This window comes from Genypterus blacodes, unplaced genomic scaffold (genome assembly GCF_046128005.1).
Source record: "Genypterus blacodes isolate CSIRO-AG114 ecotype Tasmania unplaced genomic scaffold, CSIRO-AGI_Gbla_v1 ptg000028l_1, whole genome shotgun sequence".
In the NCBI taxonomy this organism is placed as follows: Eukaryota; Metazoa; Chordata; class Actinopteri; order Ophidiiformes; family Ophidiidae; genus Genypterus; species Genypterus blacodes.
Window position 1 is genome coordinate 118,862 of NW_027466841.1, and position 144,179 is coordinate 263,040.

Here is a 144,179-nt window from a genome sequence, read left to right on the forward strand (position 1 = left end):
GCAGCCGCTTCTCAGTATTGTTCAGTTTAGTTTGTCATAATTAAGATCCTCTTTCTCATGATCTCCTGCGTCATGTCCATGTCCATGTCTATGTCCTTGTGCATTAAAGCCCAGTTAAATTCACATCCTCAATCCCCTGCACAACAACATTTACATTGACAAATTATCACACAACACAACACAACAATGAAGAACCATGTTTTGATCCAGTCAAAACTCAACATTATAAGGTGCTGAGTGTGTTACTGGTGTGTGTGTGTGTGTGTGTGTGAGAACCATTGTGTATTTTGGTGATATTCATACTGCCGATAATGAACCCCTTCAAATGTACTGGGAGGGAAACGCTTAAACTTTAAAGTAATAGTGTGTGTGTATGTGTGTCTGGGTGTGCATGTGCGTGTGTAAGTTAATGTATTTTTGCTGTTTTATGTTCAGGGCTTGTTCCCTTTGTTCTTGATGTAGATGTGGTGCCACCCATAGACAACTCAACATACTACATCATCATCTTCAGTCTGTGTGAAGATGACACACATATACACACACACACGCATGAGCAGCCAGCAGCTTTGGTCTAACTAACGTGGAATGCTACACTTTTTTTCTCATTTAAATACCGACATATTTCTCTTAAATTGACTGCATTTTGTTGTGGCGTGAGCCGACATGACTCTTGTGTAATGATCTTAAGTGGAGCTCATAGCTGCTCTGCACAATGTGTTTGCGTGTTCTCACTAACCACTTGACCAATAATCACCTCATTATAACCCGCTAAGGAGCTTTGTAAGGCATCACGCAAAGCTGAGTGATTATTACTGTTTATTAAAGGGTTGCAGCTCAATGCTGTAATAAAATCATAAAACAGGACATTTAACTAAGGGTTCAGTGATTCTTTGAAAATAAGATGTGATGATGAGATTCCTCAGATATTGATTAAGACAAACTCCAATTATAGTTGTGAATTCAGCTCCAATGTAAGAAATTAGGAGGTTTGGGATTATGATTTAAATTCTTAATCCTAATCAGTCCAACGCAACAAAACATACTGTGAATAATAATCAGTTGAATACATTCCTCCATAGACAGTCTAACACATGCAGCCTCGGCATGCCCACATTAGCACAGTATGGTGTTCTTGTTTGGCCTGAAGACTGCATCTGTTTACTCCTGCACCTGTGTGAGACAAGTCTACCTAAACAAATGTCCACCAGGCTGGCAGTAGCTTCCCTAAACACACACACATTTAAAGTAAATTGTCTGCGTTGGTCCCATAGTGTCCGTGCATTGATCTGTGCCTGCAGTAATGGGGGGAAGCATCCACCGTAGAACCCCCGCAGCTCGTCTGTGGGTTCCACCACATTGGTTTTGCTTGATGGTCGATGTCAGCGAGAGCATAGAACAAAATAGTTTGAATGAATGCTGGTAAATTGAATTATTTTTTCCCATTTATTTGAATGGCCTCATAAATTAATGCTTATTGACGTCGGTGCCGCGGAGCCCCGGATGACCAAACCTCAATGTCAGAAAATCCATATCATCAACCTCAGACCTCCCCACAGCAAGTCTGTGTGAATTAAGAATCGCAAAAACACCAACATCTGGAATCTGTGATGTGATTTCCTCTCGCTTCACTTGTTTCAACATCTCACATGGTGAAGTCATACAGTCCTTCTAGCTTTGGCAGGTTGTCTCGCTATTCCACCTATTCGTCTTTGTCATTTCACTGACATTGTTCATCGATCAATAACCATGGGAGCAAAGTAGTCAACATGAATAATGTGCTAAATTAGGCCCTTTAGCAGTTATCGATTATGAATTTGCCCCCGTCCTTGAACTCACTTAACTGGTTTGTATGCAAAGAGAGAAAAGGCAGCATAAGTGGAGCTCTACAGTATTGCATCTATTTTTTGACGCTCTCTGTTACAGAGTGTGTGTGCTAAGCTCCACCCCTATAAAATAGTCTGGCGGGTAGAAGCACACAAAGCTGCAGAGATTATCTCCTGGTAGCCGGCGCTGAATTTGCTGCAGGAGTGAGTGAGGTCCGATCATTCCAGCATATTTAGCAGAAAACAGGCTTTGCAGCAAACCGTGGCACGGAGATTTGGCAATGTGCAGCAGAGACACGGAGTCAGAAATTATGTCTCTCTCTTGCAGGGTAAACAAGACAGCACACATTCATTAAAGAGCTCTTCACTGGACCTCAAATGTGTATTGACCAGCTGGGGACAAATGGGAACCATTTCCCTGTATGAATTGAACCCATTTGTTACAGTTTAGGATTGATTCTTTGTCATGGCAACCAGCGGTGTGCGGGCATGAAATAAGGAATTGCATTATCTCAACTGAAATTGATTTAAGAAAAAGAAAATAGTTATCTTTCAAACTGAGCAAATGGCCTTATCAAGATGCGACGAATATGTGTGCGTCTGTGGGTCTGGGTCTGTGTGTGTTCGAGCGAGTAAATGTTGACATTATAACCCAGTGTGTTTGAAAGGTTTCATCATCTGCAGTGGATAACTGTTTGGCCCTGAGACGACCATCAGTCCTCGTCCTTCACCAGATAACCGCCCGCTCTGAAAGCTCTGTCATATAGAAACATTTCTCACCGCTCCACTCTTATGCTTGTTAGCATCTTTAGAACAAAGCCAAAGGGCACAATTAGCTCAAGCAGATCAGACCACTGGTGTTAATAAATCATTAGAGTACCAAATGGATCCCTGTGCACAGTAAAACAATATATTATCTGTAGAATAGACGAGATTTGATTTCTGAATTTTCCATTTTATGATTTTGCAAAGCTGCCAAGGCTTCCCTAAAAATACAAATTCTACTTTTATATGGGTAAAGTCACAGTATTCTGACTTTCCTTGACGTTGGCAAGATACAAACTACATTAAACAGTTTTGCATAAAATATGTATATTTCAAGGTGAGACAGGCTTCAGGGTGAAATATAAATATGTCATCATCATGTCACAAAATTCACACGAATGCATGAACACTAGGCAAACCCAATGCAGCTGGGAATCAGTAAATATGCGAGTGGTTGATGTTTTTGGCATGGACTCGGACAAAAATAGATGTCCTCAGCCTTTTTTACTGTAAGAGGAAAACTGCAAAGGCCTTAAATCCCTGTTAAATTTGAAGCATAAGGCGCTTTTTATTGATCCAAAACAGAACCCGTGCAAGCCAAGGAGAAGTTACAGGTGCAAAGCTTGGAGTTAATATGACTTAAATCAGGCGTAACCGCAATAAAAAAAAATCCCTAAAATATGCAATAGTTGTCTCATAACCTCAGCCAAGGAGCAGGGGGTATAAATAAGCTGAAAGTGCATCACATCCTACTACATTATCCACATTGTTACATGCACTGAATACTCAAAGACTCAAATCACATCTGGATTTCAAGTAAGAGCAGATCTCAGACTCTTCCAGCACAGATGCCTTCACAGATTTCCTCACTATTTCCCCTTCATTCCCATTAATTTTTCCACCTGCTGGTGTAACAGCCCGGCTGAAAAGTCTCAATATATGTCAGGGCCCCTGTGGACCCGCAACTGAGACCATCTCAGCTGGAGACCTAAATGCACCGCCTAGCTTTGAGGAGGAGGCCCGGCGCGCTGGCAATAGTCTGGCCCCTCTTTTTTCCCCGATACCCCCGGAGAAGGCCTTCCAACAAAGCAACACTGACACGGAATCAGTATTACATTTTACTCTGGTTTGAGAAGCCATTACCTTGGCACAGACGAGTCATCTTTATTTAATCTACAAGCTGCCAGCTCTGTCGCCTTCCCAGACTGGCACAGCAGGTGCTTGTTCATTCAATCTGTAGGGGCTGGCACCAGGCAGGTCATTTGATGATTTCTGGCGGCCTGAACAACCTGGCAAGGAGCAAAGTTCAGACCGATGCCCATCTGAAACTGTCATATAATGAGTCGCTTAAGGGTTTGAGGGTTTAATGCTTTTTTGCACATTTTCTACTTCTTACTAAAGGAGAATAACATTTGATTCCTTCCTTCCCCTGCCATGGAATATGAAGGTTGATGTTACCGGCCTCCAGCTTCAGCGAAAGAAAAAAAAAAGCACGTTATCTATGGCAATTCACCAGCTGCGTCTGACCTTTCACCTCTCTGCACAGGGTTCCATCTCTATTTTCAGATTTAAGCAGGTGTAAAATGTGAGGATGTGAGACAGCACCCACGCACCGTATGTATGAAAGTTCAAAGTTCACAGCGAGCCGTGTGTGCAGGCTGGCATTGGGGGATAAGAGAGCACATCCTGCCTGGAATCTTTAAATCCCAACAAACATGGAGCCGCAAATGCCAGCAATGTGGCGATGTCGTCGTACGAGGGATTGGACAGTTTCAGTGGAGATGATGGCCGCACCGGCTCGCTATGTCAACCTCAATGTGCGCTGATACAAATCTTAAACATACAGCGGCTTACATAGTCAAGTCAAGTCTACTGTATTCTGAGATGTGGATCCAAGATGGCGTATCAGTTCAACGCATTCAAATCCATCTTGCAAAACGTCATGACCTCATTTCTTAATTATTTCTTATTTGTTTTCTTGTCGCAGTAGATTCCGCAATTTTTCGGCTGTTTGAACAAACGCACACTAAGGCAACGCTTCTCAAACTGTGGTACTTTGGTGATCAAGCAGATATCACTGGAAGATTCAATCAATCAGAATCAAATCAATTGAAATCCAAGCAAATACACTTATTAATCATAAAACTGTAATAGAATTCGACCTCTGTTGTTGAAAGCACACATGTATTTCCATAGATACGTGCACTTGTACAGTCCAATGCTCAATTTGAATGCACTTTCTCACAGTGGGTGATGAGGCTGGGCTCAGGTGTGTTTTATTTGCTTAGAAATTTGCAAAACGCTGCAATCCGCCATCAAGGTCACCGACTATTTGACATTCCTGATGTAAAAAAATTCTAATTTCACACGCACACGATTTGTTCTTCAGACGGAGCTCCATTTGCAGACCTGAGGACAGAAAAGCACCGACAAATACAATAAATACTTTTGACATTTTTGGTTTTACACAGCTATTTATTCTGATTCTTGTGCCCTCACAGTAAAGCCACTCAGGCGCCATCGCTGTGATAGACAGAATATAAATTGAAAATTTATATTGTCTTCCCCTCTAGATTCCGATTTGTGAAAGGAGACGTTTCTCGTGACTCTTGAGAAAGCGGATGTGCTGCTATGATTTGTCACATGGGATTTTGAATTTTCATCAGGAGAATAAACATAAACATCTCCCGCTCGTGCTGCTGTGCATTTATTCTAAGCAGGTGTATAGGAACACGCCACCGCCAGCCCGCAGAGGCCGACCCGCTAAGGTGTCCTTCTTATACCATTACAGGTCACGTCGCTTCTCATTCCGTTCACACTAACAAGTTACGCTGGCTTGACACAGTAAATAGACGTAAATAAGGCTGTTTGTTTTCTGCGTCCTCTCCTCGCCAAAGTCATGGTTGCTGGGTGTTTGTTGTAGCTAAAGACTGCGCCTGAAGTCTGCTTAGTGTGTGCCGTAATTACCGCGCTCTATATTTCATGCTTGTTGGTTCGGCATACAATAGACACTGATCACTGAGCCACTGCACATCTCCTGGAGCTGTAATTGAATAGTGAGAGGCAGAGAGCAGGCGGCTGTGACTGTAACGTGCTGCAGATGGCAGTAGCTGAACAGGAATATGCAGCCGGGGCGATGTGCTGCTCTCTGCGTCGGCCTGCTGACTCCTCCACAGGTGACAGATGAGAACGCAGAGGCTTCCCAACAGCGTAGTAGTACTTTTAATCTAGTAGAGATTTATGATGTCAACAGATGGAAAATTCTCCCCTGCGTCTTGTCTGAGATGAAATGGAATGTGTGCGAGAACATTAAATAAAGCGGAGGGTGTTTTGGTGGGTGATAGAAAAAAGGCTTTTGCCTCATATTCGCTGAAGTGAATGCCCCGTGTGATTCATCCCGCAACCTTTTAGATGTCTGACTGAGGGGAGGCGTGAGGTGAAGTGATAACCAACTACTACATCAGACGGGAATGAATTGAAAGACAAAGTGTAAATTGCGGGGACTCCAGAAGAGATGAAAGGCTGTGGAAAGAGAAAGTTCAAATTGGAACTTAAAACAGGGCAGGAGGAAGAGGAAAAAGAAGAAGAAGAAGATGATGAATAGCCAATATAGATTGACTCCATCTAGTGCCTCATTCAACATGTACACCCTGTGGCTGGGTTCCTCATTTCCATAAAAGTCGAGGCCTTCATCTGACAAGTGAAAAAACACTTGCAGCTGCTTCATGAGAACACAAAGCGTGCAGCATATTGCATCATTCTTTCACCCGGCAGACGCTCCGATGTAGTTACATGACATAGCCGTTCAGGTATTAAAACATGCCGTATATGGGCAGTTCTATTAAATATCTAACCACATACATAGAGATTACAGTGCCTGCTGCAGTGCAACGCCGAACCGGAGCCAATTAAAGGCAGATTCCTCCAGCCCAGTCACCCAAGACTACACAGACTCCAAATAAAGGGTCAACGTAAATAAATGACACACTCTTAAAAGAGAGAGCCGGAGCGTGAAAGATTTATTTTGGGGGGGATGGGAGGAGGGGAAGATTTACCGTCCTGCTTAGACTCAAAGTTTGCCCACGCTGTCAAACGCACCGAAGTTTAAATCCATCACGATGAAACATAGCCAGATCATAGCCAGCCAGACAAATTGTTTGTTGCATCTTGAAGATCAGAGCGTGACCTCAACGATCTGAGCGACACCCGGCGTTGAATTACCGAGTTACTCGAGCCAGCCACTCAAAGATATGCTGCATGTTATATTTTGATTGTGTGGGCAGGAGCTGATACCCCCTCTGCCCTCCTCCCGTGGAATCCGATGCCAGGAGCGGGACACTCTGGGGAGGCTCCGGCAGGATGAGGCACTCGGCCAAATAGCAAAAACGCCACACAGCTCTGCAATTTGTCTTCCTCCTCCTCTGGACACGCCTCATGAAAACAAATGAACTCTCACCTTTGTTGCTACAGTGAGGAAGAGTGCAACATTGTTACAGGCAACAATTCATTATAGGATGCCGGGGTTGTTATGGGTTCTTGAACACCTCTCCCTCAGGGGTAGGATCTGGCTCGCTCTCACTCTCTCTTTCTCAGCTTGTGATTGGATTCCAGTAAAATTGGCTCAGGTGAAAAAATAAAAGTGAATGATACTTAGTGACCTCTGATGTCCTGTGATGTTAGGCCTTCAGGGTTTGTGGACTACATAAAAGACAGTAACAGGAAGCAAGTGTTGGAAATTCACTCCAGGGTCAGAGGCCACGTGCTGTATAAGCACTCCTGCAGCACAAAGATCATAAAACACTTGGTGGCCTATTGATTTCTGAGCCCTTATCACTGCTTCCATGTGGCCGGTGGCTGAAACACTGTGAGATGGACATGTCTGTCATCTTTATGCGTATGTTTACCAAGAGGGACAATTTGTGCAAGAACCTCATCTATTGATGTTTTTCTAAACCACATAAACAACTGTCATTGTTGTAATTTGTTTCTCATTTGTACGGATGAGTTAGAGGAGAATTCTCTTCACGTTCTGCAGCAGCACAATTTGAACAAATCAGTCTAGTTTGAATATTGTTCATCGATGTATGAGAGCAAGCATAAGTACTTTAAAGCTACTAACTGTTTGTTGATTGTTTGGAATTACTATCAATGTTTACTTACAATTGCACACTGGTGAGCAACAAAAGATGCAGAACATTAGATTCCCAGCAGGGGGCTCGTTTCTTCAGCTGTTGATGAGGCGTAATTAACTGTGACGTCACTCCACAATTAGTAACTTGTGAAAACCATACCAATGCTTAAACACACAGACAAACACACACACTACTCTGGAGAGTCTCCATTTAGCACGTATTTGCCGCATTTTAATGACCTGTGCTACTATTATGAGCCAACCAGGATCCTGCTGCTCAGTACAAACAGTTTACTCTACTTACCGGTCCTTAAGTTACTTCCATTCGCTGATGATGAGTGATTCGTTGTGGCAGATTTGTATCAGTGACTTAGTTTGCTGAGATGTCTAAACTCGTGTTAGTGCTTGTCTGGAACAGGATGTGTTTTACAGCCCAAGTTCATATCCAGGTTAATTATGTCTTTGTCTTTAAATGAATGCTTGCATTGACCTTTGTAAACCGTAGCAGCTGCAGCTACTGAACCATGATTGACTTAGGCTGACCTGGCAGAAGAGCGGATTGGCTGTTTCTGTGTACTTCAGGGGTGTAATTACGGGGGGGGAAACATCACAGCTCAATTTATTGAGTACTTCGGTGCTGTCATAATTTTACACAGCTATTAAATGGCATGACTTCATCTCTCTCTAACAGCCTAACAATCAAAAGCTGTTCTGTGCTCCGAGGAAAAATGTCATCGCTTTTCTGTACACACCACCCACAAGCATCAATTTCTTTTCTTGCAGCTTGTACATGCACGTCATTATGGCGGCCCTGTGTTAAGCAGTAAACTACTCTCTGTGAGCCCACTTTGACCAGTATGTCATAATGACAATTGACAGCAAGCAGTGACATTGTGGGCACATCTATTGTCCTCTAATAAGGAGATGCGGTGACTAATGCTGCGGCTCCACACACAAATTAACTTATTTTTAACCATGACTTATACGTGCGTGTGGCCACTTCGGAGCTAGAAAAATATTTAGAAAGAGAACAGCACTGGTAAATAATCGTCACATTAAATTGTTATGCTCGACGTAGGAGCAAACTATTGCCGAAACATCCAGTAGACACTTACCGACATGAGCATCCCATTTCTGTCAACCCGATGAATACAATATGTACAATATGGCGCCACCTCAGCATATTACCTCGAAACATTATGTTTGATATCTGTCACTTAAAACTTGTATATCAGTATTTTTCCTTACTGCAATTAAAGTCAAACAAAATGCCGTACTAAGCCGCATTCTGTGAACTTAAAGTACTTAAAGTACTGATTGGCTTGACTGTTTGTCGATGAGTCACCAGATTAAATGCAGTCGGAAGCTAAATCAATTTGCCAGAAAATGCTTAAAGCTGCGTGTTCCTGTGTTGTTGGCCATTAATTCAACATTATAAGACTTACTTACTTACTGACTTTTTGAGTTTGGCTCTACAAAATATCCAAGTCGGGGTTAAAGCCATGCAACGTCATCAAGAATTCATTTTCAAGAATTTTTGCCGTTCATGATTGGCACAAGCACATTTTCGTCTTCATTACAGAAGAAGAATCAACAGCAAACTAGTTGGACTCGCCGACTCATTTTACTCACTCACTGTGTGAACAAGGGCAGTCATGCTTGGAGAGGAAGATCCTCTGCCATTGAAAGCAACGTTCTCATGCGAGCAAAGTTGATTATATCAGGTCCATAGAGCAGATACAATATTGAGAAATATTAAGCAAATGTCCTCCATTATAGATCAGCTTCACCGTGTATTACTTTGGTAAAAAAAGAAACGGAGCAATTCAAAATTAAAGACCATCGCTGATATATCATTTTGTGTCTGCTGTCGATTCATCGCAGAGATCTTCCGCAGAGTTGTCTCCTTGACCCTTGAGCTATTCTATACGAGTAATGGATATGCTTTCAGTCCCATTAAGACAGCAGATAAGGCACTTAAAGGGCGCAGTGTCGACTTCTATCAGATTTGAATCCTCTCCTCCACTCACTGAAGAGTCAGAAATGTACTTACTGATGGAATCTTACTTACTTAGAGCAAATTTAATTTCGGTTCAGTTTCATTTGCTTTCTATTTCCAAATCATTTAATCTTTATGAGGCTTTGGTGATGCATCTTGAAATTTACCATCAGAACACACAACGTATTGATGCCCAGAGTTTAATTCTGGCTTCTGTGTTGGAGGTAAGAGAGCAACAAACTCCCTGATGCTTTGCACAAAACACAAAGCAGCTTTTCTTCTGTCTAATCCTATTGTGCATGACAATTAAGGGCAAGTTAGAGGCACTGAGAGTCTTCCTTTTTTATGATTCATGAAGAAAAATCCTCCCTGAAAAGGCCAGGAGGATTTTTTGAATTAGACAAGACAGTGTCAGACACCTTTGAACAGATCCGGGTATATTTCTTCTTTATTCCCCCTTGGTTTTATTTTATGATGATGCATGTGATGATGTTGATATTGTCAGCATAATAAGCATGGTTTCCTTGACAACAAAACCTTGGCCTCAAGATCAGAGGAAGGAAAAACAATGGGATATTCTTCCCTGAGAAGATTTGTGTTGTTTGGTTTGGATGTTTTCACGCTCTCACACGGCAAAGAAGAATGGCTCCAAAATGTGGTTTTGAAGAGCAAGCCTGCTGTCGACACATTGAAATGTTTATCTTGGCTCTTTGTCTCGCTGCCTTGCTCGCAGTCGGAGTGAATGGGACTGAACACGGAGGAGTGGAAGGTCAGCCGCAGTGTGTGTGCAGGTGTGCATGTGTCAGAAGTTAATGGAGGCAATGGTGGCTCTGTAACAGATTACAGCAGGTCTGTCAAAGGCAGACGGGAGGCGAGGCCTGCAGCCCATTCATCAGCACCCCTGTCTCTCTCCTCAGCCTCAGTCTCCTTAAGCTGGGTGATAAAGGTGCATGTCAGCTCCTCTCCGCTGCTCAACTGCACCCATACCCTCGCACAAGCTAAACACGCAGGATCCGTCGCTTCCATAGCTTGACACTGTAGAGCCAACACGAATACGATAGAGTTATAATGTGCAGCATGAGGAATACGACTCTCAGATAGAGGATCTAATCTCAGAACGTGTTGTAGTATGGTTTCATTGAGGACATGAGATAAGCCAGCCAAATTGTATTTATAAAGTGATGCACGATGATGTAGGATGAGTAGAATTAAAGCAAAATTAAAATGTAATGTTGTCTATCTTGTGTTTGAAGAGATTTATGCATGAAATCACAGTTGGTATTGAGATCCTGAGTTATCCAATTAAAAAGGCTGGTTTAGCTTTAACTCAGCTTAATTTAATAATCACAGTCACTATAGATATTCAATTACTTCTGTTCTGCAGTATATACTTTGATTAATATCCCATGAAATGCACAATGAAACAACAGAAACATTTTTTATCTCCTTTTGGAACCGAACTCTTTGCTTGTTTTATTGTAGGTTTTATGTTATCATTATGGCGAAATTCAGCTTGACTGCTCTGCGTGTGCGTGTGTGCGCGCGTGTGTGTGTGTGTGTGTGTGTGTGTGTGTGTGTGTGTGTGTGTGTGTGTGTGTGTGTGTGTGTGTGTGTGTGTGTGTGTGTGTGTGTGTGTGTGTGTGTGTGTGTGTGTGTGTGTGTGTGTGTGTGTGTGTGTGTGTGCGCGTGCGTGCGCGTATAAACAAGTAAATATAAATATGATCAGCCAGACAACCACTTCAGTCATTTCAGTTTGACCTAGATTACATCATCGGAGATTAACTTTCCCCCAAATTACTGGCACACGCTCATGTTTGCTGCCTGCTGAACGTGTAGGTGTGTGATGGTTGAGTCATTAATCAGAGAATGAACTATTCCGTCACACTGTATTCCAATATATAAGTTACATCACACCAATCCAATTAACCAGACGACTGTGGCATTTGCTGCTGTTTACTCTGGCATGTGTTGTGAGATCATACACAGCCAGAATTCATCCTGCAGGTGATGTGTAAACAAAAGCTCAGTCCGGGAGTTCAGACGTTCAGAGGTGCGGTGCGTCAACTCTTCTAAACCACCGGCAATATAGAAAATAATCCTATAATAAAGGATTTAATTCTATGGTTTCTCGTTTGTTAAGGTTGTAAGATTGATCAGACACTTCAGGGAGTTAAGATGATTCTAAATCGTGTTCAAAGCTTTAGATTTACTGGTTTTATTCTTAATGCTATAAAGAAATGGAATAACAAACGATTAAACTCTGTCTGCCATTTTAATGACATGAATGTTGTTGATGTTTTGTGCATTAATTTCATCCGTGGCTCTGTATAGAATTCATAAGATTGTATAGGAAGTGATCTTACATATTGACCTTGTATCAGCAGGATTTGAATACACAGCAGCTCCGACATCCATTTTTATTTTCACTCAGGAATAAACTGGCAAATACTGCAACCACCGGGATGTTAAGAGGCATTGATGAGCTCATAGCGCCTCACTCTCAACCTCTTTAAAAGCTCATAATTCACACATATGAGGCGTGCTGCTATTACACGTGCTGCCTGACCATTTGAATTTCTTTGTGCTTTGATTAAATGCGTGGAGCGCTAATCAATATCGCCGCGCTTTGCCGTGTAAAAATTGAGAGCGTGCCCATCTGACATCATTTCCCCTGTTGTTTATCGGCCCAGGTTGTTCTTTATTACAAACTGACCCCATCTGTAAAGCCGCCGCAGATTGTTTTATAAATGCATCTATTTGTTTTGATCCTCTGCTGCTGTTTACCCATAATGCCTTTCCATTAAGGCTGAGACAGACGCACATAAAGCTTTTCCGCCACTGTAATAGCAAAGCTCTCAGTCATGCTTGCGGGTACACGAGCCAATAAACTCACAGCACTAAACTGATTAACATAAAAATGTGTACAACCTTTGTATCCCTCTAAAGGCCCAAATTAAAGGTACAAGCAAAGACGTCTGTGCTGGAGGAATCTGTAGGTCACACACACACGCTCACAGATGAACGCATGGTGTCGTCCCTCAACAAGGTGATTGGTCCAAATTGTCCGACTTCCTTTCAGGAATTGATTTCAAAATAAGAAAATGAAGTGGAGAGAAGAGCAGCTTCTATTTCAGCTCTATTTCCCTCTAGATTAATAAACTTTGATCTTATCTTATATGTGTATATATATATATATATATATATATATATATTAGCCCTGACCAGCACCATTACAAATTCTGGTGGAGGAGACAAATCCTGTGTATGTGACAGAAGAAATAATTGATAAAGTTAAGAGGAAATGTGGAAACTTCTGTACAGAAAGTCAAATGTTACATCATTCGGTACTGAGTTATGGCATATGCAAAACACAAACACACAGATTTCTTTAGTAAACTACAATACAAACTTTCTAATATCATAGCAATGAGGCAGATCACAGTGTCAGTAAGTGTCTAATAGCTCATATTTCCACGAAACGTCCGCGTCTGGCATAAAACGCAGCTACAATGGCGACTCTCACACCTCCTAATGAAACTTTACTTTTCATCCCACAGTCCATTTCATCCTCGCCCCTTTCCAATATATCTGGGCTCCTCCAGGTGAACAGATGAAACGTGAATAGAAAGCGGTGCAGAGAGGGAAAGAGAAAGGGGAGTGCTCCCCCAACGCGAGGAGAGTACTTCTATTAACAACTCTGCCAGCTGAAACCTAATCCAGCCTCTTCAAGCCGGCACTCACAGTCCCTGAAATGGCGTTCACTCCTCCTCGTCCTTCTCCTCCTCCTCCTCCTCCCCCGAACAACACATACAGGTTTTAGGAGTAGAACACAAATCAAAGCGGCGAGAGCAACAGAGACATAACTGGAGAGGCAAAGGTGCACGGCCAATTTTTTGGGATGGGGATTAAGCTGGTGGAAACCATTTCTATGATGATGAGGATCAAACAGATTGCGTGAATTATTAATCGGCAGCATTTTTGTCCCTAACACCCTGAGGAAAAATCCACTACTGCTAACACGTTCCACATCTCATTTGTTTTATGGAAAGTTATTAAAGTATATACTCGGAATCAAACGGTTTCAAATCAAATAGGGACTGCGGTAGACTCGGTGTCGGAGAGTACAGCTGGAGATTTACTGCTGACCAAATGACCACAGGACTCTTCCAGAAAAGCTTTGTGCCAAGTGCGACTGGTCTGATCTGGATGTTTGTGACCAGTCCAGGCTGATGGATTTATAGTTTGAAGTCTAAATCCCCACTCCAGTACGACCAAAAGAGGAGGAGAAAGAACGATTGTCTCTTTGAAAATTAACTGAAATCCTGTTGAAGCCACTTTGACAGCTTTTGGGCGAGGTGCATCCTTTTAATCTCAGTAGTTCAATCTAATAACCTCAGTTTTGGTACACACGAAGAACAGTGTGGGGAGTGGGAACCTCATATGAGATCCAATGTGATCTGATCTAACCCCATTAGGTTTTGAGATATTATCAAAAACTTCTAATTTGAATTTTGTTGTTGTTTTGACTCCAGCTCAATTGTTGAGTTGTTATAAATTTCAGTGACTAATTCAGTTATTCATTCATTTATGTCTGGAGTTTCACAGCTTTAAATTATACGATACCAAATGATACCAAAGAGATTTGACAAATTCTCTTTTTCATTGTTGTGCTCATTGAACCTCTGGTAATGAATTAACAGCATTAGAAAACAATACAAACTTATTATCCAAAGGTGTTAAATGTGATGGCGGGATAGATCTTTTAATAGACGACAAACTTTTTGTAGTTTTTGTTACTCTTACTTAGGTAAACATCATCGTCACCATCCAGTGTGTGTGACTGCATAGACGCATCCTTCATATTCATTAATACATTATCATTGAGAGAAATATTAATGTGAAACAAACCGGCTCCCTGATGTTGATTAAAGCCTGCGTCACATTACAGCGTGATGTAAACTCCCTGCAATAAAACTCAGTTTTTTTACCTCCTCGCCGTGGGCGCTCGGGCCTAAATCGTGCCAAGGAAACATCAGTAAGATTCTAAGCGAACACTCAGCCGTATGCGAGCTGTTTTCCTGTCAGCCGGGCGGGTCTGTTGGACGACGCCTTCAGCTCTCCTCTGTGATGGCGAGAGCTGATGAAGAAGTACAGTGCCATGGCCGGCGGTCAGCAGTGTTTATGAGGATTGTCACGGACGCTGACAGCCGTCCCACTCTATGATTTATACACTTTCAATCGCAACAGGCACCTGCCGAGGAGCAACAACTGGCCTGTGGAGGAGTGGAGGATTGTTCCAGCCAGAGGTGTCCTCAGTGCCAGCCAAACATAATGATACTGTTTGATAGCGAGAACTCAGTAGCTGGGTTACTGTGCAAACATTTGCCATTCGCACAGCTGTCATCGGCTAAAGAAGCTGTCGTATTTACAAGACCTTCTTTCTGCGTGTGGTTATTTTCATTCAGGCTGTACAGCTGTAAACCAAATCGCAATCTGATTGTAACAGTTCCAGTTTCCGAGCCTCCAGTGAAAACATTCAGTGTTGTGACAGCGAGGATGTATTTTACTTCCCTTATTCCCCAACACTGATTTCAAGTTAAAGTTGTCGGAAATATCTACATTTACACCCGAATCTGATCGCACAATTTCAGTTCTAGTACTCTGTCCGACTCTTTACATCACTTTGAAGAAGCCTGTGTCAAGCTCGTTGTGTTTACGCTGCTTAGCCAATGAAACAAACCAAACAAATGAGGGTTTCGTTTCGGAGACGTAAACAATGGAAGCAAAAGAGCATATGGCAGTCAAAACACCCACAAAACACTACCACCATTCACCACAGGGGGCATTATTATGGCAGCAGTCAATCGTGTCTCATGTTTAAAGGTGGGAGGAGTTGTGGAGCAATCTTACACACTTATTTAAAGAGCTGACGGGGGAGAAGTGGGTCGTCTTGTTGCAGATGTGCTTCTGTATAATCTGTCAGAGGCTCAGCCGGGAGGTAAATGTGTTTATCATCTTTGTAATCTGGATGTTATCCTGTAAGTAGGGGGGAAACAGCACAAACATACACGTGAGGAGTGTCTTCACTTTGTTATTCAGGGGGGGTATAAACAAGTTTCACTCACATAATCTTCACACATCGCCGCAAGCTGCCAATCTCTGCGTGAAGTGCCTGGCTCAGCGGTGGAGTCGGACAGTTACCCCCCGCTGGCGCGTGTTGCGCGAAGCATACTGCAAGCCTCGACTGTGTTTACACAACAGCTAACATATGCCACGTGTGAGCCGGAATGTTTCTTGCGTCATTTCTTCATGCGTCAGTGTGACTGCAGCATACGCTCTGCCGCCATTAGGGAGTTAATTCATCTCAGCGATCCAATTATGCATCAATCCTTAAGTAAGGATTAAGCAACACCACCTGCTGGCTGAGTCTGTAGGAGTATAGGACAGGCCAGTATCCTTTCCACTCACCGCAGCCATCTTTAATTGAATTCTCAGTGTGTCATATGCCGAACAATTAGCGGCGACACCCCATCAAACAGCGCTGACATAAAGGAATGATTATAGAATTAGGTGTTAAATGGGTGATAGATTCTCACTCTTGGTTTTGCGTCAACGATTACATTCAAAGGCATCGATCACATTTTGCGTTCTGATGACACGTGCCGGCTCTTGCACAGCGCAGATAAGCCTGAAACGGACGGTTGCGTGTCGGGTGAATTGATGGTGCGGCTCGGCGTCGCTTCTCATTCAAAGCGTGGCACGAATTGATAAAGGTTTCCACGGTAGCTTCGTGACCTTCACCGTGCTTCTGAATACTTTTGTTTCAACGCTCTAAGGGCCTTTGGAATAAAATAATAAATAATTTGTGCAAGTCAGAAACTATTTTGCGCTCAAGGTAAAACTGTAGACGGGATCTGTAGAAAGACGACATCAGAGTACAAGCACAGGTGATTTTAGTTATACTAAATGTGATTTTCTGACGTGATTTTCTGCAAGGAATCCTCAATTCTGTTCAGTTTATCGATTTATTCAAGTGCATCTTGTTTAAAGTGGCTGTTTTGTTGAAATGACACCATTCCGAGTCAATTTTTCACCTTAACGAAATATTACTGAATACCTCTTTGATAAATGAATGAAGCAACTTTACGAACGTGTCAACCTGATGAACGGTTATGGATTTTAAAATGTTCAGCTGAGTGAAATGTTGTGTTTACTTTGCAGTTCCTGTTTGATTGGAGACTTTGGTGGGAATTCTACATAAGATACCAATCAATATCTGCCATCTCGAATTTTTCTTTTTCCTCATAAGACCCAAGATCCAAGAACCAAAGGTGCTAAAGCAGCGATGTAATTCTTTTGCGTGCCTATTCCACCACCTTGGGCGCTTTCTTTGCTTAAATCCACTTTGTGTCACACTTCAGTGATAAGAACTTGATATATTTTCCAGGCGAGATGGAGCCAAACCTGAATTTTTATCTCTGACACGGAGGATAAACGTGACCCCCCCCCCCCCCCGTCTGCGTGTTATCAGGCTGCGGCGAGTGCGGCCATATGTCTTGTCACTGTGAACATTTCGCCCTCTGGTCTTTTCAAAAGGAGACCTACTGTTCATCCTGAATTTCAGGGCTGGGAGGGAAAAAAATGTTCCCCTTTTGCCCAGAACCTTTCTCCTTTGTGATGAATGATTTAAATTACATTACTGCATGCTTGTTCATGGGGAGAAACAGAGCATTCTTCTTGTGGTTCCCACGTGGAGCATGATATACGCAGATGAATGTGGTGCGGAGTGTGTATTCAGAGCAGCGTTGTGGATGCAAATAGCTCATTTGAATGGATTAAAATGGACAACTTGAGCCCCTGATCAGATAAATAAAACATCAAACAGGAGAATACAGAGCTTTACTTCACTTTCTCTGCTATAGGCCACGTCAACAGCCCAAATGAGGATGTCATGGAGCAAAATTCATGGTGAGAAGGACAAAAGAGCACTTCAAACTGCTGGAATATGCTTAAGAAGACTTTAAACATGGCTGATCTGATGCTTTGGGGATGGATATAAAGCCCAATTACAGTCTTCAACCAGTAATTTGGAGGAGAGAAAGTAGAGCGTGGAGGCTTGCACTTTAACCCTAATTAAAACATAAATTAAACAGGGGTGGTTACAAAGTGCAAAAATAGAGGAGATGCGATGAAATGACACCCGGAGGAATCATGTCCTAACTGCTCGCCGTGGGCTGCGATATAGGAAGCTGCTGTAATACCTCATACCCAGGCAACACCATATAACATGAGAGGAAGGCGTGTGAGGAGGAGGAGGAGGAGGAGAAGAAGATGGGATTCAGGTTGAAGGAGTCTCCGCTGATTTAAACCTCGAGGGAAGACTAGAATCAGAATATCTGCCGCCTGCATTGAAAACATACTGACCCTCCTGCTTCTTCTGACAACTGATGTAACGTTTGAAACAACAACACCACAGCGTCCGCCAGAGCGTGAAGATGGCGGAGGCCTCGTCTCCACGGCAGCCATCGGCAAATCAGCCGGAGAATCAAAGACAGCTGCCACCGCTCAGCTTATCGGGTCAAAAATAGAGACGCCGTTTACACCTCGCGCTCAGATCCCACCACCTGTTTCCAGAGATGTTAGAGGAAAAATCAAGTTAGGAAAACAATTACCTGTAATAACAGAATCCCTCTTCTTACACAGTTACTCACTTTGCATATTCCTGAGAGATATAGTTGATAAGCTGAAGAAAAGGTGGAGACAGGATATGTTAGGTGTGCTTCTTTGCTTATTACGCAATGGAACCGTTTGAAAACCGTCAAATAGGTCCGTTGTGATCAGATCTTGAGCCATGTAAAGCCTCGACAGCATTCATTTATGTACAAGTGTATGAAGCTCATCTACAAAGCAAAGAGTGTAATGAATCACAATGCAGGCGAGAATTCCGATAGATTAATGCTAAGCAACGTTCTGACACCTGCTGATGTCATCCAGAAAACTTACAACAAACTTACGGAGCCGTTAACACTCAGAAACTATACAGCAACGGCACCATGGCACCACTGCACCGTATGAGTATAAAATGAAAATAGTAACCTTGACTAAATTTGATTAAACACCTCGTCGCCTCCTATAGCGACTGCACACGGGCAACCTGTTGGGTGTGAAAGGCGGCGCAGAAACAGATTGCAGACCTTTACGGGGTGCAGCATTTCTATACATCTGAAACAAGTATTCATTCAGTACTACAGCGTAACAGAGAGCGTTACCTGATCCGTCATCCTGCACCTGTTGCCACCGCACCGAGCATATTGCCTTCGAGCTTTACTAGTCGGGTAGGCGAATTATTATATGGAGCCAGCAGGATGCAGAAAAGGCTGGTGGCCGCACTCGACGCCACGAAATCGAGAAACTGGGTGAAGTTAGAGAGCTGGAACAGATAACGCTGCAAGAGGTGATTACAGTTTGAGTGTTTCGGAATTATCGAGGTTTATTGTACACTGGGCAGATTGGATGGTTACTATCACACACTCGCCATTACGAATACTCACCTGAATCCACGCTACACTAAAGCTCAAGTAACGGAGCACGAGTACTGAACGTTCAAAGTGTCAAAGGTCGGGGAACGGCGGATTGAAATGAATGAGAACTTGCCATGGAACCGTTTGCAGGAACCATTTGCAGTTATTGTGTTGGCACAGCTCCGTGTTTGCACCAAGGACTATTTATTGAAATGCTTCATTGTAATCGGTGCTTTGTGTTCTGTTCTTGACACTTTGAGTGGGAGCACATAACAAGCATAAATCACCTCTCTTCTATGAAACGGGATCATTTGAAAGAAGCTGTTTTCAGGGTTTTGAAAATGCAGAATTCTTAAGTTGTTATATTTTTCTGTGTAGGATTCAGGGTGAGAAGGGATTGAAGTGAACGCCATCGCTCAGCTATGTTTTGATTCACATTAATAACAGTGCAAGTTATCGGCCGGGACGACTGGCCCTGCCTACAAATGCTCAACCATACGTGCAGGAAAAAGAAGACGAGTTTTCCATATGCACGAGCAGCAGAATGCAGATGTGCTGGCCTGCTCGCTGCTATTAGAGGTGCTCTCCATTCACCGCACACCCTTTGCGAACAGTGTGGCATTCTAATGTGGTCATTCCAGCAGGAGGAACGGCACACGCTCGCTGCAACGCAAAGCCCACAGGTCAGCGCTTTACATGTCTGAGGCAATGCGGGGAATGAGAACTGTTTTGTGAAACACGGTGAGGAAGCGGCGGGAGGTAACGGCGGAGCGACGCCAGGCGAAGCAAAGCGAGGCCGGCAACATGTCACACCTACTCGTCTGTGTTTCATTTAATAGTTCCAATCAAAGTAATGATAGATAATGACAGGGTTTGGTTCTCGATAGTTGAATGAATGAATGAATGAAAAGTGCTGCTTTTCATCGAATCATCTGCAATCACACACACACACACACACACACATTGAGCCAACAGGATTAACGATAGCGCTTGCAGATAAAAACGGCAGGATCTGTGACGACAGAGCCACAGTCAGGCAGCATCGTAAAAATGGAAGAATCAACTGAATTAAATGAAAATGATAGAAATTACATATTAATATAATCTACAGTGTAAAGCAACCAGTCTTTGAATTCTCTCATCTAGCTGTGGAAATATACACCCACACACACACACGCACAGCTGATCCAGGCGTGCTCTTGTATGTACAGACAGACAGTCAGACACACAAACACACACACACCCACACACATCATTTTAATTACATATCTGAGTCATGATACTGGATAAATGTGGAGTTCCGTCTTGCTGCACCAGCGCACCTTGAGAGCCTCTTGTTCTCATTTTAGTCTCTGTTTCTGGGATCCTTCACATTTTCTTCAAGCTGCAAAAAAAAAGGAAAAATTAAGTTTTTTAAATATTCATGTTATGCCAAGTTCCCGACGCGCTCTGCTGCGTGTTTGTTTGTCGGAGAGACAGAACGTGTGATTTATAGTTACAGCGGTGGGAGGGGGTGGGGGGCTGCGGCGAGGGGAGCCGTTATGTTCTTCCGCCACTGCTTGTCGTGTGCTCCTGTTCTCCAGCAGCGCTCGTTCACCCTCAGGCACTCTGCCTTTCATTATTTCTTCTGAAACTTTCATCTGCAGACTCTGAGGGATTAGGCCTCTTGATTCCTGACACAGTCAATGAAAAACAAGCCTCATATACGGCGAAGCTCACAGCCTGAAAGCCTCCCCCCCCCACACACACACACACACACACACACACCCCCGCCTGTATACTGTATAAAGGTCTATCTATACAACAAGTGGATGCTCCCATCTGTCCTTCTTCTCCTTCTACTTCTTTTTCTTCTTCTTCTTCTTCTTCTTCATGACTTTGCATAGGTCGACTTAAATTAACAATCCAAATACAATGACAACAGAAATAACCACATTTACAGCCATTTTAATGTAACAAATGTTCATTCATTTTATGTAATATGATTGAATAACTCAGCTTCTAGAGGATTGAATGGAACACAGAGATGATTGTTCCGGACAAATGGAACATAAACACAATTGATACTCAAAACTTTGCTTTAAAATTATTATATTTGTATAAATACGACCCTACTGTACTTTTTACTGCTGTGTGTGTGAGGGGGGCGGTGGGGCATTCATAATAGTTGTGTGTACGCTGTGTTATGTGTGTGTATTGTAACAAAATTGGAAGCCATCCGGTTCATTCTGGTTCCCCTTGATAACCTCATTTATTTTACAATTTGGTCAGAAAATTAAAACTCCGAGCTTGCCATGGCCTGAAATGACCTGAAACTGACTGTCAATCAATTGGTCAGTCAATCGATCTCTTAGGAGCTCATCACTCTCATTTGCGAACCGGAGTGTAAATTCTCCGCCGCAGGAGTAAATTTAGCGTAAACGATGTTCAAAAACGGTAAAATGCTGCGATACTGCAATCTGAACAACTTCCTCTGTGAATCCTTTGGGTTATTAAAAAAGTGTGTGTGCGTCCCTTTTGGGCTTACATGCTGTGTAATGACGCACACCTCCTCACCCTCCAACACGCTTTTGTCAGCAGTTTCATTACTTTGCACTTTGCTACTAAGCAGGTGGAGCTAATCTATCTAGTTTGCCCTTCAGTTATGGTTTACTGTCCGGGGGACTGGACACAAGTGTCTCCAATAATTCCTTAATTAGGCAATGATGGACTATTCATTTGGTATGCAAAGCTGCAAATCTCCCCCTCCACTGAGCGGAGCCCTCCACAGTCATACAGAGGCCAGCGCTAATGATCTCAGCAAGTGGCAGCAATCCATTGGAGCACTGCGGCAAGTGCACATTAATCTTGTAGGTGATCCAGTTGATGAATGACCCTGGCCCAGAAGCCCTGGCAGATCCCACCTTAATTATGCTGAGGGAGCCACACCTGGGAGGCACCAGGGGACGTGGAGCTAACTCAGGAACAAGGACTCGGGAGGAAGGCCCGGTGGTCCACGCCGCAGCCGCAGCCACAACCCAACGCAGCTTTGCGGCAAAAAAAGCCTTTACGATAACTCCACAGAGGACATTATAGCGAAGACTGACTTCCAAAGAGCAAAGGCAAATGGAAGTCATCATTTCAAGACACTTTCCAATGATGGGACATTAGAGGGGAGTGATTTTAGGCCAGCTGTAAAATTGAAGTGTTTTCTGTTTTTCCTCTCTCATAATGTTTCCAACAGAACATTTGCACCGTTTTCTCCAACAGTAGACCATTATTTGGCTGAGCTTTGACATGTTTAAAGCAACACACAAAAAAAAAAGGCACAGCAAGTCGGCCAAGTGTTGCATCAGTGTAACATCAACACCCTGAAGAAAGCCCACTGGCACCGTGTGCGGATGAGTGGAAACGTGATGAAAACAGAGCTCGCCACACGGGGAAGGAGAAGGCGGAAAAACACAAAATCCTCCGCAAAACATTTGATTAGACTCTCACAGTGGAAAGAATGAACGCTCTCTTCCTCACCAATGGCAAAACACTTCACTTCAATACTTACAATTATACCATGTTGACATTTGTTAAGATATTCGCTTTATTGACATCTGTTGAGCGTTATTAGACATCAGAGTAACTAAACAGCAGAGAGAAAGAGAGAAATTCAGCAGCAAACTAATTAAATGAACACGTTTGTTTACTCATACATGTCTCAGCTTAGCATCTCTACGCGTCCGATCCTTTCAGCAAATACCTCATGGAGAAAGCGTTCCACTCCTACTGCATAAAGATCTTGTGATGTCTTCTCGGCGATCCTGTGGGGAATCCATGCAAACTGCAGGCCGCCTTGATTTACACACCTTCTCTACTTTCACTCCAGTAATGGTCGACTGGTCCTGGTGGAAGCTATTGAGCACATGACCCATTCATAGAGGTTATTGGATTCTCGCAGCACAAACAAACTCCACTAGGAATAATTTGGCCTTTTTTCCTCGAAGCAAAGCCACTGTGACTTATCTCGGGGCAAATTTGTGGAATCTCATTATGTTGTGTTTTGAAATGAGGATCAATAAGGATTTATCCTTTGTTTTATTTATAAACAAGGATGTGGAAATTGACCTATTGTCTGTTTTCAAAGTTATTTATCTTGGTGTTGCCATGTCGCTTCATTTACTAAGGTGCTCTGCATGTGTGTTTTTATATACTGTATATCAAAATCATAACGGGGCCGATCGCTGCATCAGAAACACACAACAAATTGACGGGACACATTCGCATACAATAAAGATCGGATACAAAAGGTCAGCGAGGAACTGGGCCAAAGCCCGGAGGAGTTCCCTTGAAGGGCCCAGCTGAGTTTAAGGCGCATCCATCACCTTTTATCATCTAATTAGTCCGCAGTGTGGCAGCCTGGTCAACATCGGAGGGAGGCAGAATTATTGATCAGGTAAAGGATAGTATCTATCATTTCACCTCGACAGCGACACTCCGGCCATTGCAGCACATGGAAGACAATGTAGCTGCAACTGCTGTAAATAGAATGGGAGCCGCGGGTGCCATTAGTTTGCTCCCTCAGTTACGTCTTCTGCCTGAAGCCCCTCTGCTTTTGACCAATACTATTGTTTTGTTGTACTTATTTAACTTATGAACATTATGTTAGCAGAAAAACATATAATTTTACTTTGACAAATGTGACATCTGCCTTTATCTAGACTAAATAGTCAGGAATCTCGTTTCCATAAACTTATTAGTTAAAATTCCATTAAAATGAGACTAACAATTCCTCCACAAAGTAAAAAAAAAAAAACTGTAACTAAACCGTTGGACAGAAGAAGACAACATAAAAACAAAACCCAGGTTGTGTCCTAGTCTCCTTCAAAGTGCCTACACGAAGGTGAGTCCTCTGGGGAAAGAACTGAAGAGTCTGCAGAGTCGTTTTCTCCTCCTCAAATCAGAGGATGAATGTCACAAACCAGCCGATGGTGCATTTGTGTGGCGTGGTTACAAACAAGAGGGGCAAATATCTCAAGGCTTTTTCTTCTAGGAATCACAAAAAATGATCCAACAATTCTTGTCAAATGACAGTGAAACAAAGCGTAATACTTCAATGAATCAATAACTGTCAGTCCCCACAATTAGCTCTAAGCGTTATCTCTTTAAATTTGGCACTTTCACCTGTTCCAAGTCCTCCTTCATCTTTATTTCCCTTTGTCATCAATAAGTTTCGAGCCAGGTAGCCTAATAGGTTTGCACAAATATGTGTCAAACTGTCAAAAAAAAGACCTGTTGTGAATTTCAGGTTAATTGTTAAGGACAAAAGAAATGTGGCCTGTAAATTCATGTTCTTGCCACAGTTTGTGTTCCAAAAGACATTTTCAGTGCAGGGAGGAATAGTGCTGCCTCCTTTTAATGTGGTTTAACTATTTAGATTTCACACATGTTCAGATCAATAGGACATATTCAGGCCTAAATCTAAATCTAATCTGAATCTAAATACAAACTAATGGTGTTTTAGAGTAACTGGGTCTTCTGTTTTGTTCGTGTTTCATTATTAAAATCTGGCTGAGACAACAGAGTGCATGATTTCTCCTTTCCATCAATTTGGCGACTGGAACGGCATTACAGATCAATTCAAATAGGATTTTTGTTACTCACCTACTCACGATAAAAAGGAGATAAAACCTCCTCAGAGCGCCAAAAACCTTTAGATCAGTTTGTCAATTTGTGTTTGGGGAAGGGTGATGACCTAAGCAAGCGGCTAAATCCAGAGCTGCAGCTCGGCATTATGGGCTCAGAGCACTGAGAGCAAAAACCACACTCCAGTCCACCTTCACTTTGCTCCTGTATCCTCACACCACGGCTACTCTCTCCGATCTGATTTTCTAAGCTGAGCTCAGTCTGTCTGTGTTTGTACACACCATAATGAAATGTGGGCACTCTAAAAATTAACATCAGAACATTTCAATTGGAATACAAAAAGTGACAACCATGTTTCATACAGACTTTCTTTCAAATCCAACTTTAATCGTTTCCTTCTCATCCAAATATCAAACAAAGTGCAGCACCTCTGCCGTACAGATGCATCTTGGTCGACATATTGGGGCTCTGTTTGTTTTTATAAACGTCCCTGGTTTGGCCGCAGGCATTAAGTCTCTCCATGTACAGAACTCATGTCTTTGCTCTGCAAATTTTGTCGTTCGACTGGCGTCACGTACTCCTTAAACAGATTTCTGATTATATTTGGTATTCTCACGAAAACCAAATGTTTCCCCACAGAGGTTTGTGTGAAACGCTTCCAAATTCATTTGCCAGGCCCAGAAATAAAGCATGGAAGGCTCACATCTCTCATTGGGTGGCTGAATGGGAAGCCAAGTCGTGCCGCTGTGTCATTCCAATAAATGTGACTGGCCTCTTTTGGGAGCTGGAGTTTTTTTCCGCTCCCCAGTCAGTCAGACATTCTCTCCACCCCTATTTATTTATATTTATACAGTAAATGTAGATGTAAATTGAAGTTAAAATAATATAATCAGTCCCAATCTAGCAAATTAGTTAAATGAATGAGAACAATATTTATTGCTGTGACTGCTGGGAGCAACTAGCTGGTTCTCCCTTATTTTCTGACCCTATTTGACCATAATACACCTCTATGTTCAGGAAGTTCTCCTGCTTCTCATGCTTCAACCAGTTTTCAGATGGCAGTTATAGTTTTTGTGTGAGAGCCAGTTGTCCCACATGTAGTTTTCATTCATCTTCTGCCTTCAGACTGACTCAGCTCTGTGTCTCTGCTTAATTGGCTGCACCTGTTGTTGAAAAATCGGCAGCTTCAGAGGATTTGAGCTTTAGCTGTCACTCAAACTGCTTGTAACGTCTTCATTCATTCACGCACAGAAACCATTCTGATATGTTCAGGCCTTCACATTTCAATCTTTCAGGCACTTTTTCAGCATTCGCCAAAACCTTTCAGAAATTGCATTTTCTTCAAGAAATGCATTTCTAGTTCATTTAATTATTCACATAAACATGTATTATTATTATAATAATATATTGGGAGTGAACAGAGCAGCCACAAATAAATACAGCTTTGTCAGAGCCAAAACAAATCTGTGTTTCTGGTTCATATTTGTCAGGTGGGAGAGCTGATTCCAAAATCAATCAACAATATCCTGAGTGATCACAGTGCACCAAGAGAGAGAGAGAGAGGCGGAAACAGCAGGGCAGTGTGATGGCAATGGGAGCAGGGAGGAAGGAGTCTGAGTATCGGTGACAAACAGGTGGGTTAGTAAAGTAGAGTAAAGGAGAGAGAGTGAGAGAGAGAGAGCGAGCAGCTGAAGGTCTGTCCTCCCACAGGAGAGAGGTGGTTCATGTTTGCGGAGGTGTTCAGAGAAATGCGGCTAGAACGCTTTATGAGTGACGATGAGGATTTCTACTGTTAAATCGCTGGCTTATTGGAGGCAGAAGTAAATGTTGTGGAGTTAAATATGTGCTTATGTGTGTGTGTAGGCGTGAGCGATGATTTGTCTCGTAACGTTCCAAACCTGTTGCAGTTTATATCCGAGTTTGGAGACTATACACAGGGCACGAATTAGCATGAAGTTGTGTTAGCCCGGGGAGCAGGAAGGGGCAGTGCCACAAGATGTTCCTCTGGCAAAACGTAAAAAGAAGTTCTGGCGATTCAGCACGTTTGAGTTTGCTTCTAAACTTATGTTCCATGTTATCACGTTCCTGTCTTGCCTCTGTTGAGATTGAGGACACGAAAACCAGAATTGAGTGGATGTGGATGTCGTCGTTATTCATTCGCTGGGTGCAATCACAGGATACTTTTCAGCTTTTCCCCTTCTTGCTGCTATAATACTGTAAATAAGAAAGCCATATTTATCTGTTCTCCAAATACCAATGTACTATTACAAGAGTACACACACCAGCTGTCCATCAGTTGTTCTATCTGCCTTTCTTGCTCAGGGTTACAGCCTGCTGGAGAATGGAAGGTTGCACTGTAGAGAGGTCATCAAACATCAAACATCAAAGCGATAGCAAGAATAACCAACAAGAGAGAAAATGCAGCAGGAATCCATCACTGTTGTTTACCTTATTGTCACTTTGACTGCAGGTGCAAACGAAAAGGAAAACGTTTCAACTTTCAAGCCATCAGATGAACTTCCCGTCTTTCTCAGGCAATCTCATCAAACATCTCTGCCGGTTTTAGGTCATTTCATACGTGAAGACACCGGTCCTGAGGTGGAACTGGAGCCCTAGAGCTGTATGGGTCTGACAATCACATCCCCATAAACATTTCAAAGCAGCTTCTTGTGTGACTGAAATGAATATTAACAGGTTCAGCCACAAGAGGCAGCAGCAGCGTATTTGTAAGCACCTAATTACACACCAGACGTTTGAGAAAACAGCAGCATCGGTTCTCAAACAGGCTGGGCCTCCATGCGAGCTTCCTGCCACTGCGACGAAGAAGAGCTGCTCCATCGTGCTTTACCTCGTCTGAATGCGTGTCCTCTGAATTTGACCGATATCAAACTATTTTACAACACAGTGGGCAGTCACGGCAGCGCAGCGTCTGGAGACACAAGTCTAATTCTGAGGTCGGTGAACTTGGACAAGGGCGGCGCTCCTGCACCCAGAGGAAAACCCACACAAACATGAATGAAATCTGACACAAAAAAAGAATTCCAGAGCAGACGCGGGAGACGCACCTTCTGACCTTCGTGCTGCGATGCGACCGCGCTGACCTTCGTTCCGCTGCGACTGACTTACATCGGAGCTGACGTACTGTTCATGGAGAGCGGCGTACAATTCTAATCATGGTATAGAAATGGGATCTCTGTTATGTCAGACAAATACTAGACATTTGTTGTACAGACCACTTGTAAATACATTCAGTATTCTTGTTGTGTGCCGCAGCCATCTTCTCTTTGCAGAAGGACAACAACTAAACTAACAGAGGCAAAACAATGGCTCATAAAATGAAGCTGCACAGAATCATAGAGGAACCAGCTGATACCTGCACTGCATATATATTACATATCATGTTCCTGTATATAATGAAGCTGATTCATTGCTAATTCCTCCTATGGAACCCACGGGAGGATCTTTAACACAAATAAATCCTATTGCATTTACCAAGAGTGAATATCATCAAGATGGAAATCAAGATCATGAAGCGGAATCTGATAGCCGACACATTTTTTTCTTTAATTCCAGTTGTAAATGTAACCTGGATAATTTGTATCCGGACACGAGTTGAATGTTAATGCTGCGTGTAAAAATAAAACGTTATGTGCTTTGTGTGGCGCAGGATCTCATTACGCTGTGTGTAAGTGTGGGGAAATGGAGAGCAGAATGATTAGTTTGTGCCTGTTACAAGTGAAAATGCAGCGCGAGATACAAAGAGACGATAACGGCCTGCGATGTGATGCACGGAGGGCAAAACTCACAGCTAATAGGGATCTTTTAATCCTGTTGGGCTGTATGAATATCTCTCCACTAGCCTGATTGAAAAACAGTGAAATCTGACTCTTTGTTGCCCAGCGTTGGAGTACAAACACACATTGGATGCTTGGTTCTCTTGATGAATTAGCCAGAGATGAAACTCCAATACGTTTAATGTACAGACACGATCTGGAAATTCTGCTTCCACTGACATCTGTGAGGGGATCAGATTACAGACGAGACAAAGGGAAGATGAAACGCTTTTTATGCATTTCCTCTCACGCTCAGGCGGTTGTCTTGACCTCTCCTGCCACTTCACCTCTGTCTGTAATACTTGGCACATTCCGGAGACACTGGCGTACTTCACGGCCGGAGGTTTTTCTGAGCATGCTCGGGAATTTCTGAGAGGCCGTAATGGCAGGCTGTGTGTGTGTGTGTGTGTGTGGGGGGGGGGGGGGGATTTACAAACAGGGCAGTTTGCATGAGAGAGCACTCGGGATGTGAGAGTGGCAATTTATGAATACAACTATTTCAACAAAGCCATCGAGCTCTCCCACGCTCACTTGACTGCCAAACCCCCATAGAAAGCATTGTGTTGAAACACTTGTCCGCCGGCTCCTCCCCCTCACCTCCTCGCCTGAGCTCTTTCACCTACACACTTGCCACCAGTGATTGACATTTCACAATAATTGGGACATTAAATTGGGAATTAAATCAGATTTGGCAAATCTGAACCAAGGCTGTAATAGAAACAGATTTTTTTTGGGATGAAATTGAAGTTTGTGCTAAATATGGACTTAACTTTAAAGATAAGAAAGACATTATATAATTATTGGCTGAAAACTGCTGGAGACAGCTACTAATCAATCACTTGAGCGCCACAATAAAATAACTGCATATCAATGATGAGATCACCAGTCAGCCTTATACTTGGGGAAAATGAATCACAACAATAAATTCTAGACAACGCCGACCATAATAAAGTGCATAAACCCGACGCGTTCTACAATTCGACGCCTGCATGCTGCATCTCCACTCTATGCAATGGAGAGATGTATTTCCTCCCTGTGCAGGCAGGTCTTATTGCTGCCATAGATTCTTCTGATTCGGTGGAAATTCACAGGCTGAATGCAAAACAGCTCCCGTACGACGTGTTGTTTTCCCTCAGTACTGCCACACTGTAGTAAAACATCACTCTGTGTCACCTCTTGTTTGCATTGCCGGTTAGTTGGAGAGAGAGCACACACAGGCAAATTCGATCAACCAATATATAGGCGATGTATCGACATTTTATTCTTTGCTGTAACAGTGTGTGTGTGTGTGTTTTTTTCATGAGACACAACACATTGCAGAAGAAGATTAGTTATGATCCAGTATTTCCTCTGCCTCCTGCTTTTGTGGTGTGCTTGGAGACGAATGTGATGGATGTGATTCTCTCATTCCTTGCTCAGTGGCGTGCAGTCTTAAATCCTCGCACAATAGCAGCGACAAAGTGCACAAGTTAAGGTCTAGTGCATAATCTCATCACTGCAACCATGTATAGCAAATTCAGTGTGTAATATCCCTAAGCAGCATCCCCACACTCTGCATAATGCAGAAAACAGGATTGTTTTACTGCATGTGCTGCTTTGCGTGCAGTTGTGTGGAGTGGAGAACTCCCATAACCATGCAGCCTTCTCTCATCTAAACCACACATTTGCACGTTTTTCCAGCCTGATTCACTAAACACGAGATTATTCCATCCGTGTGAAATTCATTCTCTCTCTTTCTCTGTTGTTGATCAACCCTATGTCGTGCTCCGTGCAGAACCAGTAGGGTGCAGGCATGAGCTTCCGGGAGAAATGTAATCTCCATCAAAAAATAATCTCTACCCGATTTGAGTTTCATTGTGAAGTTTTTATTTTCCGTCAAACAATTCGCGACGTGTGGCTGTTTTTCCCATTTTGAAGTGTTGGAATTCTCCTCCCTGTGTGGGATCAAAGGAAAGAGGAGACGCGGCTCCACTGCACGCAACTCATTCAAATTAGGAAATCTGACGTTTGTAGCCGACTTGTGCGCGGATGGAGGGAAAAAGTGGGTGTACACAGTAGTTACGCTGTGTGGCTCCACGGTGCTTCAGTTCAGATGAGCTCACCGAGCCGACGCGCACCATCGTAGGGATCCAACCAGCGTGGAGAGAGAGAGAGAGAGAGAGAGAGAGAGAGAGAGAGAGAGAGAGACTCGGGGACGGCGAGCAGAGCAGAACCCCCGCGGAGTGAGTCGCAAGGAGCGGTCGTTGAACGCACCGGAGCCGCGTAAAGTGGCGTGGAGAGAAGCGCAGAGGACGGTGCGGTGTGTTGGAGACGCCTGATGGAGACGCTGCGTGGACGGCTGTGACTCCACAGTCTACCGGGGGACTGGACGGGACTCGAGTCTGAATCACCTACTTCAACCACACTCCGCTCTCTTTTCTTCTTGTTCTTGTTCTTGTTGTTCTTGTTCTTCTTCCCCTCCTTTCCTCGCACCATGCCAGGGTTTCGCCCGTCACCGTCTCCGTCCTATTCAGCCCGGGCTGCTCGCTTGGAAGGACGCCAGACCTTCAGCCTCTCAAATCTGCAAGTTCTCTCCAATAAATTGTGACATTGTCTGTCAGCCTTGGAATAAGAAATCGATACTCAACAAAGGGGACGCGATATTCTCCCGGAATTTTAACGATCCATTTCCCCTTTATGCTTATAAATATGCGATTTGGTCGGATCGGGTTGGCTCGGGCCAGCTCCGTGCTTCTGTAGCCGGGAGCAGCGGCTGAGAGTGACTGATTATTGCTGTTGATTTGTCCATGCAAGACTCGGGGTGGAAACATGTCTGGCCACTTCTTTGAGGGGATCACTGCTATCAGAGATGGCATTTTGGTCCAGCACTTCGGTTTTCACCTCTAAAGTGCCCCGGAAGATCTTATTCATGTTCACCCTCTCCCTCTCTGTCACATACTTGTTCTATAGCTTGATGAGCTGCTACAACTCGCTGCAGTTCCCGCTGCAAGAGAACTACGTCTATCAAGGCAGGCTGGTGACGGAGGAGACAACTTTTGTGACATTAAGGGAGAAACTTTACTCCACTTCCTCGGGCGAGTACACCGCGAGTAGGAGCACCGCGGCGGCGTCCACGGCGCGGGATCATGCCGGAGCCGAGCAGCAGGGTGCCGCGGAGTGGATTAGGACGCAGGCGTCTCCTACCCGATCGGCGGCAGCGGCTTCATACCGCACCACCGCTCTGGAGAGGGAGCACCAGGAATTCAGCACCACGGACAGCGAGCTCAGGGTGAACAGCACCTCGGATTACGGAGAGAAGAAGCTTCCCCAGGCCATCATCATCGGGGTGAAGAAGGGGGGGACCAGAGCCCTGCTGGAGGCTCTCAGGGTCCACCCGGATGTCAGAGCCGTGGGGAACGAGCCGCATTTCTTCGATAGGAACTACGAGAAGGGGCTGGACTGGTACAGGTGAGACCCCCCCTCCCTCCTTCCTTACAATCTACGGGGAGAGATTTCTTTACAAATCATCTGTGTTTTACCTTTCTGGGGGTTAAACGGTTGTATTTTCTAAAAACGGTATGGAAACAAACTTGTAGGGACTTGAAAACTCCTCTAAGTTACATCATCAATTTAGTCAGTTACTAGTAGCTTCTGTAACAGTGTGTGAATGATCTAACTCAAGTTTCAAGTTTCAAGTCTTGTTTACATGTAGGTTTGGAACAAGTTTCAGAAATCCAAACATCTTAAACAAATGGAACTTCATTAGAGAGTAAAATCTGTAAACTGAAAATATATTATACGTTGTAATTATATAGTATAGTATTATATTGTATATTTTGTTGAGATTCCTAATGCACAACAAAACAAAAACCATCATCTGGGTATACACAGTTCCTCACACAGGTCTGAATTTAGACTTTAAAGCTTTGGAACAGGGTCAGGTGTGTGGAAACACATACAAGATCATGATGCTTTTGCGTTTTTCTGCACTGGACACCTTGTCGGTCGTTTGATGGTTTTTTTAGTAATCTGTTTCCCAAAGATTCACTCATTTTCACAGATTTTCACATTTTGGATTTGATGTTCTAACATATTCTGACAGGGGCCGCTGTGTGCCCCGGGCTGACTCCAGTCCACCGCTACATATGCAATAAAGGCTTCTACACACACTGTGGAAGAATGACCACAGGATTTATTATCTTTGTCATGTAATTGGGAAATGTTGAAAAGTCAAAGTTTAGATTTCTGGATGTTTAACTTTATAGAATCCCTAGCTTGGCGTTGGATAATATAGATTACCCTCTGCATAATAATTAATAATTCATTCAGGCCACCGATTTCCTCCATACCTCCCCTCTCTGTGTTGTGCTGTAAATATTGTATTTTCTTACAAATACATCTCTGTTATCCTTTGCAAATAGCTCACACGTCTCACATTGTTGGCACCAGCTTTCATCTATACGTGATGCTGATACTCCAGATGTGTTAGCCAGAGAAAGAACCTGTTAGTCATTGCCATGTTTATGGGGGGGGAAATCAATTTGCGTTTGGTTCAGTCATGGTCAGTTGCTCGTGGCTCAGCTAAGCGTTGTTCTCGCATAATGATGTTTGACCAGGGAATTCAAGATTTGCTAATGGAGTCAATGAGCTGATGAAAATGATGCAAACTCACGGCCCCTTATGTTTCTTGGTGGAAACAAGTCTGTTGCACTCGCCGTCCCTTATGTTTCTTCATGGACCCGGGGTCTGTCGCGCTGGCATTTGGCTTGGAGAGCATCTGCTTTCATCTTGCTGCATAGACATGGGAGCGCTCGGCTGTTCATTTAGCCGGTGTTAACGGGAGCTGTTTCATTACACGTACGGCGGAGAGGCTCATTAGACGGAGAGATGACAGCCTTACATAAATAATAATAAGTGTGCTTGTGTGTGTTTTAGTGCCCCTGAGCCACACAAATCCCCACAGCGGCCTTTAATTTTATATCTGTCATTGTCCTGTGTGTAATAGTGAGAATGGCGTGCTCGTGGAGGAAGGGCTGATGGAGGCAAAATGAGTTTTGTACCGATGGGGGAGGATGTCTGCCCATTTTAATGGTGATTTAAAACAAATATTGCGCAACATGAGAGCTAGTTACAATAGCAATGCATGATGGAGGTGGTTTTATGACTATTCTACTCTGTCTGTCTGTCTTTCTTGTCTGTCGTGGTAACGCCAGTTTGTTTGATTGTTTTGGATTGGCGTGACTGACTGACACAAGGGTTCACAACAAATGTCATCCGTACTGTAAGTGCAGACACGTCTCAACACCACAGGTACAGCGGAAGTGCCGACCTGACTGACCTCCAGTGTCTGTACAGTCTAAACAGTCAATGCCATCACGCCGGCATGGCAACGGAGTCTGGTATTGACCGGTGATAGTGAGACTTGGGCTTTTACCGTTTTCAAATAATTCTGACTGACTGTGTGTGTGTGTGTGTGTGTGTGTGTGTGTGGGGCAGGGAGGGGGTCCCTTTTCTGGTACTTTGCCTTTGTTACTTACTTTGGTCCTCCTGAGGAAAAAGAAACCAGGATGAAGAAAAGTTCCTTTGAATTTTGTGCTGTGAATTAAAGAAGCTGCCATGAAATGAGAATGGAAGGGGCCGGACGGTCGGCATTCAGGCTCAACCCCCGGAGCTTATAACACAAGATGTATTAAGGTGGAGCGCTGCAGTCCTGTCTGGTCCAGTGAAGGTTATAGACAGTAGGGATCTTGGCCACTTCAATAGCAGGTAAATCCATAAACAGATCTTTGTATACATATTCATATGGCTGGGATGATGTATTGATGGATGAATCAGTTGTTGCTTCTCTGCTCCGTCATCCTCATCAGACAATTGTGCTTTTTTTTGCATCATGTAGGCGAAGTACGCTTTTACAAGTCGAGTTGTGCTGTGAACAGTGATTTACTTTCTCGTATGACAATGAATTGTGGTATTTTTTGCACAAACCCAGAGTGGGTTTAATATTCACGTCAGGACTCCAAGTTTAGCTCGGGTCTGTTATGAGTCTCTGAGGACGGGCGCAGATTGGCGATTGGTGCTGCTTCCCTGTTTTTAGCACTCTTGGACAGTTTCTCCAGTGTGGTTTGGGCTTACTTGAACAAGCAATTAGCGATGTAGAGCCATCATTACCATACACAGAGGGCTTTCATCAGCCAATTGGTGCCTAACATGGTGTCTCTATTTCTGAGCAAAGAGAATGAGCCACCACAACAACAAGGGCTTCACTTCTCTGTTCTATGGAGAATAAGGAGATACATCTATCTATCTATCTATCTATCTATCTATCTATCTATCTATCTATCTATCTATCTATCTATCTCCCTCACTATTTCTCTCTATCTCTCTTTCTCTCTATCTCTTTCTCTCTCTCTCTATCCCTCCCTATCTCCCTCTCTCTCTCCCTCCCTCTCTCTATCTCCCCTCTATCTCTCCCCTTCTCTCTCTCTCCCTCTCCCTCTCTCTAGCTCTCTCTTTCTCTCTCCCTCCCTAGCTCCCCCTCTCTCTCTCCCTCTCTTTCTCTCTATCTCACTCGCTATCTCTCTCTCTCTCTCTCTCTCTCTCTCACTCCCTCTCTCTCTCTCCCTATCTCTCTCTTTCTCACTCCCTCTCTCTCTCTCTCACTCTCTCTCTCTCTTTCTCTCCCTCTCTCTCTCTCTCTCTCTACTGCAGCAGAGATGTTCCATTATCCTCTGCCGTTACTTTTCTGCTTTGCTTTTGTTCGTTTTTTAGTTTCGTTGTGCTTTCAACTTGGGAATGACAACTTAGTACGTTTGACATTTTTGCAAAATGCCAACGTGTTTAAAGTCGGTGTGAACAGCATATTGAGTTGAAGAGAAATGCTCTCTCTCTCTCTCTCTCTCTCTCTCTCTCTCTCTCTCTCTCTCTCTCTCCCTCTCTCTCTCTCTTTGCTCGTCACCTGTGTTGTAGTAGACGACGCGCTTTCATATCGCCTGACATTTTATTTCATTTCATTTTTTATTTCCGGTTTCATCTTCATTTATTTTGTTGTATTGGAGGTGGCAAAGAGACAAACCTTCTTGAAAAGTGTCAGATTGTGAATTTGAAATGGGTTCCAGTTGTAAAGGAGCAGCTGACTGATCGGTCAAACCACGCAAGAGACTCCGTAAGGTTTCTCATCTGTTGAAGCTCAATAGAATTCTGCACAGCTTTGAAATGTGAAGTATCAGCAGTTATCTCCTCTCTGTAGGGGGAGGAGGGGGTTCTTCAATCTTTGAAAGAACCCAGTCTGGAATAATTGTGTGTGAGAGATGGAATTATGTGATTAAATGTGTAATTAAATCATGACAATTGATGAACGTGTCATCAAACGGTCTCTGCAATCCAAATTCAGATTCAGAGTTTCAGATACTGCTAAATGCATTTAGGACTGTGAGAGTGTGTTTTCTATGTTCGGTATCTTTGCCCTGACAGACACACTGAATTAGAAATGAAGCAGTTGCATGTTTTGGGTGCTTTGAAATATCAACAAAGATGATTCGTCCGTTCATGAATGAGCCCGCTTGTCTTATTAACAGCACTTGAAAATAATACGGGTCGTTTCAAATGTGTGTCACAGCCAATCCCACAATAATTGATGAACTGTCATAAATTACCATTCACCCATACACAGTGTCACACCAGAAGATATAACAGAATATAAAGCTGATTTATACACAGCAGCCAGAAACAGGAAAGACAATAGAATCGGTGCAGAGGGAACGCTGCTTCTTCCTCCGTATGACAGATAACAGCAGAGTGGATTCCTGCACGAAACCGCATGAAGCCCACCTGAATAACAGCTTCCTGTTAAACCTGCACACTCAGGCTGCCTCCTTGTTTGACATTACGTTCAACTCGATGGGTCTGACCCAATAAAAAAGATCAGATTTATAGCTTAGCTCACCTTTTATGAATACATAGTTTATCAAAGTCGTCGCCCCGTTGCAGTATAAACTGGGCAGCAGTGAATTCTTTCTTGTCAAATATAAGCCTCATTTTTAAAGCTTGCAATCCAGGAGCCAAATGTAATCGCAGGGGTCGTTCCACCTGCAAACATCGGACACGAGGGCGGGGAAGCTGCTATTGCAAACACATTCATTGACAACACACGGCAGTAATGTTGTATTATTAAATGTTTAATCGTGATCGTTGACAAACATTTTCAACCTTTTTGAAGTATGTGTAGCTTTACATTTGTTGCAAAGTAAACAAAGAGAAGAAAGAGAGGCAGATTAACAGTATAACAGTGTTCCGTCGTCATATTTGCATATATCTGATGCAAAATCCCGATATGAGCTAATAACCAGCTCAGCCCCGTGAGGCATCCTCTGGGTTCTTTGTCCACTCTGGGAAAAATATTTACACATAAGATAAGCCGGGCATACTGTGAGCCAGAACCAAAGTTTTACTGGGGTTTCGCAAGCTCCAATAACTCTGTGTTATTAAAATGACACTTTAACCCCCGCGCCAATAAAAGCAGAGGGGATGTGAGAATAAATCTTTAGTGGCCGGTGCTCTTACCGTTTCACAGCTGCTTCCCCTTTGCTGAAACACAAGTCAGCAGTCGGTTATAGTGCGGCGGTGATTAGTCGCCGCAGTCGTTGTTGGTGTTACGGCAAACTCGCTTTCAAAGAGTGTTTTACTTTCATTGCTCGCTGTTGCGGCGATCTGCCCTCGACGCCTCATAAGACGAGGCTTCTAAAAAGGAAAAGTCGCATTATAAACCTCTCTCTCCTTGTGAGAGCTAACGGGTTCTAATCAATAGCGGCATGTGGAGAACACGCAAAAGTCTGGCTTCACCCGTGGAAAGGAGAGAATGGAGAACGTTCGTTCACTCCTGTCTGTGTATTCGACCTCATTATGAAAGTCTCACATGGCCTTTTTGTTCTTGAGTTATTAAAGTCTATTCATAGAGTCGGCATCAATAATATCACACCTGATCCGGCTGCTGCAGGACTTTGAGGGAACGGCGTGGGCCCCCGCGCCGGCTTTACTGTACCCGCATCCTGTGGTCGCCAGGCAGCAGCCAGTGACAGGCGGTGTATAATGGAGACACGGATCCACTGGCTAGCCGAGCAGCAGAATTCCTAAATCCACTGTTTATCCCTTGTTTAGCCCTGCTTTCCCTCTCTCAAACTGCTCCGCGGGCAGCTTAGCCCCAGTGACTCTTGCCACCTGATTGGGTGCCCGTGGCTCCAGTCACCGGGGAGACGGAGACGAGCGAGGTGGGCCAGATCTGCGAGCAGGCAGGGTGCCATTCCTGCGCCTTCCAGCCAGGCCTGTGCGGCGCCGCAGCGGCTCCCCTCCCTGCACCTTCCCAACATGGCAGAATCTGCCTTCGCCTGATAAGACGATGCCAAGACTCACAAGGACGCACTACTGATACTCTAATGTCAGTGTGGAATTAAACTTTTTAATTAGCAGCAGCGTACCCCTGTGCTGTCAAGAGACTGGACCATTTCAGTCTGCACCCCCCCCCCCTCCCTTTTCCACTTGATTAAACACCGAACAATCATGGAGCTCTGAGGTTGAACCAGTTAACAGGAGGAATCTGCTTTACTTCTCGTCTGAGGATCCTCGTGGTCTCCAGCAGGAACAGAAGGAGCAGACGGAACACCGTGTAAAATCGTTGCAACGTCTTTCTGTCCGGGGTGCATAATCAGTGCGCATACCTCCACCAAGGCTGAACAAGGCTTGAGAGATGTTGTCCTTTTATGTTAAGTAGTAAAATAGCAATATGATTTGATATTTTGATGGGAACTGTTGCACCCAGAGCACCCAGAGCAATCCCATACTAGCTCTACATTAGAAACTGTAATAACAATAATACTAAAAACACGACATCATTGCTTTATTTGTCAGAAGGAGCTATTGTTTCTGGGCTAAATTGTTTCTGCCAAATGATCCCAAGGTGCACGTTTGGCTTCACAGCTTGGTTACTAATAACTCTGCTAACCAACCAGCTAATCAGCACACACACACACACACCGGTCCAAACCTCAGCAGACGTAATCATCCCAAATACGAGTGTGGACTGAAAATCCCCTTCATTGTGATTATCAAACATGCAGCTGATTGTCGAGTGCAAAACGCACCTGTGCCATCTCCTCGCACATTTACATAATTCTTTGGTTTAAAAAGGAAGAATAAGAAATAAGAAATGATTGTGCTGGTATTGTTGACAGGCTCTCCTATCGGTGTGTTTGCACCTGTGTGTGCAGAGAAGAGCCTCGTGTCACAAATGATACTGAATAACTCATATACATGCTCATATAAGAACGATGTTGATTTATTTGCTTATTTCTCCCTTAAACTGCATCTTTCATCTCTTTACATTCTTTAAAAACAATAAATGACCACAAATCAGCCTCAACTTAACTAATGAGGTGTTACAGTCTAAACAGTAAATGCACTTCTTCTTTGATACTTCCTCCATCTACACACACACACACACACACACACACACACACGCACGCACACGCACGCACGCACACGCACACACACGCACACACACACGCGCGTAGCACCACGCCGCATTACCTTTGGCCGGTTGAAGCTTTGCAGCATTGTGGTGTGGTGTTTTGGGGAGAACAGAGGCTCTTTAGTTTGATATGTATTGTTGCATGGGAATAACGGAGGACGTGTTACTGATCTGCCCGTTTTGCATATGCAAAAGAAGAAAAGCGTCTCCCGAGCAGCTAATGGGCACAGCCAATTTCCTCCTGCCTTTACTTCTGCTCAGCATTCACCAGCTTCCCTCCCCTCCTCTCACACACACTCATCTCCTTCTGCGGCCCTCGCTGTAGCTACACTCTGACGCTTTCAAGTGCGAGTCTATTTTACTTACGGTTAGAATTTAATTCGCTGTTCCTCCCGTCGCCGTGCGGTAGCTGTGGGCCGCGGCTCGACATCGAGGCTCCCATCCACTTTCTTTTCGTGTCCATCAAAAAGCAGGAGGGATCAAATTCGGAGAAGCTTTCCTCCCTGTTTGTCTGTTTGTCAGAGACTTGCGTGTTTTTGTTCCGCGACGTGGACAGATTGCCCGGAAAAATGAAAGACAGACGCATCTGTTAAATTATTTATTTTGGACCCAAAATAAAGACTAAGCTGGAGTCATTCGATGCTCAAAGCGATTCGTTCCTTCCAAAAGATTATTTGCATGCAGTGGAAATGCCACAATGTGCCTCGACTCAGAGGGAACAATGACTCCGCCGGGCAGAATGCTGCTTTACAGACGTCGTTAAATCTCTGCAAATAAGACTACCGTGGGACAAATAAGCATGTCAATCATACTTGTCAAGATTCCAATTTTCCTTCCGTGTCTCCTGCAAGCGGTAACGCCGCGCAGCGCTCCCCATTGGCTGCGGGGGGGGGGAACGCGAGGCCTGTGACAAGAACCCCCCCCACCCCCACCCCGCAAAAAAGCAGACTGATGCATTTTTGTTCATTCGGGGAAGAAATCCTGACAGGGACGGGCGCGGAGGAGACAAAGTCACGGACGGCTGCTGGAGGTTTGTCTCCGGTGCGTGTCCATGAACTGATACATGCGTCAGAAGCGTGCGTGCAGCGGTGAGGGGATGGGAAGGGCGGGAAACTGGGAGGACGTCACGTTTCCCAACAAGCAAACGCCTTCAAATGACCATCAGCAGCAAAGTGACGCCGCCAGTGGCAGTTTCCACTCTTTGATCTTCTCCTTCTCCTTCTTTTCAGATCTCTAATTCAACAATAAGCTGACTTAATTCAATTATGGCGGCTGTGATGCGCTCCGACTCAGGAGGTGTGTGAGCTAATTCCTCTGTTTACACCCCTGAGTCACTGTCACAAACACACTCATCGGATCGCGGTGTCGTGTTTGTCGCCGTCGTCCCGTCGCCTTTGAAGTTCCTCTCGGCTTTATGTTGTTTACTCACTGGCGCTCTCTACTCCCCCTGATGTCGCCGCGGGCCGTTGCTGTAGCATCGTCTTAGCCCGCCGTGAAACAATGAAACAATGCACGAGCTGAGCATTAGATGTGTAAACTGCACTGCACACACGCACAATGAAACTTTTGAAGATTCTGATTGTTTAAACTATTCTCTCAATTCCCTCACCGCCGCCCGAGCATTTCTTAATCTACCGCCGCTACACAGAAACACTTTGGTAGCTTTTTGTTATCTCATATTAATACAAGCCGCCGCATTTCCCAAACTCCCTTGAGTCCGGGATTAAGCCGGTGAAATGCAAAAGGACGCTTTTAGGGATTATGTTAATTGTTAATTGCTGTATCAGGAGGTGATTGTTTTTTCGTGGATAATTTGGATTATTGGCATTAGAGATTTAGCGAGGAAAGTCGACGTGCTCTGCCTCCCTGATGAGGCTCTGGCGTGCTCTGACTCCTCCCATGTGGAGCTTCAGGTCTGTGCAGTATATGGCTTTATGTGCATCATTCTTCCTGCACGCACACACACACACACACATACACACACACACACAAACACAGATCTATCTATTTATCTCTCTATCTCTCCATCTCTCTCTCTCTCTCTCTCTCCCTCTCTCCCTCTCTCTCTCTCTTATGACAGAGTTCATCAGCATTATCTGCCGTTAATGTTTCATCTCCAGTTGGTTAGACACTTTCATTAGAGTAAAGACGCCACAGTCCAGATATAGATCACATAGACAGTACAGAAGCGGAATATTCACTGTCTGTTCTAATTGGGGCTCCTCCTTCTTCTTCATCTTCTTCATCTTCTGTCTCTTCTCAGGCTGCATGTGGTTCTTAGTCCCATGACTTTTGAGTGAGCAGACGTTTGCCTTTTTAAAACACCTGCGTAACCCGCGGGGGGTGGAGGGGAGAGGGGGCGCGCTCGCTGCAAACACGCCGTCTTAATTGATTTGATTGATGAACAAGGACACGCTCTTCCACTCGTGACTCAAGGTCGCGCCCGTCGCTGCGGTCTTCAGCCGGCTCCTCTGGTCCCTCGCCGACGACCAACTCACCATGAAAGTGCGTCTGGGCCGAGGTGAGGAGGAAGGGAGCCGCCGTGACTAATGGGTTTATTCAATTCACTCTGGAGCTTCAGCCGCTGCATCATAGGAGACACGGCGGCCACTGTAAGAATGAGGTGAAAGAGAGATTAACACCCCCTCCTCCTCCTCCTCACCCCTCACCCCTCCCTCCTCCCTCTCTCCAAAAGGGGCAGAAGGCACTCTGGTGTCACGCTGGATTTCCCTGCACATATAGCTGGACGCATAAATCCCAATGAACTAAATGAATATAGGTTTGAGGAGCTCAGGCTTATTTGGTACGAGCCGTCTAATCGGCGTCACGCTGGGATGCCCCTCCCTCCTTTCCCTCCCCTGCTCGCTCGCTCCCCGGTGTGGGAATCTGTAAGAGACGACCAGAGCGTTTGTTGACACGTCGGCGGTGGCACGTGGGGGAAGCGTCGTCGTTTGATTCAAAAGAACTCCAGCTTGTAGATCCAAAGCGAGATGATTCCGTCTAATCGGCACGCAGTAATAATAATAATAAAGTCATGATTAAAACTATTATTAGTGTGGTTACGCGTCAGACGGCGTCTACTTCTTCCTTGTCTCCAATTAACATTTTCCAAATGTCCCTCGGAATACAAATGAAGCCGCGTCCCTGCAGCTCGGCGGTGATCTCCTCCCTCCCGGCTCTGTTTGGTAGCACACCTACCTCGTACAGGAATAAACTCCACTGATGCTCGAGGGGCGGAGGGAAATTAATGTGCCGTGATAATTAGTTAAGCAACGGACCGACGCAGAGGAAGAAATTTCACACCTTAGAGTTGAATAATATATTGTTTAATTTGCCCGGCATGGAACGGACATATGTTCCCTCAACGTTATCTCCTAGTTCCTTCCTCTTGTCTCAGTCGCTGACACGTCTTCCTGCCGGCGTCTACTGCTTCCACAATACATAAAGTCGTGTCTGCCATCTATTTTTGTTGTGTGTTTTGTTGGTAGATGGACTGTCGAGTTTTTATCTGCCGTTCTGCCGATTAATTACACAGCGAAGGAACTGGGTCGGAGCGGCGTGTCACAGCAGATGCCTCAGCACGCCGTGTTTCCTATGAGACACTGATGCAGTTTGATGTCGCATAAAAAACGCAACTTCGGACAAAACAGCCGTTCTTTTATGGTTCCTAATAAAAAGGGTTCAAAGGAAATGTTTGTTCATCATCAGATTTTAGGGGAAACTGGTGGGAACACTTGTGGACTGTGTGAGTGTGTGTGAGAGTGGCGTCTCCTTCACCATGAAAGTCTTTGCTTGAGCACCTTCTCCTCTTCACATGTCATCGCTCATATCTCATTTCATAATAATGAAACCTTCCTTAAGCAACAAATTCTTCCGTTTTAGCACAAATTAGTACGTATTGCGTTTTAACCTCAGTGATTTGCAAGTTAGCTGTGTGTCTTCCGGGCGTCACACTTCCTGTTCAAGGTGTTTTATAAAGCTAAATTAAACCTTGCCTCCTTATGCCAGTTTCGGTCCCACTTGGGAATTGATTGCAGGTCTTGTGTTCACCTGGTGAAGTGTAAATCTTCTTGATTGCACACTCGGCTCAAAAGCCGGTATGGAGTCCAGAGTGTCAGAACAGAGCGCAAACACAGATATTTCCTTTCCTTTTCCTTTTTCTTTGTCTATGAATGCACAGCCTGTGTACTTTTTGCCTCTGCTGAGACCGTTCATGCTCCGTTTTGCAGAGAAACGACTGCGGTGGAGCCGGAAATTGACTTTAATGAGGCAGTGGGTTGCACCTTGACGTGAGCGAGACGTGGGCCCCTCCGTCCCTGAGTACGTTCTAACCCACAGAGTCATTTGTTGCCTTTGTGCGATCCACCTTTTCTAAGCCCGTAAAAGCTCACAATTCTCAAAAGCACAACAAGGCCCATTGTGCCTTCTGTCACTTTTTGAGTCGCGGGTGAAAGTCACAGGGTGAAAACTAATCTTATTCGCCTCCTGTTGTGTATTGCTGTTGCATAAAGGAACGGCAGACTTTAGAAGTCGCGTCAATCAAGATCTCTGCCACCGACCGCGTGATGGAACGCCTGAGTGGAGAAAGTTTTGAGTGGAGTGAGGAGTGTTGATGAAGGCCATCAGGATTAGTGGGAGTGTCCCCCATCCCAAAATGATGTCATGCCAAATAGCGCCATCAAAAGGCCAAACCTGCTCCTCTTCTTCAGTCAATCAATATTCTGCTTCACACGATATTGCCTTTGCTGCATGTCTGATGATGCGCTGAGTAGTTTAAAAAGAGGGAGGAGTCATAATTACACCATATAGGCCAGGAACTGGAAGCTTATCCTGTTGATACTTGCCGCTCACTTTACCCGTATCAAACCTGTGCTGCTTCTTCTACAGCATACAGGTAGAAGTTATGCACACAACAATACAAGCTAGTTTAGGTAGCTGTGTCTGTCAGGGTTTTCAATCGATTCCAGCAGGGAACTGGTGTGAGACAGCAAAGTTACTCTAGGATCATAATCCAGGAAAAACACTCTGGATTCAGGGTGAAACAGGTTCTAAACAGGGGAACATATAAGTCTCTAAACAAACCTCCAACTTCACCTGCAGCGGCTTTACGAGGTCGTTCATTCTGCAGATTACAGGTGGAAGCGAACGTCAAATATGGCGGTAAAAAGGCAACGCCGCTGACCGAGCTCGGGATGTAATTCCCCCCCTGAAAAGATTTAAATCACCAATGTTGAAATAAAGCAAATACAGAAGGGGGGGGGCGTCCCTTTTTCTGCGGCGGGTAAATGGGAGTATTGTGCTAAAGGCTTTGGCACACAGCGAGTTGACAGACAGATCAAGTGGTTGTGAGTGGGAGTCAGGAGAAGTTGTCTGGCTCTGTGGGGGTTGAGTCTCCAAGGGCTGCTTGTGTATGACAGCTCTGGGGGAAGGAAGTGTTGAGGTGACAAACACGGTGCTGGCCGTAATCAGCTGATGAGAGGAAGAGTTTCAGAGCAGATGGTTGCCTGGGCGGGAGCGCCGCTGATGCGTTTTCGCTAAATATACACGCAGAAGCACGGGAAAACACTGACTAGCGAATTAGATACAGGCAGCATGTTTCAACGCCTCTAAATGTTGAAATGTAACATGCAGGAGAATAGTGTGTGTGTGTGAGTGTGTGTGTGTGTGCGTATAGTTTTCAGTTTTCTGTTCAAGTGTTCATACCGGAGGAATAATTTCACTGCCAATATATTTAAGTTATCTGCCATTTTCCTACAAAATGAAGTTCATGTGTCTCCTGGTTATTTCCTGTATAGTCTGTACCGTGAAGATGCTCAGTGCTGTGACCTCTGACCTCCAGCATGAATATTTCAGGAGTAAAAAGTGTTTTTTATTAAAAATGTGTGTTGTGTACGTGAGTTTATTCTGTGGATAATCCTGTGAGTGAGTGAGAGTTAAGTTGTGTATCTTGATGGTGGAGCTTTCCTCCTGTATGCTGGAAGCCCCCCGGGTGTGATTCCAGCTTCCTCTCTTCCTCTGTGGCGGTGTGTTTGTTTTGCAGAGGGCTCAGTGTCTTAGCCGGCCTCTTCATTACATCGCTCCCTAATGCTTTGATTTAATGCTCCCTCAGAGGTCAGATATTGTGCCGGCAGCTTCAGCCTCCGACGCCCGCTCCATTAATAACGGCAAATAAATCAGGGGACGCGCCACGGCTCAAAGTTCCTCACTGGCATACGGTGCTGTGAGACGGGCACGTGGTCTTTATTGCACAGAGGAAGTATATTACCCAACACCTCCTCTGCTCACACCTCCATCCCAAGTCCAATATGTGTGGTCCATGTCCAAATTAATTAAAGGTATAATTCCCAGCGGGATACTTGCATCTGCATTCCATTAGGAAATCCTCGGAGGACCTCAAATTGGTCTGCGGGAGATTCATAAGACTGCAGGTCGCTTATCTGCTCGGCAAATTTGTCAACACGTGACAACAACGCTCTTTCTTTTTGCGGAAAAAAACGAGGTTTCTTATTCTTCCATGATTTAGTGACAGAACGCGTTGAAGATTACACACCACATTAAATCTGCGGGGCATTTATGATGCCTCGACACAGTGCACCAACAGGACGGGGAAGTGTCCTGCTTGTGTGTGTGTCTGTGTGTGTGTTTGTAGTTAAGCTACTGTATATTCTAGATCTCACATAAAAGGTAAAATGAGTCCTTGTCGGTGCCAGCAGACTTGCCTGCAGCCTGGTTTCTTGCACATGCATATCAGATTTAGTTTCACCGTCCGGTAATAAGGATGCAGCCTGACAGAGGTATTATTATTGTTGTCAGGATGCGTTTATCTGGATTCGGTGATGTAACGTCGACTATCCCCGGCCAGCACCTTATCATTTCCTTCAAGTGCACGTGTGTGAGAAAGAAAATGGAGCAGAATCTCATATCAGAACTGTGAAATCACAGTCACAACTGTTTAGTGTTTCTCTCCATCCTGCCACTTAAATGACTGAAAATCTGCAACCTTGAGCAATGAGAAAAGACTTACCCGGCACAATTTCCCCTTTACATCAGCCATTAAAATGCCATATCTGTATCTGGATGTGTGTTGATGATGTGAGGTACATGCTTCTGCCACTTTTCACATTGACGAGAGTGAAAAGGAGGTGAGGAGGTGACATTTTCAAATTGCGGTGTGGATGTTTCCTAGGAACAACCGGAGCTCAGCCACATCTGTCTGTGATCTGGCCTCCGCATCTCATCCCAAACAAACCAGGACTCTTTCATATCCAGATATTTATTATAAGATGTAAACATAAATAAAGCTGAATGTGTTCACCGAGTAGGAATCCTTTATTTTGAAGTATTTACTGGTATGAGGTGAAGGCCTGCCTGAGTCAGATAGGCTGCATATTGTAGCTGCAGATTCATTAGTGATGTAAACCTCTCAGCCAGGCTTCTATACGGGCTTTTGATTTACAGAATTGCCTGAAACGAAATGAATAAACAAAAGCACGAAGCTCTCAAAATACACAGGGCACTCTTCTTCCTTTGCTTACATAGTCATCTGTAATGTTTATGTCCCATTAATCTTCCTCCGCATTCACTTGTCACATGAAAGCATAAATGGCTGCAGGCTAACATGATGTTTCCCCCTTACTGTCCAGAGAGACACACAGCAGAGCAGAGTGTGTGCACGGGGGGAATAACTACTCCCTGAGAGTGAGACATTAGCATGACGACGCCACCGCTTCATGCTCATATTTAGTTAGCTGTGATTATGTGTTGAATATGCATTTAGCTGAGAGCTGAATACAAATTTCTCCTGAAGCTGAAGTAATCACACTTTTAATTACATACATGAACAAAGCATTCATTACATACACCAGTAAAGGAATCCTGTTGATTCAATAATAAACAGCGTCAAAACTCGCAGCAAACTAAATGCAAATCAGATCCTTGGAGAGTGACGGCTCCCGTGTGTGTGTGCGTGCGTGTGTGCGCGTGTGTGTGTGTGTGCGATGTATTTGTTCTATATGGCCGTTGTTTCTTTGATTTCTTGCTTTTCTCAAGGAGAGCCGAACATGTTGATCCACTGAACTGAATAATCAACATCATTAGCCATTCTATTTTTTCCCCCTCCCTTCTATTATTTATTTAGTTATTAAAAATGTACAAACCCACTATGGCTGCACCACTTGGCAGCAGCAGGGACTCGGCCTTGATTGGCAAGGAAGCCAATGAAACGTCTGAGCGGGGGTGGGCGCTCTCTCTCTCTCTCTCCTTCCCTCTCTCACTCTCTCTCTCTCTCCCTCTCTTTCTCCCTCTAACTCTCTCTCTCTCTCTCTCTCTCTCTCTCTCCTTCCCTCTCTCACTCTCTCTCTCTCCCTCTCTTTCTCCCTCTAACTTTCTCTCTCTCTCTCTCCTTCTCTCTCACCCTCTCCCTCTCTCTCTCCTCTCTCTCTCTATCTCTCCCCCTCTGTCTTTCTCTCCTTCTCCCTCTCTCTCTTTCTTTCCCTCTCCCCCCCTCTCTCTCCCTATCTCTCCCTATCTCTCCCCATCTCTCTCTCGCCCTCTCTGCCTCTTTCGCTCTCTCCCTCTCTCTGATGTTAAAATGTATGAATTATGCAGAAAGCATTCTAATATGCATCAGTGTGTGTGAAGAAGTGTTGTTGTGTGTGTAGTCGGCTTGATCACTTGTCGTATAGACTTTGGGCGATTGCTGTATTCATTTTAATTTTTTTCCCCTCTGACTTTCCCCAAAATAAAGTTGCAAAGTGAAACATTTGAGCCTGGGAAACAGTATCCAATTATCAGATTATCACTTCTTCAAACAAAATAATCTCATTACAACTCTGCAGTCAACTTAAGTGGCTGCTAAGAATACAAGAGGGAGAGAAAAAAGAAAAAGAGAAGAATGGCTGCTGTGTTTTCACTTCCTTGCTCAACTAAATGATGCACTGGAGCATTGTTTATCCATCACACCAGGCCCTGTTCCAGCAATCCACTCACAAAGAAATTCAGAATTAATTGGCAACACTAAAGTGGAGACGCAGCAAACAGAGAACTTTCCTCCTCCTGTCTATGATGCAAATAAGATCCAGTATGGGAAACGCGCGAGCTCGGCTGCCTTTTATGTCCCATCTTCTCGCTTCCGATGCCAAAGTCGGACTGTTTAACCCCCGCCCGCCCCGGCCCCCACCCCTCGGCTCCCCTCGAGGCTGCGGCGGGGAATATCCTGACTTAAATGAATGCAGTGGAGTGGCGGGAAGGTAAATGAAGGATGGTGAATGACAGACGGGTAATTGGGGTCTGCCGCCGCCTCTGTGTCCTCCCTCTGATCTGAGGGGACTGGAGAGGGAGCGGAGAGGGGGGTTGGGGCTTACTCAGCGGACAGGAGCATTTGAAGCTGGAACGTACACCCCCCTCTCCCAACACACACACACACACACCGCCTCGTGCTCTGATAATGGCTCTTTATACACTCTTAGTGACTTGCTTAGATATATTGCATGAGGCTCACCAATTCTGAAACTTACTCTTTAACTGCGCTATCAGCAGGGTCCTCGTGGAAAAGTGCTGTTCATGCTCGACGCTGAGTGTGTGTGTGTGTGTGTGTGTGTGTGTGTGTGTGTAGAGGTCGCTAAGTGGTGCACCTTGGCGACGGATGTGTTTATCCACGAGCCGCTCAGCACAGTGACACATGCTTTCACTTTGACTAATAAATCATTGAGGGTCTGATGTGCATCGATGGGAGCGCGGTGTCAGTTTTGATACTTGATTAGCATTTCTGTCACTTCACCTTACGTTTAACATAACTCCAGCTGTGCGACTCAATTCTCACTGCCCATGGGCATGACTATGACGAGTCATTCCTCAAACTGACAGTCTGTCAAGGCGTAATGGCAACAAATGTGCAATTTTCGCTGAATATTTGCAACAAATCAGATATTTCTGGATCCTGTTTTTTAACACGTAGCACCTTCGATATGTAGATTCTGTTTACCCAGACGACGGAGACATTTTATGTCTGTCAGTTATGTATATTTGACTTGCCTCTGTGAGAAAGACGGGGGAGAAAGAGAAGAAGGTGACCCGCCATGTGATATGATAAATAACTAAAGTATAATTTTGCAAACGTTGCTTTGTCTGGAATGGAGGAAGTGACCTCTGTTTGTGCCGCGCTGAGTAATTATGAAAGCCTGAAGTTGTGCTAGAAAGAGATGAGGAGTCAGAGCGACAAAGAAGAAGATGAGGTGTCATTTGTGGGGTTTGGTGGTTCACACGATTCCCCAGTAGAGCCGCCGGAGGTCAGAACGCGACTGCGATCACAAACAGAGGAAGACAAAATGGCACCCGATCGCTTCGTTGTTTCCCCTGTAACCTTTCTCGTCTTCGAGGCATTGAAGGGGATGTTTACTTCCGATGGTGGCGTCACTCTCGTTATGATGGAGACGCCATTCCATGCCAACGGGCCACATGGTCGGCTGATGCTGAAGACGGCAGAATTGGAGGTGTCGGGAAACGTCAAACGTCGTTGCTCTCAGTCGTCCCACGTGTTTTACACTTGTGCTTAATTGAAACACGCTTATTATAATTAGCTGCTTGTGCGCTAATTGCTAATGGTGGGAAGACGCTAAGGAGCTACTAGTTTGCTGTAAACCATTCATATAGACAAAACATACAAACTTTAAATCTGTCATCTGTAACCCGGCCGGATGGATTTGAGGACTTCAGGGTTGTGATTCCCGTTGCGTTTTGTCTCACTGAATATTTCAGAGGCGTCGCTCTCCTCAGCAGTATTTACCATCTAAGCAAAGTGACCCCTGTTCTGAGACACATCACACTCACGCCCACCGTCCTCAGTCCACTGAAGAACAAACCACTTCCTGTTCAGAGCCTGTGTTTTGCAGAGTGTCTGTACTCTGCGTGAGGCTTTGCCAAAAACCCTTATATTTTGCAGGACTTGGTGAGATCACAGCTGATGTGCCGGCGACCTTGGAGTTGTGCTGTAGTTTAATGGAGGACGAGGACTTGGGCCACATTTTAATGCGCACTGTTAATATGCTAATGAGAGGATATGTTAATGTCCACCTTCACTCCTCGCCCTCCGTCTTTCCCCGGGTGTGGCGACGGCGCGTCTGGCCGCCGCGTCGCCTGCTCACCACACAACGCTCCCTGCACTTTTCGTTCACTAGAAAAAACTCTTGGAGCGACGTTTGTGCCGAGAATAGATCCAGACTTGTTCTGATCCAAATATATGGTGATGTATTGGTCTATAGACGTGTGTATTGATCTAGAGAGCGAGGTGTTAATGTTAACTTACACATTTAGCAACAGAAAACGTCCTTACATATTAAACTAAACACCACACGTCCTTAGTGTTTCCTTATTTTGGATGTGGTTTTGGGTGCCAGTTGTCCCGTTTTAGTTTTGGTGTTCCAGATTGAGCGACAGACAGAATCTGGGAGGCGGCAGTTTGGATTTGAAAGGGTCGGATGTTTGAGGGCCGTTGCTACTGTTTGAAAATGAAATAAGATACAAATGGCTTTATTTGAACCTGCTGTGTGCTGTAATCATCAGTCAGATGCTTCAAGGACACACTGGCGAGATTCAATATGAAGGTGTCAGCTGTGTTTTCATTTCTGGAGCAGTGGACGCTGACAGATCGCTGCTTCACACAGACAGGTCAGAGTGATGACATCTGTGCGTCTCCGTTCGTTGAGGAACCGACATGGAACTGCGTCCCGCTATAAAAACACAGAGACCAACAGATGCATCATTTATTTGTGATCATTTCAGTTTCTAGTTCACAGCTCGCGCGTTCCATCCTCAGGCGGAAATTCTAAACAACTGAAAATGTGATCGTATAGTCGCTCAAAAACATCATTCTGTCATTGTTTTGAGTGATATCGGCGCCATAGTGTGACTCACACACACACGCTCACACACACACACGCTCACACACACACTCACACACGCTCACACACACGTTCACACACTCTGAGTTATTTGCAGTGATGCACAGCAGGCAATGATGTATAACATAATTTTGCGTTTTCGTCGGCCTTGTCGAGTGTTTTTGTCGGTTGCACGCTCCATTTATTCATTACAGTCAAGAGCTAATGTGGAACCAAAAAACACGACCGCAGAACCCTCTGAGTCGCTCCTGTGCTTAACATCTGATCCACGCAGACTCCACAGCAGCGGTACCGTGTGCGGCGAGGATAACGTCTTCAGATAACGCCACGATGCAGTGGCGCGGGCTCGCCGGTGTTTTTTGTTTTACTTCATGTAACGGCTCGATAAACCCTCAGCAGAGCCGGCTGTCGTTTTGGCGGTTTGCTCCGATTCTCTTTCAGACTCGGCCAGAGAGAACTCTGAGGGGCTTTGACCCTTGCTTTAAGGCTTACGGCCGACATTGTGTTCAACAAAGTAAATCTTCTTTGTCTTCGCCTCTTAGGGCCTCTGATTCAGAAATATAATGGCTGCCAAAAAGAAAGAAGATGGTATTAGAGATAAAACGCTGTCGGGGTGAAGTGTTGCCTTGCTTGTACCTTTTGTGTGTCTGCGTTATCACATCTCAGCATGTTGCTATTTAGGACATGAATGAGTTGGTGGCCAAAATGCTGAACTTAAAATGTCAGAAGGAAAGGAGGAGTAAACCCCGACAGATAAGACAGGCTGGGGTTTTGAAACGTGCTTTTAGTCTTCAGATGGTCGTACACAAGCTTGTTCCCGCACACATCGCACCCTAATGATCACCTCGGGTCTGCCTGTAACACGACGGTGTGCCTATTGATTTTGTACTAAACATACAACAGCAGCGTTTTGATTTAATTAAGTCAAACTTCCTTGTGTTTTGGTGTAAAAGCGACTTAATTGAGGCGGCGCTCTGTCAGCGCGGTGAAACGGCTAACCATGAAAAAACGGCTCCATCTTAATTGGTTGCTTTTTTATCCATCAGGTTTATTAGTCTGCATCCTGGTCGTCAGCGGTGTGAGGCTGTTGAATGTTGCACCCTTGTAATAGTATTTTAGTGCTAGCAGCTGTACATCTGCCGCGCCGCTACAAACCCTGACAGCTTTAGTGGCCTGGCCGCGTTTACCCAGCAGCAGCAGCAGCAGCCAGGCAAAGAGTCTGCCCGTCCAAACGCCAAGCCTGCCCCGCCGGCTCATTTCCACGAGTCCATCCTGCGCTTTGATCCCTTCACTCAATTGAATGTATGCATGTTTGCATCTCTACCACCTGTAACATGTTTGTCCCAGGGTCCTAAGACGTGTAAAGCTCTACATATGTCGCTGTTACTTAGTAAATCTGCACTAATCAATCCATATTTCTCGTATAAACCTTGCATCAAAGGAGAATCTGCAGCATCTCCTTTGCATTTGTATTTCTTGTTGTTTTTTTTATAGCAGCGTATTTGATGTATTTCTGGTGTTATAAGCCTGCGTCCAGCACAAAGCACACCAGGTGTTTCCATTAAAAAGGCTGCGATAAGCCGCTCGCGCTCTACCTGTCCAGCTGCAGACGAACCAATTCACACTCTGTATCTGCGGAATGTTGAGCATCAAACAAACACGGTACATCTAAGAGTCAATCTGAAGCTAAAAGGAGAGAGAACGTTTGACTCGCATTCATGTTGTCAAAATGGGAAGACATGATATGACAAAGAAGCTGCTGTTGTTTCTTTGAGCCAATCAGTCAAGCGAGGCTAAGTCTGTTTCCTTTAAACAGCAGCTGGAAGCAAAGCCAGCAGCGGCAGATTAGAAAGAAGAAAAGATGTATTTTTATTTCCTTATCTGGGAACAGTTTCTTATCATTTTAAATGAAATACAATGTCATTATTCAAGGTTCCTTCCTGGGGAGACCACAGGCTATAGAGGGCCTCTGCCAAATTGATTAGTACAGAACTGAAGGTCATATATATTTGAAGTTATTATTATTCAAAGTCTATGTAATTATATCAGTGAATAGCCAATTAAAATCCTTGGTGGAGCCGCAGATATTCCTTTATTTACCTTCTCTCTGTGGATTCCCTTGTTCTTGTTATTCCGAACAGCATTGCGAGAGCACATCCACACATCCACACACCCCCAGCCCACCTCCACACACACACACACACACACACACACACACACTTTGCACCACTATCACCACCACCACCCCCACATCTGCTCTTGTCATGCTGCTTTAATAAAAGATAGCAGAGAATTAGAGAAAAGACAATACTGTGTGTTTGCACTCCCACATACTGGGGTAATGGCCTGGGGAAGCTGATTAAATACCACGGGAGCTTCTGTCCTGCCGGCTTAATGTGGACAATACGCTACGTGGGTGAACACTATTCCATAGTGCTCACACCCGCCTATACTAAAGAATGAAATGAGCCACACATCCCACATACTGAAGTCTCTGCTTTCTTCTCTTCTGTCTCTTCACTTGTTTTTGTCGTACACACTCGCTGTATCATTTCCTCCCAAGCTTTTTGCGTTATAACATCACACTCGGTGATATTTCTGGAGGCGCAGTTAACACATCTAAAGCTATAGGGAAACTCCCTCAAACATGTAGCTGAAGCCACTAACAGCTCTGCAGGCCCACTCCTCAGGTGTGACTGTGAGCAGGTGGGAGGTGCGCAGTTCGCACACGTGTCAACTCTCTCTGGCTCTATTCATTCTGCCTCCGATCACTCCGGGGTTTATGGATTGTGTTAGGTTGCGTGATAAAAGCAAATAAAGCTTCTGTAACGCAGTATGAAGCCATCTCTCCCTCCATGAGCCCCTGTGACACATCTCTGCTGTCACACCCACCTATAGGCTCTGCATTAAGGCAAAGATACCATTGAGACGTAAACGTGCATGGAATGAAGGATCGCTCTGTTTCAACTGCATCTTAGTGCGAACGCCACATTGGAGAAAAAAGATTTATTGCCTTAAGAGTATAATTCAGGTTTGAATGCATTATATGTATGTATTCTGTGTGGTATCACCCGTCAGAGATGTGGCGTACACACATGTCTATAAGGAGGCGACAGCAGAGGAGGAGGCTGTTGGTGTTTACTGTCCTCCACCTGCACTGCACGCTGTGATTCCTGCACTTAAGTCACTAACAGTGGTTCCATATGTGCATTGTCAGAGTGACCCTGGGGTTTATCCAGCGGTGCCACTCTGCTGTGCACCTCTTCATGCCCCCTGCTGTGGAAATGGGCCACAAAGCCGCAGCTGATCCCCCCCCCCTCTCATTTCACTGCACTCGCCCGCGCCTCGGCCCCCGTAATGCCTCCGTCGCTCGCCTGACTCAGTCGCCGCAGCCGCTCTCCAATTGTCGTTTCGTTTTCCGATATCCTGGGTAACAAGAAATGGAATAACCGGGAAAGAGGATAGAGGCTGGTTGGAGGGTGAAGGATGGTGGGGGGAGGGGGGGGGGGGGGGGGGGAGAGGCGTTCAAACAGAAAGCTCTCCGGTACAAACTCCCACTATTGTCAGCCACGTGTTCCCCGTGTGAGAAGGACGAGCCGGTCCTTCCATCACTGTCAACCAGCTGCACTAATGAGCGCCAGAGGTCACGGGGTCAATGACTGAGCTGATTTGCCTGCTGATAAGTGATCGCCAGGTGTTACAAAAGTGCCGGAAGGGAAAAGACGTCTGAGTCTCTCTCCTTCCTGTGGTTATTGTTTGTACTTAAACTTACTTCCTACTTCCCGAGACACAAGATCATATTGTAGCATTTGCTGTTGTGTATTGGCTTGAGGAGAAACTTATTGTTTTTAATAATAAGTCAAGATGACTTTTATAGATTTGTGAAAATGACTGAAGCGAATTTGGCGAATCGAGAAGCCAACAATTTAATATTTACACTCTGAGGGGTTTTCATTACCTTTTAACGCTTTCAATATTTCAGGGATTTTCATAATTTAAAATGCAATTGATGTTTTAAGTACAGTTCACTTTTATATCTGTGTATGAAAGGAAAGTTTTGGATGCAGGACTTTAAATACTTAAGCTGGACTTAAAGAGTCTACAGCAGTAAAGAATCTAAATAAATCTCTCTTAATAACACACTATCAGAGGGAACAGAGGAGCAGCGCATTTGTGTAATACACCTGTGACATTATCCCTTAAAACCGCCATGCATTAAGGACCAAACTCTTTATCATCCATTGTACACGAGTCTTTGTCACTCCTAATGGAAGAATAAGTGATTTGAGCGATTCCATCACGTCATTCACATAAGTGAGCGATAACCTCCCGGCTCATTTCCATGTGATTATGCAGCTGCTTCTGCCGGGAAAAAAGAGCCAAAGCTGCGTTCGTCAAACTTTTCCAGTGTTGCGATACGCGGCGGTTTCCTGTCTGTATTCTGAGACGCTCCTGTGTTTGTACAATCGGGTGGCAGAATTAATTAGAATTGATTAAAGACAAAGAAAGAAGGCGCAGTCTTGATGCTCGCCTCACCGTTGTTGGCGTCTTACCTTTCCTCATACTTATCTCTTTAATTAAAGTGCGTGTGTGTAAGTTTCTGCCTCGTCCATGTGTGACTCCTGCTTCCCTGATGGATGCTGGAATGCATCCTGAAAGTGTAAACAAACTAAAAAAGAGCAGTCGTTATTCTGGAAATAAAAGTCTCCCTCCGTCTTTTCTGAAAATCATCGCTCAGCTTAATTACTGGAATCTCCAGAAATAAGCCTGGAATCTGAGCGATTCCAGGCGCCTGCACTGTAGGAGGTGAAACCCCAGACACCTCCTGCACCTGCGTGTCCTCACGGGGGTCGCGGCTCGGTAATTGTAGCTACGCGCTCCACGCCTCTGCCCTGCCAAGGCGCCGGGTATTGGCAGCTCGCAGGGGGGAGACTGGCAGCAGCCGTAATCAATCAGGTCATCCGATGTCACGGGGGAGACGACCGAGCCCAGCGGCCCGTCTGTCCGTCAGGGGAGAGCGTGCCAGGCATCCCGGGTTGGGCCGGACTACCTGGACCGCCACCAGCCTTGTTAAACGCGGCGCATAAATAAAAGGTTGTTTTAATTAGTTGGTGCCTCCTTGAAGTTTATTCAATCTTCCGACAGCTTAGTGTCATTGAGCGCTGGTTAATAATGCAGCAGGTACACACTGACACCAAGGTTCTGCTGTTCTCACTCTTTCCCTTCTTTTGCAAACATCTCTGAGACTGCTCACAGTTTGCAGCAGCATTCCTGACGCGGTGTTAGATCTCCTTTAGTGGTTGTTTTTTTTTTTTACTCGTGAACTCGTTTCGTAAGTGAATAAATTGTGTACTGAGAGCATTGGAGCTTCAGTATTTGTATTCAGACGACACGCTGCTATGTTCTGAACGTGCCCAACAGCAGATTAATAACAGTAAATCACTCAGGAATCAAAACACACGCACCGGAAACACACAAACATTTAGTTTGTAGCTACAACTGCCAAAGAGTGAAACAGAAATATGATTTAAAAATACTATGGCTACATGGCACCATACTCTGTTCTTGTAATTACCTTTTCTTCTTTGGCCTGTATGATTCTGTCTGATTACCACTTGGACCTTTGAAGCTCATTATTATTCATATGAGATTCTCCTGCATGAATTTTCTATAATACAACCCCAGAACTTTGCAGAGAAATACTCAAATGTACCTGCGACAGGATTCACTTCCTCTGGCCAACTGGCACTACCCGACTGATATCGCCACACATCCTGCCCTTCAAACCAAGCCAGAAGGCAAAAATAGTCTGGAAGAATTTCACCATATGTTGGCATAACAGCTTTGACTGGTGTAGGTGTTTCGTTCGGGTGTGTTTGTTCTAAAGCACTCAGCTCTTTTAGGCAGCTAAAGTTTTCATGAAGTTAGGAACGCCGCCAACATCCAGGGTCCAGGACAGATTGTGGCCCTGGCAAGGTGTCAAAACACACTGGACTGGCAATATAATAAGACTTTCATTTTTTCCTGTGTAAAAGTAAAACCTATAAAGTTCATTTAGTTTTATGCTGTAGTGTCTTTCCGCACAAGCTGCCGTAACGCTGTTTTCCTAAAACCTTTTTTATGTGCTCATATTTCCTCTCCACCCTCCCTGCTCATAAATCATGCACACACACACACACACGCACACACACACACACACACACACACGCACGCACACACACACACACACACACACACATGGAGCTGCAGGGGCTTTCTAATAGTGACCCCGTATTGTCTCACTCCCAGGACTGAAAGGAAAAGTGGCAGGCAGCAGCCGTGTTGACATTTTGAAGTGACTGATCCACAACAAATGCCCATTAACGGTGTATTGCTTTTCATACAAGTCTGCCGTATTCTTTCATGCCTACCCGGGTCGTCCTGGTCATGCCAGCAGAGGTGATGCTTCACCAAGCTGCACAAATCAGCTTTCCATTTTACTCTGCATGAAAGACAGCCAGCACTGTTTCCAGCTGATAAGCAACTATTTATACTGATGGAGGCGCAAGTATTAATGCCACTTCTATGAGCTTCTATGAACAACAAATACACCATCATACGCTTGCATTTCACGGCGGTGTGCTCTGCATGCTGCTTCCCACCTGCAGTGTTTGGAAATCAGCACTTAGTAATGGGAAATTTGGAGTTATTAAATGGAGCTTGAACAGAGATTAAACAAACTTCAGGCCTTATTATGCTCCTTTCCTCTGCTCCCCAAGACAAAGACGTGGAAATTAAAAATGATCTTATCTTCAGTCCCTGTGGTTATTGTTTTCATTAAGAAGCGTTTGTGCATGTTTGTTAATCAGAATTCCTTTCTTTTCCACAAAATTGTTGGAATATTTTTCCTGTAATCTTGCACCAGGAGGTGTGTGTGATGGATTTGATCCAATTAAGTGTGAGTGTAGGATAACCGGCTGACTTCTCTAATCTTTGGCGCAGTTCAGAGGTTCAGATGTTTTTATTTGGATGTTTCAGTGTCTCATATAATAATAAGATATTAGGGTCTTTAACTTCCTGTAATTTAGACATTTGTGTGAAAACTCCGTACATTTTCTTCACAAATCTCTGATTGTTAAGACAAACTACTCCCTCCATCTTTGCACCACAGGCAAAACTAAGTTATGCTCGTGTTTGATTGTTTGATTGGCATAGTATCTTGCAGTTTCACCTGGAAATGCCTCAGATTAAAGAAGCTACAAAGCTCAAACTGCTGATGATTGACTGGACCTCCAATATTATTATCATCACACAGTTCAGATGTTAGACCCTCACGCAGAGTGAAATCTGGCACCCGCTGAATCTGGTATGTGTGTGTGTGTGTGTGTGTGTGTGTGTGTGTGTGTGTGTGTGCGTGTGCGTGTGTGTCGACTTTGTACATTAGACTTATTTCATTTCCACATTTACTGTGTTTATTTCCTGGCAGAGGCGCGGTGTGACATCATGCACATTGTGTTTCCTCGAAGAGATCCTGATAAACCTTAAACAAGAATACCTACATTCATGTGAACATTTATCTTACTGCTTTTATTCCAAAACATCATTTACTTCCCGTTGTTAACAATAAGTCACCGAGGCGACATGAAAGGAAGCGCCTGGCCGGCCGTTATCTCCTCCTGGCGTGTGAAAAGAATACCAAATTCTCTCCGTTCATGCATACAAATAAAAGCAACCTGAACATTTTCCTGCCAAAGGTCCAGAAATCCTAATTACCTGCTGTTTACCGGGCTTTGTACAGCTCCACCTTTCTCGGGACAATCTATAATTATACACAAAAGCCGAGGGAATGAAATCACCCCGATAACCATTAGCGTGAAACTGGATGAAGTTCATTAGCGATTCTGCCGGCGTCGTCTGTAATATCCAATATCGGCGAGGACTTGCTCTCTTGTCCCTTTGTCTTCTGTTGCATCCCGAGTTGAAGGCGCGCGAGTTGGAATTCTACGACAATTAATTACAGCCTTGGAATACGGTGAGATGAGCCGCTGTGTGATCCTCGCACTCGTATTTCCTCCAGCTCCTAAGTCGTATGATTGTAATTTGCGGCGCCGAGGACAACCTGTAATTTTCAGGCGTCAACCTTTTGCCCAAAACGCCAAACAGAGTGGTGATTACCAAAAATAATCTGCCGAGTCGTGATCAGGTGAGGCTGGTTAGTAATGCGCCGCGCAATTACCCCGGCGGCCCGTGCGTGTGTGACTGTATTATTATTTGTCATTATTGTGTGACAAGCTCCCCGCTAACACAGCTTCCCCTTCCTGTCCAGGCTTCTTCTAAACCCCGGGCTCGCACTTTAATGGAGTCTGATTTGCAAACCAGGCACTCAAGCGTCGGAAATGTCTATAATATTAGAGCGGAGCGGCGCACAGAGGGGCGGCTCACCAAATATGACTAACATCAGTCAGCACGTGTTGAAGGAGGTTGGTCAAACACTGTAACTGCCCGGCTGTGATTAACTGGAGGGGGAAAAGTCCTGTTTAGTCTCGTCTCGTCTCTTCTTTTGTGTTCTCCTATCTTCTCCTATCGCCTCGCCTCGTCTCGTCTCGTCTCGTCTCGTCTCTTCTCTTCTCTTCGTCTCTTGTGTTCTCTTCTGGTCTGGTCTCTTCTCTTCTCGTCTCGTCTCGTCTCGTCTCGTCTCGTCTGGTCACGTCTCATCTCCTTTCTTCTCGTCTCCTCTCCTCCAGGCTTTTCGGTGGTTTCTTGGGCAAACACGTACGGGCGTCTTACTGCGTGTTACATGAGCCTATAGACGCCTGCTGCAGGCTTTAACATTAGACTGCATCAGCGGCGTTCTATGGTGAGAACAGAGGAGAGCTGCTTTCAAGCTGGGGGTGGACGACGCACAAAGGGAATCCAGAAGTCAGAGCATAAAGAATTCTGCTTTTCATTCCAAAGATCAACTAGCTTATAACCGCATCGCCGAATAATCAACTGAGGGCAAAGCGGTGTTTGTCCTTTCCTTCATATCTTTGTATTTATGTGTAATACAGGTTAAATCCTAAAGCCGTCTGTTTTCACTCAGTTGTGCACAGTAGTGTCGTATCAAAAGCCTAAAATGAAATCTATGTGTCTGTGTAAATCTGTGTATGCGCTCTATAAGATCACTCCCGCTGGTTCTGCTACGGACAAGACATCAGTGTAAATAAAATAAAATACTTCTATCACAAAACAAAACAATCAAAACTCAAAAACGGAGCTCTCGTAACGGCAAAGTCACTTCACTTTAATCATGAGAACTGAACTAGTTTTGGTGCTAAACAGGCTTTTAGTGCGTGGTTCAGGTGTGTGTGTGTGTGTGTGTGTGTGTGTGTGTGTGTGTGTGTGTGTGTGTATGTGTGTGTGTGTGTGTGTGTGTGTGTGTGTGTGTGTGTGTGTGTGTGTGTGTGTGTGATCACATGAGCCCTGTGTATTCCTCTGGAATCCTCTGTCAGTGTTTTGTGTGTGAGTCTTGATGGAGGGGTTGAAGCTGGGTAATCATGCCCTCTTCACATAAGCAAACATTTGTTAAAGCAGAAAGGTTCTCCTGCTGCGACTTGGATTATGTTGAAATCAGTGTAACAGCAGGTTGGTCCCATTATTTTTGACTTGAAAAGTGAAATGGGGTCATAAACCAGGCTGTTGTCTGTGGAAGTCATTCATCTTTGATTCATGGCTGAGCCCCAATTTGTTCCCTGCATAACCGCTGCACACACACATTTACATTTGCTGAATATTTATATAGAACCGCAGTTTATAAACACTTGTCAAAAATGGCTCATCAATTAGAGTAATTACACACACCTGCTGCACAACACATCAAGTGAACCCTCCACGCAGTGTAAACGCAAACAAAAACAAGCAGCCTGAGCAGCAGGAAACACACACACACACGCACACACACGCTGTTTCTCCTGTACGGATGCATGGCTGCTAAACTGCGGTACGAAGAGTGAACAAATGCGAAATAAAACATAAATAAGCTGAGAATGGCAGCTTCCAGGTGTGTGTGTGTGTGTCTGTGTGTGTGTGTGTCGACTTGGAGCGTGTGCAAAGTGAGCAGTTTTCAGTTTAGTGCTTTAAGAAGTAGTATTTTGATGTGGTACCTGTAGTAAATCCTACGCGTCTCATCCAAGGCCTCTTATACTGAAAATATTTAAGAGGTGACACTTTTAGCTGCATCAGCGTGAGCCAATCACCAAACCACCGCCATTCACACTGAATGAAAAGCAGAAATAGCCGCTCACTTAAACGCCGCACAGTGACTGTACGTACTCCCCTGGCTTGTTTGGCGGAGCTGGAAAACGCTCGGCTGCTTTCCTCTCTCGCCTTCGTCTTTTATTTTTCGTTATATTGCTTTTATTTCCTGGCGAGCCGGTCTGAGAGCGCGGCGCGTGTAAAATGTTGAAGGTGGAGATCGCTTTGCCACGTCGCCGACGCGTGTCAGCAGGGGAGCTGTGATTGATCACCGCGCAGGCCCTTTCACCTCTTCATCACGGCCGCTGACTGAGTAGAAGGGGACTCTGCAGTGTATCGGCACGTTTCGGGAGAGTGTAAATCAACCCTGACACGTTTTAACAGGAGCATCATCCGCTTCCTCCCACGTTTGAGCTGCTTCAGTATTCCACAAGTGTTAAACATTTGCCGATGAGGCCGTTTAGTTCGCTTGTTTGGCTGCGTAGCACTTAGCGACGAGTTCCTCTAATCGCACACGAGCCGAGCGCGTTCAGAGCTCTTTACCGCCACTCCATGTTTCCTCCACTGGAAAGGGAAAAAAACACACACAAGCAGCCGTACATGTAAGACAAAGTGGAAAAATGTTTTTTTAGTTTTGATCGGAAATCCGCAATCTGTAAAGAAACACAAACCAAAAACCAAAAACTCGTTAAGTTGGAACAAAGCGACTCCTACATGAGGAAACTCGCTGTCGAAATTTGCAGTTTAATTACCGGAATGAGCCGAGTGTGGTTTCTGGTTTGTTTTGGCGGTTTCCCACGGATACGAGATCAACAGCCCAACATGCAGATACAAGATATTTAATGGCCGCAGAGATGAGTTAATCAAAAAGATAACGCTTAATGATTTGAAGCACTATCAGCCTGAAACACGTCTCTGTTTAACACTAACCGTTGTCCGTCTTTCACCCACAGGCTGTTTTTACAGCTCTGTGCTTCCTTGCCTCTACAGTTCAAAAAAACAAAAGTCTGTACAAAGTGCCTGGGGAAACCTTTCTTCACTCTGGTAAACCGACGTCTTTCAAGATTCCTCTTTGCCATCTCTGCAGCAAATCAAATGAGCAACACTCCTCTTCGTCTTCTCCTCTCCCGAGACACATTTTGTTTCAGGTTTCGGAGAATCACACAGTTTAGTCGGAGGGGGGGGTGTGTGTTTGGATAATGCCTGTTTACTGATGGTAATGCTGCTCTCTCCAAGTTTTAACTTTACCTTTTCCGCACATTCCTCGTCTTTTGTCGGCAAACAAGCACCGGCGGCGCTCGTTTTTGAATTGCCGGGCGCGCTCCGAGTCGCCTATCTTTAATAGCGATCTGCAGAGACCGGCTGATAACCTTTTAGCGTGCTTGTCGGCGGCGTCTGGTGGAAGCACTTGATGAAAAGCGAAGAGCGTCTCAAGAACAGAGGGGAAGTGAAAGTGCTGGGCCGTACCCTTCCTGTGACACTATCTGGAGTGGAGCCTCGCCGCCAGTGGACAAGAACAGAGTGCAGAAAACATCGCAGAAAGACCAAAGATAACATTGATCAAGGAGAAAAATAGGATCCGCCCGCAGAGTCATTTATCTTCGCTGCGCGGTGCGACTTACACTCCAGACCGCTCGGAAAGTTTCACCACTGTGGGGCGAACACTTAACACTAATTACTCTATAATAACAGTATATTTAAGCCCGGAATAATCAAGCAGTTTTATTTCAGAATTGCTTTGTGGGCAGTATATTAATGCAGAATAACCTAGATAGGTTGTTGGGATAGAAATCTGTGATGTAAGCTCACGCAGCAAAGCGTTGACATTGTTACCAGGCTCATTATGTGAGGCAGGAGGTCATCCTCACCTGGATGAAGGCAGCTCACCCTCCTCATGTTCAGAATCTGTCTACTTTTGTTGCATATTTTAGCCTTTGCTTTATGCCGCAGACACAGTATGTGAGCTTCTGCAGTTTAAAGTTAGTTTCCCTCCTCCTCATCAATAATCCAAGGACGTGACCAAACTCCAAACTGAAGAGCGTCTCCTCTTTAGCAACACATTAACATTTCAAAATGTAGGAATTCATGGGATGTTGCTTCAATTTACAACAAAGATCTGGAAAATGGGTTACTGGGGCGATGGAGAGAGCAACCAGAAGAAACACTTTCCTTCTATTCAGAGGAAAATTCGAGTTAATACTGTTTTTTAAAGACGTAAACAGTCTGTGACTTTTTATTCTCCCCCTTTTTTATATATATGGTATATATGGATTTTCGAAGCACAAATTCTGAATTCAGAGGGAAGCACAATAATATTTTGCATGTTATTAGGCATTCAGAAAAAAAAAAGTTTTCTTATATATTTTATTTACCCAGAATACATCATGCTTCTTTTAGTGAGGACATATTGTGTACGTGTTCCATTTCTCCTGAGGTTTTGGATGAAAGCGATGAGGCCGCTGACCTCTGACCTCCTTAACAACGCCGGCACATCTCGCCTAAGAAGCTCAGCCATTACCAACACAAACATAAAGGAACATGTGCCTGACCGGAGATGTTTCCGTGCCATTAAGCAGAGCACGGATCAGAGCCCAGGCAGTGAGCGGAACGCGGCTTTTAGCGCCTTTTCACCTCAGGCGTATTACTTACAACGGTGGAACAAAGTATTCCTCCGAAAAGGAAAAAAAAAGTGCGGAATACTGCGGGAGCCTTTGAGCCAGGCACAAAGAGCTCAGTGCAGAAATGTTCCACATCCTCCCAACGCTGAATGGAAGAATGAAACAAAATGCAGGTTGCACATTTTCTGTCTCAGGTTTGGCGATTTCAGAAAAAGCTCTCATGCTGTTTTCACTTAAAGGCAGCAGCTGAGATTGTTTGCTCTCTCCGCTCTGTTCAGCGTTTTCATCCGTCCGGTTTCCCTCTCCCACCCGGATTAGCTGGAATTCCACGTTTCCCGGCTTCACGGTTTCTTCTTATCGCTCCCGCAACGGCGAGCGCAATCACAGAATCTGGAGGATTTACAACAACACTGTTTGGTTTGCAGTTTTCCAGGTAATTAAAACAGGAAGCTAACTAGCTCCCTGATGTCGGAGGGATTTGGCTATCGGCTCGGCGCGACGCTAAAGAATTGAGTCCTGACTGTTTCATATCTCCCTCCTCAGACGCTGGCTTGAGTTGTCTTTTCCGTGCTCACGACTTCATCATTAGAAGGTCAGAAAGCAGACAGACTACCTCTCAACAGGACTCACCTCATCTCGTTTACGGCACAGTAGGCGCTTTCACGCTGCTGCCGCCGCCGCAAACTTCTGACAACCTGGAATATTCATAACACGCAGCGACATTGCCCAACGTTGCCGTCCTGGTCAGTAGGAAAGATTGTTGCTTTTTGAGATGCAAATTCTTTTCATTAAGCCTCCGTGATGTGTCGCGTTGGTGACAGCGTTGTCACATAGCCGGGTGCTGCTCTCGGAGCCTTTAACCCTAATGATGCTGCCATTAATGAGGCTGAGGCTGGATGACACGCGATTTAGCGTCCGCTGAATATCCAGGCTAGAGAGACACGCACGGTTCAAACTAAGTACGCTCCAGCAGCTTCATTACAGCGGAGAGGAGCCAGATCACACACACACGCACACACGCACACGCACACGCACACACACACAGGTGATCATTGAGCCTGTTATAAATATCTGACACCATGACGAAGAAGTCAGTGCGCACAAACACATTTACCTTTATATAAAAGTGTTTAAGTGCTCTTTCTCGTTTCCCCTTCGTCAATTTTTCACGCAAGCGCCTCGTCCTGCTTTGAGCAACAGAGAGACTTCATTGATTTGTCACAAAAAAATCTAAACCATTGACCCACTTTTCTGATTTCAGACACCAAGGTGGGAGAGTGAACGGGAAATGACCTCACCCCCCCTGTCCAGTTTTAACTCTGCATTTCCTCCCCCCTCTCCCTCCTCTTTTTTACTCCTTTTTACTTCTCTTTCATGTCAGCACTCTCCTTCTCCCCCTCAGCCCTCTGCTGGTGCTTGTGAAGCTTTTAGACATTGATCGTGCCTGCAGAGGGCACATATACCCACGCGGGAGTCGCTGACCTCGGGTGATGTCGGGCACCTGGAGCCGGCGGGAGACATGCTAGTTGCGGCTCTGTCCTGTTTTTTTTTTCCCCCTTCTCCTTTGCTTTTTGACATACACGCACAGATCTGCTTTCTCTCTCCGCCCACCAATGAATCCTCTCTCTGTCTCTCCTCGCCAGTCCCAGCCGTCCCTTTGATCACAGCGGCTATTTTTACCGTCTCTCATTGTCACGGGGAAGTAAAACTAATAGAACGCACGAGGAGATGAGTAAATTGCAGCGTGGAAATCTGGGGGAAGACTGACTCCTCTTCCTCAGCCGGAGATTCATCTCAGATCTTTGACATCAGGCCTGTAAATTAGTGATCGCATTTTCCCCTGACGGCGTTCGGCGCTCGTTTGAAGTTGAACAGGCAGCACATGGGAGTATCAGACTGTACAAGGGACAGCAAACGCATCGCATCCATTATTTTGGAACATAGAAATCAACGCTTTCTCTTTGGCACCTGTGTTTCAGCTGATTACTTAGTTTTGTGTATCCGTCAGGAAAGTGTGGGAACGCGACGGCTTTTTGTTTTCCAAATCTAATGCAGCTTCATATTTCCAAGGATGCGTTTAGTCATCCCTCATTTGGTTTGAGGACACTTATCACGCTCAATTAGTTTGTCTGTTTTTGCTGTCATTGGTTCTAATAATGATTACTGCCTGCTTCATTCAAAGATGAAATAATTACAGTTTCTAACACTGCGGCCTTATTCACACGTGAGCTTTTCAGTTTTCAGAATAAACTCCTTTAGCAAACAATCATCAGACAGCAGCTGTAATAACTGCTGCTGTGAATCCTCAGAGGCGGGCCGAGGCGGACGAGCGCCTTTATTCCCCTAAATTCCCCAGAATACGTTGGAATTTAAAGGATTATCAGCCCAGCGACGCTCTGAAATGTCCAGATTCTCCTCTGTCAAGGATTGATAAGGATGATTGATTTGGAAGACTCCATATACAGTAACATTCACTCAGGGTATGGAAGTGAAATGATTCCCGCAAATTCCTTGACTCGTTGATTTGTACGAGCTACAAAAACAAATCGGTGTGAGCGCTTTTTATTTGTGATCATCTAATCTGTCATTGGCAGTAAACAACATTGATCCCGAACAGTCTCTATTAGGGTTTTAATGGCAAGTGATACAGTGACATCATCCAACAAATCTGAATGTAAAGGGCCAATATGTGGTTGGATGTGAAGCTTTCAAATGCATCAGCCAAATCCTTCCTAATGTAAAGGATATATTCTGTTTACAAATAATATTGTGTAGGTTCATAATTCAACACTGCATCAAACGCCTTGTAGCTGTTTAATGTTTATCATAAAGATCGTAGTGTTAACTTAGCGGCAGACGCAATTATAATCAGTGTATTCTCACACTGATCAAGTCCTTTACTGACAGAAAGCTGCATTTTCTGGGTTCTGTAGGTTGTATTTAATGAACTTGGGTGTCTTTCGTGTCGGTGTGCTCAAAATTTCAGGTAACTTTTAATTAATTCCCTCTCCAAATGTGTTCAAAGCTAAAACATTGAGATCCCTAATACCTTGTAATGAGAGTATAGGATTGTGTTGTGCGTTTGTACCACACACACACACAGACACACACACACACACACACACACACAGTTTGAGCGTGGCGGCCTAAAATGTCATAGCCACCGCAAAACAAAGAATAAGTAAATGTGAGACTAACAGATAAAAAAAGGAGGCGGGGCTAATTAAAAATAATGAGCTGCTTTGGCGTTTTGTGTTTACAAGCCTTCCAAGCTAATGATGTCATAAACCTTTATCAGTGCTTAATTGTATTTCAGCATCACCAAAGTTTCATTTCACCTTTAAGACTTTGACGCCTCCAGACAAAACAAATGATATTTACCCCCACACACACACACACAGACACACATATTCATACTGGACAGTTAGCTGCAGGTCTAGAATGTCTCCAATTTCATCTTACAAATGAGATCAACCTCTTGCTCGCAGCTTCAAATTGGTTCATTTGCTGTGGGGTTTTTTTTGCTTCTAAAGTCATTTATTCAAAACATTCCATTTTGAATTAAATATCTCTTTAGTCTCTGTATATAAGCGCTGTATATATGTCACAAACAATCACTTCTTCCTCATGAATTCTTGCCCTATTTGACCCAAATGTGAACCTCACAGCTGTTTAACTCCGTGTTGTGTCCATGTTTCCATGCTTATTACAATGCAAATATATTTTAATATGCTTTTTTCAGTTTTGGCCATCAACCAGATGGGCTCAGTGTGACACTTTCCTATTATCACCACACAGTCAAGGCACAAACTTCTCCTTTGCTTTAAGTCAGATATGAGGCTTGGAATCATTATTCTGACCACATCTTTTTCAAACGAAGCCACGCCTCTCTGGAGCCACGTCTCTCAAAGCAGCCACGCCTCTCAAAGCCACGCCTCTCCCTGCAGCCATTGATATGTATGATACAGATGAAATATTCTCATTCAATTCAAAGTCTAAGTGCTTTGGAGCAGATTGCTTTCATCGACAGAAATATACCATGTGTTTTTCTTATTTATTATTTATTTATAATGCTTCTTTTGTGGAAGTGCACTTAGTGTTTGTTATGAGGGATAATGCAAATCATATGGGACACATGGCGTAGTGTGAGCTTCATTCACTCAGATGCACTGATCCACTAACAGAATCTTCTTATTCAAGGTGTGACACTTAGGCCAGTGTTTTAACTACCTCAGCATTTAATCAGTGTGTGTGTGTGTGTGTGTGCGTGTACGTGTGTGTGCGTGTGCGTGTGTGTGTGTGTGTGTGTGTGTGTGTGTGTGTGAACTGCAGAGCGGTTTAGTTGTGACAGTGATGCATTGAACCCCTATCAGGGTTTAGATGCACATATTCTTTATTTTTGCTTCATTTAACCACAGCCGCTCTGTGCGATCTGTCTTCTATAGATGACATTTATGCCTTTCATTGTCATCACAGCGTCTCAAAATTAGTGTAGTCACGTTTTTGCATAATTCAGTTTTCCTATATTCTCCCACTGCGACCTGGGGGGGGGGGAAGAGGCAATCTGAACAGAGCCTCGCCTCGCATCCCTCAATCTGTGTGAAATATACGCAGCAGCAGACATGATCAACATTAAACGTCACCATAAAACACGACAAGCTGGAGATTATCAGCACGGCAGCACCTTCTGTGTGGAGGAGCCGACATTTTACTGCAGTTTTCCCAAGTACCTGAAGCACTTTGCTACCGTTGAGCAGTAACGGTGGTAAATGCTTCTGCTCTGCTTTAGTGTGATCACAGCCTCTCAAAGGGCCTTTTGGCGTTGTTTTGCTTGAATTGCCTTTCCCCTTTGTGTCTCTCCCCATCGCCATGTGAACACTCCATTACGTGGTCAAACACAGTTTTAGAACATTCATATTTAATGATATTGTTTGTTTCAGTTTCGTCCTTGTTCTCCAGAGTGCCGTCTCAGCTCGTGTTTTACGCTGTATCCATCGCATCAGATCATCCCACTTTTACTGCCGCTGCTGAGTCGTGGGCGCACGTGGACACACATTAATGTGTCGAGTGATTAACCTGTTAAACTCCAGCAGGAGGGGAGGCCTGATTTGCTCACCAATCTGTCAAAAGGGGATCAATAATGCATTATCTGTGATCTATTACAGTGCCGTGGTGAACGTTAGCATCTTAGTTTAGTGGTACAGTTGCTCTCGCATAAACGCTGAAGGAGGACACGTGTTTCATGACGCCTACTGAATATTAATGGAACCGCTAATGCAGCTTCAGGACTTTTCTGCTTGAATAGTTTCATGTTCAATTGTACAATATATCACACATATCACAAACTATAATGTGATTTGTTTACTTGTTGTTATCAGAAGCTGCCTGATCATAGCTGGGCTCTTTTATGATGATAAATCCAATGAAAGTAGTATTGATTTGTATATGGAGCTGTGACGCGCTGCATTTACAAATCCATCCACATCTGTAATAAATGAATAGATCGTGGGGGGGGGAAATATTGTAATATATTTACGATTTATTCATATTTATCCCTATCTATTCAGTAATCTGGCCATTTTGAAGATGATTTTATTTTATTTTATCAGCCAATAGCTTCAAGTGCATTTGGATTTTTTTTTATTCCCTCAATTTTACTTGTTGGAAAATATTTATAAGCATTTACGACTTATTTATGTCTTCTGTAGATGTGGGAGGTTTTATTGCTGTGATTGATGACTCCAGCAATCAGAGTCAAAAAGTTCTTCTGGGTTCTTCTTCTATATTCAAGATATTATTGCGATTCCTTTTGGTCTTCGTTTCGTTCATATTTCTGAATATTCTGCATTTTTCAGCTGAACGAAATCCATTCAAATCTCTGTCTCAGGCTTTCAGTCACTGTTTTTCAGATATGGCGAGATTAAATTACTTTATCAAGATTTTTCAGCCTTCCCCATGTGTGTGTATATTGTCTTGTGAGAGTACACTTCTTAAGAAACATAAGAATGTTTGTCCTCTCTCAGAAGATGTAATTTGTTAAACTGTAGCCTGTGTAGTTTTTGCTCTTCTGCCTCCAACCGGTTCTCAATTATAGAGTATTATAGAGTACACGCTATACAGTCAGACTTTGATTCAGTGTTGCCGTGTGTGTGTGTGGGTGTGTGTGGGTGTGTGTGTGTCGCTGTGCTGCATTTTAAACCCGAGCAAAGGTTAATGAAATACAGCGGCAAAGGAGACGGAACAAGCACAAGGTGAGACTGAACGTTCCCCTTCGCCCACAATCGGGATCTTTGATAACAAACTTCCCTGCGTATCACATCCACCGCCGAGAACCGTGTTAACATTCGTGGCTATATCCAAAAAGTTGCCGGGTCACCATATTTGTCTTATGCAAATCCGCCTTGTGCTAAATGTGTTTCTTTCATTACGGTGCCTTAGCGGACACATTAACCCCGCGACCTCATGTTTTACACCCCAAGTCTGTTATTTTGCCGGAGTGCTGCAGTAAACACTTCAATTTCATAGTAGAACATCCGAAAGGTCATGAGCATTTCTTTATTTTTCTACATGATAAAGGGCTTGTGTTGTACATCACGAAGGGCATCAACCCCCCCACCCCCTGCTGTGATATGTACACCCCTCAATCCCGGGGAAGTACTGTTCAGAAAAGTAGAATCTTTGAGGCAGCAAAGGTCAGAGACTTTGATTCCAGCTAACCGGTGTCACGTGACCGACCCATGCGTCTCAGAACTCTCCGGCTCTACAGCGGAGTAATTGCTGTAAAAGGGAAGTGACCCGATAACCTAACATCTCTCATATCTGACCGCCGCATATTTATGTTTAATTGGCTGCAATGAAGATAGGGCTCTGATCTGTGCTGTGTTTTAGTTGACATTTAACGGCTTTGAATGACATTTCCTTCACATTTTTATCCGCAAGATTTCACAAGGCCACTGACGGAGACAGCTATCAAAACACTGCTGCCTATGTGGGTAATAGCCGCGCCGTCTCCTTTGTGCAACCTTTGAAATGGCTCTTCTCCGGGGGAATGACAGCCATTTAGATCAGATTTATTCTAATGTAATACAACAAGGAGTTCTCGAAAGTGCAGCGGAGAACAGAAACACCGGGAAAAACCATGATAACCCTCCACAGAATGAAGACGGAGAAGTCAGGCGTATTCCCTCCGTGGCCCCAAAGAGGAATGCTTGACAGGTAAACATGGTTTTTAAGGTGGAAGCGCAGGCATAACTGTTGTTTTTCTTTGACTATCTCTTGACAGATTTAAAAATACCTTCAGATTTCTAATTGGTATGCACGACGGGAAGGCTACTGCTCACAGTCCCTTTGTATGAAAGCCTATTATTCCCTATAGAAATCCTTGATCAGCCACCTGGCTTGTGTTCAATGGCTACAAGGCTCCATGACATGAAGTGAAGTAACTCAGTCAGGGAAAACACTGTGTTGTGCACAGCTACAGGGCCGGGCAGTGGATCCAAGAGTTACTGTTGTATCGCTGTGATTGTGCTTGAAATGTAAAATGAGGCAACATGGCGAAGACGAGGAGAAACTGTGTTGCTCCTAATCGCTAAGCTCCTCTGGATTGTCTACTGAGGCGTGAGGTCACAAGGTCTTTGCAAGTTGACGACGGCAAGTGAAGAAGAGTGTGAGGTGGCGCTGACACTCGTTCGGATACATTTAAAAAACTGATAATTAAAAATAGAGAAGCGATTCATAGCAAACTGTGGCGTTTGTTAAGTATGAACAAAGAAGGAGGCTGCTATATCTGGAAGCACAAGAAATCTATTCCACCTCCTCAGACAGCATCCGTGCAGTACAGAGAATGCAGCAAACTGCGTGGGTCATCGTCAATTAATATCAAGATATAAATGGAATCCCACCGAAGGACTGAAAATATTGCTATGAATATTTCTTTGCCTATTTCGCCCTGCACAGCTCTCAGCTTGAGCACCGTCACCGTAAACAGAGACGACTCTGAGCCTTTATGATAGCCAGCTGGCTCATTTGCTGTGACAGTAATGACATCGGCCTAAGAAGCTTTTTAATGGGTAAATGGTCAAAACATGTGCATATATATAATCAAAATGTCACTGGGTGAAGGCTAAAGCTTAAGCGTTCACACTTTTGCCACTTAAGCACTGTATTTGTCCCCTGTACAGCGATTGGAGTTTACATAGGTTTGATTTGTTTTTTGTTTTATTGCTAATTTTCAATTCAGCTCTAGTGTTTTTGCAGAGGCTTTGTCCACTCAAATGAACTCTCAAGGCAAATCAAAAGGCCATCAGGGCCCCTGAGAGGTGAGTCATCTGCAGGCAATATCCATACCAATGACTTCTTTGGCTTGTGGGCGGGGCTGGTGCAGGCCTGCAGCTCCACAGGGCGTCCAACCTCTGCAGAAAGTGACACTTAGACCAACAAATAAAGAAAGCAGACAACAGAGCGATGTGCGCTGATGTTTGCTCAGTAAACATCAAAATCCAATCACATTTTCTACAAACAAGCTTATTCTTTCTCCGCCTTAAAATGTTTTGACACAGATATAATATAATGCTGTCAGCTCAGCTGTTAATTAGTTTGTTCTCTAGGCTTTGCCTCTGGGGCAGCATCGAAAGAAGTTCAGCGTTTTGTGTTAATTGAAATTAAACAGTGACAACTTGCAGCTGCTGTTTGAATGTTGGCAAATAACATATTATAATCAAATCTAAAGGTCGTGGCCACAATTTCATTAATGTTGTCGCTAACATGCACTTAGCGCAGCCTGCTTTGGTCACGGGTGTGATTGAACACGCTTACATAGAAGTTCAGCGGCACACACGTGAATCTGACATGAATGATTTATTGCTTAATTTTAAAATATATACTATGTTACTGAATTTGGTCTGGTGCCTCTTCCACAATGAATGCTGGGATTTGATCCGGCCTTATTTCCCCCTGTACAGGATAAGCTGGTGGTTCTTTCATAATCCTGGAATGTCACGGTACGGTTATTCAACTGTGGTACTGTGGCGTAGTACTTTGGTCACCGACCACGATGGCTCTGTGACATGACGGCATGATGTCATGGCTACATGGTCACTACAATGAGATGTAGTGTAGGAGCGTGGAAGTGTTGAACAATGATGATTGCCAAACCAGGAGAAGATGTGAAAATGAAAATACTGCCTTCCAGTGCAAGTAAACTGAAAACTGACACACACCACAGGAGGTTCAGACACACACAGAATTCTTCACTTCTCAGGAATTTACTCATGCAGTGCTATTATCACCTTTCCTCTCTCAGTCATAAGGGAACGCACTCTGGTTTGCGCTTGCTGCTTTGGGACTTTACTGATGAATATGTCTGCAGATGATGAGAATATAACACCGCTGATGCGAGTATGAAGAATTCTACTATCTATGTGGGGGAAAAAAGAAAAATCACCAAACTACAAACTGATCAGTCAGTGTGTTTGGAGGGGCAGCAGATGTTTCTGTGCTCTGTGGCGCCCCTGTTGTGTATTTGTGTGGTTGGGTAACGTTTTCCTAAACAAAAAAGGAACAGCATAGACGTGTGTGACAGGATTTCAACGCAGAGTTAGAAGTCCCCCTCACAGAAAGCTGCGTTTGCTTTCAGGGTCTGGACACGGCTCATCCTAGCTGAGATAGTGTCAGCGTTGTAGGCAGACACATCTCCAAACCCCTCCCCCTCCCCCACCCCAAAGCCATGTGCTGCTCTGTCACGGTCAGGCCAGATGACAGCCAGGCGGGCAGGACGCTCTGTCACTCAGCACGCAGCAGCAGAGGTGGAGGGATGTTGTGATATTTTTTCACAACATCCCTCCGTGTTTCCTGACCTCACACAAAGACCTGTCAGTATCAGCGAAACATCACAGACGGCTCACTGCACAGAGATACAGTAGATTTTGGGGGAAAATACAGTGAGACTGGTGGAGAAACATCAAGCGTCTCAGCCGTCATATTATCAATATAAATAATAAAATCAAATAATAGTAACTACCATAAAGAATTAATTTCTGATCAGAGCTACTCATTATGATGATGTCACCTTCCAGTCATGGAGCTTCAAGGGGACACATTTACGGTTTGTCTTTCTTCACTTAAAGGTCGTCAAACGTGTGCTACCACAGCGCTGCCATGCACACCAAGTGAGAACACGCTATTTTTAGGTACTTTTCCTTTAGGGGCCGCTGCTCTATTCTGATTTGCTAGTTGCATCCGGCTTGAGTTGGCATCGCCCACACACTGAGGGAGGCAAACCTGGTGCGTTGCTGCTGTGTGTGTGTGTGTGTGTGTGTGTGTGTGTGTGAGTGTGTGAGAAGAATTCATGTGGGTAAATTTCTCCCACGCTACATGTTCAGTTAGTCATGTTAAGGAAGTAACAGATTCAAGAAACACAAGGAATTATATGTTTGTCTGCCAATTGTGTTTACAATGAGTACACAAATGAGGCAACATAACTCACAACATGTCCTCCACTTGTACTTCAGAATATCTGAATTAACGCTTTTTTTCTTTCTTTTCCTTTAAGTTGACAACATAAAGTAGCAATATATGGCTGTAGTGCAACTCCTGTACCTCAGCTTGGTTTCAGCTCGGCAGCACAGAGAATTCCCAAACATTACCTGGTAGCTTCAGAGAGGTAAAGAGGTCAAAGAATTTCCTCCGACACAGAGGAGCATGTAATCCTCCCTGCTCTTCCCCCTGAAAGCACCAAAATCCCCAAAAGAGAAGATAAAAGCTTTACGGTTGTTTTTGTCCTGTCACAAAAATATCCCTCGCAACCAAACCTTGCGGATGTTTTGGAGACAACCAATTTGCATTCACCAGACGCAGAGTAAGTGTGAAGAAATTAAATATGTAGCTTTTGCCGCTTTCTAACAGCGTCTTTAACTGGGCTCATTCTGATTGAGGCAAACATCTGGTGTGAAAATGACAGGAAAATATGGGCGCAAAATACTCATCAAATCAAGTCAGTGTCAGATTTGATTAGCAGCATAATAAAAACACAACCGAGGCCAATCAGATTAACCTTTAATGTGTCTAAACTCGTGCAAATTGAGAGTTCCCGAGACATATAACATTGACTTTACCCCCTGTGGCCCTGAGCGCCTCTTAAAACATTTAGGATCTGTCAGCACCCTAAGCTTCGTCTTTATAACAGGTCTCAAATCATCAAAATTCCCACTTCATCCGGGAGGAAACGAGGAAATCCCTTCACTGCTTTTCTGCTTCTGTATTGGAGCGTTTAATCGACATGAATAACTAGAAGCCTTATTCTGGAATCTTGGTCAAAAGATTGGTGATGCTTGTCAAAAGCTGCGCATCAAAGTCCTCACGACTGCAGAAGTATTCAAATGCGATGGCGTACCACATCTTTATCAATAATACGACTTGTCTTGGACTTCATCACGCTGTCCTAGAAACGTCAGAGGCAGCTGGGGAGAGGCCTTTGTTTCAGCCTCACCGCCACCTAAGACAATCAGACTTCAGACTGAGACGGGCAACGTTCCCGTCTCCTTCTCATTCAAATATACAGCTAAGCGGTGGATTTTAGCTTGACATTTTCATAAGTGGTAAACCAATCGTTATTGGCTATTTAGATTAAATATTAATATGAAAAAAGCCTGTGTGTGTGTGTGTATGAGGCTTATCTGTGCTGCCGCTGACAGGCCCGAGGCCAGTCACTTCAGGGTTTTTGTTTGAGGTGTCAGCGTGCTTTGCTGTGAGAAATAATGAACAACCAGGAGGAGAATAAAGCATCTTTTAATAGCCTCCTCTGTCTATGAGCTAAAAGTCAATGTGTGGACCATTTATAATGGGCAATCATCAGGTGGACGTCATGATAATATTGTTTCCCCGAATACACTCAGAAAATCTGAGGGTGGACAAACCTTCCCCAGACGCGCCGCAACACGTTGTGTGTGTGCGCCTGTGTGTGTGTGTGTGTGTGTTTGCGCGTGTGTGTGTGTGCGTGCGTGCGTGTGTGCATGTGTGCGCGCGTGTGTGTGTGTGTGTTTGTCCGGACATTAACATGCATCAGTTGCCGACGGTTTTGCCTCCATCATTCAGCTGAGGTTGTACGGCTCTTGGCTGGCTGCTTGATAATGCATATTTCAAATGTGATCGTGTGAACAAGCAAGCAGAGGATTAATTGAGCGGTAAATTCCCTCCAACACAGGCTTTTAACTGCTATTTTCTGCCATAAAAGCTGACCATTAACAACATTAGTAACTATACCATTTCAGTTCATCGGAGATTATTGCGGCTGAAAAGCTTTTTTAGATGTATGCTTCTTCTTCAAGAGCCGAGCGGTGGAGAAGCTGCATAATACAGTGTGTGTGTGTGTGTGTGTGTGTGTGTGTGTGTGTGCCTTTTTTCTGTCAGTCGAGGTGTTTCATAGCGTTTCAAACGTGCACACAAGCAGCTGATTTAGAGAATTCAAATAACTGTCTGACTCCAATCTTAACCCCGTTTGGACCTGAAGTCAGTGATCCCTGTGTTGCAACTAACCAATATTGATTTCATCCTGCTTCTTTGAGTCATGTTTTGTAGTTTTAAAGGGTTAATTTAGTGGAGAGTATGACCAGTGAACATTGCTACAAACCTCATGCCTGCAGAAAGACAAGCTGTGCTGAAAGCTTTATTTGAAATCAGTCCTTTACTTCCTTAACCCTTCTGTATCTCCTGCTTCTAATAGCTGCAGAAGGACTATTAACTGCCTTAAGTCCTCTTCTGCAGCATCTGTGTTTCTTTTCAGGAGCCCTCTGTTCTACTACTGCAATCATGAGGATATATTGCTCGTGTGTGTGAGTCATTAGGTAATTAATTTCTTGTGTAACTTTACACAGCCTTTCATCGGAGCTTCACATCCACAGCAGCGTCTAAGTGTGGTGCAGAGTTTGGTCTTCTCTCAGTTCACCGTGGATAATCAGAGTTTAGCCTGTAGTTGTTCCTAGGTCTTAAGCGATGTCATCCTGCGGGGAGGAGGGAGGCAGGATTGGGGCAGCAGGAAGTAGCAGGGGGTTTGGACCACCAGCTTCACCATGTTGGTCAATATAGTAAAGTGACAAGGAGGAAGATGAGAGATAAGAAAAATCCAGAAGCTGCATATTCCGCATGTTCCAGCGCCTTTCAAACGTGATTTCCAGACATCCTTCCTTCACATCTGGGTGGAGGGAGCTGCCCACTTGCCAGCTCTCTCCCTGTGCATTCATTAAGGAAATTGCTGTCTTTGAAACAGCATCAGTGTAAGATTTCTTGCATTAAGCCAGCAGAGATGCCGGGAAAGCTGCAATGCAGTTTGCTCTGCCAAATCATCTGATCACAGTGCTTAATTGAATACTGATGTGAAATGCAGACAGCTTGAGATAGTGCAGCAGGTTTCACAAGTAATTAAAACATGTTCCTCAGCCCATACGGATAATTTGCTTTTACCAATTTATCCTGCGTGTGCCTGCTGTATTGATAAGGTTTCCATGCTCACAGATACACTTAAGTTTGATTACTGTTAAACCGCCGCAAACAAATTCCCACCAACAAGAACGATGCAGCAATGGAGCTGACATCGCCTCACTAATTAAGCAGGCAGGCTTTGTGATAAAGCGGTGAGTGGTGCACGTCCTGTTTAATCATGTCAGCAGATCACCAATGGGTTTGCAGTGTTGAGAGCTGCTTTCTTAAAATTCGAAAATATTATTGGCACGCTGAGTTAAAGTTTGGGGATATTAACTGTCTGTCAAAATGATTAAAAGTCTAAAAGTGTAGGAGGAAAAGATTCACGCTGATTAAACTATTATCTTTGTATCATAACACAAAAAAATTGTCTGTTACTGGCCTGAGAAAATACTAACTGCTTCAAGAAACAGTGGTACATCAACAGATTTATAATGAGTATTATATAGTCATTAAAAATCCTGGTACATTCCTCAACATCTACTCCTGGGCCTTGGTTGTAGATGATGAGCAAGTAAAAACTATTTTTAACAAAAATAGAACCCAACACATATTTTTCCCGGGGCCATCAGGAGTTGTAGTAGTAAAGTGAGTAAAGAAATTGCAACGCTATAGGTTTTCATAATAAAGGGTCGGAAAAAATGACTTCATAGTAATGTGAAGAGTACATCACAGGGAAATGAGGTTGTGTTTTCTGTAATTTCTTTTAAAAATGGGAACATAAAGTCTCAATTGAAACCACTGTGTGTGTGTGTGTGTGTGTGTGTGTGTGTGTGTGTTTGTGTGTGTGTGTATGAGAGAGAGACATCTTGATTGAAATAAGTGTGTGAGTGATGTGAAGGATTTACTGGACACATTTCTATACTCACGAACCTGTATCCATTTAAAAATATATCTTTTAATCAGATTACTCTGCTGTAGCACATATTGATATTCACTCTGCAATCAGGGCCAGAATATGAACTGAAAAATCCCTTGAAGATTAAGGTTGAATATTTGGTTTTATTCCATCTATAAACATTCGACACATTTCTCTTTAAGCTCTCCCTTTGGCAGCCCGGATTACACAAGTTAATCTGTGTATCTCTAAAACATTATCCTGCATTTGTGATGTGTGTTTATGGCAGATTCACTCTCTGTGTCAAACTGCCTCTGCTGGGGAGATTAGGCTGTGTACAAGGGTTTACTGGAAGTGCTTAAACAAGCTGCTCGCAGGGCTAAAGGCTACATAAGATCCATTCAAGGATTACACGCTCATATCTCCTCCCATCTCCAGTATTGAAAACCAGCGAGATGTTCAATGGCTTGAAACAGCCATTTCACAGCTGAGGCGTCCCCTGTCCATTTTCTCTAAAATCCTGAATATCTTTCTATTGGTTCAGCGGCAGTGTGATCAACAGAAAGAACGCAGAACATCCATAATAAACAGGTTGGAAGTCCTGCCGAAGCATTTGGCACGGCGAGTCGAGATCAAGATCGCTGCCTAGTCTTTTCAGTTCGGTTGAAGTGGGAGGGGATGCGTGCCGCTCTTTGATCCTGGAAACTATCAAATATACATGGCAACAGAAATCAAGACTGAAAAAAGCCCAGACGCCATCATAGGGGATAAAGCCGCTCTGCCACAGAGAGTGACATTAGATAGAGTGGTTGGGCAGAATCCATTTCCATGTTTTCTCCCTGACAGTGTTGTGAACTCACTTGCCCCGCCGTCACACAGGACGGTTCTTCTCTTCATGTCTCTAATCCCCTCGGTCCTTTGTATGTAAGAAGCTCCACCAGGACCGAGGAGCAACCCACTGAGATTAGGGCGCTGGATTGAATCTAGCACTGATTAAATAACCAACCATTATATGGCTGTAGCAAATTAATTTCCCCAGCGTCATGTCAGCCGCCGCGACACAGTATATCTGTTGAGCCAACATTCTGTCGTGTTGATATTTGCTCGCATGACTCATTCGAGTCACAGCCAACCTAAAGGCCAGCCCCTGTGCATCCATCTGTATACAGAACAGTCCAATTTGTATATCACATATGTCTCCAAGGGCCATGGGGGACCATACTGCAGCGGGTCTGAGCTATGTGTGAAGACATGAAGACAGTAGCAAGAAGAAGGAAAATGATGAGAAGAAACCTCAGAACGCCCGTGTGAGCAATAAAATGGGATGAGACAATCCAGCCGAAAAGGATGAACAACAGAGTGTAGATCGGATAGGAATTTACTTAAGAACAATTGCAGTATCAGTGCTGCTACTTTGATTTCAATACTGATCCATTTTTCAATTATTAAAGTCACAACCCTGCAAATTCCTCAAATCCATCCATCCGTCTGCCATTAAAACAGGAATTTAAGATTTCCCAAACTGCATCTGCATTCCTCTCACAGTCATCCTTATAAAACGGCATCATAAAGAGCTTTGTGTCAGACATATGAAAGCAGATTTGTGTGTATTAACGTGTGGGAAAATCACTCTATGCCAGAAGCCTCTCTGCAATCGCAACTATAACTGTAAATCAGCATATTAGAGGATGATGTAAGTGTCGCGGCTGGAGCTAACTGAAAGCACTCTGAGCCGGTTAGAGCCGCATTTATATACAGTAAGCAAATAGAATATTCCCCATGAAAATGAGCTTTTATAAATGGAAAAAAAAACCTCAGCTTTAGTGCGCATATGATACTAAGAGATAAATATCTCATAAATGGTAGCCGCCTGTAAGCCAGGTGGACTATTTTAGCTTTTTTTCCCCAGCATAGTGTCTGAAATCAGCAGTCTCTGCCAGCTAAAGCACAATTTGGATTTGCAAAAGCTCCACTGATAGGTCAGCTTAGCCTTTAATGGAGCAGCTTAGTCCTCTTCTGCATGGTTATGACATTCTCAGCAGCCCATTTTCATGCAGATGTTGCGGCGTAAACATAGCTGCCTTCTTTCGCTTCAGACTACATCCAAATTTAGCTTTTTATAACAAGGGAAGAATGTAATGCAGTATATTAAGTGTTTTGCATAGATGAGCTATTTGAGGAACAAAGTGCTCCACTGCTTATGAAATAAAGACCGTCTTTAATTGATATTAGGCGCTGCTATTTGTACAGTCTTTGCATCTTAACATAAATACTTCCACAACTCCTATTCCTCCTCGAACCTTTGGCTGGTGATGTATTTTCAACTGGTTAAATTGAGCTGCCATTGAGACGGAGCAAACCTGTGTGTGTGTGTGTGTGTGTGTGTGCGTGTGTCTGTGTGTGTGTGTGCTCAACTACACTTCAAAGTCAAGAGTGTATTGTCAATAACTGAATTGGTGTGATTCTCAACAGCGGTCTCAGCACAATCGATAAACATTTATAGGCCAAAACGAGGTTAAAGGTGCATAAGCGGTATTGTCAGTGATGGGAATTAGTTGAAAAGAAGATTATGTGAAGATTCAATCATTTTTATTGAAAGCGACGGTCAAGAACTGGTGGCGACTGTCAAAGTGTGATCAGTGACGACACAGCAGGTTCCTCCAAGCACGGATTTCACTGTCACAACTAGTTTGAAAGCTTTATTAAATGAAAGCATAACAGCTAACTTTAAATGCACATCCCTCCTAAAAAAAACATCAACATCACCTCCATTGGTGTAGGTTAGTCAGTCACTACCTGCAATGCTTTTCTCAATGAGACTAACCTGAGTAGACAAAGTCCAGTGATGAGTGAGACTGAAATATGAGTTTTGCATAGAAGCAGATAAGCTCCATCTTTATCTCCCAAACAATTCAAGCAGGTAATAGAATTATTGTGGTCTGAAGATGGATGAGGATGAGGACGTGGAGAGTCTGAACTCAATTCAGTTCAGGCTTTAGCGATGTTGGGGGATGTGAAGGGTGATATTTTATTTGCTCCTTGTAAGAATCATGTTAATCCTCACGTTAATGTCGAGTGGCTTTATGTGGGTTTAAGAAGACATTTTCTCACATTGTGTACACTGGAATGCGATGCGTCCTGAAATTGTGAACCTCTGCTGGATCAATACTAAAGTCAGCACTAATAACTTTCCACCCACTGTCTGCTTCATGGAGGACGAGTCCGTATTTGTTTGCTGTTTGCTATTTGCTTGCCCCTTTTCTGTCACAACAGTCGATTATGACATTTCACAGTGAATAATAGTGAAGTCCAGATTGAACTTGTGCCTGTATTTAAGGTGTTTCTTTCACCTCAACACACGCTGCACTCTGTATTCTGTTAAGTGAGTGAGTGTGTGTGTTTGTGTGTCGCACATATATCAGAGATCTTAGGCAGAGCGATAGAGACAGAGAGTGGTAAATCTCGCATAAGGTAACAAACTATTTGCGTCACGCTCTCCCTGTTTGCTCCTTTTCTCCTTTGAGTCTGGAGCCAAAATCACACAGATGCTCCAAAAAGCAAAAGAGCGAGCACATTGGTAAGCATTCACGTGCTTGTCGCCAAAGATAGAGAACACCTGTAGATAACATTATGAAAGACATATTCACACTGTACTGCTCTGCCAGTTTGGTATCAGCAGTAATAACCGTGCAAAGATTTGCTGAGAGCATCAACACTCCAGATAAGTTATCATTCGCGATTTACGCCCTGTTTGAAATGAAATGTTTAGAATCGGCCATCGAAAATCGTAAATATGTGACGGTGACGGAGAAAATGTGAATATCCTGTAAATGATGGGAGATTACAGCCACCAGCAGGCTGCCACATGAGAAATAGATGTTTGTTACATCTACCTCCTGACCTGTAACAGCTGGAAATTGCTGACACACGCTGACAAAACATCCAATTTGTTTGATGAATAAATACTGTACATGTTGAATTGCTCATATGTGATTTCCGTGTGCTGTTGCCGACAGAACAACAATAACAACGGGACACACACCACTTAGAATTGGTTTCATTCCTGGTGTTGAGACGGGTGCATTTTTCATTCAGCTATACTATATATGTCGGATGATATAGTGATAATATAGAAGAAAAGGTGCAGCATTAAAAGCACAAGGAACGTTTGTGAGGGTTACCAGGGGCACAAGACTTCAGGGATGCACATGTTTCCCTGGTGAGCAGTTCTGGAGGTCCTCGAGGTGTTGGTTGAATCTCATCTGGTTTAGCAGCAATCTCACCTGGTGTAGTTGTTGGCTTCTTGTTGGTACCAAAACAGATTGTTGATGCTGCTATCTCGCCCAGGTAGCTTGTAAAATCTGAGTCTTATCTCAATGAGGCTAACCTGAGTAAACAAAGTGATGAGTGAGGCTGAGGTAAGTTTAGAAAATGGAGTTTTGCATAGAAACAGATAAGCTCCATCTTTATCTCCCAAACAATTCAAGCAGGTAATAGAATTATTGTGGTCTAAAGACGAATGAGGACGTGGAGAGTCTGAAGAAGACAAGGAAATGGGGTGTATTTTATTTTCTACAGCTGGTTGAGACCAAGCTGTCCTCTTCTTCACCAGCAAAGGAAGATGAAGAGACTTTCAGGCTTCATTACAGAGGATGGAAATTCTAATGCTGCATGTGTTAATGCTATGCAGCGTAGAAGCCAGAGACTTCAAGCTTCAGTCTGTAATGTTCTCAAAATATATCATATCACTTATTACCACCAGGGGAATCACTATCTCAGCTGTCAATCATGTCTCATGTTGTCTGGTGGGAGGGGCTGTGGAGGCGGGACTCGGGTGCAGCAGTTAGAAAATTCCAAACTACAATTTCTACTAACTTGATGTTTGCCAGGGATTTGCAAAGAGATCCATCCAAGCACTCTGTATCAGCCTGTTGAGGTTTAGCAGCTTGATTCATTGTTTTTCTGGTAACTAATAGTAATGCGAGTACTCAATAACCTGGTGGAAAATATCCATATCCATAGAGTATCTAAAGGTTGCTTCACTAAGCAGCAGCACCGTGCGTTAGGCAGACAGACACAGACGCTGACATTTTCACATATTTTTCACGCTGCACATTACCAGGTTTCTTTGTGACGCGTCTTCTGTACCATCTCCCTGATATTCGTTCTGACATTTTATACGTCCCCCAAATTTGTCTCAAAGGAGAAAGTGGCTGAATTCCAGCTCATTTCTCTGAATCAAGCTCAGTCTATATCACGCAATATATACTAATATCTCACACGGAAAATGGAACGAGTTCGCTCAGCCTCCGCCTCGGTGGTGTCACGCTGACCTACAGCTCCGTAATGAACTGGGAAAATGTGACTGTGAGAGGCCATTTTCTGAAAAATGCTCTTGTCCTTGTGCTTAAATGATGCCAAAAAATGAGCAATCACACAATTTAACAGGTTCAACAAACCTCAAGAACATGTAGTACCTCAGCACACACAAAGTATCTTCAGAAGGAGATACTTTACATCACAGTTCTGCAACTTATCTGCACAAGATATTGAAAATGAACCGTGTTTACTATTCTGTTTTGGAGAAAGAATCCAAATACAGCTGCTGTTTAATTTGGTGTTTTTAGTGGCTGATTTTGTGTCTCTCGTTTCGACTGTTTTAGCCATATGGGTCTCCTCTGATGGAAAGCCGTCCATATCTTCAATAGCCACCTGTTTATCCCACGATAATTGATGCACTTCATTCTTGTCATCTTGTCAGATGTGGTGTTTCCGTAGGCTTAGCGCATGTGGCACATATGTGAATTATAGCAGGCAATTTGCAGGCATGCTGGAAAAAAAACACGCTGGGTGACTAAACACTGTTGCATGCGCCTGCCGTCCTCTTCTTCAGATGACACAACGGTCACACACAAAGTGCAGCTTGTTACGTCTGCATCAGGGAGCACATCAGTCATTCAATCACGTATGCCGTATGAATGAGCTCTAAATGAGAAATGATTTAAAAATGTTGCTGCGATCAGATGTTTTATCTCTGGACTAAACTTCACTAAAATCTCTGAAGTGATGCCGGTCATTTTTCTCAGGCGAGGGGAATCTATCATGTTCAAACTGTCTTATTAATTGGTTCTGCTTTACTGAACTGGATCTGCAACATTTCCAGGATGTAGATTTTCGCCTTTGACACTGATGTATTCAGGTGTGACTTCCAATTACATCGGGGAATGTGTGCTGTTCTTTAAGCGAATACATTTTTCAAAGCGTTTTAGTGAGCGATATTGAGGGAGGCGGAGATGAATGACAGTTCTTTTGTGGAATAATAGCGAGTACAGCACATTATCATGTATTTTTTAATTGAAACAAAAATAACAGGAAATTCAGGGCAACTGTAATCAAAATTTTATGCGTCGAGTGAATGTTCGCATCAGCTCAGCCAAAGGCACATAAAGAAACAAAAGCACTGAACATTAGAGGCCATTTTCCACTGACTGCTCTGGTAATGTTGCCATTCCGTGCATTTAAACACAAATGAATCCTCCTCAGAATATTTTCCTGTTGCTATACAGTTGGCATGTTCTGTTTCAGGTAATTGTTTCCTGACAGTGTTCCAACGCTGCGAATAATTGACAATGAAAGACACAAACGCAAGGCAATCTTTTTCTTTATGGGTCCGTTGTTGATGGGAAGCAGACCACAGCGCATCATGAATGCTTGTGTTTCGGTGTTTTTTTTTTCCTGTAGTGGCAACATCAATAACGCAACATCGGGGGCAATTGTGATTAAATTGTACGAGTGCAGCCTGAACTGAAGTGTTTTCATCAGCTCGTTCAAAGGCATCTAAACAAACACGCAAAGAAGAATACAGATACAATGATTTTGCAGAGGAGTGGCAGACTGCTTTTGCTGTATTAGAGCACAAATGAACGATTACATAGAGTTTGTATGATTTACTTGAATTTGGAAAAACAGCAATACCCTTTCAAGTCTCTGACACGAGATAAGATTGCATCTATTTCCTCCCTGGGTGATAACGCGCTAAAAATAGAGCAAATTTCCCGACCTAGACTAATGATGTCGTGTTGTATTATATCCCAAACATGCCCATAGTGTCTGCATTTCTTAATTTCATTACTTTTTGTGTCTAAAGGGCCTATGAGCTCTTCACAGCATCAGATCTCAGTGCTGCAGTCTGTTGACGTGGGTAGAGGGAGAGAGAGCGAGAGAGAAAGATACCTGGCGTACCCACTCTTGGTCTTTTGGGGGGGATCTCAGGGACAGGAAGCGGGGGAGAGGGAATTTGGGTTTGATCAGGACCAGCTGTCACGTCTCTCCTCGACAATTCTGTTGCTGCCCGCAGTCCTGTGCGACTATATCAGGCTTACGTAGAGGACGGGGCCATGTTGTGTTTCAATTAAGACGCCGTGTGGCTTCAACAGGCGTGTTGTTTCCTGCAAGATAAAATCGACTGATCTATTTATTTTGTCGCAATTTACACTCATAGCTGGTGTGACTGAGTTCGTCTATCTGTCTGTCTGTGTGTGTGTCTGTGTGTTAGCCTTGTGACAGAATGCTGATCTGTTCAGGATGTTCCCTGCCTGTGATAGGCTCCAGCCCCCTGCGACATGCGCTGGCGTGTGTGTGTGGAAATTGCTGGGTCGGGATGGAGGATCTTTGACATCAATTTATGGGGGGTAAAACCCAATAAATTGCAGCCAATTCGGAGATGGCCACATTGGGGAAGTGATAGACTAGGCCTTAACACTGGCGGTGGCGGCGGGGGCAAAGTGGCATTCGCCTGCAATGACAGGGCAGGAAAAAGGATGATCATCGGCCTGACAGGAAGGTCTGAGAGCATATCCCAAATAATTGATCGGGGATAATAACTCAGAGGCAGAGACGGGGCGTGATTAGGACTTCAGAATGTTGCTTGAAGTTTCATTTCTAACCTCAGGTAAGGAAACAGAATTTCATGCGGTAAACTCGACCCTACTGGTAGTCTCAGAAATTGAAAATAACTATAAGAATCAGGTTTGTCTGCAGGGCTTTGAACATCACAGGGCAGAGGGTGCAGCCGGGCAGCTTCAGGCTGATCACAACATTACCTTTGGCCACACACACAAAGTTTCCTTCATAATATTGTCCGGAAAAAAATGCCAAATAATCGTCGTTATGCCTTCATCGCCTCTTTGCCTCCAGATTCAAACATTCTTTTGTTACTTGAGTGTGTTTGCTCAGGATCGCAGGTTATTTGTTGGCGTTTGTTTTCTTTCTGGTAAATGCACCTTAACCGGGACAAAGCAATGCCTCCCACTCCACAACAGACCCACCAGGACCTCTCTCTCCCTCCCTCTCTCTCTCTCTCTCTCTCTCTCTCTCTCTCTCTCTCCCTCGCTTGTTGTTGGCCTCCCTGCTCTGGCCTGTGGGCTCGCTTTTTACGCTTTCCGAACATGCACGCATCTACTCGTGGAGAGCCGAGTGAAGAATGACTCATTTGATGGAGCGTTTGATTTTTTTCCACTTGTCAGTAAACCAAACGCTTTTGTTCTTTTCCCTGCTGCAATCACAACATGTCATTCAATGTGTAATAAGAGGATTATTCATTGCAAACTGACCACAGTATCTTTCACTTCAGATGTCTGGAGTGATTGCTGTTGATGAATAGCTGCTTACAGCCTCCATTGATATTTACTATTGGACTCCAGTTTAAAAACCTCAACACAATTACTGTTTGTTAAGCTGCTACTTAAAATTTCATGAACACAACCATTTATTTGCAAGCACTGACGTAAAATATAACAATGCTGAACTCCCCCTTGCAGCCAACAAAGGTTACAGAAAATGGAAAACAAAATGTGGCATCTGTGTTATTTAGAAATCATTTGATCTTATTTAAGATGATTTCTCAAGATTTTTCAATCTGAGCTCATCCCTGCCACTGTCTCCCAAATTTAGTCTCCCAGGACTTGAGAGCTTATTATGTGTGGACTCTCTCAGAATAATTGATTGTATTTGACATGACATGGAGGAAGCTCAGTGGATTGATCCTCTGCAGCAGAGCTGTGATCAATCCAAATGAGGGACGGGGAGTGTTTCTCTCTCTGACAGAGTTTATTAGAAACAACTAAGCTCCTCCTGAGAAACTCTATTCCTCAAGAAACGGTTTGGGCCCATTAGTATTTGGCATGTAAATTAGCATGATCTCTCACCTCCCCATACCCCTCAAATATTCCCCATACACTCGTTTGACAGGATCATAATGAAACATTGAGCTAAATGATTGGACCGCCTCCCCAGCACTTTGCAGAGGGTGTTTACGCATTGTGATTATCTGTCCAGATGAGTTTCCCCATTGAAAACAGAGACATCACTGCATACCGCAAGTTATGGATGATGGTGGGCTGGGAGCTGCTGTCATAGCATAGAATAAAATGAAATTATTAAAAACTAGAAAGGCATTGGCCAAATGCTGAAGACGTGCCTGAAAGATTGAAGCCTGAAGGCCTGACAAATGTCTGAATGCTTTCCGTAGCTGAATGATTGAAGACGTTACAAGCTGTTTGAGTGACAGCTAAAGCTCAAGTGCTTTGAAGCTGCCGATTGTTCAGGTGAAGCCAATTAAGCAGAGACACAGAGCTGAGTCAGTCAGAAGGCAGAAGATACCTGAAACCCACATGTGGAACAACTGGCTCTAACACAAAAACTGTAACTGTTATCTAAAAACAGATTAGACAGTGAGAAGCAGAAGAACTTCCTGAACGTGGGGATGTGTTATGGTCCAAAAAGGCCTGAAAATAAAGGAGGACCGGCAAGTTGAAAAAGATGTAAAAGATTTTTCTCAGCTGAAAATTTAAAATTGGTTTAGATGAGATTAGTTTTCGCTTTAAGGCCGAAAGAGCAAAAGCTACCCGTTACACTTTAACAACATACATGTACTGAAAGAGGACAAAAGCTCCAACGTTTCCATGTGTGCATTGTTTGTGAAGTGTCAAATTAGCTTCAAGTTGCCGCGACTCTAACACGACATAATACACACACATTGGGGAAGGCAAGACAAGCGAACTCACTTTATATTTCACATAAGAAGAGCCTGAAACACTTCTCCTTCTGTTTCATGTTGTCATTTGTACATGGCGGCTCACATTATAGCTCCTATTCATTTCCTTCAGCAGATATTGGAGTCACATTCTGTTTCTGTCCGTCTATATTTACTCTCATATAAAGTACAGTAAATATCTCTCCACACCAGAAAGAACATCCTCCTCCCAGCTGGCAGAGATTATTAGAACTTCTTCCATACACATAAATAAGTCACGACGACGAAGCGTCTTTATCTTCACACTACTGTTTTCTATGTAAATAAAGCGTTTGGACATGTCTAGAAACGGCAGTGTAAGTAAATGTTATGTGATATGTTGGAGGTGCGAGGCAGTAAACAGCAGATGGTAAGCATGGCCTCTTTAGCGCTTTGGATTTTATTTACCTACCCACCTGAATGACCCCGCGCTGCGCTGGCTGCCGATGCAGAGAGGAACGGGGAGCGATCTCGCTTGCTCTTGTTTACTCCGGTTCCCCGATGCTGCAAGGCCAGAGGAGTCATTCGCCACGCACGGGGAAATTAGCTTGTTTATCAGCATTTTGATTTTTGTTCCGCCTCTTCGTCCCCGCTGACATTTTTCGATGTACATGATCCATGACTGATTCCCAATCACACCGGGGGCCCCGGCGTCGCAGGCATAGATCTGGCTTGTTGCGGCTTCCATTGTTTCATAATTAAAACATATGATGAGTAGCGTCAAGCCTGATGAGGACAATAGCTTGTTATGTGCACGCCTCACCAAAAGGTAACCTTGGAACATTTTACATCTGTCCTGTCAATTGGATATGCTCCAAAGATGCACATTAGCACAGAGGCGCTCCAGCTTGGGCTCACGCCGTAGGTCTGCACCCAAGTTGATTTACATGGGGTTGTTTCAAGGTGATTCACTCTGTGGCATGTTTTCAAACCTTTTTCTTATTACTATACATGATACCTGCACCCTCACACCAGCTACTGTACGTCTGGGTTTAAATGGCTAAACTGAAGTCCTTGAAAGGTTGGGAAAAATCTTTATCCATTCATTACGGTGAATGAAGAAGTGTGGAAAATGATGGAATGTAATGAAAACGAATACTGTCATCGCTGAGTCATCTTCAGATATGTTTAATATCCCATTACCGACCCAGAAGTAACCACAGTTCTATGCTGTCTAGAGACAAACATAATCCGGGGGGAAATTACCCATCAGGAAGGCAATACTGTTACTGAGATGCAATTACCAGGCCACTTGTGATACTTTCAGCCCGGTGTCCATGGGTGCATGTGAGCGAGGGTGGTCGATACGCGCATAACAGTTGGCGTGTTTGGCCGAGCAAATTGGATTTTGTTTGTTGGAGAGCAGTTAATTTAGAATACGTCCAAGATGCAAATGATTGATGTGACTCTACTGGAACAGCTGCAGGTCCGTCAGCACATCCGGAAAATATTGTACGGAAAGAAGTCTTCAAAAAAAAAGCTCCTATCATGGAATTATGCAGAATATGCTCCTCCGACCGTGTTCGCATTGATCGCTGCGTGGTTTCCGAGCAAACATTGCTTAAATGACTCCCAGTGTTCCTCTGCTTCAATCTGCTTCTCCTCACGCCGTGTCTCCCAGCTCCTGAGCTTGGATTTGCCGGTAAGTATATAAATGGCGCGCGTCTCGCACAGGATTTAATGCACCAATTTAGCTCAGGATCACATGGCCTTACAACAAAAGGAACCGACGCGGATTTGGGAACGAGCATTAACATTTGATAAGGGATGCGCTCCGGGCCAACGCTCTGCTTTAATTCCGATATTAAAACGGAACTTGTGGAAACAACACCTCACGTCTGCGGCGTGTGAGTTATACTTTTCCTTTTACGCTGATTTATCCCAGCGCTCATTCTCTGAGAAGGGAGTTGAACATAATATTTGCGGCGATGGCAAATGGCTCCCCGTTATCCATGAGATAAATGTCTCGCAACGGGGACATTTCTATTGTACTACAAATTATCACCTTGGATCTCATAATTAATCACTGCAGCCTTCAATGAAAAGCCTCAAAGGCCTAACCTTAAACTCAGTGCAGAGAGAGGGGGGGGGGGGGGTCGAGGGAGGGAGGGAAAAGAGGTGCCTGTTCCCATTGCTAGGGAAGTGGGTGTGAATAAGAAATAAAACTGCCTGTGCGGATTGTGGCGCCTAGCATGCATAATAAATGTATGACAAAACAATACCCCAGGCACCCTGGTATTAATGATATGCAGTGAACTCATTATTAAAGTTCCAAAACAGCTCCTGGAGTAACACAGATGGAGTCAATTAAGCAATGAGCATACTTGCTTGCCTGCCGTTTCATCTTCTTTCTTTTATCTCGCGCACATTACTCCATGGATGTAATTAGCGCCACGTCTCTCTCACAAACAGAACGTCCGGTCCTAATAACATCGCTTTTCACTTATAATTTCCAAATAACGCACAGCTTAATAAATGTACCCACATTTGCAGACGCCGCGTCCTCGGGTGTCTGGTCTGCGCCGCCGGAGGTGTTTGTGATGATACTGAGCTAAGCTGCTTTCTTCTTTTTTTTCTCTCCTCTGCTGTTTGTGTTCGCAGAGACCTGATGCCTTCGACGCTGGAGGGGCAGATCACCATGGAGAAGACACCCAGCTACTTTGTGACTAACCATGCCCCCAAGCGCATTCACTCCATGGCCAGGGACATCAAACTTATTATTGTGGTGCGTAATCCTGTCACCAGAGCCATTTCAGACTACACACAGACTTTGTCCAAAAAACCTGAGATCCCGACCTTTGAAGTGCTGGCTTTTAAGAACCGGACGCTGGGTCTCATCGACGCCTCGTGGAGCGCGCTGCGTATAGGGATATATGCGCTCCACTTGGAGAGCTGGATGCAGTATTTTCCTCTTTCCCAAATGCACTTTGTCAGTGGGGAGAGGCTTATCGTGGATCCTGCCGGTGAGATGGCCAAGGTGCAGGACTTCCTGGGACTAAAGCGGATTGTCACGGATAAACACTTTTACTTCAACAAAACAAAAGGTTTCCCCTGCCTGAAGAAGCCCGAGGACAGCAGCACGCCCAGGTGCCTCGGCAAGTCCAAAGGGAGGACTCATCCTAAAATTGATCCCGACGTGATCCGGCGGCTGCACAAGTTCTACAAACCCTTTAACATGATGTTTTACCAAATGACAGGACAGAACTTTGAGTGGGAGCTGCAGGAAGACGGCGAGTCTCGCGGCTCGCAGGACTCGTAAAGACTGCGGCATGGCACGGCACAGCCACACCACCAGCCTTCTCAATAAAACAACTGTCGTCTCGCTTCGTCTTCACACACACACACACACACACACACACACACACACACACACACACACAGTGAGAGAAAGCGCGCGCAAGAGAGAGAGAGAGAGAGAGAGAGAGAGAGAGAGAGAGAGAGAGAGAGAGAGAGAGAGAGCGAGCGAGTGCTTGAGCACGCCAATCAATCACGGCTGTCTTTGCAGTGTCTGTATCCATTAGCAAGAGTTTACTGACATGCCCGCCCCCCCAACCCTCCCACTTTCTCCTTCAAATACTAATGTTGTTGATGATGGCAAGTCATTACTGTACATACGAAACATAAAAATATATTTATATTTGTGAAAAGAAGATGATTTATTTCTTTTTGTTTTTAAAGCATAGAGCTGGTATACAAATATTGTTGACTATGGCAATGCATGCGATGAGTTAAGTGTCCTTACCTCATGAGCCCTAAGGGGAAACTCTGCCTGTTTCTTCTCCCTTTACCTCCCTTGCAGTTTGTTGCCCTCACACCCACTCACCAGCATACAGTGCAAAAAGACATTCTATTTCAGCGGCCAAGGCCTCCAAGTGCTATGTATTCTCTCTTTAAATGCTGTCCTGCTGCTTTGGAAGAGGAGAACAAAACAGAAAGTGACCCACATGCAGTATATAAGTACAATAATCCTTTGATATGTGCTCATATTTTAAGTTGTCCATTTGTTTTTGTATTCTGAATGGAGACAATCCTTTTTTTCTGTTTGATTTGTTTTATCGTTCTCAGTTTACCAAAGTGTTTATTTTACTCAATGTCAGTATTCTGGTTGCTCTGCACTGCATTAACGGCTCACACATTCACACAAAAGCCAATGTCGAGTGGCTGTCAATCAAATCCGATATTTGGAATATGTCCCGTATAACGAGCATGTGCTCTGATTTGGCAAAATATCACCCATACATTCATAATCTACAAAATGTATAAATATGCATCTTAAAAGCAATTTCCCAATGCTAAAAAGAAAGTGTCAGTTAACGCTCACATATTCCATCTTGTGTGTGCACGTCACCCTCCTCCTGTCAGATGAATCTGTGTCAATGAGGGTGAAGATCACACGGGAGGACGGAGCAGAAGTTTGTTAACAAAACATCTGCCGCCGCCACGCCGTCTCGTGTCGTTTAGAGATTAATGGCTTGTTAAATAAACCGCTACTGCTGGAACAATGTCAATGTCAGTGAGAATATTGCTGTCAAGGAAACCTGCGTCCATGCCCAGGTAGATTGCCAAGCCATTACTGTATGTACTTAACGTGAATGTCAGGGAAATGTGCTGTGTGCCCGAGGTAAACACTTGTGATCAGCAGAATGGAGTGGGTGGGTGAGTGGGTGAGTGGGTGGGATGGGTGCACATTCCACAGCATCGTCACAAAATAACAGGGTTTTGCTGTTAAATGATCCATTTCTCCTGAAATCTCATTATTCATGTTTCACCCCGTTTTGGAATGAGAGCAAACGTGAGCGATCGTCTGTTTTTGCAGAACTGGCTGTGCATCTGTCTGTCGTCTCTGGACTTTTCATCAATTGAGACAATCAATACAACTCAATGAGTCAATAAATACAGTCTGCTACACATCACTGGTTGCCACAGCTATGATGCATTGCACTGTTAATCCTCTCTGTTCTCCGGCCCTAGACGGCAGGATTGGTTCACTCTCTGCAGACCTCTCTGTCACCCTGGGGAGCCCCACACCAGCAGCTACTTACACACGGCAATTGATTCAATCAAAGTGAAGCGCCACGCTACCCTTTGAAGCGCCGAGCCAGAACACTTACAGCCACAGTCGCACTATCCCACAGCCACAACTTCCACTTTGAGGCTTTTGGTTTTGTTTTGTTTTTTGTGCAGCCATCCTCCTGTGTTCCCTATCAGTTTCTCTCTGTCTCTTTGCACCATTCTCTCGCTCTCCCTCTCCCTCTCCCTCTTTCTCTCTCTCTCTTTCTCTCTCTCTCTCTCTCTCTCTCTCTCTCTCTCTCTCTCTCTCTCTCCCCCTGCTCTGAGAAACAAAGACATTAAATGTTGCAACGCTCTTACAAAGATGACTGAAATTGCAGGCAAGGCGAGATGTGGTGCTCGCTGAAAGGAATTCTTAGAAATCCTCCAGCTTTTCTTCATTCATTTCCCGAGCGTTAGATCATCCACCTCAAACCAGACAGTCCCTCCCACTCAGTGTTAAGGCACCGAAATGAATTCACAGACGCGAAGCATCTTACTGTGCTATTAGGACAGATGAAGACTCCATTTCCAGCGCTCCTTGTTATGAATATGCGCTCGTATTGTCATTTGCATTTCCAAGAGGACACACACAAAGGGATTCCTCTCCCAGCGTTAAAACTGTGATCCAACCTCTCATTAATAGAACACACACACACACACACACTTTCTTTGGCACCGGCAGCTCGTTTCAGGTGCACGCCGGCGTAGGTGGAGCACTCGTGACACGCCCAGCTTGAGCTCCGCCGCATGAAAGACATGCTAAGCTGTCCTCCAAATGTGTCTCCCTGTGTGAAATGCGCTTCATTAGTGTTTTTCGTTCTAAAGTAAAGTAAGCGATGGAGACAAACGAACATCACAAGCTCGTTACTGCTGCACCGACGGCAACACATGATGCACAGATCCACACATTCACTGGAGGTAGGAGTGCAATGTGTCAGCGGGACATTGGTTTGAGTTTTCTGATCTCTAACCATTACATGAGGGTTGAATGAAAAATTCTGAGCTTAGTGTGATAGCTGTGCTTTTGAGGTGTTGTGGTTTCAACATTGCATCCTTTCTGCTCTACATACTTCTGCCAATCACATTGGAGCAATATGATATCACCATCTCCTGCAAGTCGTGCCAGCTTGAGCCTTTTTTCAGGCGGTGTGAGTCAGTGGGGGCCCAGATCAGTGCAGTGGTGTGTTCTGCTATCTGACAAAATCATGAAATGATGTGTGTACGTGCACATTTCTTCTTCATTTGTTCATATTTTTAGTTGAAAGGTGTTTTTCCTACTCCACATAGTCGAGCAGTCAGTGAACTCTCAATCATACTCTTGCTGATCTCCCATGTGTAATTGTTCATCATAGACAAACAGTGAGGGATTTTATAACAGCTGTTAATCATCACTAAACAACCACAAAATGTAATAAGCTCAAAATTAGATGCAACTGAACACTCTCCCAACATGCTCGTCTTCTTCACTCTTAATGAAATCATCCATTTATCCATACTGTAATTGTATCTGTATGGAAATGTTCCCAGTGTGGCTTCGTCATTGAATTGAGCTTCTAACCGTGCGGCTCTTATTGATCAGCCTCCATCTTATATGAAGGTGTCTCTGCCATTACAATTCTTTTCTATTCTTTGTTTTTCTCAACTTTTCAAATATCTTTCTCTTCATGTGAATAGAGGGGTGGAGGTCAGAAACTAACGACAATGCATCTACTGGTTGCCAAGGACAACACCTACAATGGTGACTGAATATATGGAGATCTATAGCTTCAACGTGAACACAACTTCCTTTGTTTTCTCAATGCGACGTTTCATTTTGTTCGGTTCTCTGACACATCTTCAGTTCATCTGCCATTCTAAAGGTTTCTGTCTGTGGTCAAGGCAAAACTGTGGAGGAAGCATGGATGGAATTTCTCCATGGTCTTTGAGTGTACGCGACTCGCTGTATGAAAGGAAGCACATCAGGTGAGGGAATGCCTGCAAAGTGTGCTTACGTAATTTGATTTAGAATAGCCGAATCTTCGTCTACATGACATCTAAAATCACATCGGATAAAAGCCATAAGTTGATTCTATTCACAGTTTTAAAGTTGATCGAAAAGTTGCAATTATCCACAATGATAACATTATTCCTACTTTCTCTTCTTTTTGCCTTATCGGTCCCCCGCTCCAATCGCACTCTACACTTTCTCCCATGACTCCCACACATCTCTATTTAAAGACTTTCATTTATTTATTATTATTATTAATTCGGTGACTCAGCCTTTTAGTGGCTTTGGGTGTTTGGCAAACCTTCTCCTCCCTAATACTCTTGGATCTGGCTTGGTTGGCGTCTAAACCTGAATACATCCACGCAAATATGTCCAACACTTCCCCTGCTTGTACTTTATGGTATTTTTAACCAGCTTGAGTCGCCCCGTATTGGAATTCAGTACACCCATCGCAGGTATATTCTGGCCGATTCGAGCAAAGGTGAAATACACAAATCAATTGATGAATTAATGACCGCCTCACTACCAAACTTCATGGCTTCAAAAGATAAACACGTTGAGATGTAAACCAGTTCATTAGACGCGTATAATTAATGTATGCCTAATGAAATTCATACACAACCATGATGATATGCAGTAATCCATTTCTTTCTGAATAACATTAACCCACGACTCTGCCCCACTCTTACTTTATTACTACCTACTTATTATTGCTATCAACAACAACAACACACACACACACACATTTTTCTTTATTCAGCTTGCAGAGGCAAAATCTCTAAAAGAAGAGCCAGACTTCTCCTGTAATGGCCTCCCCAGGCTAGGTGATATTGTTAATAATTTAAGAACATCATACCTGCAGAAGATCAGGTTTTGAGCCGCACCGGTCACCAGATCGGACACGTTACATTTGATCGACACTCACAAGAGAGAGAGAGAGAGAGTGAGAGAGAGAGAGAGAGCAGGAAGGGATGAGGGGAGAAACCGGCAGTAGTGAACTCTGTTGAGGAGAAATGAACAACAACACACTGTGTCAATCATCCACCATGTGTCAATTATTCAGCATCATGGAGGCCACGGGTATCTGAGAGGCTTCACTTTTGATTTTGTACTGGAGTGAAAGCAAAGCAATGACACACTTGTGTGGACCTCTGGCGCCTCAGAGGATATCCACACATGACATCCCCTACAGCTGATCTGCTTTCCCTGTATCCTCCTACAATTTGAAAATGTCAGCAAAATTTTAAAAACTGGATGTGTGAGCGAATCAGTGCTTCGATTGACTCACAAATCAAAGATTGGTCAGTTGGAGGGCCAGGGGTCTCACACAAAAGAAACAAAGATTTTACAAAACACAGATCAAACAAAGCTTCTCAAAGTGTTTTTGATCTCTGCACAACCTGAAGGAGCTCTCACAAATTACACTCTCATTTACAAAGTGTCGATATAAACACAGATTTATCACTGAAACAACAACAACAACAAATAACACTTGTAGTTCTAATTACAACAAAATAAGCGTTTGATTTAAAAAAAAATTTGATAATCACCTTTGTGATTATCATCTTGTTGTTTTTATGTATGTGTGTGTGAGTGTGTGTGTGGGGGGGAGAGGGGGGGTACAGTGTGTGGGCTTTATGTTGCTTGTTTCTTGTTTCTTTATTCATCATTCTCTTTCATTTATTGGATCACACTCACCTTGATTATAAGAAATCACACAGATACCAATCAAATACAACATTATACTTTTGTCCTTTGTCTCATTGCGTTTATAAATAGTAGATGGAGAAAAAAAAGCCAAAGCCAAATCAACTTAGAAATAGATCAAATGAATAATGGATTCCAAATGCAATAATTAATTCAACGGGTTTACAGTTTTGCGAACAGAATCTTATGAATAATGAAGCGGGTTTCCTGTCGCTGTTTGATCTTTGGTTAACAAGCTTCTCCTGGCCTGCGTCTGCAGAGCACCGGCGTGCCACATCAACCATCACGCTTCATAGCTGGGATCAAAAACTGAACGGCCCTGTCTCAAATAAATACAACTAAAAGGCCACTTTCACATTTTACATCAACATGACTCCTCATGAAAGGAGTCGTTATCCACTCAAGAAATGAGACCGAACTTTTCTCTCTGGGTCGTAACCCACGGGTGGATGTTATGGCATCTATGCATTTACACCTTGCTGCCTGTGACGCACGACTGGTCACAATTCCTTTGTTTGTGAGCTATTTGCAGAGCTGCAGAGAAGAACCTTGACTATGGAGAAAAACTTCCTTAGTTATTATAACTGAACTTGCTGGACGACTGGCTCCATCACTGTGGATGATGATGGTTGTTAGTTGCTGATTGTGTAGCAGGGGACCGTACTGAATATTTTGTTTGTGTGAACCAGTGTAGGTGTAGTTTAAATGTGCAAACAAACTGAATCTAATCTAAATCATGCTTCCAAAATAGATATTTCAGCCTGGAGAACAACTGGTAGTCAGGGGTGTTCACACATGACAACCAAAGTTTTTATAAATGAAGAGTCAAGAGACAATTAAGAGGCAAGTGGGTTTTGAAATGTGATAATTACTCTCCTGTGTGTGTGTGTGTGTGTGTGTGTGTGTGTGTGTGTGTGTGTGTGTGTGTGTGTGTGTGTGTGTGTGTTGCAACTTCTGAAGGCGGAGTTGTGATCCTTGACGATTATCACACATTCACTCTTGACAATAATCAGTTCACATTACGATGGCAATTCCATCAACCTCCAACCACCCAACACCACACCGACCGGTGAGCCCTGACTCAACCCAATATGTGCTGCAACGTAGATCTTCCTCTGATTCCCTTTTATGCTAAACTCAAATAAAAAAACAAACAAACTGGAGCTTCAAAGGGATTCATTACCTTGCCTCCCCCTGCCTCCCTTATCTCCTCATGTCGCTGAGTGACCCAACAAAGCTCAAGAAAAAAAGATCCAATCAGTGGGAATAATTGAAAACGCCGGTGAGGCCAGAAAAGTTTTCCTTCCTCAAGTTTTTGATAATGGAGATCCAATTACGTCTATACGCTTTACATGATTCGGTCAAACGGGTAAAATCTAGACGTAATTGGACCCGACGCTGCTTCATCCTTTGTTTTATGGGCCGTGTTGTGTGTTTCTTGTATTAACCAGTGGATAGTTTGAGTACAGCTTGGAGATGAGGCGCACCGGCTGGATTACGTGCGTTGGCTGCGACCGCTGATATCCAACGACTGCCCAGAAAAGAAGGCCATTTGGTCAAGGGCTTCTCTGAGAAATGCATTATTTTCCTCCAATCGATATCTCCACGTCCAAGAAAGTCCTGCTTTGAAAGAAGACTAATTTCCTTATCAATCCATGCAGGTAATGATCTCATTAATTCACTGTTGATTCATTTTCAGCTGAGTGGATATTAACCTTTAGCCAGTAATCATTAATTTTCTGTGGGAGCGGTGCGGTGCGTTGTGATTGGAACTACATAAACAAAACGATTAATAGGCTCCTGACATCAGAGGGCCAGATGACTTCGTAGGCTCAAAATGATCGATTCATTGATCTCTTCCCCACACCAACAACAACAACACACACACATACACACACGCTCAAATGCTCTCATGTCACATCACACAAAGTTTTGCCGCAGAAGTGGCGAGGATTATTTGTGTTGTCCTGTGTTGTCGTAAGTTCATTCTGCAGGCAATTATCGCGCTCTGAAAAACTTTCCAGCCAACAATCAGGGATTACTGAGCCACAGCTGGTCACTGCATTCTCTCCAACCTCTGACCAAACTCCATTAAAGCAACTACAGAGATAGTTAGCCAGTTAAAACAGTTTAACAAAACTTTCCTTATCTACAAATAACAACATGGTGTGTGATGGCGATTTGTCTTTTCCCAGACTCATCGCTTATTTCTAATGAGAATTATAAGCAGTCCTCTTTCACTTGGCTATTAATCGCTTGAGAAAACATCTTCGTAGTTACATTTTAAATTAAGGTATTGGGATTTTCAGAGATCTAACCTATTGATCGCTAAGAAAGCTCAGCATTTAAAAAGGATTCACTCAGAATTGCCAACAGCTCTTTCAATGTTCTCAAAGTCAAAACTCCAGCGCAGATAGATTCAAAATCAGTCTCGCTGATCAAACTTTGCTCAAAAAGTCATAATTTTGAATCAACTTCATTACACATAATTGCATATTCCACCTGCTTTCTCTGCTTGGCGACATTTCTCAGAGGAGTCACATTTGATGGTTGATGAACTCATTTTTACAGACTCCTCTGCAAGACACAGACAGTAAATCCTCAACCGCAAAGGCAGTTTTACAGCAATAGCAGAGCACAAACAAAACAAGAATACAACTGCAGAATGTGTGTGTGTGTATATGTGTGTGGATGTGCTCAGAAAGGTACAACAGCGAGGTCAAATTCAGGAGGAAAGACAGAGGAAAGGTCATACGTGTGGACAGCAGCTACCCCCACGTACATGACTGCTGTGGCACCGTTATACCTCCTATATTCTAGTTTGCCTGGCTATTTCGCAAGTCCGTGTGAGATTCAGGTGCTGGAGAGATGAATGTTCTCAGCTTAAGCGTGTGGCTGGAGAGAGAATAATATGCGACGGCAGTAGAAGGAAAGTGTGTGCTGCCTTACAAAAGGAGGCAGAAAGTTTCACACTTCAGGGAGCCAGAAACCCAGCGGCCTGTTATCTGGCACTAATGAGAGCATTTTGTGTAGGAAAAAGGTGTCAAAGTGCCCACGTTCACTTACAAGTCCATGTGTCGAGATTTAAAAAATATATAGGAATACAGAGCTTTCAATAATTAACAGTGATGGAATAATGTGCACTTTAGACGTTAAGGTTACTCTACAAGGACATCTGATCTCTTAATTCTCTCTGTTTGCCCTCTGCTCCATCCGTCCTGACTTTGGTTTACATGACTTCACGACGTGACTTTTCCCTTTTTAAATTCTAATAAAAGAAAATGATAAACTGTCACAACCAATCCTGCACCAGCCAAGCTTCTGTCGGGCCGGAGGAGATAAAGTCTAAAGTAGCTCACTTGACCCCTGCAACGATGCCGACATAAATCTGGAAACGATAAGACGCCTCTCGGTCGTGAATGTAAATACGACCGGAATCGTAATTTGGGTTCCTGGGCAGTGCAGGAAGCCGATGGTTAACATTTCTGAGCTGAATTTTGTTAAACCACATAAAGATGGAGCTGTGTTTATGCAGGCTTTCAACCAGGATGTGACTGAGTGTAGACTTAAACCAGGCTGGAGTAACACAGCCTTCTCCTTCCCGATCTGAAAAGAAGGATGAACTTTGATTACAAACGTAACATCGGAAGTTGTTAACACTCTGCTTTGTGATTTAGTTTCCCTTCCCTGTAACTCTCTCAACGAAAGACTTCTTCACAAAAAACAATATCTAGTATGACACCAAATGACTCAGATCCATTGTGACCCCGGTCGGTCCGATCTGGGGCTCTGAAACAACCTTTGAAGTGAAGTGAGGAGCGGCGAGAATGTCCACACAGAGAAGGTTGGCAACTCAAACACACTTTCACACACAGACACACAGACGCAGTCTTTGCTGCCAGCACTGCATTCTGTGTTCATGTTCAGCGAGGAAGCACAGACGCATTCATGTGCACACGCAGCGTATGTAGCTCAGTTACTTTGGCATCTCGTTTTGCATCGTCTCTTTGAAGTCTTCTTCCTCGTTTCAACATCTGCTTAAAACTGACTGACTTTTGAGTGCAACACAGTCTAAATAAAGGATTTGTTGCTATGACACAAAGCGACAACCGCTCCTGATTTAAGCTGTTAGTTTGTGGCAATGTGTCAATATGTTTGTTCACTGGACTGAGTCGGTTGCATAAAATGCATCCTGATGGCGACAGTGTAGAAATGATGCAGGGAGCAAATTCATGTCGGGTTTGTGCCTGAAGCAAATCACCTCCGAAGCAAAACAGTGCAGACCAACAAGAAGGTAAAATATGTTTAGAGAGTGAAAACATCATTAGCTCCTTATCTTTCTCGCTGAAACGGCGACACCCAGTTATCTTGAGCTTTCACTAACGGCATCCAGCATTATACAGTATGTTACATTTCTTTTGTCAAACTGTTGCAAAACGGCAAATATGCCAGATGAAAGCCAAAGAGAGAGATTGTCAAAAAGTATAAAGACATCAGTGTGTGTGTGTGTGTGTGTGTGTGTGTGTGTGTGTGTGTGTGTGTGTGTGTGTGTGTGTGTGTGTGTGTGTGTTTTTTTCCAAGGAACAGTCTCTTGGGAATAAAGTGTGAGACGCTTTAGTGTTATGAACCTTCTTGGGATTATGCTGGTGAGCAGGTATTCCCAGCCTGCTGTCCAGGCTGTCAAACCAGCAGCGATATGTTAATACCCCCAACAAATAAAACTATCTCTTGTCTTCTGGATGAACCTGTGTGTGTGTGTGTGTGTGTGTGTGTGTGTGTGTGTGTGTGTGTGTGTGTGTGTGTGTGTGTGCATGACAGCGGAAATAGGCACTCACGCTTGAGTTTTAATTATAATTCTTAAGACAGAGCAGACACCACAAAATGCAGCACGTGGAAATATTGGTGTCATTTATTTGTTTTTAGTTATTTCTGTATTTTCCCTCAAGTCATTTCAGGACAAGATCCAGAGTTTTGGTCGAGCCACCGGAAGACTTACAACCATGTTCGCTTCCTGAAAATTGTTTTGACACAAAAAGGCTTATCATTTAATTGAATACAAAATTGACAGCATATGAAATCAGCACAGATAGTAAAGATGAGCGACGCTGTGCCGAAGACGCAGAAATGACTGCATCCTATAAAGGTCTGATTGGAAGACAATGCAGGCGGGAATACTGCATGGAGGAGTGAAGCGGAGCTGTGTGACCCGTGGCCTGAATGCAAAGAGAGGCAGATGTGTTTATGGCAGGAGCAGGTGCAGGACGGGGCAGGCTGCTGTTCTTCACACCGCCGACGTCTCCAAATTATAATTTAGATGCAGAACTTACAGCGTTAAAGCCGCTCATCTGTTTCAGGGAGAGGAAACTCAATATGCATCCTGTTGGCTAGCAGGCTGAAACCCTCCACTGACTGTGCAAACACACTTTGATGTTGGATTGATATTCCAAAAAACAAAGTGAGACTATGTCCTTAAAGAGACACTTTGAGACAGTCTCTCTGAGCTGTACTGAAAATAGCACATCACTCTGAGGCAAATGTCCAAAGGCATTTACAGTGTTGTGATGTGACTGGAATGAAACCCCGAGGCTGCACACACACACACACACTTAAACTATGCTTCTGCTCTTCAACATCACAACTTTACATGTTTTTATTGTGTATGTTTTTGTTTTGCTTTGAAGTGCATCAGCCCGATTGCTGGAAATGTATTAGGAGTACAATATCAATAAAACGCAATAACATAAAATTAACCAGCAATGTGATCTTGCCGATCCTGCACAAAGACCTGAAGAGCATTTTGAACTTAAAAAGAGACATTTGTTCCCTGAAAGTTTTCCTTCATATGGCTGATACAGGGGCCTTTACTGAGTATGCCACTCAGTGAATGTCAATAAACAGATAAATAAGTAAATAAATAGATAGGAAGTAAATCCAGCTTAGTCATTTGCTTCATTAAGTTGATTAAATTGCAATGAAGGAGGTCAGTGAAGTTGCTCTCTGCCAGATCAATTTAATGAACCAGGAATTAATAGCAAGTATGAGGCATGTGGCTCCTCTCCAAACACACTCCAGCGCAACACACAGCCTTTCACCTTCCTATTCTAACACTGGCTGCCAGGCAGGCGCACTGGAACCAATTTTCAGCGTTTTGGTTTGACTTGGCTGGGAATCAAACCCCATGAATTCTGCTTCAAACACGGAGCGGCGGTGGAGGAAATACTGGTATGAATCATGTGAACTTTCAATCTTTCAGTTCTGACAGAGACGCTCAGATGAGACAGATGAAGGTTTTCTTGTGATTAATATTTGATGTGCAGAGATATGAGGGTAGATATTGATGAAGTTATTACAGGTTAATTCCTCCAAGTAGAATGTCCAGGGGGAAAAAACATTAATGGAGCTGGAAAGGTCAAAATGGAAATAGCTGGGAAATAAATTACAACACTCAGCGACAATGGGACTGATGATCAGCAAGGCTAATAAATTTGCACTTTTACGACAAAGATACTGTAGGGGGATCTGATTTTTTTCCCATGACTCATCGGTTTTGACTATTATGATGCAAAAACGCTGATTTAGTTGGACCACTGTACCACAATTTATTAGGCTTTTAAAAAATGTGAAGCAATCGTGTTTGACAAAGGTTTGACACACTTGAGAAGACGTGTTTGTCCAGCAGCCAAGACTAAAGCAGTCTGGGCAAAAATAAGTGTGTGATCTAATAGTCTATCTATAGTAACTGAGGGAAAATCAGTCTATGATTCTCATAATTCATTCAATAGTGTTAACACCATAAAACACAGGAAAATCATCTTCTATTTTTAACTCAGTTAAGAAAGCTGCCCACATGGTCGCCTTCTTTCAAATCTTTTGAAAACATATCAAAGTTTAAAGTAAATATATGAGAAGGAGCTCACACAAGCCTCTCAGAGACGCACAATGCAGAGAATAAAGTGTGTTGTACAAAAATAACCATCTTAAAGAAGGATCTGTTTGTACCCTTGCTGTTACCGTATAATATTTGATTTCAAGACGGATGTTTTATTGGCCTAACAAATCAAGGTCACGTTGAGAGACCGAAGATAGCTCATCCAATCTCTGCAGAAGACGTGCTTTGCGACGTGGATGACAAGAAAAATCAACAGGCATTGGCTGGATCGTTGCTATAGATGACGAGGTCAGACGGAGGTGGCAGAGGAGTCTTAATTAAAAGTCACTGGCGATACGACGCAAATTCAACCTGTCCAGTCGTTCCTTTACTGACAAAGAATCATTACATTAGATGTCAGAGTAGATCAATATTGTGACAGGGTGAGGTACCCTCATTCTCATCTTCCATTCTAAACTTGTGCATTGACTGCAAACCTGAAGGAACAAGAAGGATGAGGTCAAAGATTTGTTCAAATCAGCACCTTCCTCCCCCCAAGCCAAGACAGGGGGAATCATTCTTCGTTTGTTGCGGCAGACTGTACCAGCGAGGCATCATTAAATTCCTTCTCACTGCTTATTGTGCATAATTCATATTCACCCGCTGAAATATAAATGTTGCTGTGTTGCAGGAACTCAGGTAGGCCCAGGCACAAGCTGAGGGCCAGAATCAAAACCCACATGTGGGACTTGAGGTTCAAGGAAGGAGGAAAAGGTGAAGACGTCTTTGGATGGTTCTGGTTCGCCTGCAGCAAAATCCATTTTTGAACGTTATCCTGAGACACGGTGAGACGGTAAACAAAGATGGTGACTGTAATTGGTCATTGTAAGTATTTCATGATGATGATGATGATACGGCAGAATAAGTCTCACATCAGCGATAAAAACTCTGAGACATTAAATTCACTGATTCTATACACTTTTTGAACACGCAATCATATCAACGAATGAAGTGATTAATGAACCTTACATCTGATTAACAATTAGCTGCATGCCAATTACTAACTAGACTGTAGCGCAAATTAAATATTTAAATGTAAATACTTATTATGCGCTGCCAGGTGCCATTGTGTGCGTGTATGTGTGTGTTCATGTCTTCATCAGCACCATTAGTACGAAATCCTCCCTTCCGCCTATTCTTACTCATCGATTGTATCTAGATGAATTGGTTTCCACATTAAGCTTCTTTGCGAGTTGCTGCTCTATCAGGAGAACATCTGATCCGTTTCTTCTCTTTTTTTTCCCCCTTTCCCATGTAATGTGTGTGTCACATTTCCACAGCTGATGAGATCTCTCCTGGTGTTAAAGCTCTGTTCACTGCTGGGCGCACTAGTGGATCGATACAGTGTTGATTTATTCTTGTCTTATTCACAGACAACTATCTCTCTTTGCTTTTCGGTGAGCACTGTTCCTCTCCTCTCCATCCCCACAGAGATCCCCACAGATTCAACGTCACCATCACATCTCTCTCTCTCTCTCTCTCTCTCTCTCTCTCTCTCTCTCCCTCCCTCTCTCTCTCTCTCTCTCTCTTACATTTTCACCCATCCTTCTAGATTGGTCACACTGGCACTGAGCATCATGTTCGGCATCACCAGCAAAGCATCATTTACAGAAACATGACATTTTCCAACTAGAGGCCCTCCAAAATAGGGAAACTTGCTAGAATGAAGTACTACCTGTACCCCCAGTGGCAGATATTGGAAAGTTTGGAATCGTCACAATAATATGGTGTGTAGTGTTACCTTGCTACATGTTAAACTGCTTGCAGATGAGCTGTGCTGTAATTGCGTTGCGCTGAGCTGCCCCATTATTTCTGAGAAAGCTGAGTGGTGCCGCTCCACCTCCACAGCAGCTCTGTGCCTGCAAGTTCAAGCAACATCAACTCTGACCTATCTGCTTGTGCAGACGCGGGCGGATTGCGGTCAGAGTTGAAGTTACTCAAGCAATCAGCAATTGGAGCCACCAGCTAATGTAATCTATATGCTCACTAATCAAATTTTACCTTAGATCAAATGTTATTCATCCGTAACAACACTTATTGATGGCAAACACGCTCATACTGCATGTGTAGCGAGTCAGCAGGTAGGCGAGTGATATAAATACATATGTGTGTGTAAGTGTAAGAGTGTGTTTTTGTATACATGGGAGCGGTCATTTAGCTGTGGCCTTGAGAGCAGGTTACTTTCTAGCTGCGGCTCAGTATTAATGAGCAGAGTGCAGGTTGTTGTAGTCGATCCTATCTATGGTGCTCATTCATTTTACCCTTGCTGTCATAACACTGTGTGGAGAATGCATGTAATGAATAATATACCAGAGGACTAACAGCGGGGTAATTACAGGATAATGAATGCACCTGCGTTTTGCCCACAATGTCAAGGAAAAAAAATGGAAAGAAACGACTCGCAATATGTTGGAAATCACCGCAGCTCATCCCAGGAGTGTACTCAGCCACACGACAGGGAAACACACACGCGGGGAGTCGTGTGCTTTACGGCGCACCAGTGAAGAGACGAGCAGAGTTTGTGCTTTAATGGATTCAGCTGGGCAGTTATCTGTCAAAACAACATTTTTCAGTGCGCTGTTATTTGTAATGATGCATTTATACCGGGAACACTTTCACTCTCTCGTTGTGTATTGCAGCATTTTGGTATTGATGAATAGATTGCCGGCAGGGGACCCTTGCTTATACTCAGACCGGGTGCAATATAAACCGGAACAATATAATAAAACTATATTGACAAAGGTATTTGGTTTTATTTAAGTGTCATGTCCTGTGTGTATCCAGGTTGCTGCACTTAATAGACCTGGATCCATACATGAATGTGCTCACAGCTGACGTATTTATGATCAAACTCAAGCTTTATATTCCAAAATGCCCGGACCCCCTTCTGTACAAAACAATATATCTCATGTCTTAATAGCACCTCATAAATTAATCTTATATCTTATATTATACATGGAACATTCAATGAATTTGATTTTCAATCTTCCAAAGATCACGTGACACATAAAGATTGACCTCTGGTATATGACTAAATCTATTTAATGTCTCATGCTGATGTCTCTGACCTTATTTGTCCACAGTGACTTTTGTGTGACAAACAGTTTGGCCTTACTTTGCTTTTTCTTTCCATTTTGAAACTCAGGGGCTGATTTATGTTTATTTATTAAGACACTGAAGTCTGCACTGAGCCTATACTGTCATTTAATTTCTTCTGCTTTCCCTTTAAATCGTTGTTTGGTCTATTTTAATATTTGTTTCACATATTTTTTTTTTTTGTTGTTATTTTGCATCACATTTTCCACTGTAATTTGCCTTTTTGTTGCGTATAAACCATTCCACTGCTGCTTGACAGGGAAATGATCTATATTTGCATCCTCTAAAAAAGACTGCTTTATTGTGTCGCCACAGACAGTGAAATTATATCAAGTATCTATTGTGGTGGTCGCCACAGCGAGGTGGAATTTTCACCGATATAATTTGCGCCGTGTATCGGCTACAAAATAGATTGTTCCTCTCTAAATCAATCTGTATTTTCTAAGCCTTTTGATATCGATGTGTGGATGGGTGGAGGTCCTACCATGCACACTATGGCAGCATCATTTCCTACAAAAACACACACTGTACGTCATACGGATCAAAATCGCTTTATACTATTTCCTATACATCTGTCTAATAGTGTGAGAGGCAGCATCATTACCCGCGGGTACAGCCACAGCTACACACTTGCCACATCAAGATACTGCTGAGAAATTGAGTGCTTTTCTTTGAACTGGAGGCATAGTGTGCTATTCATGTCTAAAGTCCCATTGATGTGGGAATGACATGAAGTGTTTTCCAACCCAGGCCATTTCTACTTTTCACTCTCATTTCCTGATATGCTGCAGCATGTAACAACTGACAGGCTTGTTTTGTGTTTCCCTGTGGGAAGAATGTCCCTGTCTAGTAATGGTTTTATAATTGCTTCTATCTTCACCATTCTCACATGTTGCCACCCTAATATTTCTATTCTACTGTGGGACTTAGAGTTAAAAATGTTAATGGTTTCAATGCGGTTGGTCTTTCAGAAAAAGTAGGGAAATGCCGGCAAAAGGGAAGCAAGCTGGGGTTTCCAAGGTTACATTGTCTGAATAAAAATCTAAAACGTAGAAAAGATCTCTGAAATTAGTTTTTTTGGCATTTGGGACAAATTATTAAAACTGAACACCAGGGATATTTTCACCACATGCTGTTATTCTGTGTAACTGTGACAAGGATAATACAAGAATCAAAACCACAATACTAGAACAAAGCAGAAAATATATGGACTGTGTGAAAAAAATTATCCAAGCACTATTTGTTGATCACCAGATGGTTGATATGGAGATCTAACTATGTATCTATATATGAACCAAAGTTTAAATGTATTTGAATAAAACAAAACACATTTAAGAAAGGAATAGAAAGCTTTGAAATTATAAATAAATAAATTCTGCTGCTTTGTTTGAGTGCAAAGTAAAGCAGCAGGGAATACACAGCAGTAATACACTGGACTTACAGACAGGACTCACTTAGCAAATGTCTGCTTGTCGCTTTGGTTCCCGCTTTAGAAGCTTTAGAGACAAAAAACAATGCCTGCTTTTTCATTTCTGACAAAGCAGACAGAGCTGAATATTTATTAGCATGTGCAGCAAAGGAATCACTTACAGTCTGAGTAGAAATTCAGTGGCATTTCCCACGTGGAAACACGGCATGAATCATTCTTTTTTGGGCTATTTCATCATTTCTAAGGAGGGAGTTTATTCAAGGCCACATCTAACCCGGCTAGCTTTACAGTTATATAAGTTACTGGCAGGTTACACAAACAAATTCTTTCTCTCCAGAATATATGAGATCCTTTAATATATGCACATAGATTCATACTTTTCCATAAAGATCATTTGTGTTATATTAAAATATCATATTGCACCGAGCATTCTGTCTAAAAATACATTTAAAACACAAACTTATTCTATCTCTTCCAGTATAAATTGTCCAAATAAGAGCCGAGTTAACAGTTCAAGCACACCATTATAGTTTCATTAAGTATTTAGACTGTATGTAGTATGAGTCATGTTCTTCTGTTTGTTTAGCCTCTGTGGGGAGTTGTCTACGCGTGCAGAGCTGCTACACATGCTGCAGTGAACTGCTTTGTTTGTCCAAATCATATTTGCTCGCTACCAAAATATGCTGAGCAGGTGTTAGATCATTTTAGCCTCATTAGCTCCTTTAGGCTCCCTGTGATTGCAGTAAGATCAGCTGGAAACTTCTGGGACACAGTGACTGAGGACTGACCTTGTCCAGCACAATCTTTCAAAGTTATTGAGCCAGGCCGGTGATGGCAGCTGAGAAATGCTGGCCCGCACCAGTGAGGATATATCATTGGCTAAAACTGTCTTCATATTGACCTCCTTGAAAAGAGTGAACTTATTCTCACCATAGCCAGATTCTGACAATTGGGGACAGATACAACAGCACCCAGTAAATATGTGTGTGTGTGTGTGTGTGTGTGTGTGTGTGTGTGTGTGTGTGTGTGTGTGTGTGTGTGTGGATTTTATTTTATTGAAATGTATCTATATACATCTATATCTATATGTCCTCATTGGGTGCTTACATGTATTCTGCAGTAAATTTGTGTTTGGCCGTCTGTTGACATTTTCACTACACAGTTAATTTATCGGGCCACCAAACAGCAGGGGCGTTTGCTTCTCCAAATTATTTAGAAGTTACAGTAAATATGCTGCTTTAATCTCTTCAGGGCTCACAAACTGTTTATTTTGTGCTATATTTGGTCAAAGAAGAAGTGAGGAGGTGGATTATGCCACAGGAGAGACGTTTCTATGGACATTTTGATCTCCTTTTTCCCGCTGTGAAAATGGGTCACCTTTGCTAACCAGTCCAACTGACTGAGGTCAAGGTGACGACAGCTGCAGCCTTTTTACCGCCACCTCTAAGCCTATTTGGCTCCGTGTTCTGCACTCGGAGAACGGATAAAAACGTGAGCAAACTGCCGTGTTGTTACATTGTAAAATGGGACGTGTAGTTAACTGCAATATATGTCATCTTCACCATATCTGCATTTGCTCTTACATTTACAGAGACAAAGTAAACATCTGTGCCTTCAGGGATAAGTAGACACTATTTTCTCAGCTGACTTTATTAATTCCCTGCATTTGTATTTTACTTATTCATTTTTTTTTGCATTTGTTTTCCATTTGCCGCTATAGATAGAGAAAGAAAGAAAGAAAGAAAGAAAGAAAGAAAGAAAGAAAGAAAGAAAGAAAGAAAGAAAGAAAGAAAGTAAGAAAGAAAGAAAGAAAGAAAGAAAGAAAGATAGAAAAAGAGAGAGAGAGAGAGAGAGATTATGATTAAAGCCCTTTATAATCTTCCCAGCATATACTCTCAGTAATAGGACCAAGTGGCTTTGTGTAAGTTGCCCTCAGACAACAATAATATATGTAGAAAGCTGTGAGGGCTTTCATAAGCCTTCAAAGCTCACCTTGCCCGTTCTTTACAAGCTTCCCTTGCTAGTTCTTTGAATGAAAGGCAAAATACAGTGAAAGCATTGAGGGAAAGTATGTGAGTGCCCTGCTTAGCAGTGAACAGAATGCTGGATTTATCAGGATGTATCACAGACTCTTTTTCTTATATGAAAGTTCTGCGTATGCCGGTGTCTTGTGAAGTTTATGAAGTGCATGTGAGGTGAACGTGAGTTGTTTTATGTTCCAACATGCATTTCAACTCAGATCTGAAATCCTCCCCTCATCCTCATTGGCAGCTGCAGCGTTCACATTTGGCTTTGTCAGCAGTTGACAAGGTTTTTTACCTTTTGTTTAACCTTTGAAATCTGTGTAGCACTGAGGCAATCTTTCTTTGTGAAAGCTGGAGCGTCGACAGTGTGGCATTCTTAAGTGGGTGAAGGCAGGCGGAAGATTCCACTGCTGTGCTTTTTCACGTTTGTGACGCATCATCTGTCTATGGAAAAATAGACGGTGTGCTATAGCATCCTTGTTTGGGTCTGTGGTGAGAGGAAGATCTGCATGGCCCTGGCTGGATATAGCATAATGAGGACACGAAGACAAGGTAATGCTTGATCTACGGTCATATATCATTATTAATATATTAATGATAAATTAATGATTTTAGGCGATGGGCTCGATAATCTTCTGACTAATTTCCTAAACTCATTTACAACAGGTTGGCTGAAGAGCAAACATGAATCGGTACGTTATGACAATGTCCGTACATTATAACAAGATGCATTGTCTTGGAAAATTACTCAACCAAAAATGCCAGAACTGCCCCTGATGGGAAAAGTGTGTCTCAGAGAGGTTATGAGAGAAGACAAGCAGCTCAAGAATCACAGAAAATTAGCTGTAAATTACTTTAAGAACAAAGAGGGAAATACTTTGTTTGTTTATTTTGCTGAATAATTTAAATCCAAGGCAAATCAGTTCCCAGAAGCTCATCGTTCTTCATCTTCAAAAGGATTAAGCAAATGTATGAAAAGTTATTGTTTTATTGATGTATTAACACTAATAGAGTAAAAATGTAAAGCAGTTCTATCCATACCATCTCTATACCCACTAACTGAGCAGGGTTGCATGGAGAATAACATTGAAACCAGTTCACAATGGACACTGATTATGACGTATATTTAATGAAAAATAAGTTAAGTGGATTCCTTCTGTGGTTTATGTGGAGTATTTCAATACTTTGATGCCATTCATTTAGCAGTAGTGAGGTCAATTCTTTCTTTCTTTTTTCATGCTCTGTGTGTTTGCTCCACTACCCTGCTGACTTTGTAGGGGAAGAGTTGGTTTGATTTGGTGTGGGTGAAGACTTTTTATCCTCTCACTGCTCATTACAGCACAGATGCATCTACCAGTTATTCTGCACTACTGCTCTTTAATAAATACATTTCAAAGATATTTGAGAGAGGCACAATGGCCGATAACAAAGTAAAACAGAGAAGTTCCACCCAGGGATAGTTCTTATTTGAAAATGTGTTTAATAGGTTGATACAAAAGTGATGACCGGAAAAAATCTGAACTACTCTGTGTGTGTTTCATTTCTTTTTATCAGTGCATTCATAGTATGAAGTAGCTCATAATGAGGCTCAGCGTTTTTGTGCAGCTTTGTTCCTGCAATTCATAATGTAATAAATCATATATAGATGTATACAGTCTAGTTATGTGGCACAATGTGCAAGTGCAAGTGCAAAAAAACTAAAGTAGAAGAAACAACTAAGATGCTTTTGAGTTATGAACTGGATTTCATCTAGCACTATGTGATGACTCCTTGCCTTGATTGTAGTTTGTGGTTTGCACTGCAATTACCATTTAGTCACAATAAAGTAAAGAATCTAATTTACAATGATGTATAGAAAGATGCCCAAGGAAATGGAAAGAAAGCAGAGGGAAACAGACAGATGGTGAGGAGGATAAAGAAGATATAGAGGAAGACTGAGGTCTCTCCAGACCGCTCCTCTCATCCTCCATGCAGAAATAGCTTGGCTATGAAAAGTTTCATATTTCACTCAGCGATTTATGGGGCAAATATAGATTTCCCATTCTCAGTAGATTTATTTTATAACTTTGACTGTGACTCTTAACAGGTCTAGTGTAAGTTAGTATTTTCTCAAGTATATCAAGCATGTGGCCTCCATCAATGAAATGGAGGCCATACAGAATAACACCAAGATTCAGGCTGAACACACTGAAACAAAGGTTTCAAATCTAAGAACAGGTAGTAGAAATAACAGACCCCGTGTAAGAAAAGAGCAACACTTACTTCTATTAAATAATAATAATTGTATCATATAGTAATATAATGCCAACCTATGATTATTATAATTATTATGTATCATATGAAACACTGTCGTCTGCTATTTACCTGTGGGAAAATGCAGGAAATATAGTTTTTCTTTCTCTCTGGTGTCATGTTTGAGCTCTGTCCAGCCTCCAGACAGAGCCTAATTTGTGCCGACCTCATTTTCCCTCTGCACATTGTAATGGTTTTTGCCCTAGATCCAGGACCGAAAGTTTGTTTAACACTGCCAGCTGCTCTTGGTGATACTGGGCCTGTGTTGCACAGAGGTCTCGTCTGTGACAGAAAAAATATGCTTTCTTTGGCCTTGTGATGCAAAGTCACAGATAAATCAGTCAGTGGAAATGAAGACCAACCCCGAAGGATTTTTTTCTCTCTTTAAATCTGTGGTCATTCTGGGTGAGGAATTCCTGAGAGAGGGGAGCTGCTGTATTTTCTCGGTTTCCTTTTAGCAAACACTGCCCTAGGGCAGTTTTTACCAATGGAAAAACAACACTTTGCCAGTCATGATCAAAAATACCAGTCACCAAAAATACCTCCACAATCATGAATAGAGGAGAATTCTTTATTTTTCCCGTCTCTTTGAGGGTCCAGTTTGGGTCCTAATGGGTTGACATGAACACCAGCCCCTGCAGCAGTCACACGATCTGATCCACACCTGAAGCTCAGGGGATAATATTTTCAAGTATAATGATTTGCACAATGTCATTTACAGTTTTACCTTCAGGCTGAACCCACTTACCATACAAATCTTTAAGGCTTACAGAAATCTCTTTGGGGCTTTCATTGGATTCAGCCCAGTCGCCAAAGGTATTACAGTCACTTTGGACAATACTGCAGTACAGAATTCACATCTGAAGCGAACCATTAGTGGGAATAGAGGAATTGGTGTAATGTTCATAAAGCTCAGCAAAATTGTAATGGAGTTTGGCAGGGTGAGTGGCTGTATATCACAATAGCCTTTAACTCAGGAGACTGGGTTTCTTTTACCACAAGTCAGTATTTGTGTTTTATTTTTAGCCAACCGTCTCCATGATATTTTGCCAAGTTTGATTTTTATTGATGCATGCAGCAATGTTGTTGAAGTAGTTATAACGTGAAATGTGAGGTGGGAGTGAGTGCTTAAAACTTTCATTCAGCATGATTTTGCAGAATTGCCTAGTAAAGATTGTGTTTGCTGAGTGGGTGGTTACTTTCTTTGTATCTGTGTCTTTGAATTCATTTCACACGTCTGCTATAAAATTGTTGATTTTTACTTCGCCTTTTTACTTTATGCACTTAGAAGAAAATGTCATCTTGAGATTCACCATCCAAGCCTTTCATTGTGACGTGCACCACAAATAAAACCTATGGTAACATCACAGGAAACCTGAGTGCATTGATGAGGATCTCCGCCAGTCAGCATGTCACGTGTGAGCCCCTGAAAGAACCAGTGGTGTTCAGACAAACTGTCACTTTGCTGGTTGGCTCTGATTACAGCAGGAGATCTGTCTGGAGGTCTAAAGGAGAAAAGGACTCCACTCTGAAATGGGTTGTTATTGGGACTGGAGAGGTCAGAGCTTGAAGGGCATCCTGCTGGGCATAGAGTCTGTTGGCCAAATGTTTCTTCTTTGCATCTGTGGTGCACTGATTGCTTTATGTCTTATTTATTCTGGTTGCACATAATAATTATGTTAATGCTTTAATATTGCTGTCTAAAAGTGATTTATATTAAAAAGTAATTATTGTTGTTTATTTTCTTCATACGTTTGATGTACTGGAAATTCTTATCATTGTAGATGTGACTGTTTTTGTCTGTTGTCAATCATTTTATATTGACCAATAGAAATGTCTGCTCGTGCTAGATGGGCGGAGCTTCAGGTGTGTTTGACAGGGGGCACGAGTGAGCGGTGCAGAGAGCTGAACCGTACACTTAAATAACTTCTGTAAACATGACTGTGCCTTATAACAGGAGGCTTTAACGTAAATGTTGTTCCCTTAAAGTCCTGTAAGTGTCGTGCGAGCAGTGACACCTGTGTTTTCAGCGAGGGTTACCTGTGAAGTACACTTAATTGGAGCGAAAGTGGCTAGGTGACGGCAAACGAGCTAGTTAGCCTGTGTGTGCGCGCGTGCGTGTGTGTTTGGAAGAAACTCCTGCTTTGTGCACCGAGATCCTGAGTGAGTATTATGATTTATGCCGCTCTGTATTCATATCATCGTTCAGGTAAATGACGGATAATTAGTTTATGAATGTATTTCTGCCCTTAATTAGTGTGCTATGAGGGAGCTAACTAGCCATTTGGAGAGGACTCACCGTGGACTCTTCGCTGTGTAATGAGCTCCAACATGGGACCAAAGGACTGAGGTAAAACACATACACTGCAAACTCCGAGGGGAGGAAACGCCACTTCTTGTTGTTTATAAGTGTTGTTCATGTTTCGGTTTTAATAAGTGACTCCAACATGTTTTCTTGGACTTTGTCTGACTTGAATAGCAGCGTTTCATCTTAGCAAACTGTTAAATTGACACTATGCACCAGGCAAACCGAGTGCTGATGAATGTTTGGCAGTGACAGGAAAAGCTGACAATGTGCCAGACACACTGGCAGGGAGGCAGCCGGCATTCCCACATCATTTCCACCTTTTGAAGTCAATTTGGGAGGAGGAATATTTCCTTCCATGCCAATGACAGCTTAAGATGCAGCTTGACGTGTTTCCATTGCCAATTTTTCAAGAAACATAGTCAACTAAGTTCAAATGATCAAGTGTTTTCATTATATGATGCTATGCGGATATGGATTGCTTTTATCTTCCCAGTTCTCTATGATCTGAGGCGCTCAGTAAATTAATAACGATTACATCCTCAAATGAGCAATAATGAGAGAGATGGTCACCGGCTTGGTTTATGGTGACATCATGTTGTAGTAAGACTGAACATTAAAAAAAACGTTTTGAAATACTTTAGAAGTATCTCACTTCCCCAGATGTTTCAGCTCATAACTTCAAATTGCACAAAACACATGTTGGTGCAGAAAAATGGGACTTCTGGTCAGGACTTTCAAATAACACCTGAACCTGCATATTTTCAGTCATACAAATTGCAATGAAATAGGAATCTGTAACAAATAAACTAAACCACTGCCTGATGCTGAAAACCAAGAGACAGATGGCACACATTTGTTTCATAAACTGCAAAGGAAATACCAACTCATGAAACTGAATGTGAATTATGAAAGAATTCTCCTCAGGCTTTCACTTTAAAAACAGGTTGCCGTGCACAACTAATGACCTTTGTGTACATTCATCCTATGTGTACATTCATCAGGTATGTACCTTCTAGTCCAGTGACTGGCTGAGGCTCTGTCACCATCTGCTCTCCGTGAATGCAAAATGGTTCTAATTTTCCCTTGAAGACACAATGCAGCATGGCAAAGACACATTTCGCAGATCTGCTCCTCTGGCAGCAAAGACACGACACTGTCTATCGGGTTTCCCCTCTTTACACTTTTTAACACCATGGAGCTTCTTAAACATCAAACACAAACTGAATCCTGAAGGAGGCAGAGCAAAAATATCTTCTCCTTCAAAAAGCCTTATACCCAGGACACATGTAATGCAACACATCATAGTATGAATGTCAAACTTGCACTGTCTATGATTCATTGATTGGATTCCCGCAACCAAACCACTGTTTTATGCTTTTGTCTGGTAGCCAAATCACGAATTATTAAGAATCATTGCACAAATGTTTTGACAATTAATGAAGTACTTGAAATGAGTAAACAATACGTTTGTAGTATACAATCTGGTGTGCTGGGAGCTTCTCCTTCTCTGCTGCTCTCACTTTTTGTCCCCGTTCAAATGAATGCTACCAGCCATCCCGTTTGTTGCGCTGACAGCTACTCTAATTGCCTCGGGGCAGGAGATACTGTGGGAGAGGGAAGGGGAAATTAGAGGGTTTGAAAAATATATACAGTACATGTATATGCAGTATATGTGCAGTGTAGCCTTGATGGGCCCTGCCTGTTCACGCTGTCAGGGAGCTTTCAAATACAGAGACGTGATGATGTCGGAGAGAATTTGGAATTGTTTGCTCGTAGCAACAATTTACATTTTTCAGAGCTTTCCATCGAATTACTGTGAAGATATGTACGTTTTAGATAATTCAATGGTTTGGAGGACGTAATGTTCTGTCGAACATTTAAATAGAAAGCGATTCTCTGAACATCATTTCTAAATGCTTCTGGCAAGGACAATTAGCTGTCATTACTGATGACTGCAAATGAAACAAAGACTTAGACAGTCTGTTATAGAAAAGACTAAAGACGTTTTAAAGACTGACATTATGAAAAGGTGAAAGATCGCTCATTTTTTTAATCCATAAAGTATAGCTGACATTTCGCTTAGAGTCAAAAGAGTGTCGCTGTATAGAGACAGCAATTACATCACTAATTTCATGGACTGAAATCATTTTCATAATAATTTGAAATAACTAGTTGCAAGGATTGGTTGATTATTGTGCTCAATCTGCAGTGACAGGGCAGCCAAGTCATTTGACAATTCTTTGGATTTAAAGAAAAAGACGACAACATCACATTTTACTGTCGGATTACAAATGCTTTATTTAGACAATATCATATTAAGCAGTGAAGCCTTTTGAATTTGGATTTTTAAAAAGAAAATACAGTAATTTCACAATAATGGCTTTGTTTAATAATATGTATTAAAAGCCAAAACATATATTTGATGTCAACATCCAGTCTATAACCTAAGAGAGTATATGAATGTAAATTAGTGATTAGTAAAGAGCCATCGTGTTTTGTACAGTAGTTGAAATGCCCAGTGGTCCTGAAGCAACTCGCTCAAGTGCTATCATGCATAAAATATCGATGATGAGTGTTAAACGTGGAGCAGTTAAGTCTCAGGTCTGGCAAAATAGTCGCAGCGTGCTGTGGGGTAATAGAGGCAAGTTCATGTGACTGATAGCTGTGATCAGTGGAGCAGGAGGGTGGGTTCAATTAAATATTTCACTTTGACTCAAAGTCTCTGGACTGTAGGCCATCATCCACAACATCTATCTACAAGAGAAGATATTATAATGAGATGTCAAATGAAAGGTAATGACAATAAGAAAACCATAGACCTCTAACCAGTTCTTCCTCTATGGGTAAGGCTGCTTATTTTTCATTTGGAGAAAACGGAGGATGACGAGATGTGGGGAAATCAAAATGCCATCTTGTGTGGCATGTTGTGCTTCTCAAATCTTGTTCATCCGAATCTAATTCTGCCCCACTTACATTGGTGATTTTGCGGTGAAGCTTCTCCATTCCTGCCGTCAGATGTTTTGGAAAAAAGCTTTGACCCATGACCAATTTTGAATTGATCATGGCTGTAATTCAGAAGAGCACACTTGTAGCTCTGGCGGTGTAGATGAGTGGTGAGTTCAGGGGCCTATTGTTATAATCAAACAATCAATCACATGAAGGCTTGTTTCATGTCATCAGGTTAATCAGATATCTGTATTTTGTGCCTGATGTGATAACAACATTGGGACTTCGGGTTTTTTGTTTGCTTTCAAAAACAAATTTTACTGCAGTTAAAGCCCATCTTTGATCTGCCATAACAACTCAAATAGATGCAGTGAAATGGTATTTTGTATCAAACCAATGAGCAGAATTTTTCAGTCTGCTTTAGAAATGCATTGTCCCTCATCTTTCAGTCTTTGTGTATTATTATTATTATTATTATTATTATCAATCATCACCACTTATGTCACACATGTTTCTGTCTCAAATCTATTTTCACCTGCTCTTCTTTACTTGACGAGATTTAAACTTGAAGCTTCCTTAGTTAACAGCCCAGATGTAACACATTCAAAGGTGCAATGAAGGATACTTTTTCTTCAACAAAGCTATCAAATGTATGATTTCCATCTTCCCACCACCTGTTGGAAAGTCATTATATTGACATGTGAATATAAAGTTCATTGGACATGGCACCGGCACCAGATGCACTATGTTTAGAGTTAGTTTAGTGCTAATTTGCAACTCTTCTATAAATTGATAATTAACAGCAGTTAGGAAAGGATTATAAAAGGCAATTATCACCTCTCCTCTTATTAGAATTATTGAAGGTTTGACTTGAACTTGCTGCATGTTAGCACTTCACTTTCTGTGAAAACCTGGTGTAACTCTGAGTTGTATGTTAAGAAGATGTTACCGGTAGTCGTCAGTGTGTTGGACTGTTTGTAAATCTACACACCACATGTCGTGGTAAAAACTCTTAAGTCATCCTTGATGGCCATGCTGGCGCTTGGAATGACTGTGGATAATGCCATCACGTCCATCCTTCTATAACTCGAGGGAAATCTCTGTCAGACTTGAGGAGCCATTTCCACTTGCAGTGCCTCTGTGGTATCCAAGGTCAGATATTTCACCCACTTGCCATGACAACCATGAAACTGGTTGTCTAGATAGTGAAAGCTTCAGGATGTTAAAGTTGGACCTGTGAGGCAGTTTGATTTCTGTCACCAATGGACAGAATTGTTTAAAGAGCACATCAACACTGAATCACTGGACAGGAAAGTCACGGCAGGTTGAATCTTGCAGTGTTCTGATAGATCAGGCTCCACAATCAACAAACATGTCCAGCGATGTCAGTAATGGTCATGGCATGCAGACGGGCAAACCAGCTGCCACTCAGACTGGGTTGTCTTTTTCTGCTGATCATTAGTTCTTCTTCTTTTTATACTCCAAACTCATGGATGTTGCTGCTTCTGGATCTTCTTCAGTCTGTGTCCCCCCAAGCTGTGTGCCAAAGTATGTATCTGGGTAGGAAATCATCTTTGAAGTGACAAACTGACAGGTTTGAATATACCTTAACATTCACACCGTGGCTTGAAGGACAAAGCAAATTTTAGTTTGATCCCCAAATTTACATTGGTCATGGCAGCACTATTTTGCATATGACAATAACAGTGATAACCAGGGATACTTCATCTATGTAACTGAAGTCTCTCCTAGAAATTGTGGGGTAAGAATAAATTAAAACGGTTTATAAAGGCTTCCCTCTAGCACACTGCTAGCTTGACACTAGCTCAACTGGACAGTATAATTGGAATGCTAAAGTGGTGGAGTCTTAATTTAAAATGGCAAGCAACCATGACCTCTGAAAAGTACATAATGAGGCAAATAGGCAGGCTAATTGTTTGTCCTTTGTAATACCGAGAAATGTGTCAACAGCACAAAAAACATAATAGCACTTTTCGAATTTCAAAGGATTTCTAACACAAAATCAACAGGCTTAATGTTAATTGCCGCAAATTCCAAACCTTCATTGTGATAGGAGTGTATATAAATTGATTGTAATAGCCCTGAAATACAAAGTACAGTATATGTGCATTACAAATATTCAATACTTCATCCAAATTGTTTAAGACAAAAAACATATAGTGTCTGGTGTCATTTTTGCAGGGATTGCGGTGCACACAGTATTATGTTCTTCTCTTATCAGTCTTTCAGCCCTCAGTATTTGAAAGAACTCCACGTGGATGGTTCATTTTATTCCACATTTCCTCTCTTAGACACGGCTTTGAATGAGTCTGTTCATTAGCATTTCATACTGCATCCCATGCTGCCCCGAGGCTCTAAAAGCGGTACAGTAGACAGGCTGGTATTATTTGCTCTTTGTCAACTGAGACTCCATTTAAAAACCTAATTACAGATTTTAATTAGAATCCCTGGATTATAGTTTCATATTTGTTATCAATATAATAATCACATCCACTTTTAACCCCCGTGTGTTTACTTCTCTTCCAAAGTAGCAACATTTAAAGTCCACTAAATGGTAGTATTTTAAAGATAAAAACAAACTGGGGGAAAAAGAATTGGCAGGTTTTAGTGGCAACTAATAACTTGTCATTAGTTGTTTTGAATTACTTTTAGTTGATTTGGTATTAGTTTAATGTAAAAGCTAAATACCACTAAAATGATTTCAAGTGACTGAATCGCCGCCAGCTCTACCATATTGATTCACACAGTCAGTAATACAAATACAAAAGCATTTGTTCAAATCAATAACTTGATTCAACACTGTGGTGAACTCAGATTAATGCTGTGAGTATGTGCTGTTTCTTCATCCGACTCATTTTTGTCCAATCTTTCTTTCCTTTAGTGCAACAAACAACCAAATACTGATCCAAGGAAATGTTCAATGTGAGAGGTGAAAGGTGGAGTACAAATCATAACAAATCATAATCTTGCATTTCTCAGTGGACTGGCAATACGACGCCATAGGTTGTGGTGTTAATTAACAGGTTGCAGTGGGAAAAACGAAATTAATTATAATTCGGGGCTTGTGTAAGGTTTGTCGTCAAACCTGCTGTGAATGGTACCCACAGTGTTCACTATTCAGTATTCAGAGCCATGAAAGGCAAGAAAGCACCAGTAAGAAATTGTCAGGGTCACATATTGTCATAATAGAATTCCAACATTACCTCAGTGGCTTAGAGACAAGGTGGGACTCATCATAGGACATTTTTTCCTTTAATGCCAATTCGTAGGGAATGACGTCTCCTGAAGGTCATTCTATTGTTTCCATTGCTAACATGACGAGTCTCCTGCCAGGCAGTCAAAACAGTTGGCAGTACGCGCAAAACCACTAATTCCCTCTTTCGTGCCACAAGTTTCTAATGTGATGAAACCAGCCGAGTGCAGAACAGTGTAGGGCGCTGGCAGTGTGCCAGAGATAACGCAGCGAAGCCAGCTGAGATGCTCACCCCTGTTGGTGATTCTCTTAAGAAAAAGGCAAACGCACCCTGGATTCCAGCAAGGCCGCCAGTCGTGCTGATAACAGCTGAGAGTTTAACACTGCATATTGTTAGGTAAAATTAGAAAATAAAGCAGCTGAAGCCACGGATGCCTGAGGTGAGAGGGCAGGCCTGGCTTATGTTTTGTCGAGGTCGGTAGCGCTGAGCCCTCAGGGCTGCAGATGATACATGTAGGTGTACAGATTGTTTCAACAGACTACTGATGAGATGTTTCTGGCCCTCAGCATTTCCAATACTGAAAACCATAAAGATAACAGGAGGGGAAAGAATGGATATTATATATTATCCGTTTTGTAAACGGTCCTGATTGTGGCATGACACCGAGGGCTAGAGGCTAAGACGCTGCTCACATCTTTCATTTCACCTTTTATTGTGCGTCCTTGTATTAGTTTGTATTTTTTTTAACAGTTTATACTTTTAGTGCATTGTTCGTTTAAAGTCTTATACACAGTAAAAACAGTGCAAACTTTTATTTTCATTCATCAAGAGTTTTATTTTTAAGATGGGGGCACTAGATGTGGGGATGGGAGTTGTAGAATTCGACCTTGCTTGTGTAAAACCCTGGCTTCCAGTATTTTCTATACTCCCTTATCTCATCAGTGAAGGCAGAAAAACAACTTGGACTGTAGCAGTCACTATTCCAACACCAGGGTGCTGTAATATCCAAGCTGTAGTATCCACAACAGACTGCACGACTACACGTATGCACACTACACATGCATCCCCCTCGCTGTGAGGCTACACTGCACCAAAACTCAGCCCTGTACTTTTTCAATTACCTGTTTTCAAGTAAATGCCTCCTCTTGGCCTTCAGTACTGCACAGAGTCATAAAGGATCCAGCTTCATCAGTTGTGTGTATGAAACAGGCTGCTGGTGTTCTGGTGGTGTTGGCTGGTAGCTCCCAGAATAATGAGATTCTCTTTGCACCCGGAACCAGAGTTATGTTTGGGTAACTCAAAAGACTTTTCACAGGAACAAGTGGAGGCCACACTCATCATCTTTCAGTAATCCGATTGAAACGTAGCCGCAGTGCAATTTTTGAGTCGGGTTCTCCTCATGCCATTGTTGAGGAGAAACTCAGGGAGGTGTCGGAGACAAATGTTTCCCACATCTCATCTCGGATCCATCTACAAGCTGTTCAGTCCTCGGAGCAGGCTTTTCTAGATGGATACCAGATGCCATGGCCTCTAACACAGCTTAGTCATTTATATTTACTACACACATTTTGGCTGTTTTCCTAATGCCTTGTAATATAAACACCCTGCATCCAGAGTATTTCTATTAATTTCAGTTTTATATTATCTTGCTTTCCAATGTGACAGCACTGGGACGCCAAAAAGAAAGATTTATTTGCTCATTAAATATGTACCAAACATCCCAAACTAATCTATTTTCACATATAATTAATGAAATGACGAGCCACAGACTTATTTGCATGATTGTCAAACGTCCTCAATGTGCGTCACCTGATAGGACAAAATATTGTTTCATGAATCCAAACACAACTTCTTGCTCATTGTTTTGTGTAACTTGTCGCAACTGAGTGACAATACCAATTAGACATACGGATAATGAGTATGAGTGGATGAGTATAATGACTGAAATGTAACCTTAAGGTCTAACATGAGGCGAGGACGGGCCAATTTATACTTGACATCATCCAACTAAGCACACAAGTATAGATGATGGCTGCTACCTGTGTCCGGTCTTTCAAAGCGTCAGTTCTAAACGGCCTCAAGAAATAATGCAACGAGTCTGAGAGATGAATTGCCAACAAAGATGGCTTTCGAGGAGAAGCTGATCAGGAGTTGTTGTTGTTGTTGTGGCCGCTCTCTCTCAGCAAATGCAGAATACCATTAATGTGTTTGTGTGTGTCTTACTTGTATTTTTTAATCCCAGTACAAACGTGTAAGTACTGGTTGTTCTTTATCTAATCTGCGCAGTCTGTTTATGTCCCCATCTCCTGAATTACCATTTCTTTCAGTTTCATCAACATACCCTCTTGTCTGTAAAGGCTTGCCGGTACAAACTGTATTTAATCAATCGATGACTGCAGTACATGCCAGTTACATATATACACAGGCTGACAGAGCTTTGTAATTAAGCCTAAATGATTGAATGACTATATTCTTCTGAATGCCTGATTTTGCAAGACTAGTTTCAATCAATCTGTACTCCCTATGCTTTGCAGATACTTCATTTGTATGCAGTCACTTTGGTGGTGTGCCCATTGGAGAGCAGAGGTCCATATAATGGTTATTCCGAGAGCTCCGCTTTGAATATTTCAAAGGGATGCAACACAACTCAGAGGAAATTTAGATCAGCACAGATGGATTAATCAATGCTTTGGTATTTCACAAAGGAAGACTGCATCAAGTTCAAAGGAGGAGGAACTTATTAGCCGAACACACATGGGGGATGCAGTATCTCCAGCTCCTCTTGAGCTGCAGTCTATACTTCAGGTATTGACATTTTTATAGACTCCTCTGTATTGATCTGTGTAAAATGTAGGAGGACTAATTGAAGAAAGGAGTCATAATAAAAAAGAAATGCAGTGCTCACTATTGTGATGGCCCCTCCTACTCTGTTAATCAGTTTGGGCTTGTTTGCTGTGCACAACAGACAGGTGGCTGGTTGATAGAGAGCTTTGAGCCGTTCAGTTGTCTTTGCATACAGCCAGGCACAAACTTCTGGTTGGCTTTTTCCCCCTTACTTTAGCAGCATCGCTACACTTTTCACTCATCCCCTCCCTGGTGCTAATGATGTCGGCCATGAATGAATGTATTGATTTGCAAATCTCAACAAGAACATTCCACATTTGCACTGAATTTCTGATTCTTTTTGTGACACACACACCGTGTCATTATCTTACCAAGGACATGTGTCTTCTGCGTTTGTCTTGTGGTGTTCTCCAGAGACCCATCTCCAATGTAAAGCTGTGGTCTTATTTTTGATTAAACCTGTAATATATCATCAGATAAATTGTCTCTGAAGTTCCTAATCAGACTCTTCCTGTTCTCGGTCCAAGATATCATCTGTTAAAAGTACAAATTAAGATTACCTGTATTGTTTCCCTGATGTGCTGAAAACTAAACTATAACCAAAGCTATTTGCTGAAGTGATGCATTCAATTACTTTGATTGAAAACCCTGTCAAGTGTCTGGTTGAGACACTTCACCTTGTCTGTAATCAGCAGCAGTAACGGCTTCAGGTTTCTGCAACTGGAATGTTATTCCTAAACTAGAAGCCACTCAGGGAGCACATAGATCCACCACAGCCGAGTAGACCTCAATTACGTCTCATTTATAACATGTCTGCTTAGGCCAAGTCCTCAGGCTTAATGTAAACGAGTGGTTATTCCATGAATTCATCTCGGTCTCAATTAATCTGGATAATCCAATGCTGATAATGAATTTTGTTTCTTGGGGAATATCAACAGATAGGAAGTGCTTACAGTTCATCTTGGAGATGGCATTAATGTTGCAATCAGGGTCAGGTGGGATTACAAATGTCAGCCAGGCTAAGAGTTGCTTGAGGCTAGAAAGATATGAAGAAAAAAGCCAGTGAACTGATGTAATTCTGTCACCCAGTGGCATAACTCAATGGTGAATCTGAAGCTGAAATTGAGAAATGTGGTCTTTTATCATAACAAGTTTAACTATATACAGCATTACCAAAATAATGAATTGCCTCTGATTAATTTGTCCTTTTATATTATTCACAATCACAGGTTAGAAAGGTTAATTCTCTCTAAAATATGCTTTCAAAATAATCTCATTCCGACTATGTGATAAATGTCCAAGTACATCCAAGCTATGAAGCGAACAAAAGTCTCCTTTTTAAGGAAAGGATGAATGTGTTCCTTTATCAAGTATGAATTGTCTATACCAACGTCCTTTCATATGAAATGACAGCCTTAAAACTTATGAGGCTCCCAAACAAGATTGTGCTGAAGCGAGGGCGCAGAGTCAGAATTAGTACTCCAAACACGTCATACTGGAGCACAACAAGGCTGCTGAGGCTGAATGCTTAATTTGCGGCCAGTGGGATGCTTTATCCACAGATATAAACAAGTGCAGGCCCTATTGCATGCACAGTCACGTGGGCTAAGCATGGGCTGAATAGCTAAGCAGTATACGGAGCCTCCTTGTTAACCCCCGGGAGCCAAATTCCAAGCATTCAAGAAAGAAAGACTCCAGACCCGCAAAATCAAGTTGTGCATAACAATTGAAATCATAACTCCTAGGATCTGGGCAGAGCTTTGCATGAAGCATTTTTTGTCATTATTTTAGACTGTGACATCTCTGAAGAACTCTCTGCAACTGTGAATTCAAATGACCTCAACCAAAATGAAGGCAGATTTTATTACACAGAATTCACAGAGATCCGTAAAAAATATCTTCAAATTGCAGAAATATATGATATCGTTGCCGTTTCTATACATACAGTGCACCTGCATGTTGGACTTTGAGGGCACAGCAGAGATGGTGTGTGTCCTAACCTTTTATCTTTTTATCTTGTGCCAAATTCATCTATTGTTATGCACTGCAAGGTCTGCGCTATTACTGTGAATGCCAGTGGTTGGAGAGAAGTGATGAGTGGATGGGGAATCATAAAACCAGAAGTGCATTTTAAGGCAGAGAGGTACTGTAAGGCCATTTTGTTTTTGACAGTTACCTAAACAACTCCTACAAAATATAGACACACCTTTAAGACCTTGAGTTCACGATGAAAACTGGATATTTCTTCATCCATATTTGAATATTATCCATTTTCATATCTTGTATAGCGCGGAACCTGTGCAGGATGGAGAAAATGATTGATTTATTTTAGAAGAATTTCATTGTCGGTTGATGAAGTAGACACCTTGTGATCGTTGCTTTATCAGGCCCCACACAGCATTCTACACATTCTCAAGTTCTGCAATGGACTTTTTCCCACGATTGTAAAAGTACAATACTCTTATCTCGTTTCCTCCTCCTTACACCTTCTTCACTCTCTCCTTCTCTATCGTTCTCACACAGACAACTTTTGACACTGTTGCTGCTGTGTTTGCTTGATGAACACAAAAACCGCTTCCGCTCACGTAAAGGCAACAGCTGGCCAGCTGTGTTGCAGGATTCACTTCTTGATGCCAAGAAAAATAGTCACAACTTTTGTCACTGCCTTAAGTCCTGGAATCAGAAGTGCGTACGACAGTCACAATTTATGAACCGCCCAGAGATATCCAGCAGGCTTAATTCTGCACCTGAGGAGTCTAAATCCTGTAAGTGTGAGATGTGTTGGCAATGAAGGAACTAGAAATGCACTTGGGAAGATGCTACACCCATACCTCATGTTTGGGCAGTTTATTGTGGTAGATTCAAATGTGATTTACAAGATATTGTCATTTATAGCGCTGACAATGGGTCTGCTGGGTTCCATTTTTTTTTACATTACAGTCATTTAGCAGACGCTTTTATCCAAAGCGACTTTCAATAAGTGCGTTCAACATAGGTAGGCAAAGAACGTCAGGTCACAAGAAATCATAAGTGCATTTCCTTCCAAAACCAACAGCTAAGAGCATAACTAGTGCTAGATTAGGAGTGCAATAAATTAGAATACACTAATCCAGTCATGACATTTGGCAGCAAATTGTTGCAAAATAGTAAGGAATATCCCAAAACAAAGAATTTAGTTTTATCTGGCTGCACATGTAACAAAATCTAGAAAGGCACGAATGGGCATGGTTTATATGAATGAACACAGACCCAACTGTGATTCCATGACGTACATTTCAAAAGAACATTAAAAAGGTTGAACACCAGCATGGTTATGACTGCACCACCGATTGCTTGAACACAAAAACTTGATCTCGATCTGGAACACAACCCCTATCAACCTGCCAAATGTGTTCCAAAACGGATTATAACTGTCCAAGTTATCACTGTGACTGACAGGCAGGAGCGATGCGGCTGCACGGCGGTGTCATGGCTCTGCCATTTCCCATGTGGCTTCTGTTCTTCTGCTGACATGTTTTTGTGACTCATCCTACTTTGACACAATAGACCTTTTCTCTTCGCGAAAGACCTTGTTATTTGCGAACTTGTGAAACGCTACATGTATCTAAGACGGAAGTTCTTTCGTGTGAACAATACAGCAAGGTCACTTTGAAAAGTGACCTTCCCGATTATAGAACTCAATGTTACAGTGTGCGTCTCTTTCAATTGTGTCCGTTTCATGGGAGACTATGAGAGAGAAAAATTACTCTGAACTGAAACAAGTGAGATTTGTTGTTTATCGAAACGCGTTAAAGACAACCTCTACTGAGATGCATCACACAAAGGTAGCGCGGCCAAAATCATTTTTACAGAATGTACTTTTGAGAATTTTCCTGGGATTCCAGTAATAGCAGGGAGAGTTAAAGTGAAAGCCGTTGTTATTTCTGGGTCATTCAGTTGCGGCGACCGGGGGGACAGATAGCGTCTCAATTAAAGATAGCATCCATCATTTTCTGTCAGTCCCTAAATTCTATTGCGTCAAAGCCTCAGATGATTCATGAGGGAAAATAAGATCTCCAGTCTTAAAAAAACAACTCCAACAACAAATGCTTTTACACCAAAAATAAGATTCACAATATGTTACAACATGATGGAATAACATATTATTGATGACCTTGAGGACATTTGGAAGCCTGAAGTCCTTACAGGTCAGTTAGGGAAACACAAGACGTATATTTTGTGGGGCATCAGTTAATATCAATGTAAAGCTGTGCCAGGCAGAGGGAAACTGAGGTTTGAAGGAGTGTGTGTGCTTTGCTATGTACTGCCAGTGGTGGAGTGCATTTCAAGCCAATCAAACCTCAGCTAATAATTTTACTAATCCGAATGCCTTCAACCAGAGAGGGAGGAACTAACAGGAGAAATTAGGTGTTGTGGTGTTTGTGAAAAGTTATTCATTCAGTTTCCATTTTATGTAAAGACCCACTGTAACTCTTTTAAAAGGTATCTGACCTTGTGTGATGAGTCATTAATAAACATCATCATGAGCTGTTAGAAGAAGGTGAAATCATTGTTGCTTACATCAAATGAACCAATTGTTTTTTTGCACTCATAATATATGATTCAGTATTTAATACCTCACACTTTAAATCTGTCATATCCAAGCCAACTGACTGCATGGGTCCTTTTTATGATGAAGCACATCTGCGGTACCAATCAATCATCAATGAAACTGTTCAGATTTGATAACAAAACCCACACAGCTCATAATTTAAGTTATAACCACAGAGGTATTATTTAAAACCAATGACCATCACTAATCTGCAGGAGTGTGTGGGTGTCACAGCGACGCTCACGTCTTCAAACTGAATAATTTGTAGGCAAAGCCATCACTTATCTAGATGCCCTGCTGTCCGTAAAGAGCAAGCAATTCATTACTGTCACCCTCAAAGTACATAGAACTGCTCTGATTGCTAATGTGGGGACACAGTGAAGCTCGCCTAAATATGTTCAAGCCCCCCAAACACCTTTTGTATTGGTTGTAACACTTTACTCCAAAGCTTTTCCTCAAGACTAATGTGATTTTTGCTGGCGTCATATTTTCCAATAAAACTCTGATGTGTTTGTTGGAAAGCTAATATCAGAGATGTGATCCTGAGGCAACTGCAGCTGCTCTCTCGCAGTCTCCTGACGTCGCCCCCCCCCCCCCCCCCCCCCTTCTCCGAGTCTGACAGGCATGTAAAATATCTGTTTACATTATGGCTTGACAACAATGTGCTGACATCTCCATTTCCCGTGTGACCGCATGAAATAACCCTGTCAGAAATATATTAGAATCCATACCTGTGACATCTTGCACTCTTCTGACACACAAGGTCACCGGGGCGACGCTGCAAACGCATCCTGGAACGAGACTTTTTTAATGCACGCAATGATTTCTTACAGTGGCAGCTTTGAGGCGTTGCACTCTTAATCCTATTTCTGTTCAAATCTGAGGAAACCATGCATCATTTATTTACTGGATTGAGAAGAAAGGGGGGGGGGGAAAGCTCTTAACAGCCTCGGACGCTGTGAGCTTCCAGTCACCGTGTATTAGATTTATCACTTTCTTGTCCCTACACCTTGTTGATGCCTCCAGAGAAAGGCTCCATTGGTACGGGTGGGGAGGCCTCAGATGTGACTATGACATCTTTCTTGGTGCATTATCTTCACACTCAATCTCCTCGGGGTAGATGGAGTGCACAGAGGCAGCGCTTCCACCGGTTAAGTCCTAACATGTAACCAGACATTGCTTTTAGGGGTCGGCTGTTAACAGGCTTGACAATGCTCCTTTATGGCCTTCAGACTGAATATTCCCCGAGTCTCCAACAGCAGAGGCCATGTCATTACAACTGATAGCTCCATTATTTTTTGAAGGAGTTGGCAGGACATTTTATGTTTTGTATTTTTCCTGCACTTAATAGCTGTCAGTGTTTCTTTCCTTTAGTGTTCCATTCACTGGGGTTGTTTTTTTTTGGTTCTGGCTCGGCTTGCCCTCCATGTGATTCAAGGTATTCCATATGACTCAGGGCATAAAATCAATGGCTTTGAAGCTAGAGAGCCAAACACTAAGAAGAAATAAATAATGAGTCATGCCTCAAAGGTGCAATCTGTGATACTCGTATAGCCAAAAGCATCAAAATGCAGGATTGGAATCTGCTGTAGGTTTACATATAGAATTTAAACACATTTAGAATCAGTTCTGATCAGTTGAAAAACACAATGTTTGAGGGTTTTTTCACAACAAGCTGATAACAATGTACCATAAAGTCTGTGTGGTCTGATTTCCTCAAGGTTTATTTTGGATCATTAGCAAATGGCCAGACTTTTGTCAGGCTCGCTCAAGCTCTTTTTTTGAAAGCCAAACATCTGCACCACATCGGCTGCCATGCTGGTCAAACAGGGCTGACCGACTTGTCTACTGGATCGTTAAACATTCCAATGTATCATTAAATGCAGAAGGAAGGTTTTTGGTTTTTGGGGTTGTTTCTCACCCACCTGTGATGTATTATCTTACAATACCCATTCAATTATTGTGTTGAACATTTTTACACATAATCTCCTCAAATCAGCAAACAAGAAAAGTTCTGCCAGTCAAAGTCAGTAAAATAAAACTGAAATTACAGCTTTCTTTTGCTCTATTATGGCTTAAAATTGCTGCCTTTAGTCGGAATCATGTTTTTCTCCGACTATTGAAAAGTCCAATACAGAAATACATAATGTGATGGAAGCGTCTGAAATGTTGTAGAGCTCAAAAAATGAAAAAATGTGAAGCTTTGCTTAAAATGCTGAACAAAATATTTACAAATGCACTTTTAAAATGCCTCGTCCCTGTTTCTGATTAGATATTAACTCCAATTAATCCAGTAGATGAAAAAAAAGACAGCTGGCTGGTGGAAAGGTTTGGAATGTCATCGGTTTGCAGAAATTGTGTTTCCCCGCTGCAGTGTCCTGTATTTCTTTGCCAAAAACCAGTTTGCAAAAACAGATTTGCATCTGTTCCTGGCCTTGTCTGTCAGGAATGCATCCAGAACAATTCAGAAACAGGTTTACCTCATGCTGTCTGCAACAAGCACATGAAGGGATGCATCAAAAACCTGCCCTCCTCTCCTCCAGGGCAGGGAAATTGAGGATGTGTCACCATACTACTTGGTGTTCTCCACTTTAACAGCGCAAACGGTGATACCAGAGTGGAGGCTTTACTTTTAAATGGAAACTAAAAGCTTTCTGTAATTATCACCTGACTGAAGAAGGAATTCCATAATACAAGTGTAGACAAAAAACACGACAGTAGTCGCCTGTGTCAGGTTGAGATTATTTATGCTCCGCCTGATATCTTGGCCCTCTCTGCAGCCTGCAAAGTGTGTGTTAAACGTGTGTGAAAACTAAGTAGCCCATTTTCTTCATCAAATGAGTGTCTTTAGAATAGCTGAGCAGGTAAAATATGAATAAGACATTCATATTTTATCATGTGTGCATAACTTTGAGGGGCTGTGAGGCGTAGAGCGGGCTTAGACTAGAGCAGAGGCAGCTTCATAAATAACTGACGGCGAGTTTTAATAAATTGCCTCCATTTTCCCTCGTTCTCTCCGCTCCGTCGCTTCATTTCTCCCCTTTTACGTGTCGGAGGAGGGGTGAGAAAGCTGCGGGATCCACCTCTGGGTCGCCAGGACACGGCGCTGGTTTTCACGCCAACCACATCGTGAGGGGGAGAAAAAAAAGCATCCGAGTTTCATCATACACACAAATCAGACAGCAAATGACCTTAGAGGACGGCTTCAAAGATGTGCAGGGTAGGCAAAAGAAAGCAATGCAGGATTTCTGTAATAATGAATAGCAGCCAATGTCGTCCCAACCACTCTCAGACACAGGCACTCCCAACACTGAGGTGAGACATGAAATCATTATTTCTCATTCTCTGACCATTTCAAATAAAAGTCGAAGGACTTTGAGGCGCTACAATATCCTGTGCCAGGGTTCATTGAGCCGAAATTTATTAAAAGTTCTACTTTTATATACAGCATGAGTTTGGAGTGAATTAAAAAAGGAGATCACAAGGTTGTATTTGTATACATATAGTGTGTGTCTGGCCTGACGGGGAAGAATTTCATTCGGAAGGTTCTCTCAGAATGAAACCTATATTGTGTAAGAACCTGGAGCCTGATTACAGCATGTATGAAGAGCTCTGATCCACCTCACAGAAGGACAGGGTTTGGAAGCTTTTTTTAATGAGACGCTTTAGAAGCACAATTACACGCATTAATTAAATCCCTGATAGAATAAATGAGAATGACAGGGTGATTTAAGTCTACGCTATTAATCCCCCCCCCCCCCCCATAGGTAATATACTGTACATTCAGTGTCAGCTCTTAAATAGCTGGAATGATCTTGAAACGTTTTTACGGCTCTCTCATTTAAATACATGGGTGTTGTAAAAGGTGAACAGCATTGGTGGTCTGATTTACCTCCGCTGCCCAGAAATGAAACGCAATCTCTCGAGTACACGCTGAGATTTGTGTAACCCAGTGCTTCTTGATCCTGGACTTCAAGCATCATCATCATCATCGTACTGCGTATTTCCATCCCTCTGTTCTGTGGGCACCTGATCAGCAAAATCAGGTGTGTTGGTTTGATCAGAAGAGGGTATCTAATCAATCTGGACTGGCCAAACGCACCTGATTTAGCTCATTAGAGATGAGAAATATGCAGGGTGCTGTATGTTAGGAACAGGATTGGGACCCAATGACCCGTGCAAGGATGCAGCTTTTCTACTGCGAGGTAATATACAGAACAAACAGTTACTGGGTATGTGCAGATAATTCCTGTTAAAGTAAAGAGCAGGTTAATGTCAACACTCTGATTCTGAACGCTGCAATCTGCCAGACCACATGTGGACTTGGTCTAGCTCACATTGTGACGGATTTCTGTCTCGATTAGTCGGGTAGAAATGCAATCGGTACAGGCATGTTTGTGGTATGGCGTAAAGTCTGCATCCAGGTTGGGGCTGGAGAGACGCATCAACGTCATCGATAACAGGAATACGTCGATTTGCATACTTTGTGTACATTATCTAGATAATGTCCCTGTACCTGGATAGAGAGATTGCAGAGATACATAGATGGAACCTTAAAGTCTGTTTGACCAGCAGAGATTCACCTGATTCACCTTCCATCTTTTTTTTTTACCTTATTGGCCAGGTACTTATCGGACGTTAGCAAGTGCTAACGTCCGATAAGTACCTGGCCCCAAGTCAGAACCAACCACAGACCTGCACATTCACAGATGCTCGAGTGCCGCTGAGGTTTTTAAAGTAATATGGAAAACCTCATTAAACATTTGCGTTTGTGAGTTACATCTCATGTTGGGAGCTGGTGTCGTGTCCTGCACAGATTAATGAGATTGTGTGTTTCTGTGGCTCAGGAGGGAAAACGCAGCGGTACTAAATTGTTTAAAATAAAATTCCCCTCGACATGCCTGGAGAATGCGGGTTATTGATTTATGCCGTAGCCGAACGCGAGTTTAAAGAAAAGAAAGTGCGGCTTGAGCGCTACACAAACAATTGTAAACGTTTACCCAGGCTGATTTAGAGCCGGTTTGAACTCGTCTGCTGTGTTTTCGGTGCAGCAGCCTCGATGCAAAGCAGCGGCTAATTGGATAATTAAAGCTGCTCACATGATCTGCAGCTGCACTAAACAACGTTGAGCCTGTCGTTCCATATTCCAGAGATCTGCATGATTTGCATTTGCGCTCCAGTATTATAATCTCTAATGTGTGTATGATTATCTGCCGTTTCATCTTCTTTTTTTTTCTTATGCCGCAGTGTTTTATTTAATGAACTAAAAGCTGTTTATAGTGTTTGCCCGACAACCAGAAGAAAACCATTAAAAATGAATGTTGAATAAAATGGAGGACACCTCTAATAGTCGATGGTCTTTACAGCGTGTCCTCTCCGTCTCGCTCGCCCTCTCCTTTCCCCGAGGACCAGCTTGACCGTAAATATACTTTATGTATCAGTCCGTCGTATTGACTTCACCTTAACTACGGCTGTGTTTTGGCTTCCTTTCCTTTCAAACCGTATCTCGCACACATTTGCTTTTTAAATACGCTATGATTGATAGGCTACACGTCATTGAAATGCGGTCGCCGTGTCACGTACGGCCCCAGTGCTTTCAGAGCAGTGAGGCGTGCAGTTGTATTCACACACACCAGCGAATTTACTATCCAAAAATAAACAAACACCTTTGGATTAAGGAGAGAGAGAGGCCTTGAGGCAGAATATGTAAATACTTTCATTATTTTATTCATGCTTAAATGAGGAAAGAAACTTTAATTTGTGCTTTATTATGACGATACAAAAGTTCTCTAGGACTGTTGACATTTCCTTGTGTGTTTTTTTTGATAGGATGTAATATTTCCTGTTCAGTGTGTTTTATAACGCTGCCTGTGTGAGCAGTAATTTCCCTCGGGATAATAAACTTTTATCTTTCATCTTATCTTATCTTCCAAGTCTACTCTCAACTATCAGTTGCTTGTCCAGTAATCCTCGAAGGAACTGACTGCAGAATTAGCTGAAGAGCTCCGGCCTGTTATGAAGTATATTTACATTAAAGGAGACATATTAACTGTGGTCGTTTTCAGCAAGAGGAGACTTAAAATGGCCCGTTTTCACTCAGTGGGAGCGTAGAAGTAAATACATTTGCTTACAAAGCAATACAAAGGTTTAAAATTTTAGCCCTAACTGAGAATAAGAGAGCGAAGTTCCAGTCGCTTTGCATCTACTGGCCGACGCTCGTCAATGAAAGCTTTGACGCGGAGGGAGGCAGGTTTTATGATTTGCTACACGTGTTATATTTGCAGCTATTATTAAACATGAATCTTCACTCTTGCCTGGATTTGCTGTAGGTTGATGTCAGGTGTGCGGTGTGTTTTGTGTGCTATTTAAAGTCTGCCAGAAAAACACCAGGGGAAGTGTGTGTCATCACTGCTGAGTCCAGAAACAATTGTTTCACACCGTATAACAAACCTGCCACCCCCTGTGGCGTGTGCTGATCCAGCGACAAAGCCACCTTTTCCCCAGTTGCCGCATTGAGCACTTTAGGTGCTCCTATCTGCCGACAGCCATCAGACTTCAAACTGCACCAAAGCCACTGAACCCAGGCTCAGCACGAGAGCCTGGACTGAATGTGCAGAGGCCGTCTCCACCTGTCCCAAGTGTTAATGTAGACACCATGTCCAGCTGACATCAACACTATATTTCCATGCACTTAAGCTTCCATTAGCACAGGTACAAAGCCCCCTGAAGTCTTGCGCGGCTCTATCTCTCTAATCCAACAATAGCAGGTAGACAAGAATGACGGGCTGTAGAAAATGTGCAACAACGCCCGAAACAGAAAGAAATAATTTAACTGTAGTCTGTGTTTTGTATCTATGTCTATTTAGCTCTATAGTTTCTAAAGACGCGATCTGTGATTCTTAGGTGAACAAGTGGTGCAAACATTTAACGCAGGCATTTAACCAAGAGGCTCTCTTGGTTACACAGGGATGAACGTATACATGTAACTTTATTATTTAATGTAAAACTCGTGGTTAATGGCTTGTTTATACCTGTAATATCTATAAATGCAGCAGCTCTACTCTATATCTTTGCTTTAATGATCAGTCGCCATACGCCCAAAATGCAGATTTGTCATCATTAAGGCAAAATCTGAAGTGATTTATGTGAATTTTGTCCAAATCTTATAGTATTGATTGGGAGTCATCATATATTTCCATATTTCACTCTGTAAAACTCTGTGCTTCACTTTGTGCTGTACTGCTCTATTAGTCGCCATATTTGTGTTGATGTATTCTCTTACTAATTGCTACTGCAGCAATCCAATTTATACACGGCTGCAATTAATGTTTCCTCGTTTAATCATGGCCTAATCCATAACCTGAGGGTCGTAACAAAGGAACATATTGATTGAAGAATGATTTTTGAACTGCAATACACTTGAAGCTCATCATTGGCGGCTAGATCTGATCGCCAAGAAAATAGGTGATGACTCCACGGGCCCCAGAGACATCCATTAACTATAATGGAGAAACCGTGTGAATCCACATGAAAGATGTGTTTGCTTATCGTGGCATCAGTCATATTTACCATACTGTCCTCAAACAGCCTGTGCAGAACAGCAAAGGGGGGACACACACTCCCACACACACACCCCTCATCCCCAAGTGTCACGCAAAACATATTTTAATAGCAGTTGCATTTGCTGTCCCAGTTGTTTACATAGTTTTTTTTTTTTTTTACAATAAATATTTACAGTCGACACATAAGTTAATAACTAGAGGGTGTAATTGACGTGCATCATTAAACACTGCTTATTTGATGCTTCCACGGTGTGCTGCAGGCGTGTGATGAGTTTGATGTAAAATGTCAATGGCACCGCGGCAGTTGAGTGATCGTCACACACACACACACACACACACACACACACACACACACTGTATAAACATCTCCTCTCGGTAGACTTGGAGCTTGAACGTGTAACATTCTATATTTATCGCCACATCTGCATAGTTGTATGAGATTCCTGGGCTCCAATTTCCTATTAAAAACTAATTATGTGTATCGTGTACACAGTGAGAAGTCTTCAGTCTATTTAGTCTTTATTTAACAGTATGATCAAATATAAATGTAGATAAATGAGTCTTCAGGGTGATCTGAAAAGGGTCAGCAATTATCACAAAACACTGTTTTTAATGAGAAATTCCCTGACATTGTTAATAGGAGCTGTGTCATATCTAAAAGCTACATTTAGAATTACTCGGGTAGTATTTGCTGACATTTATTTTCAGAGCACTTATGGGAGGAGATATTTTAAAAATAACACTTTGCACATTAACAGTTTTCATTAGCGCTGTGTGTTTGTGTGTGGGTTAACCCCGCCGTGGCCTCTCCTCGCTCGAGCTGTTGCCTAGTAAAGCTTCACCTGAGTAAAGTGGTGAGTGTTAGTTTCACTTCTCTTTCAGTGATCCTTTGAAGTTTTTTTTTTTTTTTTTTTTTTCACGACTCGTCTGAATTTGTGTCTTTCTGGATAAAAACACTTCACAGCAAATGACGAGTTAGAAGGTAAAAGATGCTTAGTGCACCCGAGTGAGCAGGATAATAGACGTTAAGGCCAGGCGGCCATAGGACCATGAGAGGGGGAAAAACGATTTTATTGCTCAGGTTTTTCTTGCTTTTCAAAGCTCAAATTGCCTCTTGAAAGAAAAACGACTGATGCTACTTCAACAGCTATGAGTGGTTATATCAGGCTGTCTGACACTGCACCTTAAATTATCACAGATGTCACAAAAGTGGCTGAAATATAGTGAGGATCGAGTGCGCGATTACAGCCAATGGGTGGTGGCGGTGCCCCTAGAATTGTAAAGGGTTGAAAGCAGAAGATGATAAATATGAGAGTCATGAACATCTCGATGAACTGGCAAAGGGATTACAGGTGAAGTTGAATGATCTGTTTGATGTAGTACAATCACTTTGACAAGAATGGAACAGATGGCACGCTGCAAACAACCAAACTCTGAGCCGCCATGTGTTTCTGTCATGGTGTACTCAGGAGGAACGCCAAGGAACGGAGTAAATAAGCTCTGCTTCCCAGAATCCCTCACACTAACTCGACATCGGAGAGGAAGATGATGTGAGGGAACAGCACAGCACAGCACAAAAGCAGCGAGGTTTTAATTGAGACTCCAGCAAGGCTAAATGGTGCCATTTCTGATGTCCAATTCCAGCACAACAATATAGGAACAATGATGTTAGCATTGATCTATGGTTAATATCTCAGGAATCACCTGCAATTCATGGGATGTGAAAACGGTGTTTTATTATCTAGCAGCAGTAAGGCAATTCAAAGGCTGCTTCACTTGCTGTTTAATCTCCAAGATGTCCCAGTTCTCGTCCAACGTGGTTTCTTAGCTTGCAATGGAGTTGCCTCGGTCTTGGGTCCTTGATATCACGCAGCTTTTATGGGCGTCAGCTGCATAGAGCCGCAACTTCTTAAAGCTAAAGATGCCACTGGGCTGAGTGGCAATAGATGTTTTGAATGTAGTATGTATGTAATCAATGCACACGCTGTTACATGGCTGAAATGAACCAGAATGACACAAACTTTACAGTGCACAGAAAACCGCCCCCACCCAAAAAAACCCCAGCAGGAATCAGATTTTTGCAGAGGAAGAGTTTTACCAGTTATGATTAATTAGTTTACTTGCAGAGAAATGTGTGAGACAGCGGTGAGTGGATAGTTTGGCACAGTCAGCAGTAAAGGGTAAGGATATTGTAGGGCAGGTGCGACAAGGGCGCGGAGGCCTAGGCCTGGAAATAGAGCAACCTATATGGAGGCGGGCGTTGTCATGGGTAAGGAGAAAAATGGTGGTAGATCAAATACATGGGCAGAAGGAGGCAGCCAGGTGTGCTAAGCAGAATTTTAGGCAAAGGAGGAGAGAAAGAAACTCAGCCCCCGAAATCTTTGAAAGAAAACTGCGTTAAATTGGTCTTAACTCCAGCTAATGATACTGTATCAGCATCATGGATTTAGTCTTATGATGATTATCACCTTTGTGGGCATCAACATCCAGACTGTCCAAATGTCCTCTCCATTGAAGCATTGATAGGGCGATAGATAGAGCCGTGCACTGTCTCAGTCATCTTACTCACCTTCTTTGAAAATCCCCTTTGATTGTAGATAAAGTGAAGTTACAGTGTGACAAAGACTCCACTTGGGCTCTGTCAACATTCTCTGTTTGTTCCTTTTGTCCTTATCTCCTTGTTCCTTATCTCTTGCTAAGTGCTGACAGCTATTTCACAGAGGTGCTGCAAGACACCCGGCTGGTTACTTCACGGTTATGAATGTGGATGTGCGAAATCTATGAAATCCAGTAGCTGGGTTGCCATTCATAAACATACAATCCACAGAGTGGTGACAGTGTTTGACAATGTAGAACCTGTATAATTAAAACAAGAACCCTGCAGCAAATTGAAATTAAGCGTCATAACTAAGGTGTCTTTTGCTTGACGCACAGTGATTGATTACTGCCAGTTACAGAAGCACACTCTCTGGCTAATGAAGACACGCTAAGAGGGTGTGAAGAGGAATTATAAGGTACACTTTTCATTCAGGCCTTCAAATGATAATGTTGAAATACACACTGAATATTAAAATACACTTTTAACTAAACAGGAATAATTTGATACCCAAGGTGATTTGCTTTCTTCCTATCCCCGATTTAATATCTTTAAAAACTGCAGCTTCATCAGATCAGCTGCAGTATCGCATCACAACACATTTCCAATTAAAGACTGTGCAAAAGATGATATTGTGTGTCCTCGCTCTACGCTGCTTTGGAATGTCCTCATCAGAGAGAGAGAGAGGAAGAGAGAGAGAGAGAGAACATCTTTAACAATGGCAGCACCTGATATTGAATTGCAGGTCACGCAGGGAGAGACATGAGATATTAAATAAGAGAAACGCAATGCACATTCTCTGTTAGTAGCTGAAGCAGAACGGCAAGGCTGGGAAGTCGCTGTATGGTGCACGCAGCGGAGGGAAGCTGCTTAGGATCAATAGGCAGGTCAACAACACTATTTTAAAGGCGCTGAGGATTAGTTCTGAGGACGTGCAGTATGTCTGTAAAGTAAATATTTTCACACGACGTCGGTGATGTTTTCAGTGATTTGCTCGTGATGAAGCGATATCTGGATACATTACAGAGACAGGAGTGTCTTTTACACTTACGCAACGGCATCACATCCAAATTGCCACATGTATGCATCGTACGCTGAACACACATGGGGAATTGTCCCGCAGCAACGTTGGAACCAAAGCACATGCGGAAATGATGGTAATCACGGGAGCAATTCTAACGAGAGTCATGGGTGGAATACAAGTGAAAGGAGAATGCCAGTGGGGGAGAGGACATGAGGACAGATTTAAACAGAGGACATTAAAGGCACATACAGGCTTGTGTTCACTGGACACTCCATCTTGCTTCATCATTGGCTTTTTCTGTAATGGGTTCCACGGTCACTGCAGCACAGCTGATTCATGGAAATTTGTTATTTTTCTCCCAGATGGTACGATAGAGACACATGCGTGCTACACAGAAATCCAGAAGTAGACTTGATTTCATTATTCATGCTGGTTGATGGCCTATCTGGACTTCTTCAACTGTGCCTGACATGACTGAACCACTGAGGAGCCTCCAGAGTCAGGAGAGGTTTTAGAGCTTTAACATGTTTCAGAAAAAACTCCAACTAGAACATATGTAAGAGAATGTATGTTTGTGACTTGTCCCGATCACTGATGTTTACCTGCTTGGTAATATAGAGTAAACACACACAATTTTGCTTTAAAAAAAATGATGATTTTATAAATATATTGTTGTGAGATTCCTTTTTAGTTGGACAAAGACTTGGAAGGCGGACTTTAGTGATTTACTCATTTATTTGTATAATCCTTGTGTTCTTGCATTGAGCTGAACCACCAGATAATTCATTATGCTTTGGTTCAAATTAAAACACTCTCTATGTCCCATATTTACAAATGTTAACATTCTAATTCACCCTTGTCTTTGGTGTAAAGGAACGCCGGCTTCATTCTCTTGGTGCACGTATTACCTTATCATTTCCCTTCCTAATCAATGAATTAGTCTTAATTCTAAAGACTGAATGCGAGTCACAACATAATGTACACAAAGCATTCTCTTCAACACCTTGTAGATCGTGACTCTCAGCTAAGAACCATTGCTGCCTGTGATGTTTCGTCACGTCGTCTTAAATGAGGTCGGGCACAAAGACATGGACAATCAGCAGAGGAAATTATTCATTCTAATAGGCATAATAATTTCATTGACTCTTGTCTCTTATTGCAGCTTAAAAGAGAGCAACAGAAATCTGTCTTCATAACTGCCGCAAATAAGGACTCAACCCCAGGGTCACTGCTGTGTTTTGTGAATATACAAAAGGAATCAAATCAAGGAAAAAAACATATCAAGGTTGGTATCATTTATTTAATAATATCAAACACACCTTCCTTTAACAACGTGCTTCAGTTCTTTGGCCAGTTTGGGTCTTAGTGTCTATGCAGCCACACTGGAGGAGAGACATTGAGCTGATTGGTTGATCTTAGACAAGTCCAGCTTCTTGAAGTCTTACACTGTGTTTTAAGTCGGAGCCAACAGGAGCCGTGGTTTGGTGTTGAACATGTGCCGTAACTCATCCAAGAGGTTTCGTCAGACCCCATGATCATGTGAGAATCGAGCTCGAATGACCCGCAGAGGTTAAAGCATCTGGGATTTACCTCTTGGTTAATGCTGAATCCCAAACATCAGTCCAGCTGCCTTTGTACTTTTAGGATATCCTGTGAAATGGATGGCAGAAAATCAACGACTTTCACATAATGTGTCCGCTCGGTGAACGAGTTTATTCTATAATGAGGATAAATCAAGCTCAACAAAGCATTCAAACATATACTTTCTGCGGTCTGCTGGGAAATTACTGCACTTATGACACATAATTTTAGCCCTCTGGTTGGTTTTGTGCAAAGCATCTTAATGTGAACATTAACATTTGAACCCTAATGATTCTGTGTAAAATGAACTCATCAAGGCATCAGACACAGGGGAGACCTCTTCAAGTAGCTGCTGGTGCTTACATTAGTGCTGTTATCTGTTAAATGTTGTAAGAAACAATTGAAAAGGTGAGAGTTCTAATAGAGGAGCAGCGTGTCTGTAATGAAAGCAGTGCAACCACAAAAAAGAAATACTTTGTTCAATGAGACCTTTTGACTCTGATCTCTTCCCTCTTGCATCATGGCTGTGAGACTGTTGTATACCTGCGACTTGTTCCATATTTCCCAGGGGGCTTCCATTTATGTATTATTATGTTTTTCTTGGTGCAGCATAGCAGGGCGAATCCTTTGCCCTTTAGATCCCCTTTGCTGCCCTCGTGTAAATTAAAACGCGTCCTTGGCGGGATAGCAGGGTTATTTGCTTATACAACATATTTTGTTGGGCTAAATATGCACTTTGGTCTGTTCTTTTCAAGGAAGCGACCACCGGCGGTTCTCACACCACAGTTTGAGAGTGCATGGATTTTACTACTCCAGCAACAGAACAGTAATGATCTCTAGAAATTGTTATACCTTGTATGGAATGAAGTCAGATAAGTCAACAGAAAATGCAGGTTTCATCTATCAGTATTGTGACTGGGAGGTATTTAATTGCTTAATAATTTCTGAGAGGAAAGGAAACCAAGTGTGTGAACCATGCTGAGGGTCAAAGCAGGTTTCATTTGGATGTAATATATCTTAATTCCAGTTCAAATAAGAGGAGAGCTCAGTTTCATCCTCAGATATACCCCAGAGGACAAAGGTACATTATTCTCAGTAGAGCTGCAATACAAAATGTTGCATTGAAATATGTGGAGGGCTGAAATGCAGCCTGGCAGTCTACCAGCAGCTGAGGCTTTTCATTGTGGTGTTGTTAGGGGCGTGAAAATGACTGTGAAAACAGTCATTTTCTTGTCAGTTGTCTTGTTTCCTTTTTCTTCCTCTGTTGGAAACTCTGCCACACAACTGACTTTAGACTTGACAGCAACTGCATTTCACTCAATAGACGTGTGGAGACCCGTGCCGGCAATGAAAAAATAAGAATCGCTGCAACATTAATCAAGAACGCTAAAGAAGCAACAGGATACACAAAAAACGAGCCCGGCCTGGGATGAAGGGGTTACGGCTGGGTGGAAAGCTGGAGGTGAGGTGGAGTTGCCGGAAAAGGGCTGTCAGCTGGAAAATGGCATGAGACTCCACAGTTGTCACAAAGGCGGGGGATCATTTCACCACTTGAGTGCCAGCAGGGAAAAAGCTGGACCGTGCAGACTGATGGTCAGCTTATTGTAGGGGAGTGAGAAGCCATCAACCTCTGATAGCACAACGGAAGACCAGAGCTTAAGATTGAATCACGATCAGCCCAAATTGGGAGAAAAAAAAAGCTTACAGGAATATCATTTTAGGAAGCTGATGGATTTGACATTTTTTAAAAGATTAAAGAGAGGTTTTTGTTTCGTACAGGCAAGCATGTTATGAATGAATAAGCGCCTCCCCCATACGGCTTTCTATGATGGACCAAATGGTTCACAATTTGTTCAAACATCCACAGAGGGCCACACACACGCCTTCTCCTGTGGGCTGATGTGTGAACACATTTGAGTCTATTCACCTATTATTATATACACCCTACATCTGATCTGGATGGAGTGGTGCAGATCAGATCGCAGTCAAAACAACCCGGGTGTAAAAGTAGTCCTGTATAGCAGAGACACGGCTGAGAAGTTGAAGAAATCGCCCATCGGGAATCGTTGGTTGTTAAAAGGCAAAAAGAAAGTCAAAGTAACTTGAGAATACTGTATATGTAGTGCAATCCTCCATGCATAATTACCTTCTTGACCACAGTGGCTGCTGCACATAGGTTACATAATCTCACTTTAACTAAGTAGGGACTTTGGGGCTCTATTTTCAGCACACCACAGAACCTACCGTGGTCAGCAAACTGATAGCTTTTGGAGGTGCACACAAAGCCTTGCTTCACCTGTACCATTTGGTATTATGATGACTCACTGATCTTCAAGGTACCAAAGCAGGAAAGGAGGCGCAGGGAGGGGGATTCACAAAGTGGCATCACTGCAGGGTTTGTTCTAAAGTGTGTCTTGCTTTTGCACTTGCACTGTAATATCCCTGCAAAGTAACAACACCTCTTTTATAAATATTTATCCAATTATCATGCTTGCATGCACATCAAAAATACATCATTGTAAGGCATTAGTCAGATTCGACACTAGATTAGATTAAGTTTCAATTCTTAACAGTATATGTGTAGTGTATTTACGTCTTGTTACACTTGGGTTGCGGATCACATTTTCAAAGTGCTGCACAATTATGCATGCATCACAAGTACCTTGATTAAATCTTGCTCAGGCAGCACAAAGCTTTTCTAAAT

General features: G+C 43.0%; 1 protein-coding gene across 1 annotated transcript; it reads left to right on the forward strand.

Annotated features, from left to right (window-relative positions):
- The first annotated feature begins 31,533 nt into the window (after nt 1-31,533).
- Nucleotides 31,534-91,615, forward strand: hs3st4 (heparan sulfate (glucosamine) 3-O-sulfotransferase 4). Its single transcript, XM_076144252.1, has 2 exons — nt 31,534-32,132; nt 90,895-91,615. Exons 1-2 carry the CDS (start codon nt 31,534-31,536, stop codon nt 91,550-91,552), a joined length of 1,257 nt encoding a protein of 418 aa, XP_076000367.1. The 3' UTR covers nt 91,553-91,615.
- The last annotated feature ends 52,564 nt before the right edge of the window (nt 91,616-144,179 follow it).

Coding starts and splice junctions, on each gene's coding strand:
- hs3st4 (XM_076144252.1), top strand. CDS start 31,534: ATGGCATTTTGGTCCAGCACTTCGGTTTTCACCTCTAAAGTGCCCCGG. Junction 32,133..90,894: donor AAGGGGCTGGACTGGTACAG/GTGAGACCCCCC, acceptor TTGTGTTCGCAG/AGACCTGATGCCTTCGACGC.